General features: G+C 38.3%; 1 protein-coding gene across 4 annotated transcripts; it reads left to right on the top strand.

Moving 5' to 3' along the window:
- Window positions 1-24,174: 24,174 nt before the first annotated feature.
- On the top strand, window positions 24,175-119,381 carry GPBP1 (GC-rich promoter binding protein 1). Of its 4 annotated transcripts, none has more exons than XM_014860375.3 (13): window positions 24,175-24,971; window positions 26,189-27,141; window positions 73,864-73,983; window positions 84,403-84,526; window positions 84,658-84,881; window positions 88,083-88,149; window positions 89,211-89,270; window positions 101,578-101,762; window positions 102,372-102,512; window positions 104,057-104,224; window positions 104,704-104,891; window positions 111,858-111,960; window positions 118,394-119,381. In XM_014860375.3, the coding sequence occupies exons 3-13, from the start codon at window positions 73,921-73,923 to the stop codon at window positions 118,550-118,552; spliced, it is 1,482 nt and encodes a 493-aa protein (XP_014715861.1). In that variant the 5' UTR covers window positions 24,175-24,971; window positions 26,189-27,141; window positions 73,864-73,920; the 3' UTR covers window positions 118,553-119,381. The 4 variants fall into 4 exon arrangements, with proteins under 4 accessions (XP_014715861.1, XP_044627756.1, XP_014715863.1 ...); XM_044771821.2 differs by having other exon boundaries at window positions 26,189-27,155; XM_014860377.3 differs by lacking the exon at window positions 89,211-89,270.
- Window positions 119,382-144,179: the final 24,798 nt, after the last annotated feature.

Below are 144,179 nucleotides of genomic sequence, written 5' to 3'. Positions count from 1 at the left end.
GCAGTGAGACCTGCTATGCTCTGCATAAAGAATAAGAATTTGCATTGGAGGCTGCCATCCAGGAAGGAGAGGGTGAGAAGGAGATAAGGGACCAAGGAAAGCAGAAGAGAAACAAGCTAGCTAATGTGTTGCTGAGTCCCTATATGGGTGGGAAGCCAAGAGAACAATTCCTGGGAAAAGGACTTTTAACAAGAGTCTAGTTTTCAAGGGGAAGGTCCTCCTCCCTCCCAGAGATTCACAGAAATCTTAGGGAGGGCTTTGGACCTTCCACAGTAGATAATGAGCATTCAAGCCAATCCTGTCTAGATCTCATAACTTAGGAGACCTCAGCTGACATCTGAGTAGCTTTTAAGCATTAGCCCTTACTCCCAAAAAGACTCCAAAGGAGGCTTAAGGCCTGGTACAATGGTTTCTCACAGCTTCCTTATGACTTCTAGCCCTGAAAGTGCCCCAAACTCATCATTAGAACAAAACTTCGTTGTAATTTCCAGCATATCGTAAGGATCATGAACATTTTAAAAGGAAAAATATTTTTTTTAAAAATAGAAAAAGCTTGCCAGTCAATCTGTTCCTTTTGTGGATCTGGATCTTACCATCTCTCTTGTCCTTGACTTTGAAACATGCCAGCAACTTTCTGCTTTTTCTCAATCTCACTCTAGGGTACCTGAGCTAGCTCCTAGCTTCCTCCACTAGCTTTTATTCTTAGTCTAGTCAAGTTTGAGCTCAGAAGGCCCCAAACTGGTCTTTATATCTTTCCGGGAATTTCCACAATGGACAAGAAACGCTTTCATAATCACCCTTGAAGGTCTCAGCCAATTCTCTCCTTAGTAGTTAAGGCAGCTCTTGGCTGCCCTCTTCTGGGATCAGGTCCCTAAGCCATTCATTGCTGTTGACCAGCAATCCTATAAGTTCCAGCTTCCCTTTGAGCTGGGGCAGGTCCGGTAATCGCAGCTGTGCATTCAGACTCTTTACTGCTGCCACAGGATCTGAGCAGTGTTATTTTACATATATATATATGTGCATGTGTGTATATATATATGTATATTTTTTTCATCTCTTAAGTATTTTATCGATCAGGAAGATTTTGTGAAAGAAAAGAAAAAAGGAAATGCTGAGACCTCTCAGATAATAAAGCATTAAGTGAATTCAATAAACAGGTAACATTATGTGGGACTACCTGTCAAATTTTCTCTTCTAAAAATGTCACATATAGGTTGCACATCATAACCATTAATAAATATCTCAAAGTTTTAATAAAATAATTTTGTATATTATTCTGAGATGGCTAATTTTTAAAGATTAAATTGAAAGATGAAAGTAGGGAAATATGTCCAATGTTCCTAAAGTTCCCAGTTCCCAGTTGGCCCCATGACTTATCTAAGAAGACCTGAGGAACACACATTCCCTCTACCTACACACACGCACACACACACACACACCCTTCCTTTTCTTTGAGATGCTAGTAAGAATTAAATTGCTTAGGACTTTCAGACTTTCAATTCCTTCTCTTCTTAGCCGTGAACATAGTTTGTTTCTAAATCAAGAGCTCTCTTCTCAATTATATGGAAACGATCATGAGACTGAGGAAGCAAGGGGGCAAAACAAAAAGAAAAAAGGGGAAGCAAAAGAAAAGAGAATTCTCATACAGTGCTGGTGGGAGTGTCAAATTACATAACTACTATACTTTGGTAAACTCTGTGGCAGTTTCTACTAAAGTAAAATATATGCCACTCTAGGATCTAGCATTTTCACTCTTTCTTAAGAGAAATGAAAACAAAAGTCCACAGAAAGACTTGTACACGAATGTTCATAGCAGCTTAATTTATAATAACCCCAAACTAGAAACAAGTCAAATGTTGATTAACAGTGGGATGGATAAACAAATTCTGATAGATTCATATGATGGAAACCAGCAATAATGAAAAAAAGAAGACCCACAACAGCAAGGAAACATCATGCAGATCAGACACAAGGGAATATGCGCTGTTTGATTCCATTATTATAAAGTTCTTAAAAAAGGCAAACAGGCAAAACTATTCTAGGTTGGGCCAGCCCTGTGGCGCAGCAGTTAAGTTTACACGTTCTGCTTTGGTGGCCCGGGGTTCCCGGGTTTGGATCCTGGGTGTGGACCTAAACACCACTTGTCAAGTCATGCTGTGGCAGGCATCCCACATATAAAAAAAGTGGAGGAAGATGGGCATGGATGTTAGCTCAGGGCCAGGCTTCCTCAGAAAGGAGGATTGGTGGTGGATGTTAGCTCAGGGTTAATCTTCCTCAAAAAAACCCAAAAAACACAACTATTCTGGGATACTAGAAGTCAGAATGTGGCAACCTCTGGTGGGGGATTGGTGGTAACTGACTGGGAATGGGCACAAGAGACCTTTCTGGGGTGATGGAAACATTGCATATCATGCCTTGGCAGTGGTCACATGGGTGTAGACATAGGTAAAAAGTCATTGAGCTATATACGTAAGATCTGTGCATTTAACTAAATGTCAATTATATCTTGATTTAAACTAAAGAGATAGAATGGATGAAGAAAAGGAAATGAGGGCCTGGCCCCGTGCTGAGTGGTTAAAGTTCTATGGGCTCTGCTTTAGCAGCCCGGGTTCATAGGTTTGGATCCTGGGTGAGGACATACTCCACTCACCAGCCATGCTGTGGAGATGTCCCACACACAAAATAGAGGAAGACTGGCATGGATGTTAGCTTAGGGCAAATCTTCCACAGCAAAAAAAAGAAAGAAAGAAAGGAAATGAGAAAATCAAACAGCGACAAGATTAGGGAAGAGAGCTGCCAGTTAGAGAATGTCTAACTTCTCAACCCATATGCTATTAAATACTCCATCCCCATTAGAAATAAAGTAATTTTTTTAAAACTTATTTTAATTCCAAATGAAGTCCCCAAATATCTCAGTAGTTTCCCAGGCTCTGCCTTTTGCTAGTAAACATCCTGAGAGGGCTGATTTGGGGCCCTGGAGCCAGAGTGGGCTTCACGGACTCAGTGCTCTGCGCTCAGAAGGGCTCCACACTAGGTTTGATGCTCTGTGGTTGCAGGCTTAAAATTCTTAATGACTTGATCTTTGAACTTGTGTTTTGCAAGTGAAGTCTGACAGGACGAGGAAGCCTGTGTAGGAAAAGAGGAGATATGCATGAGACGTGTGTCTGCTGTTTATTGCTGTCCTGTCTGCACGTACGGTTTGTGCTGCCCACCGGCACCAAGCTTCCGTGAACTCACAATGTGTGGGAGTCCCACAAGAGTCAAAGCAAGTACAAGGTAGCATACCACATCTACGACTGAATAGGGAGGGAGGCCCTGACAGCCCCCAGAGGCCACGTTATCTGCTTGAACCAGAACTTGTTTCTAAAACAGAGAAAAAGGCAATGGTGTTCTAAGAAATGTGAATCACCAGGGAACCTTCTTAGCATATCCTTTCTTACCTATGTTAATCCTTTGTTTTAGCTATGTGAAAATGATGATGTACAAGGAAAGAGAAATGTAAGGCAACTCATTTTTTCTTTCCTTTTTTGTAGTTCCTTACTCATCATGAGGGTGGAATGTGTTGGTGGAAAAGGAAGCATATCAAGAAGTGAATAGTTGTGCAGGCCTCACCTCCATTTAGTTCCAAGACATTTCTATCACCCCAAAAGAAACCCTGTACCCAGAGAAGTAGTCATTTGGACCTCATATTTACAGTTAGTCTCTAATTTCTCTTTGGAAATGAATTAAAGAATCTCAGTTTCGGGGCTGGCCCCACGGCCGAGCGGTTAAGTTCGTGCGCTCCGCTGCAGGCGGCCCAGTGTTTCGTTGGTTCGAATCCTGGGCGCGGACATGGCACTGCTCATCAAACCACGCTGAGGCGGCATCCCACATGCCACAACTAGAAGGACCCACAACGAAGAATATACAACTATGTACTGGGGGGCTTTGGGGAGAAAAAGGAAAAAAAAAAATAAAACCTTTAAGAATCTGAGTTTAAATTACAGTATATAAAAAAAAGAAGTGAAATAAAAACAGATGAGTTAGTTTTGTGCACTGTTTCATTGTTCTGATAAGAACAAAATATATATTCAAATACAAACTATGAAATATGAGTTGTGTAATGTTGGTGATTCTGCATGCAAGTTAAATGCTCTTATATTTGCATTTTAAACTGACATTGCATCCTATGTAAATGCATGGTGAAATTCATGACAATAATTTCTTACTTTAATTTTTCTTTCCTTAGAATGACAAAACACCATGACATGTCAGAGGAGAGACTGAAGAAGAAAATAAATATTTTATTTTAGCATCTTAAAGATGCCCTTAAAGGGCACTTTTTTCCTGCCTTTTGAACAAGGGGTCCCACCTTTTCATTTTGCACTGGGCCCTGCAGATTATGTAGCCTGTGTTGCTTGGAGCTAAAGCTCTCAAACAAGATGTGTATTGGGGAAAAAGGGGAGCAATGAGAAAAATAGGGAGATGGGGCAGGGCAGGCACTTAGGGACCCCTCTTAACCTCATAGATTCAGTGTCCCTGCTGCTGGAGGAACTCATCCTGAAGTTGGAGAGTCAGAGATCACACGCAGGGGTGAGGGAAGTCCGGTAACAGTCAGCAGAGCGGTTTGATTTTGAGAGTTGTATTGTATGCTGTTTCTTCCAGTGTCTTCTGACCCAGGCTTACAAGAGGATGGCTCCAAGTGGGATATTGTGAGAAACTAACAGAGCACTTCAGAAAAATCCCACAAGAGGACTGCTGTGAGTGGTAGGAGGCATGGTCTAAGGTTTGAGGTCTAATACCGCTGTCAACACTGGCGGAGCACGGGGGCTGGTGGAGCTTTCTCCTTCCTGGAGTGGAGCATTACTTATTAGATCTTCCAGGGTGTTAATGAGAGGAATAACTTCAGTATGGAGGCTACAATATAGCCCAAAGTCAGTTCATCTCACTGGGAGCTACAGGGTCACCAATAGCTGAGGGATCCCAGTTATACAAACTTGAAGATGAACTCTAATAGGCACTGTGGAGGTTTTTAAATATGGTCCCAAATGCTTTGGTGCTTCTCCCACTGAGGTAGAGTCCATGTGCCTTCCCCTGAATCTGGGATCTGTGTTTGCCTGACCAATAGAATATGGCAGAAGTGATGCTATGACAATTTCCAGCACCAGGCCTTAAGACACTGGTAAACTCTACTTCCTGTCTCTTTGGGATCCTGGCTCTTGGAACTCAACCATTGTGCCACGAGGAAGTTGAAGCAGCTTGTGGAGAGACATACATGGAAAGGAACTGTGTCCCCTGTTGTCATCCCTGGCTGAGTTTTCAGCATCAGTCAGCGCCAGCTAACCAGTCATGAGGGTGAGCCATCTTGGAAGTGGATGTTCCAGCCTCCAACTGAGTTGCTCCAGTTGACACTGCATGGAGCAGAGATGAACCTTCCTCGCTGAAACCTATTCAAACTGCAGATTGGTGAGCTAAATAAATGATTGTTTTTTGCTTAAAACCACTGAGTTTTGGCATGGTTTTTAGTGAGGCAATAGATAACTGATATACTCCTTTGGTTCTAACGGGAGAAAGGTGAACTTGGTTTAGAACTGGGGTTCTAAGCATTTCTACCCATAGGGGGTCAGCAGAGGGTTGAGGTTAAGTGTATGGACGTTGGAGTTAAACTGTCTTGGTGAATATTTCCAGTTCCACCACCTACCAGTTGTGTGACTATAGGGAAGCCACTTATACTCTCTACACCTCAGTTTCATCATCCATAAAATAGGGCAGTAATGATAATAATGATAACCCTACCACATGATTGTCAAGGTTAAATGACTTAGAACAGTATTTGGTACATAGTAAGCTCTATACCATTATTTTCAGGGCAAAAGGTATCTTTACTATCTTTTAAAATTATTCCTTACCTGTGATTTTACTCTCTCTAGAGTAGCTGGGCTTAAGAAAATACTATTGTACTTTTTCCACATTCAGTACTGACCTCTCTCTTCAGATCCACTATTGGTCTGCCTCCTTACATTCTCCAAGATAATGGTTTACTTTATTTATTCAGAAAAATGAAAAAAAAATCAGCAACACAAAGGTTATAGAAATGGAGCACGTGCTGAAAGCCCACCAAGTGGATCTGAGGCTGTCAGTTAGGCACATATCTCATGCATCCATTCTGTAACCTACACTAATTTTTGGTATTACTTTGTTAATTATAAACACTGTAGATGAGCTTTGGATTATGGCAACACAGATACTAGTTATATATTTCTCTGCATTTTTCTGTACAGTCATGCATCACTTAACAATGGGAATACATTCTAAGAAATGCATTGTTAGGCAATTTCATCAATGCGCAAACATCATAGAGTGTACTTACATAAACCTAGATGGTATAGCCTACTACACACCTAGCTATATGGTACTAATCATATGGCCACTGTTGCGTACAAAGTCCATCATTTACCAAAGCATTGTTATGTGGCACATCACTGTACTTTTAACGTCTCTCAAAGTTAAAAAAGAAAAAAAATGTAGCCAAAGCAATCCTGAAAAAACAGAACAAAGCTGGAGATGTCACACTCCCTAAATTCAAACATACTGCAAAGCTCTAGTAATCAAAACAGCATGGTACTGGGACAAAAACAGACAAACAAATTGATGGAAGAGAATAGAGAGCCCAGGTATAAACCTACACATCTGTGAACAGCTAATTTTCGACAAGGGAGCCAAGAACATGCAACGGAGAAAGGAAAGTCTCTTCAATAAATGGTGTTGGGAAAACTGGACAGTCACATGTCGAAGAATGAAAGTAGACCATTATCTTACACTATACACAAAAATTAACTCAAAATGGATTAAACCTGGGCCCAGACATGGCACTGCTTATCAGACCATGCTGAGGTGGCATCCCACGTGCCACAACTAGAAGGAACCACAACTGGGAATATACAACTGTGTACCGGGGAGCTTTGGGGAGAAAAAGGAAAAATAAAATCTTAAAAAAAAAAAAACAGATTAAAGACTTGAATGTAAGGCTTGATCCATAAAATTCCTAGAAGAAAACATAGGCAGCACGCTGTTTGACATCAGTTTTAGCAGTACCTTTTTTTTTTTTTTTGAGGAAGATCAGCCCTGAGCTAACATCTGCTGCCAATCCTCCTCTTTTTGCTGAAGAAGACTGGCCCTGAACTAACATCCATGCCCATCTCCCTCTACTTTATACGTGGCATGCCTGCCACAGCATGGCTTGATAAGCTGCGCCATGTCCGCACCCAGGATCCAAACCTGTGAACCCCAGGCTACCGAAGTGGACGTGCGCACTTAACCACTGTGCCACTGGGCCGGCCCCAGCAGTATCTTTTTTAACTTAATGTCTCCTCAGGCAAGGCAAAGGAAACCATCAACAAAATGAAAAGACAACCACCAACTGGTAGAAAATACTTGCAAATCATCTATCTCAGCAGCCTGGGGTTTGCCGGTTTGGATCCGGGGTGCAGACATGGCGCAGCTTGTCAAGCCATGCTATGGTAGGCATCCCACATATAAAGTAGAGGGAGATGGGCATGGATGTTAGCTCAGGGCCAGTCTTCCTCAGCAAAAAGAGGAGGATTGGCAGTAGTTAGCTCAGGGCCTAAAAACAAAAAGTCATATATCTGATAAGGGGTTAATATCCAAAATATATAAAGAACTCACACAAACCAAAAATAAAAAAACAAACAACCCAACCAAAAAATGAGCAGAGAATCTGAACATCTTTTCAAAGATATACAGATGGCCAACAGGCACATGAAAAGATGTTCAACATCATTAAATATTAGGGAAATGTAAATCTAAACTACAATGTGATATCACCTCACACCCGTCAGAATGACTACTATTAAAAAAAGATAAGAAATAATGAGTATTGGAGAGAATGTGGAGAAAAGGGAACTCTCATACACTGCTGGTGGGAAAGTAAAATGGTGCAGCCACTATGGAAAACAGTGAGGAGGTTTCTCAAAAAATTAAAAATAGAAATACCATATGATCTAGCTGTTCCACTTCTCGGTATTTATCCAAAGAACAGGAAAATAGTAATTTTAAAAGAAATATGGACCCCTGAGTTCATTGCAGCATCATTCACAATAGCCAAGACTTGGAAGCAACCTAAATGCCCATCAACAGATGAATGGATAAAGAAGATGTGGTATATAAATACAATGGAATACTAACTACTCAGCCATAAAAAAGGAAATTGTGCTATTTGCAACAACATGGATGGACCTTGAGAGTATTTTGCTGGGGGGGAGGGGGCAATGTCAGACAGAGAAAGACAATTACCATGTGACTTCACTTATACGTGGAAGATAAACACAGAGATATGGAGAACAGATTGGTAGTTACCAGAGGGAAGAGGGCAGAGGGAGGGCAAAAGGGGTAAAGGGGCACATGTATATAGTGATGTGATGGACGGCAACTAGACTTTTGGTGGTGAATTTGATGCAGTCTACGCAGAAGTTGAAATATAATGATGTGCACCTGAAATTTACATAATGTTATAAACCAATGTGACCCCAATAAAATAAATTTAAAAAAAATTTTTAAATGTAATGCATGCTTATTGTTCAAAATCTGGAAAATAAAAAATAGTAAAACCTTTACCTATAATTTCACAACCTGGAGGTAATTCTCTTAAAAATGTCACTACCCATTTCTTAGTGAAGGAGAAATGGACCAATCAATCTTCTAGGGTTCTGTGAAGGTTAAGGAGGCGGCATCTGAAAGCAGAGGAAAGTATTGTACCTGAAAAGAAGTGATATCAGAGCCTTCAAAATAAGTCAGGGGCCATAAAGTCATACTTGGCAGAGGCAGAAAAGTAATTTTTTTTTTCAGGAAGGTTAGCCCTGAGCTAATTACTGCCAATCCTCCTCTTTTCCCCGAGGAAGACTGGCCCTGAGTTAACACCCATGCCCATCTTCCTCTGCTTTATATGTGGGATGCGTACCACAGCATGGCTTTTGCTAAGCGGTGCCACGTCTGCACCCGGGATCTGAACCGGCGAACCTCGGACCACCGCAGCGGAATGTGCACACTTAACCGCTTCGCCACCGGGCCGGCCCCTGCCAGTTTGTTTATTTCCTCTGACCCAAATGGATATCTTGGGTGATTAAAATTATACTCCTGGGGCCAGCCTGTGGCACAGCAGTTGAGTGCGCACTTCTGCTTCTCGGTGGCCTGCGGTTTGCTGGTTCGGATCCCGGGTGCGGACATGGCGCCACTTGGCAAAAAGCCATGCTGTGGTAGGTGTCCCACGTATAAAGTAGAGGAAGATGGGCATGGATGTTAACTCAGGGCCAATCTTCCTCGGGGAGAAGAGGAGGATTGGCAGTAATTAGCTCAGGGCTAATCTTCCTCAAACAAAAATAATAAATTAAAAAAATTAAAAAAAAATAAAATTATACTCCTGGTTCTTTCTAGATGGAGGCAATGGCATGGAAATTTCACCGGAAGGAAGAGGGTTTCAAATCGTGGTTTGTCCACCTAGCTTGCAGCAGAAGAGACTGGAAGTTATGCTCCTGAGACAGGAACCCCACAGATGCAGAGGATCCCCTCCAGCCCCACCCGGTCCTTGCTCACAGCAACACTGTCCTAATACAGGATAGAGACAGTTTGTGGTTTTTTGGCTTTAAAATACTACACCATTTTCTCGCTCCCCAAACCTCATCCCTTAGAGACCAGACTCAGCTGGATTGAGATCCCCCTGCTTGGCAGTAAAAACTTTCATTCAGCACTCCATCTTGGGTCTCTGTTATTTTCCCTCCTTAACAAGGTGCCAGGATGCATGCTGCTATAGAAAGTTGTGATTTTGGCAAGTGAAAGAGGAAAGGAAATGGAAGGATTATATAAATTTAATTGACTCACTGAGGTAGGAGCTAAGTTTTCCTTTTCTTTTCTTTTCTTTTTTATTTTTGAGGAAGATTAGCCCTGAGCTAACATCCGTGCCCATCTTCCTTTACTTTATATGTGGGACACCTGCTACAGCATGGCTTGACAAGCAGTGCATAGATTCCCACCTGGGATCCAAACCGGTGAACCCCGGGCCACTGAAGCAGAAGGTAGGAACTTAACTGCTGTGGCACCGGGCCAGCCCTGGAACTGAGCTTTTCAACTGGAGTGATGGTTGGGTTAAAAGGCTTAAAGAAGGGGCTGGCCCAGTGGCACACCGGTTAAGTGTGCATGTCCCGCTTCTCTGTGGCCCGGGGTTCACCGGTTGGGAACCTGGGTGCGGACATGGCACCACTTGGCAAAAGCCATGCTGTGGTAGGCATCCCACGTATAAAGTAGAAGAAGATGGGCATGGATGTCAGCTCAGGGCCAGTCTTCCTCAGCAAAAAGAGGAGGATTGGCAGTAGTTAGCTCAGGGCTAATCTTCCTCAAGGGAAAAAAAGAAGGCTTAAAGAAAGGGGTAAGGATTGAGGATTAGTCTGAGGCAAATGGGAGGAGCTAACCTGAGAAAAGTACACAGATCCATGAAAACTGAAATTGGAGACTTGTACATTTGTAATAGGGCCAATCAGCATGGTTCTGGGATTTTGTACAGGAGAGTCTCCCAAATATAGAGAGAATCCTCTGAAAAGAAAATCACTACAAAGGAATGGCTGAGAACATGAGTGACTTGGGGAGTTTTAGAGCATCCAAAATTCCATCAAGATTTGAGTTTATTAGATAATCAGATCTGTGATCTCCTTCTTAAAAAAAATACTGTGAGATTTCTCTTTAACCCAGTAATTCCCGTTAAAGGAAGAAACATTAGAGGGAGGTGTAGGCAGGAACGAGAAGGCCTGAGGGAGAAGTAGGAGTGGATGACCTTCACCATTTCTGCCGGGTGCCATGTCCACACCCGAGATCCGAACAGGCGAACCCCAGGCCGCCGATGTGGAACATGTGCACTTAACCACTGCGCCACAGGGCTGGCCCCTGTGAGGGTACTTTTGATTGTTACAAAGACAGCATTTAGTACAGTGAGCCTAAATTTAATCAACCTAATTGCTTTTAAAAAATAAACACTGGGGCCGGCCGATGGCGCAGCGGTTAAGTGCTCATGTTCGGCTTCTCGGAGGCCCGGGAGTTCGCCGGTTCGGATGCCGGATGCAGACATGGCACTGCTTGGTAAGCCATGCTGTGGTAGGCGTCCCACATATAAAGTAGAGGAAGATGGGCACGGATGTTAGCTCAGGGCTAATCTTCCTAAAAAAAAATAAATAAATAAAAAATAAACACTAAGTATTTCTTGCTTGGCTTTAATGTACATTGAATTTTCTAGGAATGCAACTACTGAATAAACTGAAGGAAACTTGTATTTCCTTTTGTGGAAAACTTTACCAAGAAACATTCAGAACTCTAGAAAATAATATACTAGTAATATGTCACCTAATATTATTTAAATCAATATAGTACACTTGTCTTAGTCTGCATTTGTAGCTTTTGCCATCAGTGATTCCATATATGGGAACTGTTAAAAGATAAACTGAGGCATATCAAAAATTTTAAATTGACAGCATCCAATCTAGCAGATAGAAAGGAGCTCCAAAGAGCTGTACAAAATGAAAGACTTTGTAGTCAGAGGGAGCAGGAACCAGGAAGTAATAATAGGCAAAAAAGCGGGTTGGCTATTGCAAGGTTACCTTCCTAAGGGGAGGGCAGGGGTCTCCCAAGCAGGTTACCTAACCAGTGCTGACCAGGCGATTCCTGACTGACTGGCTTAAGATTCCATTTCTGGAAGAGCCAAAAGTATAATAAAGTTAAGTCTTGGTTTGGTGAAATGGGGCTTAGCAGAAACAACTCCATTTTGGGCCCATTGTCTAGTTTTTTAACAGTCCAGACATACAACTATCTCATTATGCATTCTAATGAAACTGTGAGTAAGCATTTACGCATTGAACTGTGTGATTTATTATAAATTACTTCCAGTTTATCATAGTAAAGAGCAACACAAAATATTTATTATTAAAAAAGGGAGGAGGGTGTAGACATGTAGACCCACCCACCTAGAGTAAGAGCTGTTCACTTTGGGATCAATAGACCCCTTTCAGAACATGATGAAAACCAGGAGACTGCCCATCTACACAAAAGCATAAACATGTGTGTAAGCACCCTGTGCTTTAGTACATGCAAATGGAACCATTCTTGGAGGTTATTTGGAAGCTGATGTAAGAGAGGAGGGTGAATACTTGAATAAATAAGCTAGACTTCGCAGGGTGCAAACAGAAAACAACCTTATTCCTTCCCAGTTTAAACCCTCCCTCCTGAATGTTCCTGTCTGTCTCAGGACAAAATCTTGGGCATACTCCATAGTATTTTTACTGTCGCTTTCAGTTAATAAAAAGACCAGTCCAGTCCAATAATCTATAATCCCAGCTCTCTCCAGTTCAAGTTCTCCACCCCCTCAGGCTGTAATCTTTCAGGTTTTAAAGCTTTGTTGGAGGGAGGGGTGTGGTCTTCCCTGTTTCTACTCCCCTGCCCCCAATTTCAAGGTTACATTGCCTCCTCATGTTTTATTGAGAGGGGGTTGGGGGAGGAGACAGAGATAAGGAGCAGACAGGTCTTACACAGTCGTAATCTGGTATTGGTGCCCTCTGGATGGACGGATTCCAAGCGCCGACTCTCTCTCACAGGGTGCTTTTCTAGATACTCAGTAAATCCTCCCATGTGGATAATGTCTAACCTTAAAAACTGTAGTTTAGGCTCCTACTGGCTCCTCTAGACGGCCACGTGTGATCCTCCCTTGGCCCCTGGTTTTAACAAAGATTCTCTCTTTGACCAAACTCTAGCCAGGCACCTCTGAGCTCTCTTACAAGGCCTCAGCCTTGGTCAATAAAGATTCAAACAAACACTGACATAGTTTCTAACAGCTCAAGGCTGCATCCCTAGGATGACCTTCGCCCCCCTTAAAGAACTTGCTTAAGAAAACTCAATGCTGCCAAAAGAATTGACTGTTTGTTCCACCCAACACCTGAAGATAGAGCCATCTCCCAGTCTCTGTGGGAGGGTGGAAGTCTAACTCTAATAAGGACCAGTCAACAAACATAGATGGGTGTCACACAGACCAACACCCCCTCCAGCTTTTTATAATTTTTCACTTCCCTCACTCTACTAAGACCCGCTTTCCTCCCTCCTCATTCGCTCTTCAAAATACCCAGTCACCTCTGTACAAATTGAAGTCGAGTTCAGTTCACACTAGACTCTTTTCCCTATTGCAATAGTATATTACTGATTATAGTCTGTCCTTACCACTGCAACTAGTCTGGCTTTGCTTATCTTTGGTAGTTTCCAGTGACCCACCTCTCTGTTGGAGTCACCACAGCCTTCCAGGTGGTCTTCTGGGTGAAGTCTAGTTCCCTTCACTGAAGCCACATCTGGCTCATGGGTAACTCAGCATTCTCTACCTCGCCACAGTTCAAACGCAGGCCGTTCCCAACACAGTCCTCTTGCTTAGGTCTGTGGTCAGAAAACTAGAGACTTGAGACTTTCAGGACTGAGTCAGGTGTCCTATGTCTTCCAAGCTTCTGTCTTCATTGGCTCAAGGATGGCCTAAGCACTCTCCTCCCTTTGTCCATTGCCCAGGGCATTTGGGTAATGGGGAGAACCTGACCACGATAATAGAATGGATTTTTTTTTTTAAGCTTGGCACTTGAGCTAACATCTGTTGCCAATCTTTTTTTCTTCCTCTTCTCCCCAAAGCCCCCCAGTACATAATTGTATATTCTAGTTGTGGGTGGTTCTAGTCCTGCTGTGTGGGACACCATCTCAACATGGCTTGATGAGCAGTGCTAGGTCTGCACCCAGGATCCAAACCGGCGAAACCCCAGGCTGCCAAAGCAGAGCGCGCGAACTTAACCACTCGGCCACGGGACCGGCCCCATAGTGGATGCTTGATATTCATTTCTCTTCCCTTCTCACAATCAAATTTTCAGTTTTATAAATGTAGATGGAATCATAAGTAGCTTACTCCTTGTTACAACCTCAGCATTTAGCTCAGTGCCCAGGTTAGAGTAGGCTTTATATAACTATTTTTTTTAATGGATGAATGATTATGTCATTGGTAAATAAATTTTCTGCATGTAAATTAAAGCAAAGAACAAACAAAATTCTAAGTCAGGTTATTTTCCTGCTTTGGTTTTCTTTCTCTTATCCAATTTTATTTTCTCATTCCAATTCTACTCTTCTCTCACTCTGAGTCACCAACATTTTTCCTGCAAAGTGATTGCCTTCCTTCACCTATTCGTTTTACACTTCTAGAAGTTTGGCTGAATTCATCCTTTTCAGTAGAAGAGAATGCTAACTGTAAAGAGACTTCGCAGAGTCTGTCTCAGATCCCTTTTCATTCTGCTGAAGTGAAAAGAGCTTCTGCCCTGGATGAAAGAGGAAAATTGGATAGGATAAATTGCTTCCTTTTCAATTTATTTTCCACAAAAGGGATCCTGTTTTAAAGGGAAACTTATTTATAGACAGAATAAGTGAGTTTGATTCTTCTTTGGGCTAGGTATAGTGTTGACACAGAGAGAAAAACACCAGAATTGTTATCACTTACCCCATTGGTTGTATCAGACAGCCAGTTCCTTTACCAGAAACTGAAGGTCTTTCACAATTGACTTTGGATATCATGGATGAAAGAAAACATTGCACAGTATCAGTCACCTTATAGGACAAAGACCTGAATTCATAGGTACTCCTCAGACTGAAAGTGACAGAAACCTAATATAAACTAGTAAAGCAATAAATGGAATTTATTTGCTTTCATGACTGTGAAGTCCAGAGATGATCATTCCTTCAGGAAGGACTAGACCCAAGGACTGAAAGAATGTTAGGGCTCTGATTATGTTTGTTTCTGAGAGCTACATGGTAGGCAGAGTGGAAAGTCCAGAGTTTTTCTACTGGAAATTCCAGATTTACACTCTGTCAGTTTTAGTAGCCTCAACAGAAGGAGAATGCCTTCCCAATAGCATCAGTAGAAAAGTCTCAGAGAAGGTTCTGATTCATCTAGCTTGAGTCAGCTGCCCCAAATCAACACTGTGGCCATGGAGTTAGTATTCCAATTAGGCAGGTCTATGACACAAGTCCACACCTGGAACCGAGGGCTGGCGAGGGGAAATGGATAATGTGGTAGGGTCAGTCCCACTCATACTATACCGAATGGGTTCCCTCAAGAAACTGCCATTCTGGGGCCAGCCTGGTGGCGTACTGTTAAGTTCCCTGATTTGGTATGTTCTGCTTCGGGGCCCATGGTTTGCCACTTCGTATCCCTACACACCACTTGGCAAGCCATGCTGTGGCAGGCGTCCCAGATATAAAGTAGAGGAGGGGGCTGGCCCTGTGGCCAAGTGGTTAAGTTCGCACGCTCCACTGCAGGCAGCCCAGTGTTTGGTCAGTTCGAATCCTGGGTGCGGACATGGCACTGCTCATCGAGCCATGCTGAGGTGGCATCCAACATGCCACAACTAGAAGGACCCACAACTAAGAATATACAGCTTTGTACCAGGGGGCTTTGGGAAGAAAAAGGAAAAAAAATGAAATCTTTAAAAAATAAATAAATAAAGTAGAGGAAGATGGACATGGATGTTATCTCAGGGCCAGTCTTCCTCAGCAAAAAGAGGAGGATTGGCAGTAGCTCAGGGTTAAACTTCCTCAAAAAAAAAAAAAAACAAGAAGGAAAAGACACAAATAAAATGCATGCAAAGTAACTCCAAGAGTGAAAAAGTATAGTTCTGACTGAGACAATCAGTAATTTTAGTTATCACTGGAGTCAGTGCTGGAGCTGACTGAGGTTAACACTGGGATATAGGGCTTATTATGGAAACTCAGAGCTGAGTTTTATTTCTCGTCTACTTGAGTTTATGCTTTGAGATTCGTACCCACCACATGTCCCAAACTGAACTCATGATTTCTGTCTTCCACCTACCTTGTTTCTCTGCTTCTGTTTTCCAACTCAGGGAATGCCACCAGCATCAACTCAACTGACCAAATTAGAAACCAGGTTTTTCTTGCCTTACCTTCACAAACATTTAAACACAACATTCTCTGTATCCACTCTTGAATCTGTTCATATCTTTCTCTGCCCATTCACTTATTGACTCATTCAATTTCTCAAGAAATAGAGTCCAGTGGGTGAGGCAGACATACATCAAACAGATAACCATGTAAATAACTTTAATTTGTAATTATGATCAGTGCTATAAGGGAGAGTACAGAGGGAGCTAGGGGGTCAGAGAAGGCGGTCTAAGGAGGTGACATTTAGGCTGAGACTTGAAAGCTTGTAATAACTGTTGGCAGAAAATGTGAGAGCACATGGGTTCCAGCTAGAAGGAATAGTTTGTGTGATGACTGTTCACACAATTGTGGTGTGTTAGAAGAATCACGGAGGAGAATCACAGTATGTAGGAGAGACCAAAAGATGGCCACGGCAGTCTCAGCCACCATCATTCACCTGGATTACTGCGGTAGCCTTTTAGCTTTTCTCCTCCTGGAGTTTCATGTTTCTAATCTCTTCTCCAGAGGATCACAAGAAGACTCTTCTTTAAAGCATGAATCCAGTCATGTCTCTTGCTTAAAATAAAAGACGCTCCAAAGCCTTCAGGACAAACACCTAATCTCCCCAGCACAGGGGGAAAGCCCTTGGGCTTGGTCTCCACCTTGTTTTCTAGCCATTTCTTATGGTTCCCAGCAGCATGTGTGGTGGCAGTGGCTTCCTTTCACATCTTTGGAAATGACTTGCTCTGGCATATTTTCATCCTTGCACCTCTGTTTGGGCAACAGCTTCTAACTGGAAGGCCCTTTCCTCCTGGAATTCTTTTTTTGGGGGGGCTTTTTTTTTGGAGGAAGATTAGCCTTGAGCTAACATCTACCACCAATCCAATCCAAGCGGTATGTATGTCCGTACCCAGGATCCGAACCGGCGAACCTTGGTCTGCCAAAGCAGAACCTGCAAACTTAACCACTGTGCCACCAGGCTGGCCCCCTCCTGTTCAACTGTTTTTTCTGTTCGACTCGCCAGATTGTGTTTTGAAGGCTTCTTGGAAAGCCACCTCATAGCACTCTGTGCATGACTCTAACATAGCACTTGACACAAAGTCTCAAAATTCATTCATTTGACAAATATTAATATTGAGTGGTTACTACTACTATGCCCTGTTCTAGACACTGGAGGATATAGCAGTGAACAAAATAGATATTATGTTAGCTTCCTCCCTTAGGCTCTAAGAATCTGGAGTATGGACTGTGTCTTAATCATTTCTATATCCTCAACAGATAGCACAGCAATAGGTCCTAATATAAAATGAATCTGAACTGCACTGAGCTAGGATTCAAGCCCAGGTCTGTCTAACGCCAAAACCCATGCTCCTCCTGCTTCTTTGTGGAATCCAGATTACTCTGAGTCTATGAAAGGAACAATAGTAGCACTGGTAAGAAAAATGGCAGCATGGTTCACATTGGATGCTCGATAAATCATGTTACTTTGCCAAATCTTCCTTTTAAACTACCATCCTTGACTCAATGATTTATCCACTGGCGTATTACTGACAAATAATAATGGCAAGTAATAGGATATATTGGAATATATGAGGAAGCCATTTGGTGTAAACCTAATTCGGCCTGACCTTGTCTTTCCAAAAGGGCCTGACCAAGGCCGTTGAGCGTGCATTGTATATCTGCTTTAGAGATTCCCTACGGCAAGAGCAAAAGGCCCTTGAGATAAAGGTGCAACTTCCCTCCCCCTCCCAACTTGGCCTCTCCTTAAGGATTAAGTATGTTTCCTTAGGCTAGAAACTGATTATTGCCGTGCTCACCTGTGACCGCCCAGCTCCAGACAATAGACTTGCCTCCTGTTACGCCCACCAAGATAGCAGACCCACTACCTGCTGTGTCCATCAAGTGCTGTGCCGACAGGGCAATCTTGTGACTATTGTGGGAAGGACATTTCAATCATATGTGAAACACCCTCTTTGAGGGTATATAACCACCCTGTGTACCCCCACTTCTTTGGAGTGCTCTGTTCCTTTGTGGAAAGACTCTCCCGGGTTATAATCCTAAGATTTAAGCTCAGAATAAACTCACCCAAATTTTCATTTATAGATTGGTTATGGATTATTTTCATCGACATTACCATAATTTTTTTACCACTTTCCTCTCCTTCCTTTCCAAACACACAAAACTCAGAAACATTCATTACCATATGGTTTATAGGAGGAAAAATTAGATACAACCTAAGTATCTTTCCATCAGGCACTGGTTAAATAAGATAAGGTAAATTCTTCCAATGGATTATTACACAATTCTTTTTCTTTTTTTTGAGGAAGATTAGCCCTGAGCTAACTGCTGCTAATCCTCCTCTTTTTGCTGAGGAAGACTGGCCCTGAGCTAACATCTGTGCCCATCTTCCTCTGCTTTCTATGTGGGATGCCTACCACAGCATGGCTTGCCAAGTGGTGCCATGTCTGCACCCGGGATCCGAACCAGCGAACCCCGGGCCTCAGAAGTGGAACGTGTGCACTTAACCACTGCGCCAGCTGGCCAGCCCCTATCCACTCATATTTGTTGACCACCTTCTATGGGCTGAGCATTGTTTTAGGGGCAGAGGATGAATAGAACAGGGTCTCTGACCAGGGCATCATCGTCTAGAAAGGGGGACACAAAGGAGAACAGATAGTGATAAAAGGAAGTATAAATCCACATGAGAATCCAGAGAAGGAAGTTTGGAGCTTTACCTGATTTGTTGTTTACCTGAATGTTATTTGAACAGGGTCTCTAGAGATAAGAAATAAGAATTTGCGAGGTAGAGAGTGAGGAGAAGAGAGGTAATCTAGTTAAAGGGAATAATATTTGCACAGATTGTCCAAGAACAAGGGAAATTCTGAGAAGTGCAGGTAATGTGTGGCTAAAACAAAGACTAAAGATAGAGAAGTCACGAATTTGACAAATAATCGTGGCTGAAACTGCACTAGTTGCTCTGAATAAATATGAATAAGACACGGTCGATGTTTTCAAGGAAATTTGAGCCCAGTGGTAGAAACAGGTAAAAAAATTGGCAATTACAATCTAGTCCAGTAAGTGTAGGAGGAATGATAACGAAGGCCTTGGACACCTTTCCAGGAACAAGGCAGAGGCAGAAATGAGTAGATAATTAATCATAGAGGTAAACACAGGGTTGTACAACGGGAACACAAAAAAGGACACTCACGTAGTTTTGAAAGATTCAAGGTTTCCTACACAAATATTTTATTCTGATCCTCAATTGTTGCAGATACTTGGCAATTATGTTTTAAACATTAATTATTATAAAATAGTATATTCAAATAGTACAGCAGGGAATAAAAAAATCTTAATTTCCTGATTTGATGAATATTAGAGTTATTCTTTATGCATTTTCTGTTTCTGTATAAATATACATACTTAAAAAAAGTAACAGATGATGAAACTCTATATGTTGTTTGCCACAATTAACGAAATATATTGAACATCTTTCCATGTCAGCATATATTGGTCTACTTTATTCTTTTTGTTTCTTTTAAAATAATTTCATAATAGTTTACAACACTGTGAACTTTCAGTTGTACATTATTTCCTGTCCATCTCCATGTAAGTGCTCCCTTCACCCCCTGTGCCCACTCTCCAGCCCTCTTCCCCTGGTAACCACTAAACTGTTCTCTTTGTCAGTGTGTTTGTTTATTGTCCACATATGAGTGAAATGGTATTTGTCTTTCTCTGTCTGGCTTATTTTGCTTAACACAATACCCTCAAGGTCCATCCATGTTGTTGGGAATGGGAGGATTTTGTCTTTTTTTTTTTTTGAGGAACATTAGCCCTCAGCTAACTACTGCCAATCCTCCTCTTTTGCTGAGGAAGACTGGCCCTGAGCTAACATCCATGCCCATTTTCCCCTACTTTATATGTGTCCGCACCTGGAATCCGAACTGGTGAACCCTGGGCCGCTGAGAAGCAGAACGTGAGAACTTAACTGCTGCGCCACCAGGCACCAGGCCGGCCCCTTTGTCTTTTTTTTTTTTGAGGAAGACTAGCCTTGAGCTAACATCTGCCAATCCTCCTCTTTTTGCTGAGGAAGACTGGCCCTGAGCTAACATCCATGCCCATCTTCCTCTACTTTCTATGTAGGACGCCTACCACAGCATGGCTTACCAAGTGGTGCCATGTCTGCACCTGGGATATGAATGGGTGAACCACGGGCCGCTGAATCAGAATGTGTACACTTAACTGGCTGTGCCACAAGGCCAGCCCCCAATTTTGTCTTTTTTATGGCTGAGTAGTATTCCATTGTGTATATATACCACATCTTTATCTAATCATCAGTTGATGGGCACTTGGGTTGCTTCCATGTCTTGGCTATACCTTATTCTTTTTTAACAGCTGTATAGTATTCTGTTATATGGATGTACCTTAATTTTTTAAGCAGTACTCAGTTTTTAGGTAGAAATTTAGGTTATTTAGTTTTCACTATTACAAATAACTTGGAAACGAATACCTTTGTTTATACATCATTGTATACTTGGGCTAACATTATTTTGGAGCAAGTTACTTAATTTCTTTGTGTTTAATACCTATCAAATCATTGAGAGAATTGTCCAACTTTAATTCAAATTTCTTGCATAGAGCTTGGCTAAGAAAATGTTCTCTTAGGGTTCAGCCCTGTGGCTGCAGTGGTTAAGGTCACACATTCCACTTTGGTGGCCTGTGGTTTACCAGTTTGCATTGTGGGTGCTGACCTACACACTGCTTGGCAAGCCATTCTTTGGCAGGCGTTCCACAGAAAATAGAGGAAGATGGGCACAGATGTTAGCTTAGGGACAGTCTTCCTCAGCAAAAAAGAGGAGGATTGGCAGCAGATGTTAGCTCAGGGCCAATCTTCCTCCAAAAAGAAATGTTCTCTTACATTACTACAATGTTATATTCATTAATAAATTAAAATAATCTATTATGTGATAAATCCTTTGTTTAGATTTTACTAAATTAATAAAATAATGAAAAACGTGACTGGTTGGAGACAGGTTCTTGTATTTAATTTTTTTTAAATAAACCTTTTTATTTATTTTTTTCTTCTTCTTTCCAAAGCCCCCCAGTAAATAGTTGTACATCTAGTTGTAGGTCTTCCCGGCTCTGCTATGTGGGATGTTGCCTCAGCATGGCCTGCTGAGCGGTGCTAGGTCTGTGCCCAGGATCGAAACCGGCAAAACCTTGGGCCGCCATAGTGGAGTGCATGAACTTAACCACTCAGCCATGGGGCCGGTCCCCTTGTATTTAATTTTTAGTTAGCTTTTTTTTTTTTTTTAATGATTAGAAAAGTAACCTAGGCCCTTAACAGGTATAAAGAATAAAATAAAGATCTTCCATTATTCTGCTGCCTAGAAATAAGCATTGTTAACATTTTTGTATCTATTCAGTCAGACTTTGTCCTTTGATATACGCTTTTTTATTTGACAAAAAATGGGACATTATATAGACAGCTTTGTAACTTACCTCTTATTTTTCTTAATGGTATGTTGTGAACATCTTTTCATATGACCATTATTTTTATTTTTATTTTTATTTTTTTTTTTGAGGAAGATTAGCCCTGAGCTAACATCTGCTGCCAATCCTCTTGTTTTTTTTTTGCTGAGTAAGACTGGCCCTGAGCTAACATCCGTGCCCATCTTCCTCTACTTTATATGTGGTATGCCTGCCATAGCATGGCTTGTCAAGTGGTGCCATGTCCGCACCGGGATCCGAACTGGTGAACCCCGGGCCACTGAAGGGGAAGGTGCAAACTTAACTGCTGCGCCACCGGGCCGGCCCCATCTATTACTTTTACAAAGAAGCCTTTTTTTTTTTAAAGATTGGCACCTGAGCTAACAACAATTGCCAATCTTCTTTTTTTGTCTTCTTCTTCTCCCCAAAGTCCCCCAGTACATAGTTGTATATTCCAGCTGTGAGTGCCTCTAGTTGTGCTATGTGGGACGCCACCTCAGCATGGCCTGATGAGCGGTGCCATGTCTGCACCTAGGGTCTGAACTGAGGAAACCCTGGGCTGCCAGAGCAGAACAGGTGAACTTAACCACTTGGCCATGGGGCTGGCCTCAAAGAAGCCATTTTTAATGGCTTCATATTCCATCTATGGATGTACCATAATTTACTCAACGTCTTTACTTATAGGCATCTAGGTTGTTTCCATTTTTTTGTAGTTATAAGCAATTTATCAATGAATATCTTTATAAATTGTTGGATACCTTTCCTATCATTTTACTAAAATAAATTCTAAGATATAGAATAGCTGGGCAAAGGGTAGCTTAAAGACTTTATCTTATGGAGTTCATAGTAGCTTACATCATTGTGAAACTTCAGTTGTATATTATTTCCTGTCCATCACCATGTACATGTTTCCTTTCACCCCCTGTGCCTGCAAGACTTTTTTTTTAATAAAAGCAAAATTATCTTTCAGAAAGGCTGTACAGATTTTCATTTTTTTTTTTTAAGATTGACCCTGAGCTAGTCTGTTGACAATCTCTCTCCTTTTTTTCTTCTTCTCCCCAAGGACCCCTGGTACATAGCTGCATATTCTAGCTAGAGGTCCTTCTGGTTTTGCTAAGTTGGATGCTGCCTCAGCATGGCTTGATGAGAGGTGCCAGGTCGACGCCCAGGATCCAAGCCTGTGAAACCCTGGGCCATGGACATGGAGGGTGGGAGCTTAACCACTGGGCCACAAGCAGACCCCAAACTTTGATTGTTGACATGCTTAATGCAAATGCCTATTCCTTACCCCTTTGGTGAGGTTTTATTCTTTCTAAATGTTTGCCCATCTGTTAGGTGAAAAGTGGTATCTGTTAGTTTCATTTTCATTTTTTTCTAATTTCTGGTGAGGTAGAACATCTTTTCATATCATTACTGACACATACATGACTAGCTTTTCATGCCCTTTGGCTTTTTAAGAGCTGGCATGGTTATCTTTTCCTTAAGGATTTGGAAGACCTCTTGATATACTTATTATGTAAATCAAATATTATTAGATATTAAGGATAGTAACCAAGTATATATAATGAAATATTAACCTGTTTGACAGACACTACAATTGTTTCTCTATTTCACTATTTGTTTTTCAACTTTACAATGTCTTTTGCCACATGAAAGGCACAATTTAAATTATCAATATTTTCAAGTTATCAACATTTTCCTTTGTTTCTTGAACTGACATCACGCTTAGAAATAGAAGCAAAAGCAGGTACTGTCTCAATACAGAAGTTACTGCTATGGAAGCAATTTAAGTCTGGTACAGGCAAGTCGCGGCAGCCAACTTGCATGTTGTGTAACCTGAAGCATGTTACTTAACCTGAACCAGTTTCCTCATCTGCGAAATGAAGAAAACAGCACTCATTTCAGAGGTTGATATAAGGATTAAAGTGCCTGGCACAAACAAGGCGTCCAGCAAGTGTTAATTCCTTTTCTTTGCACTCAGTGAGGCATTATTAATTGCCAAAAGTGTCCATAACCCCCATGAAGACTAAAATAAAAAGATTGGGAGGCGTAATTTTTGGTGCGTTTACATTCAAACATTCTTTCAGGGAGCTTTTAGAAGCAGCTCATTAAACTACAAACCCCATAATGCATATAAAAGAACCATAAAGTTTCTGTGTTTGAAGCCTTTGTGGCTTGGAGGAGGGCAAAGAGCCAAGTACTTTTTATTTTCTGGATTTTCCCCTCCTTAAGACACCATCCCCCCACATTCCCCCTAAACACATAAGGTGATTTTTCTTCCTCTTGGAAGGCTCACTTTACAGGTTTCAAACTGAGCCTTCGGTTATAAGGCGAAAAGGTATCGCAATTAGAGAACTGTGACTACCACAAACTTCATTACTATAAATTGCATGGGCTGTGTGGGACCGAGACACTGTTGAAATAATTCTCACCTACTGTGGATTTAGTAGAAAGAAAAAATGATAATCAGCACGATTACATCCAGCAGCCATTCTTACCCTTTGAGAACCTGGGGGTTAGTTCCCAACCAGCGAACGTTGCCCACTCAGCCACCCGCCTCCCGTATATATTATTTGGGGCCGACCTACTCTCCTATTTGCATACGAAGCTGGATCCCTGGCTTCAGGGCGTCCAATTAGCCCGGCGCCAGCACGGCCGTAGCTCCGCCCGCGCAGGGCTGTGTACAGCCGAGCCTGTGATCTCCCAGCCGCCCGGGCCGAGCGCGGTACCCGGCGAGCGGCGCGCGCCGCAGTTCATTCCAGCTTCGAGCCGGGGAAGACGCCGCGGCGCGCGCCACTCACCCGCGCGGCCGCCTCCAGGAGCAACATTCCCCTCTCGCCCTCCCGGCGGCCCCACCATCCCAGGTTCCGGGACGGCCCCGAGGGGTGGTGGGGGCCGGCGGGGAGAAGGGGCTCCTCGGGGAGCAGCGGGGAATTCCCCCTTCCACCGAACGTTCCCGATTGTTCACCGTCCCCACGTCAGCAGCAGGGGGTAATCCCCGACTCCAGCTGCTCCTGACGTCACCGCGCGGAGCCACCGCCCCCCGCCCGCCCCCGCCTCCGGGGCCTCCTCGAAGCCCCGCCCCAAGGCGTAGCCACGCCCTCTCTCCTCCCCCCAGCCGCCCGACGTAGAGGGCGGAGCTTCTTTGGCTGGGGCGTAAGCGGTTGCTTGGGCCAGAAGGTTCTCTGGTGGAGGCGCTCCTGCTGCCCCGCCCAGTAGGTTCGTTCGCACCGCTTCTTCCACACCCTTTCTCCCTCCTCCTCCTCGCCCCGCCTTTCCCCTCCCTTCTCAACCCCTCTAGTTCTTTCCCCGCCTCGCCACCTTCCACGATCTCGCGAGATTTGGCTCAGAACATTGCGGATCGGGTCGGCGCCATTTTGGGACTGAGACTGGTTGTGGGGGAGGGAAAAGCGGCAAAAGGGGATTATTCAAAGTACCGAAAACCTCCTCCCGGGATCGAGCGCAGTGGCACCCCCAGGCCAGGGGCACCTCTGGTGTGGCAGAAGGTAACAGCGGCCTCTGTGCTCCGCGCCGGAGTCCGAGGGAGGCGGGGGGCGCCCGTGTCGGCGTTGGGGTTTGAGGGGTCGGGAGCGGCGTTGGCGGCGCGAGGTGTGAGCCTGCCCGCGGACCGGGGTGGGGGGTCGGAGAGCAGGGAGACAGAGGGAAGGACGGCGCGGCGAGGCCGCTGTGGTGTTGCCTCGGCCCGGCCGAGCGGAGGCGGCGGTTGTGGGGAGGGGGTGCGTGGTTTCGCCTGGGCGGCCGGGGGGAGGTGTTTGGCGGCGGCTGGGAGCGGGGCCGCCGCTCTCCGGCTCTCTCTTCCTTCCTCCGGCCCCTCGCACACACCCGCCTCCTTTTGCACCGCGGCCTCTCGGAGGCTGAGGGAGGCGAGGCCGAGTTGTGGCCTTCGCTGGTTTCGTGAGCGGCGCGCCCGCTCTCCCCGCCTCTCGCCGGTCCGCGGCGCTGGCTGTGCGCGGAGTCGAGTGCTCCCTGGTCCCCGTGAGTCCTGTGGGGTCTGAGGGGACCTGTTCTGTTTGCGGAGAGAGCCCCTCTGGACGTGCTTTACGAGAAGGGCCGGCACCTTCCACCCCCTCAGTGTCGGGAGAAACCTGTTTTCTTAATTCAGGCAAATGGGAACCGACACCTTTATCCCACTGCTGCCCTCCGGAGCCGGGCAAGTCTCACCCTCCGGCGAGTTTAAGGAATGTTCTGGCCCCACTTCTCTTCCACCTACCTTTCCACCCTTCGTGGGGAGAATGTGCTGCTGCTTTTACACGTTCTAATTTGGAGAGAGCGTCATTTATTAATGCTTGTTGGCACCACAGCTGCCCATTCTTTCTCCTTTGGTACATTAAGTAGAAAATAGCCATCTCTTAAAAGATTGTGTGCCAGTTTCATAGTTTTAATATTTATTCCAAAGGTATGGGAAGGTTTGCTTATATAACCCACCTGTGTTGTATCTGCACCCCCTTCCCAGTTGAAATCAGTGTTTGCCCTCCACAGCATCATCTCCCACCTTTTTTTCTCTATCTACTCTGAAGTCCTTTTGAAACAGTAGACTTTTTGGGGTGCTTGTTTGGGCATAGCCTTTTTCCAGACCCTCGTAGGATTGTATAGAAGTGAATTTTTCTCCAGAGGTTGACTCTTTAAGATGGGGATTAATTTTTAGCTCAAAATTAAAACTCACTGTGTAATTTAAGTTTTTTTTTTTTAATAACTTTTACAGGTGATTGAATTACTCAGATATGAAGATCATCTTCTAGGTTTTGTGTAAAAAGGCCCCGGATATTTCAAGTGGCCATTTTGGAATTACAATGTTTTTGGATAATTTTGCCCCAGAAGTTTATTAAAATTGGCAAGAATCATCTCTGAAGTGAATTGATAGTAGTGAACAGTTCTACAAGTTACTTACAAAGAGACCCAGGCATTTCTTCAGTATTTTGGTTCAAACGGATTATATAACTCAAAGTATTTCAGCTGGTATTTTTTGCCTTCCCCCCAACCCCCTCCCCGTTGTTGGTGTTCTTCAGCCAAAACTGTAAGATATGTTTGATTTGTGTACTGAGTAGTTTCAGCAGTTTCAAATTACTGTTTAAATATTGCTGAAGTTTCATGGCAGTTTATTTTGACCTTTATTGAAAGTTTTAGGAATTTTTGACCTCATCCCTTTTCATGTCACAATGGGACAGCTTTTCTAAATGAAGACACTGAAAGAATACAGAGTTTTTTTCCTTTAATCTTTTATTTACGTGGAAATTTAAGATGTTGCAGTTTCCCAGCAGCATGGTAGTATTGAGATAGCTATGTCTCTATATGCTGATGTTTAGGAATGCTCTTCAGATGTGAAATTTTCTTTTTGTTTTTGCTTTTTGCCTCATAAATTGGATATTTCATCTGGAGTGGATAAGTGCAACAGTGAAAGTACATGGAATAATAAAGAAGACTTTATAATCTCAAATCCAAGGAACTTGGCTAATTCTGGAGATAGCCATATGAAAACTTTAAAACAGAAGTATGGGTAGCTGACTTGAAGTAACTCTATGTCAAATAGTCGTAGGTTAAGTATCTTCAAAGAACTTGGATATTATTTCAGAGGATACAAAATAAAAAAACAAACTGGAAAACATAAAGGTTACGGAGAAAAACCCAACACCTTCCTGTGCAGTCCTCTTGGAATTTGTAAGTACTATATGGTGAGCAAATCAAATGTTCATTTGCAAACTGTAATGAGAGTCAAGTTTATCCTGTGGTATAGCTTTTCAGTTTCTTGCAATAATATTCCTTGGCTTCGGTTTCCTGGACAGTCTGAAAATAGCTATTATGTAAATTGAAATGCAGAAAATGTTAAGATTTAAGAATATTTCAGATCTAAGAGTCCAGATTTTAAGTTTTTGTGCTCCTAAAGTAAAAAACAAAATCTGTGTGGTCAGTGTTCACCTTAGGCATATTGGATTCATAGATTGGTAGAAATGTAGGAGAAAACCCAACAAATGTTTCACGTCTCGATAGCTGGTTTACTTTCTAAATGTGAGTTTAGACTGTGTTCTAAATGCAGTTTAGTGTTCCCATTTCTAGTTAGGTAGTTCTTTAAAACAAGTTATAGGCCTTGATTTTTAATCTGATATTTCATGAAGTAGTTTGTTTTAAGGCATAACTGTTCCTAACATTTTAATCCATGATAGAAATTAAACTTTTCAAACAATTTGTTGAAGTGGCTTTGCATTTTGAATTATTCCTTAAGATCTCAGTTCCAAGAGTCACGTCATTACTAGGAACAGAAACTAAGAGGAACTGAGCAAGATGGATTAAGAATCTTTAACTTAAAAAAATGAGTATACTTTTTTTCTCCTAGGAAGGTTATGCTGGCTTAAGTTTATACAGCTTTTTAAAAAAAGTTGTAAATATTAACTGTTGTGACAGAAATTCTTTTGACAAATGAGAGAATTATGTTTTAATAATATTTTTATTTTTCCAGATTGATGGTGTTTTTAATCACCATTAGTTATTACATTTCGTCTTTCAGTGAATCATAGGCATTCATTAGGAGTGTTTATTTTTAATAAATTTACTAAAATTTTTTAAGCAGTTAATATTAGCAGATCAATGTAGCTAAAATTAGAGTTTATTTCATTTAATTATCTTTCTGAGATAAAAGGTTGTAATTTTTGAACACTTTTCCAAGATGGCCTAATAATGTGTCAGTTGCTCATTTACTTGGAAACAAAACTTTTTTTGCTGTACTGTTGAATCCTCTTATCTCACTTAGAAGAGGTAGTAGAGTCCAAAAGAATGTAGGTATTTAGATATGCGTATGTAGCGTTTATTTTCTGACCTAAATTGAGATTAGAGTTCAATAATTCTTCTCTGTTAAAATAGACTTGGTTGTGTTTTCTCTGTTAGAGCTGTGTGTAGTACTTGCAATTGAATTTATCTCTTGATTTATGTAAAAGTGTAGTGAGAACATTGTACCCCTCTTTCCTTTTGAGAGCCTGTATTTTATCCATTCCTCAATTTAATGGTTTTTCAAGTTATTTTTTGAGCATTTTCTAAGAATATGCCTGTTAAATGTGATTAAGAAGTTGAACTGGAAATGAATGACCTTTATTCATAGAATCACATAACATATATAGTCTGTGATTATTTTATTTTAAATTTCTCCTATTGATGTTGTTACCCAAGCAGTAGTATCAGGATAAAGATTACCCCAGAGATCAGGGATCTTAACAATTAACTTTAATCCTTGAATACTCTAACATTTGTGAACTTTGCTTCCAGCAGTTGTTCAAGGACAAATTTACTTACTTGAACGTTTTGATAAATATTTACAATGTTTAAAGATTTACAGAAGGGAATAAGGATGGGAACCTCTGAAAGTAAAAGTAACAAGCGAGGACAGAACCTAAACCAAGACCAGATTATCTAATTATTTTTGACCTAGTTACCTTTTCTGTGTAATTTTTATTTTTTTATTTTTTGTTTTTTTGAGGAAGATTAGCCCTGAGCTAGCATCTGCCGCCAATCCTCCTCTTTTTTGGTAAGGAAGACTTGCCTGGAGCTAACATCCGTGCCCAACTTCCTCCACTTGACAGCATGGCTTGACAAGTGGTGTGTAGGTCAGCACCCAGGATCTGAAGTGGTGAACCCTGGGCCGCTGAAGTGGAACGTTCAAACTTAACCGCTGTGCCACCGGGCCATCCCCAAGTGTAATTTTTCCGAAAAGTGTTTAGATAAGAATTTAGATCCAGGTAAGGGTAGTGATGTAGGAAAAAAATAATGGTTGTGAGTTAGAAAGGAGATTTTTGCTTTAGGATTTGGAATATCTAGGAAAGGGCCTACGTGACCCTTGTATATTCATCTAACCTCTTTTGGCCTTAGTTTCTTCATAAAACTGATGCAGATAATGTATATGAAGGCTTTTTGTTAATTGTGAAGTGTTGTATAGATGTGAAGTTTTATTCTAATTCCTATATTTTAAGATTCTGCTCAATAGATTTTACATGTCAAACCAGGATTTATCATAGTCTCCAAAATTATTTATTCTCTCTTTTGTTTCTGTTAATGGCATCACTTGCATCTCATTCATGTCCTGCCTTCCCATTTCCAGTTTGATTTATTATCCTAGCTTGGTCCTTGACTAAGGGAAGTAATTTGCTAACTCCTCTCTTCACCTTTGGTTCCCTTTTCTTCTCCCCATAATCTCTCCTGTGGCCAGAGAGATCTACCTAAAGTACAGCTCTTGGTTTTTTTGTTTAAGCAGCCCTTAGGGTCTTGTGTTTGGTATATTTAAGGAGAGCAGGTTGGAGAAAGATGTCCCCCCCCCCCCCCAATGGTTTATGTGTCAGGAGTTCCTAACATGAATTGTTTTTGGCTGCGTGGGTGGGTATGGGAGAGAGTGGTTTGAGAATTTTCCGAAATTGATAATTTTGGGGATGCTTATGTATTTTTATGGGGAGCAGGCCTACACTTTGAACAGGACCCTCCTGAGAAACAAAATGTTAGAGTTACTGACAAACCTTTTGTGATTGGGTCTCTTTTTCACTTTTACCTGCTTGCTTTTTCCCTTTTTGTCAGTTGCCCCACCCAGCTGAATAGTTACAGGTTTTTTGGTCTATATCCCTTCAAGTAATTGCTAGTTTCTGCATCTTTTTATACAAGATATCCCACTCAGTTTCTTGTTTTTGAGTCATCTTCATGTTCACGTCTTGGTGAGTGCAATATTTTTGGTCTTTCATTTTCTGCCCTTTAATTCAGTTTTCAGATTATATTTTTTAAAACCATATTTAAAAGTTTTTCCCATTCATTTTTTTTTTATTTTTAGCAAGAACAAGAGTTCTAAAATCCTAGTTAAATAGGTTGTGTTTCCTTTAAAAGTCATAACTTGCAAATGCATTTTAAAAAATTCTTAAAAATTTTTAGGAATAGTCATCTTTATTACATATGCATACTAGTAAAAAGACATTAGTTTCCTTTTCAGTGAACATAACTATAACTTTTAATGAGTGAGTTTTTTTAAACAAAATAGTAAATATTTACTCTCTCACATGGTTTCTGTAGGTTAGAAATTTGGGAGCAGTTTAGCTGAGTGGTTCTGGCTCCTTCAAGGTCTTTAATAAAATCTTAGTCAAGATGTTGACCAGGGCTGCAGTCATTTGAAGGCTTGACTGGGGTTGGAGGCTCTCCCTCCAAGATGGTGTCCTCATTGGGCTGGCAGGTTGATGCTGGGTCCTGTCTGGAGGATTCAGTTCTTGCCATATGTGGACCTCTCCATTGAGCTGCTGCTTGAATTTCTTTACAACATGGCAGCTGAATCTCCCAGAGCAAGTGATCTGAGAAGAGAGAGGTAGAAGTGAAGTGCCTTTTATGACCTATTCTCAGAAGTCAGTTCTGCCCCTTTCTTTTCTTAGAAGTCTAGCCCACAATCAAGGGGAGAGGAATTAGGCTTCCCTTTTTGTGAAAAGAATTTGTGGACATGTTTAAAAACTACAATAGGAGGTAATCCTTCACAACAGTACTGTCAACATAATTAGCCAAAGTCTTCGCCCCACAAATAGGAGGTTGGGGTGTTATAATTTTAGAGAAGAAAGCATTTTCTAAATTTATACAAATTTAGGGGATTTAAGTCTTTTTACTTTTCTATCCACTGTATGAGATAGGGAGATAAGTTTTTTTTCCCCCCTTCACAATAATCTCCCAATCAGTGTAATGAGGAAACTTTTTTTTATTGTGGTAAAATAAACATAACATTTACTATTTTAGTCATTTTTGAGTGTACAGTTGAGTGACATTGAGTACATTCACCTTGTTGTGCAGCCAACTCCACCATCCATCTCTGGAACTTTTTTCATTTTCCCAAACTGAAACTCCATGTACCTGTTAAGCATTAACTCCTCATTTTCTCTTCTCCCCCGGCCCCTGGCAATCACCGTTCTACTTTGTGTTTCTATGAATATGACTACTCTAGGTACTTAATATGAGTGGAATTGTGCAGTATTTGTCCTTTTGTGACTGGCTTATTTTACTTAGCATAATGTCTTTGAGGTTCATTGGAGTTGTAGCATGTGTCAGAATCAGAATTAATTTCTTTTACAGCAGAATAATATTCCGTTGTATGTACATACCACATTTGTTTATCCATTTATCTGTCGATGGACACTTAGGTTGCTTCCACCTTTTGGCTATTGTGAATAATGCTGCTGTGAACATGGGTGTACAAATATGTTTGAATCCCTATTTATAATTCTTTTGGGTGTGTACCCAGAAGTGGGATTGCTGGATCATATGGTAATTCCACTTTTAATTCTTTGAGGAACCTCCATACTGTTTTCCATAGTGGCTGCACCATTTTTCTTTCCTACCAGCAGTGTAGAAGGGTTCCAGTTTGTCCACATCCTTCCCAACATTTGTTAGTTTTTGTGTTTTTGGTAATAGCTGTTGTAATGGGTATGAAGTGGTATCTCATTGTGGTTTTGATTTCCATTTCCCTAATGATTGGTGATGTGATTAGTAATGTCATGTTCTTTGTTTATTGGCTGTTTGTATATCTTCTTTGGAGAAATGTCTAAGTTCTTTGCTCATTTTTTAATCAGATTGTTTTTGTTGTTGAGTCATAGGAGTTCTTTATATCTTCTGGATCTCAACACTTATCATAATGAATAGATTTTAATAATTTATATTTATCAATGCCTACCATCTTCCAGGCAATGTTCTAAGCCTTTTAAGTGTATTAACTGATTTAATCGTCATAGACATTGAGTGTGGGAAGGTCCTATTGTTGTCCTCATTTTACAGATGTGAAATGAAGGCACGGAGATTTTAAGTTGCTTGCCAATGTCACACAACCAATAAGTGGTTTTTCTGAACCTATAGGTTTTTTATCCAGAGCTTAGATTCCCAATCATTCTGGCTCATAGGTAACATTTTTAAGGTGACAATATAAGGAAAGTAAAATATTCTGTTTCAGGAACTTGGAAGATATTTATTTTATCCTTAGCAACTAAATTTTATTTTCTTAATATGATGCAATTGTGATTTGTTTATAATATGCTCTTCACATGGGTTTGTTCTTAGTAAGGAATATTTTCTTTTTGAATTACTTCGTAACTAATGTTTATATAATGTTTGCCCTGTGAAATAAGTGCTGTTTCCATTTAATGTTGTAGGAAACTTAGTCTGGGATTCAATATTTTATCCAAGTCCTGAGTAAGTGATGGAGCGAGAATTTGAATTCTCTTTATCTGTAGTCTTTTATAGTTAACTTCCTTAGTGTTCTAAGCAGTTGGTCTTATTCTAGAGCAGTGCTGTCCAATAGAACTTTGTGAAGTGATGGAAGTGTTCTATGTCTACCCTGTTCGATATGGTAGTCACTAGCCATATGTCCTTACTGAACATTTAAAATGCAGCTAGTCCAGGTGAGGAACTGAATTTTGTTTAATTTAATTTAATTTTTTTAAGGTCACAGAATTTTATTTAAAAAGATATTTACTGAATTATATACCTACTCAAAAGTGCATATATCATAAATATGCAGTCAGTAGATTTTTTTTTTTTTGAGGAAGATTAGCCCTGAGCTAACTGCTGCCAGTCCTCCTCTTTTTGCTGAGGAAGACTGGCCCTGAGCTAACATCCATGCCCATCTTCCTCTACTTTATATATGGGACGCCCACCACAGCATGGCTTGCCAAGCAGTGCCATGTCCACACCCAGGATCCGAACCGGTGAGCCCTGGGCTGCGGAGAAGCAGAACCTGCGAACTTAACTGCCGCGCCACCGGGCTGGCCCCCAGTCAGTAGATTTTTGACAAACTGAACACATCTATATAACCAGCACCCAGATCAAGACACAGAAGACACCAGTATTATAGGGATCCCCTCGTGCCTCCTGTCCAGTCACTGGCCACTCTCTAGGGTCACCACTATCCTCACTTCTAACAGCATAGAGTAGTTGTACCTGTATTTGTACTTCATGTAAATGGAATCATATAATAGGTATTATTTTTGCCCAGCTTCTTCTGCTCAACATTATATTTATGAGATTCACCCATATTGTTGCATAGTTGTAGAATAGAACATTCATTTTCCTTGCCATATAATATTCCATAATGCAGATATCCCAACATTTATTTATCAATTTTTGGTTAATGGACGTTTAGGGAAATTTATGGTTGGGGCTCTTAGGAATAGTATGGTTTATGAAAATTCTAGTAATTATGGTGGTGAACATACCCTTACGTTTCTGTTGAGCAACTACCTGGGGGAGTGGAATTAGAGGGTCATAGGGTATGCATAGTTAAGTTTTAGGTACTGCCAAATAGTTTTCCAAAGTGATTGGAACCAATTTATACACCCAACAGTGGTCTCTGAGAGTTCTGGTTTCTCCATATCCTTTCCATTACTTGGTATTTTTATTTTCATTTTTGCCATTCTGATGAGTCTGTAGTGGTATCTCATAGTGGTTTTATTTCCCCCTGAAGTGTAATTTTATTCTTTAAAAAAAATTATTTTGGGGCCGGCCCGGTGGTGCAGCAGTTAAGTTTGCATGTTCCGCCTCGGCAGCCTGGTGTTCACAAGTTCAGATCCCGGGTGCGGACATGGCACTGCTTGGCAAGCCATGCTCTGGTAGGCATCCCACATATAAAGTAGAGGAAGATGGGCACGGGTGTTAGCTCAGGGCCAGTCCTCAGGGAAAAAAAAAAAAAAAAAGGATTAGCAGCAGCTGTTAGCTCAGGGCTAAGCTTCCTCAAAAAAAAAAAAAAATTACTGGGGCTGGCCCCGTGGCCGAGTGGGTAAGTTCACGCACTCCGCTGCAGGCGGACCAGTGTTTCGTTGGTTCGAATCCTGGGCACGGACATGGCACTGCTCGTCAAACCACACTGAGGCAGCGTCCCACATGCCACAACTAGAGGGATCCACAACGAAGAATATACAACTATGTACTGGGGGGCTTTGGGGAGAAAAAGGAAAAAAAATCTTAAAAAAAAAGTTACTTTTTTACTGTGGTAACATTGGTTTATAACATTCTATAAATTTCAAGTGTACCTAGTTATATATTTTGATTTCTGTGTAGATTATGTCATGTTCACCACCTGAAGACTAATTACCATCCATCACCACACATATATGCATAATCACCACTTTTGCCTTCATCTCTCCCCCTGATTTTAGTTTAAGTAACAATATGTGTCTATTAGTTGCCATATTGGACAGCTCAACTCTAGAGCAGTGGGTACAGAATTCAGTCAGTTCTGTACACCTTTTATAACAAATACCTTTTAAAGTCCCCTTTACTATCCTAAAAAAAAACATTCTATGCATGTAAGATCACAATAAAATACAGCTGTAATAAAAAAGTTAAATAAAAGGAAAGACATTTGTAATAATGTATTTCAATATGTAGTAATAGCACAGGTGTGACCATTCTGGAAAACAAACACCTCCCACTCCCATTTCCAAAACACCCTCTACAGGTCATTTGCATTTGCCCCTCTTAAATAAAGATCTAGTGTCCTTAAGTACTTCTGTCCTTTAAGGAAGAAAAGTCCCTCCAGGTGGTTAATACAGTGATTAGAGTATGTTTCCTTTATTTTCCTAATATTTACTGCTAGTGTAGTTGAATGGGCAATTAGACAACATTAAAGCTATTCTATGGTATAGTGACATGGTATTTCTAGAAGTAATCAAAAAAGTAATTATTAGTTTCCCTTCACGTAAATTGAATGGGAAAAATCGTCCAGTTGGATTAGTGGACTTGGTCCTTGTTGTAGAGGAAAAATTGTAGCATTAATTTAAATCCTCAGACTAGAGAAAATAAGTCTAAGGTTAGGGTAATATAGGGGAAACAGTATTAATCCTATGTTTTTACAGTAAAAAATTAACATTTTTAAGAGTTGATCTTTATAAACGAATGTCTGCCAGCTAATTTTTTAAATGGGGTATGAACTCATTTTTAAATTAGGTTTATTCAGGTATAATTTATGTAGAATAAGTTTACTCTTTGTCTACAGTTTTAAGATTTTGACAGATCAGTTGTGTAATCCAACCACAGTGAAAATATAGAACATTGTCATCAACCCAGAAAGTTACCTGGTCCTTTACAGACAGTCCCCTCTCCTCACCCCTAGTCCCTGGTAACTACGAATCTGTTTCTTGTTTTTAGTATTGTGTATTGTTTTCCAGAACATCATATAAAGGGAATCAAACAGTGTGTAGACTTTGTTTCTGGCTGCTTTCATGCATGTTGTTGCATGGATTATAATTCATCTTTTTTTTATTGATAAGTGTTCTGTTGTCTGGATATACCACAATTGTTTATCTCTTCTCTGGTTACTAGACATTTGGGTTATTTCTACTATTTGCCTACTATGAATAAAGCGTCTGTGAACATTTCAGTACAGGACTTGGTGTGGACTATGTTTTTATTTCTCTTGGGAAAGTTACCTAGCAATGGCATTGCAGGGTCGTATGCATTGTGTGTATTTAACTTTGCTAAAAACCTGCTGAACTGTTTTCCAAAGTGCTGAACCATTTTGTGTCCCACCAGCAATGTATGTTGTATAGTTCTAGTTATTTCTTGCCAGTAGTTGATGTTGTTGGTCTTTTAATTTTAACCATCATAGTGATGTATAGTTTGAATTTGCACTGTAGTTTTAATTTGTGTTTCCCTGATGATGCTCAACATCTTTTTATGTGCTTTAGTGAAGTATGTTCAAATCTTTTGCCCATTTAAAAAAAATGAGATTGTCTTACTGAGTTGTAAGAATTCTTTATATATTTTGGATAGAAGTGAATCAGATATGTGTTTTGCAAATGATTTTTCCCAATCTATGGTTTGTTTTCATTTTCACTTTTTTTTTTTTTTTTGAGAACACTTTGCCTTTATTGTGCTTTGGAGGAGGAGGACAGGGGAGGAATGGGCAAGGCAGGGTAGACGAGTTTAGGATTGGATAGCTGGAATATAATTGATAGGTTCTGGGCTAATAAGAGTGGTCTTTCGTTGCCAGGTACTTGGCCCTGGGGTGATAGAGGGCAGGGGAAATAACGGGGCTAAATGTCTAAGAGTAAATAAAAGAGTGTTTTCATTTTATCAACAGTAACTTGTTTTGAGTTGAAGAACAGACATTTTTAAATTTTGAAGTAAAATTGGTTAATTTTCTCTTTCTTGCTTTGTGCTTTTATTTTACACAAATTACACAGTTTACACAAGAAGTCTTAAGAAGTCTTTGCCTAACCCAAGGTCATGAGACTTTTTCCTGCTTGCTTCTAGAAATTTTGTAGTTTACCTCATATTTTTAGGTCTGTGATCTATTTTTAATGATATTTTTGCATGTAGTGTGAGGAGAGGTTTGAGGTTCATTTTGGGGGGCGGTGGTGTAGATGTCCACTTGTCCCAAGTTCCTTTTTTTTTTTTTTTTTTTGAGGAAGATTAGCCCTGAGCTAACATGTGCTGCCAGTCCTCCTCTTTTTACTGAGGAAGACTGGCCCTGAGCTAAAATCCGTGCCTATCCTCCTCTACTTTATATGTGGGATGCCTACCACAGCATAGCTTGCCAAGCGGTACCATGTCCCACCTGGGATTCAAAGCAGCGAACCCCGGGCCGCCACAGTGGAACGTGTGTGCTTAACTGCTGCAGCACCAAGCCAGCCCCTAAGTTCCATTTTTTGAATGACTTTGTTTCCCATTGAATCACTTTGAAATACTTTTGTTGAAAATCACTTGACCATATATGTGTGGAACTGTCTCTGTGGACCCTTCATTGATGTCTACGTATTATGTCAATTCCACAAAACAACAGTTCATAAATAACAAATGATAGCATTTGACTTTTTTCTTTGTTTTATTTTAAAACCTGATTGACGTCTTCTTTTGTTTTCTAAAATCTTTTATCAGAAATTTGAATTAAAATGGGGAAATGTTTTTATGGGCATAGTAATGGACAAATGGTTTTATGGACAAAATAATGCCATCTTGAATTCATAGAGCAATCTTTTGAGTGGCTTGAAATGTTAGATATTATCTAATTTATACTTGAGCATACTTGGAAAATAAATGATAACATTTCTGTATTGGAAATGAGAAAGCAGGATACAACCATGTCAACTTATTTGCTGTAAAACATTGACTTAACAGTGGATTTGGGATTCTTGTCTCTTGAGTCCTACTCTGTGCTAGAGAAGTTGTTCATTGCCTCAGCAGATGTTTGAGTGCTTACCATGTGCCTGCACTTTCGTTGGTGCTAGGCATGTAGTAGCAAACAAGGCAAAAACGTAAGATTCCTGAACTTCTATAGTTTGCTCTGCAGTTCTGTGAATATAGAGTAAATAGAGTCCTTAAATTTGAATCGTGGCTTCATCCTATCTAGTAAGTAATAGCTATGTTATGTTGGCCAGGCCAGCCTTTATAAGACTCTTATTTCCTGCTTAATAAAACTTCTTTTCCTACTTCACAAGGTTATCACTAGAATCAAGTGAAATAATGAATGCTAAATGCTTTGAAATTGTAAAATGATACAAACATTGTTAGTAGTATTGTTATGGCTGGGTCACATAGATAGTAGTGGGTGAGGACCATTTGATGAACCAGGAGGGAGAGATTGTGGATTGGGGACCACAGGTAAATAAAAATTGAAGGGATGGAACTGAGCAGAAACCAGGTATATTTAGATTGCATTTTATGACATGTTTAAAATAGTTGACACATAATGCATTACACTGTTCTGTGGTGATATTTGTGTAATCTGCAATATGGTACCATATAGTTTTAAATGGCATCTTTATACAAACGATCTCAAATTAAAATTTCCAGTTCAGTTCTCTTCCACGTATTCTACTCTTGTAATTTAACTACCTTCTTGACTTTCCCACTTGGTTTACAAATTTAACATGTCCAAAACTTCTTTCCTTTGAGTCTTACCCAGGTTTATACTTTTCTCTTCTTTCCTAGTTCAGTGAATGCCTACACTATCCACGTATTCCAACTAAAAAAGCTGGGAATCACCTCTGATTCCTTCTTTTCTTTCCAACTAATAATTAGCAAATCTATTTGCTCTACTTCACATCTCCCCACTGTGTCCATTTCTATTTCACTGCCTCTGGACTTGTCCAAGGCACCCTCTTCTCTCACCTGAACTACTGCTGTAGCCTTGTAACTTTGTTCCTGTGCATTCTTATACCCCTGTAGTTCATAATTCACAGAAGAGTGTGTCTTCCCATTGGACCTAAGAATAACACGCAGCGTCTGTAGCCTACAAGTATCTGCATTGCTTGTCTCCTCCTTTTCTTTGCAACCTTGCTCAGTGTCTTCCTAGACCATTGGCCTTTGGCTTTCTTTCTCTTCCTGGAACATACTAGGTTTTTTCCTTCCTGTCTTAGGGTGTTTGTGTTTGTTCCTCCTTCCTCTATTTTTCCCTTGTTAGCTCAATTTTAGCTCACAGAGTACATTCTGAGTGACTGTCTCTCAACCATTGTGTGTAAAATGGGCAACCCCCTTCCCATACCTTTTGATTTCTCTTGTTATGCTATATGATCCTATTTATTTCATTTAAAGCACAGTCTCTAGTTATCTTGTTTAGTCTCACCCATTTTTATCACATAAACTCTTCTGAGGGCAGAGACCTTGTCTCATTGTTTGTTGTATTCTCAGTAGTTACTTGCAAAGTAAAAGAATTAACAACATGTTAGATAATTTAGCTTAATTTTTATTTATTTTTTGCTTAGAAAGATTAGTGCTGAGCTAACATCTGTGCCAGTCTTCCTTCACTTTATATGTAGGTTGCTGCCATAGCATGGCTGATGAGTGGTGTAGGTTTGCACCCAGGATCTGAACCTGTGAACCTGGCCTGCTGAAGTGGAGCATGGAACTTAACCACTATGCCATGGGGCCGGCTCTCCTGTTTTTGATTTCCCCCCCAGAACTGAGTATATGCAGTTGGTATTTTTATGATACAACTGCTATTTAACTGCTTGGGGACTAGGTGAAATTTGTTAGGGGGTTATTTTTAGCTGAGTTGATTTGTTGTCTGATCATTTAAAAGCTGTTTTATCTGCCTAGACTTAAATAGTTTGTTACATGAGCTTCTATTTAGTTTGCCAGATTCAAGACTGGCTTTGGTTTTGCTATTAGCTTTCTGAAGGGACTGCCTGGTAAAGACTTCTTTATTAGACACTTGCCTTTAAAAATTTTCCCCAATTTTGAACAGAGAGATTGAAACCGAGTGAAATTGTCCTCTCAGGTTTGAGAATATAAAACACACTTTAGGTTTCAAAGAGTGACTCTGAAATACATGAATAAACAGAATTTTGGGCTACTCGTTTTCAGAAATCAGGAAGACCATGAGAGTTCACTTATATTAACTAATGTCTACATTCATGCATTGCTTAATGATGGAGACAGGTTCTGAGAAATGGGTTGTTAGGCAATTTCGTTGTGCAAACACCGTAAGAGTATGCTTATACAAACCTGGATGGTATTGCCTACTATACACCTAAGCTATATGGTACTGATCTTATGGGACCCCTGTTGTATATGCGGTCTGTTGTTGGCTGAAACGTTATGCAGTGTGTGCCTGTATTTGAGGAGGAAACAATTCTTTTGTTTCCTCTTTGAAGATACAAATGAAGATTTCCGCCCACACAACTTTAATTATTTTTGGTATTACAAATTTTCTCAGCGTGAACTTGCTTTGGTTCTTTCTAAGAAGAGCATGTTACAGACCCCTTGCAAGGAAGCTTATTTACTAAAGCTCTAGAAGAATCCTAAGCTTGAGGCTATTACAGTGAGTATCATCAGGTGAGTGATGAAATCATTGTTTAGTGGAACACTAGCTAGGTTGAAAATTACTTGAAAAATGAATTCCCCTGATAATCAAAGTATCGTAGGGACTTTTCTTATGGAAGCCTTAGTTGCCTTAGTTTTTTCCTTTAACCCAACTGGTAGTTTCAGATTTTTCACATGAATTACTCTTTGGCCTCTCTTCCATTAAAATGAGTTCCTTTTATAGGGACGTTGTGGAAATGGGGGGAAAGTGAGTGAAAATGTTTTTGCCTTGGTCTTTTAAATTAGGACCTTACAAGGAGTGAATTTGATGAGAGGACTAGAGTATTTGGGGACCAAGTTGGCTAGGTTAGTGGAAGGCAAGTTGTGACTGCAGTGCTAGCTCAAACTGCTCCTTTTTTACCTGTCTTGGAGCTTGAGGTCTGTATTTTGTATGGTTTGATATAGCTATAGCTCAAGACAGTACCTGACAGGTACTAATCTCAGAACTTAGAGAATTATTTACATACCTGTTTTTCAGGCTAATGTTTTGTATAAGGTAAAATCTTTACCTAATGTATGCTCAGTTATTTACAGTATGTATATATGTGTATAGTGCTTAAGAATCTCAGCTACCACTGACTAGTACTGTGCCCTTGGGAACCTTAAAATGTACTTCACATCTATATAAAAACCTGTTTTTCTTGTTTTGAAGAAAAGATACTATCAACCTCCTAGGGATATAGTGAAGACTAAATGAGATAATACCTGTTGTGCCGTAAGCAAATTGCCTATCAAATAGTATACATTCAGTATATATATTTTTATATATATTCATATATATTGATTGTATATTTTTTATGTCCTTAAATTAAGGTACTTGAATTTCCACATCTTTCATCTTTCTTCCACAATTTCATCTTTCTTTGTGAACTGTTTGTTCATAGAGTTAGGCTCATTTTATAAATTCATTTGTTGAAACTTTAAAAAAAAATTATATTACTTTTTTTGGTGAGGAAGATTGGCCCTGAGCTAACATCTGTTGTCAGTCTTCCTCTTTTTTTTTTTCCCCTCCCCAAAGTCCCCCCAGTACATAGTTGTGCATCCTAGTTGTATGTTCTTCTACTGCTTCTATGTGGGATACAACCTCAGCATGGCTTAATGAGTGGTGCCAGATCTGCGCTCAGGATCTGAACTGGTGAACCCCGGGCTGCTGAACTGGAGTGTGTGAACTTAACCACTCGGCCATGGGGCCAGCCCCCTGTTGCAACTTGTTTGCTGCTCTTGGAATACTGCTTTTCAGGCTAATTTGGCTTTATAAAAAGATGGATTATGCTAAGAGTCTGAGGATTCAGGAAATGGTAGAGTTGCCAGACTGAAGAAGATTTAAGATTATCTTTAATACATGTACCCAGTGCAAATTACAAAAAGTACAGGGACTTTTAGAGAAGTTACCCCCTCACTCCTATTGCCCAGCAATAGTTCTTATCTGAAGAAACCAGTGTTAGTTTCTTCTGTATTTTTGTAGAGACATTATGTATATATAAGCACATTATATTCTTTTCCTTTCTAATACAAGTAGTAGCATGAGGTCCACCCTGCTCTACAGCGTTTTTTACTTAAGGAATTTTCTTGGAAGGTTATTCTATATAACACATGTAAAGCTACCTATTTTTCTTATTGCTGCGTAATAGTTTATTTAACCAGCCCTCTATTGATGTGTACATTAAGTTGTTTCTTTTTCTCTTTATGTATTTTGAACAATATGCATGAATATCATTATAATTGTGGAGTACATTCCTATAAGTGGAATTGCTGAGTTTAATTTTGAGTTCTATGCCTCGTTGCTCTCCATAGAGGTATACCAACTTACATTTCCAGCGCTAATGGGGTATCAGACTTTTTCTTAGGCGTTTGCCTTTTTCTTTGAGAATGAAAATTTTTCATTTATAAGTTCCTTTTCTGTGAACTCTGTTTATATCCTCTCCCCATGTGTCTTTTGAGCTCTTTTTTCTGTTGATTTGTAGGAGCATTTTATGTATGAAGGAAAGTCAACCCTTTATGTGTGCTGTATGTGATGAGTATTACACTCCTCCCAGTTTGTTGTTTCCTTTGTCCTTAGTTGTGAATTTTGTCGCATAGAACGCTTTTTGCATTTGTGCATATACTTGAATATGTTAATATATTTTTATAACTTCTGTTTTTGCGTGTCATACTTAGAAAGGCCTTCCTTCCCCCTCCTAAGATCATAAAAATTTTCCCCACCTTTTTCTTCAGTGACTTTGCTTTTTTCTCCTTTGAATCTCTCATCCATTTGACGATTATTTTGAGTAAGCTTTGAGATAGTTGTCCCAACTTTTTTGACATACTAAATTTCTTTTTTTTTAAAAATTCTTCTCCTCAAAGCCCCCCAGTTGTATAGTTGTATATATTCTACTTGTAGATCTTCTAGTTCTGATATGTGGGATGCCACCTCAGCATGGCTTGATGAGTGGTGCTAGGTCTATGCCCAGGAATCTGGACCTGGGAAACCCTGGGCTGCCCCCTAAATTTATGTATGTGTTTGGGTATTATATGGACTTTCTGTTCTCTTCCACTGATGTTTTTTTCTATTCATGTATTAATGCTATATGGTGTCTTAATCACTGTAGCTTTTAAAATTGAGTTATTATTAAATAAAAGGGTGTTAAAAAGCCTTTTAATCTCTGGAATTAAGGAAACTTTTTCGAGGTCATATTGGCAGCTTATAACATTGTGTAAATTATTTCAGGCTCTTATAGACTGCAGGAAATTGTATTCTTTTGTTTTTTGAGGAAGATTAGCCCTGAGCTAACATCTGCCACCAATCCTCCTCTTTTTGCTGAGGAAGACTGGCCCTGAGCTAACATGCATGACCATCTTCCTCTACTTTATATGTGGCGCGCCTACCACAGCATGGCTTGCCAAGTGGTGCCATGTCTGCACCAGGGATCTGAACTGGCAGACCCCAGGCCACCAAAGCGCGGAACATGTGAACTTAACCACTGCACCACCGGGCCGGTCCCAGAAACTGGATTCTTAATGTTTAATTTAGGATTTTCTAATTCTGCAAGTTGATTTGCCTTTGACAAGCAAATTATCAAGCCCATTATTTTGTTGTAAATTGTTATGAAAGTTATATTTAAAAAAATGAATTATTTGCCATAATTTAGATTAAAAGACTGAAGGAAAACGTATTTGTATTTAAAAACTCATTAGGCACAACCACTGTAAGAGAGTCTTGCTTTTATTTAGTAAAATGAGGGTTAAGATACCTTTTCTTGTTAAGAGGAGTAATTGAGATAGGTAAAGTGTTATGATGTTTGTGTAGGTGCTTAGTAAGTATTGTCTTTCCCTTCTGTATGATGTTTACTTTTGTCAGTAATTTTCCATCTCTACCTCTCTCAGTCCTCAAGGTCAAGATTTCTACTCCTTTGCTAATAAATCTAGTGATACAGAGTTCCAGCGCAAAGTAGCCAATTATGGAATTAATTTGATATCAGATTCATAATAATTTACTCTGATGGGTTTTACATTTTTGTAATTTGAAGTTTAATCATTATCATTATTGCACCTTTGTTTTTGTTTTTGTTTGTTTGTTTGTTTAACCTGTGATTGCCACTTCTGGTACCAGGAAGAATGCGCTAATAATCTTCCTCCTCCTTTCTCCTCCTTCCATTCTTTCATTCCATACTGTCTGTCTCCTTGTGGAGAATATTGTTTGAAGTACTGTTTGTAGTAGCTACTCCATAAATGTTTGCTGATGAATTATGTCCTTCAGAAAATGAGTGTATCAAATATTTCTTTATGGGAACCTCAGTTGCGCTTAATAGAAGAGTGTATATATGTACGCCAAATCTTTTGGTAAGTAACTTGTGAAATTAAGGATTTTTTTGTTTCTTTTGATTTTTCTGTATGCCTTTAATCTTTTTTTCTTGGTTTTGTTGAGATTAATTGATATACATCACTGTGTAAGTTTAAGGTGTACAGTATAATGGTTTGACTTAACGTATATTTTGAAATGATTACTGCAATGAATTTAGTTAGCCTCCTCTCAAATAGATACAATAAAAAGAGAAAGCAAAAAAATTTTTTTCTTTGAGAACTTTTAGTATTTACTCTCTTAACAACTTTCATATTTATGATACAGCAGTGTTAACTATAATCGTGCTGTATGTTACATCCTTAGTACTAATTTATCTTGTAACTGGAAGTTTGTGCCTTTTGACCACCTTTCTCCAATCCCATTCTCTCCCTGCGCCCCTGCCTCTGGTAACCACAAATCTGAAATCTATGAATTTAGGTTTTTTTTTTTTTTAGATTCCACATACAAGTGAGATCATACAGTATATGCCTTTCTCTGACTTAATATCCTCAAGGTCCATCCAAGGTCTTGCAAAATGGCAGGATTTCCTCGTTTTTTATGGCTGAATACTGTTCCTTTGTACTTATTTACCACAGCTGCTTTATCCGTTCATCTGTGGATGGAAAATTTTTTAAAAGGATGATAGTTGCTTTATTGCATTGAATTAAGTTTTGAATGCTTGACAGTCAAAGTAGCATTTAAGTTCTAAACCAGTCCTTAATGTGTATTTACCCTACAGTACTGAATAACTTTGTACGGATACTTCCAATTTATGTTCAGTACTACAGGGTTTTTATTATTTCCTTTTGTTTTACATGTGTGTTTCCTTTTTCTAGTGCCTAGAATCTCCGTTATCAAGGACACTTTGGACTGTGCTTTTTTTGTAATAGAACTTTTTCTTGTATGGTAATTTTTCTGTTTAGATTCATTCTCTACTGGGTACATTTTTAGTAAATTGTATCTCCCCAAATTATCCATATCTGTGTTTTCAGCTTTATTTACATAGGGTTGTTTAAAGTATTTCTTATGATTTTAAATATGCCTTGTGATTTTGGACTTTTGTATATTTGTCCTAGTGGCTTGTTTTGGTTTTTTTACCCCAGACAACAGTTTTGGGATTTATAAGTTCTTTGTTAATTGGTTTTGTGACTTTGTTTTTTTAGCATAGTTTGTTTTAAAATTACATGTGAAGAAATCTTTTTGTTTTTTGATTTTATTTTTCGATTAATTGAATTGTGGTCAAATTATGCTATTTGTATATTTGTTTGGAATTTATTAAAGTTTTTTGTGTGTCCTAAGGTGGATGCTTGAGAAGAAGATATGCTTTCTGTATTTGAGAGTTTAGCATTTGGTATATGAAGTCTGTTAATACTTAAATGAATATGGTTTAATTTTTCCATATTCTTACTAATTTTTTATCTCATAGATTTGCAGGTTTATATTGGACTGAGGAAGGTGTGTTCATGTCTCCTATTAGTTGTTTTCTATTTGTTTCTTGTATCACTTGTGTTTTCTGCTTTATGAAAGTGTATCACTGTTATTGGGTGCATAAATATTAGAAATAATCATCCCAATTGTTAATTGTACATTTCAGTTTTAAGGTGTCTGCTTTGTCTCCTTTAATGCCTTTTAATTTGAATGCTACCCTATCAGTTCACTCACTGATCATTTTCTTCTGCGTTGTCTAATCTGTTAATCCTATCCAGTGTATTTTTCATTTCAGTTAGTACATTTTTTATCTCCAGAAGTTTCATTTGGATCTTTTGTATCTTTATTTTTTTCCTTGTGTTTGTGTTTTCCCTTACTTTAAACATATCTCTAATAGCTGCTTTAATGTCTTTGTTTGCAGATACAATTTCATCATATCTCTCGTTTCTGGATATCTCTTTTTTTCCTCCTCCTTCTTCTCTCCAAAGCCCCCCAGTACATGGTTGTATATTCTAGTTGTGAGTGCCTCTGGTTGTGCCATATGGGACGCTGCCTCAGCATGACTTGATGAGCAGTGCCATATCCGCACGCAGCATCTGAACTGGTGAAACTCTGGGCCAAGGAATCGGAGCACGCAATCTTAACCACTCAGCCATGGGGCTGGCGCCATGGATATCTTTCTATAAACTGATTCTCCTTCTTATTATTGGTGGTATTTTTCTGCCCTTTTTTGGGCATCACTGATAATTTTTGATTGGATGATGAAAATTATGAATTTCATTTTGTTTGCTAGATTTCATCGTTTGGCTTTTGTTTTAGGGAACAGTTAAATTACTAGGAATTAGCTGGATCTTTTCAATAAAATGCTGAGAGAGAAAATACATACAATTGAAACATTCAATTCAGTAAAATTCCTGTAATGTTAAAATTGAATTGGCTTGCAAGCTTTTACTTCTGGCCATGATGGAATAACAGCAAACCAGATAGCCAGATTTACCTACTCACCTTAAAAATCTAAAAAGTCAGGCAAAATATATGAAACAGACTTTTAGACATTGGATGACAGGAGGTGGTGAATCTTATAAATGCCCCAGCCCATCCCTTGAAGAAAATTAATAGATCACAACACAGGTAGCGTGAATTCACACATAGCCTGATGGTCTTACTAAAAGTTGAGGAAACAGCTGAAAATTTGAGAAGATCATAATAGGTAGACTTGTGGGGCAAAACGATAGGAAATTTCTGCAATGAGACAAAGAACTTAGAAGTGTCCACTCAAGGCTTTGGCTTAGGACTGACTTGCACATGTGCATGTGGAATCTACTGAGTGTGGAGATAGAACCAGTAGAAAGGAGTAGGTGAAACAATTCCCAAGATTTACATAGGGCCAGAAAAAGTGTTATGTTCCCATCAGCCAGTGTGGAAGGACCTCCTAATAGATGGAATATAGGCAGTCTTCAAAAGTATTTTCTCTAATTAGTGGGGCAAAATTAACCCTAGCCTACAAGCTTTTCTGGACTCACCCTAAAGAAGATTTTTTTGCCAGTCTGGTAGGTGAGTAGTTCTAGTATCTTTATTTGTATTTCTCTTGTTATGACTGTAGCTAAACACCTTTTCCTATGTTTAATAGTCATTTGATTTCTTTTGTGAACTGTCCATGTATTTAGCTGACTAAAAAAGTTAGTTACTGGACTTTTTATTTCCTCCTAGTTGTTAGGAACTGCCTGCCTGAGAAGGTGTTTATCTGCCTCACGTTTAGTTGATACTTTGGGTCTAGCATTTAAGATCCAAGGTAATTTTCCCCAGAACTTTGATGGCTATTTTATGTTCTTATAGGATGAGATGCTTAAGAAGTTTGATACAATCTGATTTTTTCCTTCATTTGTGGGAGAATGCTCTTTTTTCCTCTAGAAGTTGCTGTTTATCCTTGGAGTTCTGAAAATTTCATTCATTTGGCTGGATATTTCTTGAATTGTTTCTTTTGTGTTCATAGTGTTTTTTGTTTTTTTCCCCACCTTTTTAAAAATTCAGTTCATAATAGTTTACACCATTGTGAAATTCCAGTTGTACGTTATTTCTTGTTGGCCACCACATGAGTGCTCCCCTTCACCCCCGTGCCCACCCAGTAACCCCCTTCCCCTGGTAACTGCTGAACTGTTTTCTTAGTCCATGTGTTTGTTTATATTCCACATAGGAGTGAAATCAGTTGGTGTCTGTCTTTCTCAATCTGACTTATTTCACTTAGCATAATACCTCCAGGTCCATCCATGTTATTGCAAATGGGACTGTTTTTTTTCTTTAATGGCTGAGTAGTATTCCCTTGTACATACGTACCACAGTTTCTTTATCCATTCATCAGTTGATGGGCACTTGGATTGTTTCCATGTCTTGGCTATTGTGAATAGTGCTGCAGTGAACATAGCAGTACATATGTTACTTTGGATTGTTGGTTTCAGGTTGTTTGGGTAGATACCCAACAGTGGGATAGCTGGCTTATATGGTATTTCTATTTTTAGTTTTTTGAGGAATCTCCATACTGTTTTCTATAGTGGCTGCACCAGTTTGCATTCCCACCAGCAGTGTATAAGGGTTCCCTTTTCTCCAAACCCTCTCCACCCTTTGTTATTTTTAGTCTTAATGATTATAGCCATTTTAATGGGTGATAGGTGGTATCTTAGTATAGTGTTTTTTTTTTTTTTCTTGAGGAAGGTTAACCCTGAGCTAACAGCTGCTGCCAGTCCTCCTCTCTTTGCTGAGCAAGAATGGCCCTGAGCTAATGTCTGGGCCCATTTTCCTCTACTTAGTATGTGGAACGCCTCCCACAGTGTGGCTTGCCAACCAGTGAATCCCAGGCTGCTGAAGCAAAATGTGCGAATTTAACTGGTGTGCCACCGGGCCAGCCCTTAGTGTAGTTTTCATTTGCATTTCCATGATGATTAGTGATGTTGAACATCTTTTCATGTGTTTATTGGCCATAGGTATATCTTCTTTGGAAAAATGTTCATATCCTCTGCCCGTTTTTTCATCAGACTGTTTTTTTTGTTGTTCAGTTGTGTGAGTTCCTTATATATTATGGAGATTAACCCCTTGTCAGACAGATGGTTTGAAAATATTTTCTCCCACTTGGTGGGTTGTCCTTTTGAGCCTAGTTTCTTTTGACTTGAAGAAGCTCTTTAGTCTGATGAAGTCTCTGTTGTTTATTTTTTCTTTTGTTTTCCTTGTCTGAGAACACATGGTATTTGAAAAGATCCTTTTAAGTTCCATGTCAAAGAGTATACTACCTATATTATCTTCCAGGAGTTTTATGGTTACAGCGTTTGTCTTCAACTCTTTGATCCATTTTGACTTTATTTGTGTATGGTGTGAGATGATGGTCTACTTTCCTTCTTTTGTAAGTGGTTGTCCAGATTTCCCAACACACTTTATTGAAGAGATTGTCTTTTCTCCATTGTCTGTTCTTGGCACCTTTGTCGAGGATTAGCTGTTTGTAGATGTGTGGTTTTATTTCTGGGCTTTCAATTCTGTTCCGTTGATTTGTGTGCCTGTTTTTGTGCCAGTACCATGCTGTTCTGATTGCTATGACTTTATAGTACATTTTGAAGTCAAGGATTGTGAGACCTCCAGCTTTGTTCTTTTTTCTCAGTATTGCTTTAGCAATTCGGGGTCTTTGGTTGCCCCATATGAATTTTAGGATTCTTCGTTTTATTTCCATGAAGAATGTCATTGGGATTCTGATAGGGATTGCATTGCATCTGTAGATTGCCTTGGGTAGTATGGACATTTTTAACTATGTTTATTCGTCCAATCCATGTGCCTGGAAAACCTTTCCATCTCTTTATGTCATCATCTATTTCTTTCAATAACGTCTTATAGTTTTCATCGTATAGGTCTTTCACCTCCTTGGTTAAATTTATTCCCAGATATTTTGTTCTTTTTGTTGCAGTTGTAAATGGAATTGTATTCTTGAGTTCTCTTTCTGTAAATTCGTTGTTAGAGTATAGAAATGCAACTGATCTTTGCAAGTTGATCTTGTATCCTGAAACTTTACTGTAGTCGTTAGTTATATCTAATAGTTTTCTGATGGATTGTTTCAGGTTTTCTATATATAAGATCATGTCGTCTCCAAACAGAGTTTCACTTCTTCCCTCCCTATTTGGATTCCTTTTATTCCTTTCTCTTGCCTAATTGCTCTGGCCAAAACCTCCAGAACTGTGTTGTTGAATAAGAGGTGATAGTGGCCATACTAGTCTTGTTCCTGTTCTCGGGGGTGGCGTTCAGTTTTTCGCCATTGAGTATGATGTTGGCTGTGGGTTTGTCATATATAGCCTTTATTATGTTGTGGTAATTTCCTTCTATCCCCGTTTTGTTCAGAGTTTTTATCATAAATGGCTGTTGGATCTTGTCAAATGCTTTCTCTGCATCTATCGAGATGATCATGTGGTTTTTATTCCTCATTTTGTTGATGTGGTGTATCACATTGATTGATTTTGTGGTTGTTGAACCATCCCTGTGTCCCTGGTATAAATCCCACTTGATCATAGTGTGTGATCTTTTTGATGTGTTGCTGTGTTCGGGTTGCCACTATTTTGTTGAGGATTTTTGCATCTGTGTTCATCAGCATTATTGGCCTGTAGTTTTCCTTTTTTGTGTTGTCATTGTCAGGCTTTGGAATCAGTGTGAAGTTGGCCTCATAGAATGTGTTAGGAAGTGTTCCATCTTCCCTGATTTTTTGGAATAGCTTGAGAAGGACAGGTATTAAATCCTCTCTGAAAGTTTGGTAGATGGGGTCGGCCTGGTGGCGCAGCAGTTAAGTTTGCACGTTTCACTTCTCGGCGGCCCAGGGTTCACGGGTTCGGATCCCTGGGGGTGGACATGGCACTGCTTGGCAAGCCATGCTGTGGCAGGCGTCCCACATATAAAAAAGTAGAGGAAGATGGGATGGATGTTAGCGCAGGGCCAGTCTTCTTCAGAAAAAGGAGGATTGGCAGTAGTTAGCTCAGGGCTAATCTTCCTCAAAAAAAAAAAAAAAGTTTGGTAGAATTCTCCAGGGAAGCCACCTGGTCCTGTGCTTTTATTTTTTTGGGATGCTTTTGATTACTGTTTCAGTCTCCTGTGATTAGTCTATTCAGATTATCTATTTCTTCTTGGTTCATCTTTGAGAGGTTATAAGAGTCTAAGAATTTATCCATTGCTTCTAGATTGTCCATTTTGTTGGCATGTAGCTTTTTGTAGTATTCTCTTACAATCCTTTGTATTTCTGTGCTATCAGTTATTTCTTCACTTTCATTTCTAATTTTACTTATCTGAGTTTTCTCTCTTCTTTTCTTTGTAAGTCTGGCTAGGAGTTTGTCAGTTTTTTTTTATCTTCTCAAAGAATCACCTCTTTGTTTCATTAATCCTTTCTACTATCTTTGTTGTTTCAATAGCATTTGTGCTATGACTTTTATTATTTCTCTCCTTCTGCTGACTTTAGGCTTTGTTCTTCCTTTTCTAATTCAGTTAGGTGTAGTTTGAGATTGCTTATTTGGTATTTTTCCTGTTTATTAAGGTGAGTGTGTATTGTGATGAATTTCCCTCTTAATATGGCTTTTGCTGCGTCCCATATGAATTTGTATGGTATGTTTTCATTTTCATTTGTCTCCAGATATTTTTTGATTTCTCCTTTAATTTCTTCAGTGGTCCATCTGTTGTTCAATAGCATGTTGTTTAGTCTTCACATCTTTGTCCCTTTCTCAACTTTTCTTTTTTTTTTTGAGGAAGATTAACCCTCAGCTAACATCTGCCACCAATCCTCCTCTTTTTGCTGAGGAAACTGTGCCCATCTTCCTCTCTTTTATACGTGGGACGCCTGTCACAACATGGCTTGATAAGTGGTGAATAGGCCTGTGCCTGGGATCTGAACTGGCGAACCCTGGGCCACCAAAGTGGAACACGCAAACTTAAACCACTGCACCACCAGGCCGGCCCCTCTCAGCCTTTTTCTTGTAATATAATTTCTAGCTTCATAGCATTGTGATTGGAAAAGATGGTTATTATTTCAATCATCTTAAATTTATAGAGGCTTGCCTTTCCCAACATATGGTCTGTCCTTGAGAATGTTCTGTGCACACTTGAGAAGAGTGTGTATTCTGCTGTTTTTGGATGGAGTGTTCTCTGTATGTTAAGTCCAAGTAGTCTAATTTTTCATTTAATTCCACTGTTTCCTTGTTGATTTTCTGTCTAGATGATCTATCCATTGATGTGAGTGGAGTGTTGAGGCCCCCCATTGTTATTGTGTTATTATTAGTATCTTGTTTTAGATTTGTTAATAGTTGCTTTATGTACTTTGGTGCTCCTGTGTTGGGTGCATAGATATTTATAAGTGTTATGCCTTATTGCTGGAGTGTCCCTTTGATCATTATGTACTGCCCCTCTTTCTCTCTTTTACCTGTCTTATCTTGAAGTCTACTTTGTCTGATATAAGTATTGTGTCACCTGCTTTCTTTTGTTTGTCATTAGCTTGGGGTATCGTCTTCCATCCGTTCACTCTGAGCCTGTGTTTGTCATTGGAGCTGAGATGTGTTTCCTGGAGGCAGCTTATTGTTGGGTCTTGTTCTTTAATCCATCTCGCCACTCTGTCTTTTTATTGGAGAATTCAGTCTATTTACATTTAGGGTGATTATCGAGGGCTTAATGCTGCCATTTTATCACTTGTTTTCTGGATCTCCTGCATTTCTTGTTTCTCGTCCTATGTATTTTGGTTTACCAATTGAGTTACGTGATATTTTATGTTGTGTTTCTTTATTTTCTCCTTATTTATTATTTGTGTCTCTGTTCTGCTTTTTTGTTTAGTGGTTACCATGAGGTTTGTATTCAAAATCTCAATAGATAAGATAGTCCATTTTCTGATGGCCTCTTATTTCCTTAGACTAAACCCATTCAGTCCTTTTCCTCTCCCCCTTCTAAGTTGTTTTTCTCACAGCTTGTTCCGTCTTGTGTTGTCCTCCCCCCCCCCCTTTTTTTCAGGTATGAGGGCCTTCTTGAAGATTTCTTGTAGAGGGGATCTTGTGGGTACGAACTCCCTCAGCTTTTGTTTATCTGGGGAAGTTTTTATTTCTCCATCATATCTGAAGGATATTTTCACTGGGTAGACTATTCTTGGTTGAAAGTTTTGTCCTTCAAAGATTTGAATATGTCATTACAGTCTCTCCCAGCCTGTAAGGTTTCTGCAGAGAAATCTGCTGAAAGCATGATGGGGTTCCTTTGTAGGTTATTTTCTTCTGCTTTGCTACCTTTAGTGTATTTCCTAATTGAGTCAGATATTTCTTGGAGACTTTCTTCATTTCTTTCTTTCTTTCTTTTTTTTTTTGAGGAAGATTAGCCCTGAGCTAACATCCACAGCCAGTCCTCCTCTTTTTTCTGAGGAAGACTGGCCCTGAGCTAACATCTGTGCCCATCTTCCTCTACTTTATATGTGGGGCATCTGCCACAGCATGCTTGACAAGTGGTGCGTAGGTCCACACCCGGGATCTGAACTGCCGAACTCTGGGCTGCCAAAGCAGAACGTGCAGACTTAACCACTGTGCCACCAGGCTGGCTCTTTCTTCACTTCTTTTTAGTCTTAGTTCTCTCTCCTCTGCTGTCTGGAGCATTTCAACATGTCTATCCTCGATTGTGCTGATTTGCTTCTCTATGATGTCTGCTCGAGCATTCAGGGAATCAATTTTTTTTTTAATCTCATCCATTGTGTCTTTGATCTCCAATATTTCTGATTGGTTCTTCTTTATAGTTTCAATATCTTTTATGAAGTAGCTCCTGAACTCATTGAATTGTTTCTCTACATTGTCTTTTAACTTGTTGAGTTTTTTAATGACAGCTATTTTGAATTGTCTGTCATTTAGATTACACATTTCTGTGTTCTCAGGACTGATTTCTGAGTACTTGTCATTTTTTCTCTTGTCTGGAGATTTAATATAACTTTTGATACTGCTGGAGGGCGTGGCTCTGTTTCTGCACATCGTGGTATTATTTGGTCACAGTTACCGCCTGCTGCCACTGGGTTGGGGTCAAGAACTGTGTAGTCTGATCCCTCTGCCTTCTGCCAAGATCCCAGGCACTGGACCTGGCCCTGGACGGGTTGGGGGAGGGGCACTTTCTCCTGCGTGCTCTCTAGGTTTTCTCGCTCTGCTCTCCACTCTCTGCTCTCCTGGGATGATGGCTTGATGAGGTCACCCCCTGTGATAGCTTTCACCCTGGTAGAGGGCTTCTCTCCAGGCTGTGAAGGCCCTTGGGGATCTTGGATGTTCCTGTGAACGAACGTGCCCTCCCCCTTTCCTTCCTTCTCTGAGATCACACCTGGTCCTGGATTTTAGTGTTTTTGGGGAGGGAGCGAAGTTTTCTCTTACCCTGTTCCACATCCTCTGAGGCAGGGCTCCACGCTCTCCACTGTCCATCATATGGCTGTGTGGGTCTCTCAGACGTCTTTCGTGTTATGTTTGGATGTCCTCTATTGAAGTATCAATGTTTTTTTCGTTGTATGGTCGAGGGGAGAGATGACTGGGAGAGCTCACACCACCATGATGCTGACGTCATTCCCAAGAGTCGTGTTCATAGATTTTCCTGTTTTCTTTCGTGTTGCTACTTTTGTTAAAATGTTTGATGATTATTGGTTCATATTTGAGAATGATGTGATGAAAAGCTGTTTGGGTGTTTTGTGTATGTAAGCAGTGCTTATGGAATGACTTTTAGGTTGAAGGACCCTGAAAAGCCAAATATCTTTATGGTGCCAGTGCCCATGTTAGCTTCTTAGAGGATCCAACCCTTTCTTTTGAGTGATTATTAGCTACTCCGTGGATGCTTGTGTATTTGTTCATGCTCACCACCAAGCACTTCTCCAATTCTTTGTGGATATCTAACTTGGTGTTCTCTAATTTAATTCACTTAGAATTTTCTGACGCTAATTACCTGAAGTTAGTGTAGGTCCCATAGGTTAAGAGTTCAGTCTTGTAGGACTACCTCTCTTCATTTCAGAAACTAATCTTAAGTAGTAGTTTCCCAGGTTACCCACACTTCTGTTTGATTTGGCTGCAAATTGGAGATTCCTGCGACCACCCCACCCACACCTTCTGGTTCAGTAATTTGCTATAACGGCTCACAGAACTCAGGGAAACACTACTTACTATTACGAGTTTGTTGTAAAAGATATTAGAAAGGACAGAAATCCCTGGGGTGAGGTCTGAAAGGGTCTTGAGTACAGGAGCTTCTGTCCCTGTGGAGTTTGGGGTGTGCCACTGCCTCAGCACGTAGATACATTCACCAACCTGGAAGCTCTTTGAACTCCTTGTTTTAGGGATTTTAGGGAGGTTTGGTTACCTAAGCCTAAATGATTCAGTCTTTGGCCATTGATGATTAACTCAAAATTACCAAACTAAGTTCTTGAGGGTTTTGTTCCTGGTTTTCTGTTCAAAAACAGTTTTTATTTGAAAATTTTATCAGTAGTAACACATGCACAAAAGTGCACAAATTCTAAGTATACAGCTTGATACTTTCTCACGAAGTGAATACACTGTGTTAACACCATTTACTAGCATCCCAAAATCTCTCCTTATGTCCCCTTCATTTCCTAACTTTAAAATTTTATTGATCTTTGGTTTTCTGTCTCTCTTTAGCTCTCCACATCCGGTCCTCTGCTATCATCCACCTGTAGATTCTGTTTCTGCAATCTCCCCCCTTCTCTGCCTATTTTTAGCTCCATATCCATTGCTACGACCCCCTTTTTCTTGCTTTCTTTACTTCCAGTCTTTAGAATAGAGCTTTGAGTTTGGCTTTTATATTCCAGTTTTTAAAACATTGAGAAACTCTTTTAAATTGAACTCATTGGAAAACTCATGAATAGTCCTTTTTTTCCCCAGGAAGATTAGCCCTGAGATAACATCTGCTGCCAATCCTCTTTTTGCTGAGGAAGACTGGTCCTGAGCTAACATCCGTGCCCATCTTCCCCTGCTTTATATGTGGGGCGCCTACCACAGCATGGCTTACCAAGCAGTGCCATGTCCACACCAGGGATCCCAATCAGTGAACCCTGGGCTGCCGAAGCAGAATGTGTGAACTTAACTGCTTTGCCGCCAGGCCAGCCCTATGAATAGTCCTTTTAAAAAAAATTTAACACAAAGCTTCTGAAAACTTCTGTCATGAATTGGTTGGTGGTGTGAACCAAAGTTCGTTTTTTTTTTTGCCATATATAAACCTCATTTCAAAATGAATCTTAAATTTTAACATAAAACAATACTGTAATATTCCTCGAGAAAACAGGAAGGACAACATTTGTATGACTGTGGTTCAGTCACAATTTCTTTTATAAACACAAAATGCATGAACTGCAGGAGAAAAAAATTGATAAAATGTTCATCGTACTTTGTTTTAAAAAAAATTTTAATCAGCCCTTTCACTCTCCTCCCTCCCTGCTTCCCTTCTGGTAACCACTACCCCAGTCTTTGTCTCTGTGTGATTGCTTGTTGTTGTTTTTATCTTCTACTAATGAGTGAGATTGTATGGTATTTGACTTTCTACTTCTGACTTATTTCGCTTAGCATAATACCCTTAAGGTCCATCCATCTTGTCACAAATGGCTGGATTTCTTAATTTCTTATGGCTGAGTAGTAGTCCGTTGTGTATATATACTACATCTTCTCTATCCATTTGTCCCTTGGTGGGCACCTAGGTTGCTTCCAAGTCTTGACTGTTGTGAGTAATGTGGCAGTGAACATAGAGGTGAATGTGTCTTGATGCATTCATGTTTCCATGTTGTTTGAATAAATACCCAGCAGTGGAATAGCTGGATCGTATAGTAGTTCTATTCTTAATTTTTTGAGAAGTCTCCATATTGTTTTCCATATTGGCTGCACCAGTTTGTGCTCCCACCGGCAGTGTATGAGAGTTCTTTTTCTCCACATCCTCTCTAACACTTATTTCTTGTCTTGTTAATTATAGCCATTCTGACTGGTGTGAGGTGATAACCTCACTGTGGTTTTGATTTGCATTGCTTTAATAATTAGTGATGTTGAACATCTTTTCATGTGCTTCTCAGCCATCTATGTATCTTCTTTGGAAAAATGTGTTCACATCTTTTGCCCATTTTTTTTCCTGTTTTTTTCTCCCCGAATCCACCCAGTATATAGTTGTATAGCATGTGGGACGCCGCCTCAACGTGGCCTCACGAGTGGTGCCATGTCCTCGCCCAGGATCTAAACTGGCGAAACCCTGGGCCACCAAAGCAGAGCACGCAAATTTAACCACTTGGCCACGGGGCCGGCCCCCTTTTTGCCCATTTTTAAATTGGGTTGGTTTTCTGTTGTTGAGATGTTTGAGTTCTGCATATATTTTGGATATTAACTCCTTATCAGACACATGGTTTGCAAATATTTTCTCCCAGTTGTTAGGTGGTTTTCTCATTTTGTTGATGGTTTTCTTTGCTGTGTGGAAGCTTCTTAGTTTGATGTAGTTCCGTTTGTTTATTTTTTCTATTGTTTCCCTTGCCTGGTCAGACATGGTACTTGAAAATAGGCTGCCAAGACCGATGTTGAAGAGCATACTGCCTCTGTTTTCTTCTAGGAGTTTTATGGTTTCAGGTCTTACATTCGAATCTTTAATCTGTTTTGAGTTATTTTTTGTGTGTGGTGTAAGATAATGGTCTACTTTCCTTCTTCTACATGTGGCTGTCCAGTTTTCCCAGCACCATTTCTGAAGAGACTTTCCTTTCTCCATTGTGTGTTCTTGGCTCCCTTGTTGAAATTAGCTGTCCACAGATGTGTGGGTTTATTTCTGGGCTCTCAATTCTATTCCATTGATCTGTGTGTGTGTTTTTGTGCCAGTACCATGCTGATTTGATTACTATAGCTTTGTATTATATTTTGAATTTAGGGAGTGTGACATCTCCAGCTTTGTTCTTTTTTCTCAGAATTCCTTTGGCTCTTGGAGGTTTTTGTTGTTCCATATAACTTTTAGGATTCTTTGTTCTAGTTCTGTGAAAAATGTCATTGGAACTTTGATAGGGATTGCACTGAGTCTGTAGATTGCTTTAGGAAGTATGGACATTTTAACTGTGTTAATTCTTCCAGTCCAAGAGCATGGAATATCTGTCCATTTCTTTGTGTCTTCTTCAGTTTCTTTCAACAATGTTTTATAGTTTTCAGTGTACTGATCTTTGACTTTGGTTAAATTCATTCCTAGATATTTTATTCTTTTTGTTGCATTTGTAAATGGGATTATATTCTTAATTTGTCTTTCTGTTACTTGTTAATATGTAGAAATACAACTGATTTTTATATGTTGATCAACTTGACCATATTCGTTTACTATTTCTAAAAGTTTTTTGGAGGATTCTTAGAGTTTTCTATATATAAAATCACGTCATTTGCAAGTAATGACAGATTCACTTCTTCCTTTCCAGTTTGGATCCCCGTTATTTCTTTTTCTTGCCTGATTGCTCTTGCTAAGACTTCCAATACTATGTTAAATACAAGTTGTGAAAGTAGGCATCCTTGTCTGATTCCTGGGCATCCTTGTCTGATTTCTGTTCTTAGAGCAACAGCTTTTGGTTTTTCTCCATTGAGTGTGATATTAGCTGTGGGTTTGTCATAGATGGCCGTTATTATGTTGAGGTACCTTCTTTCTATACTCATTGTATTCAGAGTTTTAATCATAAATGGATGTTGTATCTTGTCAGATGCTTTCTCTGCATCTGTTGACACGATCATGTGATTTTTATTCTTCATTTTGTTAATGTGGTCTGTCATGTTGATTGATATGTGAATGTTGAACCATCCCTGCATCCCTCGAATAAATCCCACTTGATCATGGTATATGACCTTTTAAATATATTGTTGTATTCGATTTGCTAATATTTTGTTGAGGATTTTTGCATCAATGTTCATCAGCAATATTGGCCTGTAATTATTTTGCCTGTGTGTTGTCCTTGTCTAGTTTTGGTATCTGGGTAATGTTGGCTTTGTAGAATGAGTTAGGCAGCTTCCTCTCCTCTTCGATTTTTTGGAAGAGTTTGAGAAGGGTATTAAGTCTTCTTTGACTGTTTGGTAGTATTCACCAGGGAAGCCATCTGGTCCTGAGCTTTTAATTTTGGGGAGGTTTTTGATTACTGTTTGGATCTCCTTACTGGTGATTGGTCTATTCACGTTCTCTATTTTCTTCTTGATGCAGTATTTAAAGGTTGCTTGAGTCTAGGAATTTATCCATTTCTTCTAGATTATGCAGTTTGTTGGTGGTATAGCTTTTTGTAGTGGTCTCTTATAAAAAGTTGTAGATTTTAATGTTTCCCTCTCCAGTTGATTTACTGAATCCCTCCACCTTTCGTTTTAGAACAAGCTACCAGATTTATTTTCTAAAAGCACATTTCCAGACGTTAATTGCAACCATAAAACTTCTGAGTGCTTCTCTTGCCAGCTGAATTAAGTTCTGGTTTCTCATTCCTGTGGGCTGTTCAAGGCCTTCTACTTTCTGTCCCCAAAGTACTTTCTCTACTTGGATTTAGATATACCCTGCATAGTAAGTGGTGTTTGGTTGACTTGTTTGTTACTGGCTTGATATGTTGAGAGTATAGTGACTAGATTCATTAGTTCAGCTACTTTTGTAACAGAATGGTTTAGTACCAATTAGAAAGGAAGCCCCCAGTGATTTGAAGAGACCTGTTAAGAAAATATCCCATACTTTAAATTCTTAAGACAAAGTGACTGTTTCAGGTTTTTTTTTTCTTTACGTTTTAGAATCATGTGACTGGTCAGGATGTGGGGGGAGGCTTGAGAGGGTAATTTAATTTTCTGCTTAATTAAAACATAAAGCATTATAGTTTTGTGTCGGGATAAATAAGTTTGAAAATATTTGATGACAAAGGCTACCTTTATATCTTAAGGGATGTACGTTAGCAACTTCTTAGTAATTATTGATTCTAGTGTATAATACCGTGGCTTAGAAAAAGTTAGATTTTACACTATGTGTGAGACATTGTCACTTGGATCCAAGGTAGTTCTTTTTGGTCTTACTATAGTTGTATATGTTTATGTTCATTTTTGTATATGTTGATATTCCAGTTGAATTAAGCCATCTCTGGGATCTTACATAGTGTAGCAGTGCTTTCTCGTACTCATGGTTTAAGAAACCCGTAGGGTAAACCAAGCACCTCTTGCTGCAAGGTTATTTTACTTGATGGTAAATAACTTAAAGATTCTTTTTGTTAAAACATACGTGGACATATTGTAGTACATGTAGAAATTTCATAAGTTTGTAAAATGGGACTTGAGTTATTTTGATTACTTTCTCAAAATATATTCTTTTAGAGGTGGCTGGAGTATGGGTTTGTTAACTTTGATAATTTCTGTGGGAAAGTGTGAGAGAGAATGGCAGTGAACGAAAGAGCGTGGCTTTTGAGGCAGAAGAATCCGCGTTCATATTGTCCATGGTTTGTCATTACTGGCCGTGTAGCTTAGGGGTCAATTACTTATCTCTTGTAATTCTGCCCTTTTTTCAGAGAAGGTGTTTAAGGTGATCCCAGTATATCTTTTTTTTTCTTTTTAAAGTGTATCTGTTTACTTCATTTGAATCCTCATAATGTTGGCACTTTTGTTTTTTTTTTTTTATTAATGTTATGATAGATTACAACCTTGTGAGATTTCAGTTGTACATTTTTGTTAATCATGTTGTGGGTACACCACTTCCCCCTCTGTGCCCTCCCCCCACCCCCCCTTTTCCCTGGTAACCACCGATCAGATCTCTTTATCAATATACTAACTTCCACCTATGAGTGGAGTCATATAGAGTTCGTCTTTCTCTGACTGGCTTATTTCGCTTAAATGTTGGCACTTTTTTCATGGTAAATACTTCGTATAAAAAAATAACTTGCTTATACCTCAGTGTTGCTGATAAAGGATTTGAGGCAGCAAACTTGTTTTACAATTATTTAACTCTGGTAGTTTGTTAGCTGTTAGAGGCAGGAGTGCCCTCTTGAGCCTTGTATCTTCATTGTTTAGCACTTCGTTTTGCCCATATTAACTGTTCAGTAAATGAGTTGTTTTGAATTAAATTTTATCTCAATTAGTCCATATTGTTTGCAATATAATTCTAAATTAAAATTTACCTTTATTAGCCCTTAGAAAGGATCCCATAGGCTGACTTAGAAAAAATATCAGGAATGTCTCACCTGCTTCAGTTTTGTGAGGAAAGAGATGCTTATTGAGTAAAACTTTGTTTACTTACAGAGTAAGGCTTATTTTTTTGTAGTGGTGAGTTTTTTATGAAAATTGTCAGTTCATTATAATTTTTGAAGCTCTTCATTTGTATTTTGTGTATTGCACCTTTAGTAGTCTAGAAACTTGAGAATTGAAAGTATCCTATTTCCAGTAATGCTTTTATCTCCTTAAATAAAATTCTTTTAGGAGAGATGAAGGTAGCAATTTTCATATGTAGCAGTTTAACAAATAACAATTCTCATAACATTCCTATTTTTTAATGACTTTTTTTTCCATGTAGGTAAAGCATGGAAAAGTTCTGAGCAACTTCGTAAGAGATAAATAGGAGGATAGGGGGTCTAACCAAATTCTAGGTTAGAGCAAACATTAAAATGAAACTCTTTAAAGGGTTGAAATTTCTGGTACTTTCGATTTCTTATGAAATTTATTAATGCTATTTTATATTTGAGATTGTCTAATCTCTAATTTTAAGTAGAGTTTGGTAACAGTATTGGACACTTTTCTTTCATGACCAAAACAGTAAAACATAGTCAAGCAATAGAATATTTTGCTACCTTTAGAAGCCATGTTCCTTAGGCAAGGATTTTTTTTCTTGATGAATATTTATTATACTCTTTACTATCCTTTGCTGATGACTGTCACTCTAAGTGCTTGTTTAAAAAGAGAATTCTAGACCCTGCTTAAGACCTGTTGAACCGGAATCTACAGGGGAGGGACCTTTTTTACTTTTTACAAGGGAAGTCTGGAAATCACTTAGCACTTAGTAAGAAACCTACTAAATATTTATCAGATTTTATTAATGGTATTACAACAGTAAAGCAAACAAAATTCAATGGAATAAAATGTCAAAGTATAATTTCAAAAGTTAAAAACATAACTCATGAAAATTCAGCGTGAACATGTGTCATAGCCTGATCATTTTTAAAAAATGATTTTCCTTGACTTTTGTAACTTGGTGTTTGAAGATTATGGGCCAGTTATTTTAGTTTGACATCTCTCAAGTTGATTTTTTCTCATGTTTAGAAAGGCTGTGCTTTGGGTTATGCATCTTGCGTTCTGTCGTTTGGCACACAATTTCAATGTTTTATTACTGATGATGGTCACTTTGCTCTGTTGGTTAAGGATTTCCCAGGCTATTTGCCAGGTTATTTCACTGCAAAACTTGTAATAAGTATTTTTTTTTTTGGAGGTACTTAGAAGTTGTATAAATAACCTCTTCCTCTTTAAATTTTTTCATGTATGCATTTATTTGTATCTATCTAGATTCATGGTGTTTTATTCAAGGGGTTATAATACAGCACTCAGTTATTTTTATTGAGGTGAAAGTCACAGTACATGAAGTTAACCATTTTAAAGTGTACAATTCGTTGGCATTTAGTACATTCACAAGTGGTGTGAAACCACCACCTGTATTAAGTTCCAGAACATTTTCATCACTCCCAAAGAAAAATCTGTATCCATTTAGCAGTCACTCCCCATTCCTCCCTTCCAGTATTCCCTGGTATTCACCAATCTGCTTCTCGTCTGTATGGATTTACCTGTTAGATATTTCTTATAACTGGAATTGTACAGTTTGTGATGTTTTGTGTCTAGCTTCTCTCACTTAGCATGTTTTTGAGATTAATCCTCATAGGATGTGTCAGTACTTCATTCCTTCTTCCACTGAATGTATATACCACGTTTTGTTTATTCATTCATCTATTGATGGACAGTTGGGATGTTTCCACCTCTTGGTTATTGTGAATAGACCTGCTATGAACATCAGTATACAAGAATTTTCAGTAACCATTTTCAATTCTTTTGGGTATATATGTATGTATATTAGTGGTATTGCTGGATCGTGTAGTGTATGTTTAACTTTTTGAGGAATCTTCAAACTGTTTTCCACAGTGTTGGCACCAGTTTACCTTCCCACCAACAATATACCGGGGTACCAATTTCTCCACATATTTGCCAACACGAATATGTTTATTTACTGCTTTTTCTTTTCTTGCGTTTTTTGAGAGGGTGGGGGAGAAATGTCTATTCAAGTCCTTTGTCCCCCCCGCTTTTTCTTTTGCTGAGGAAGATTAGCCCTGAGCTAACATCTATTGTCAATCTTCCTCTTTTTTGCTTGAGAAAAATTAGTTGAACTAACATCTGTGCCAGTCTTCTTCCACTTTATATTTGGATCACCGCCACAGCATGGCTGATGAGTGGTGTAGGTCCACTCCTGGGATCCAAACTTGTGAACCTGGGCCACTGAAATGGAGCTCACCGAACTTAGCCACTGTGCCACAGGGCCAGACCCCCTTAACCCATTTTTAAATTGGGTTGTTTGTCTTTTTGTTGTTGAGTTGTAAGAATTCTTTATATATTTTGGATGCTAGACTGTTAGAAAATTTGATTTGTAAATATTTTATCCCATTCTGTCAGTTGTCTTTTCACTTTCTAGATAATATCCTTTGCACAGAAGTTTTAAATTTTAATGAAGTCCAATTTCTTTTTTCTGTTTGTACTTATGCTTTTGGTGTCATATCTAAAAATCTGTTGCCAACTCCAAGATCATAAAGCTTTACCTCTGTGTTTTCTTCTGATAGTTTTATACTTTTGGCTTTTATAGTTAGGTCTTTGATGCATTTTGGATTTATTTTTGTATTTGTTGTGAGTAGAGGTCCATTGGATATTCAGTTGCCCTAGCACCACTTGTTGAAAAGACTGTGCTTTCCCTCATTGAATAATCTTAGCACTTTTGTCAAAAATCAATTGGCCATACATGTATGATTTTATTTCAGGACTCTCAGTTCTATTCCATTAGTTTATGTATCTACCCTTACACTAGCAGGACACTATTCTAATCACTGTAGCTTTGTAATAAGTTTTGAAATAGGGAAATGTGAGTCCTGTAACTGTGTTTCCCTTTTTCAACATAGTTTTGGTATTTGGGGCCCCTTGCAGTTTCAAATAAATTTGAGAATGGCTTTTCTGTTTTTGTAAAGAAGGTTGTTGGAATATTAATAGGGATCATTTTGAATCTGTAGATCATTTTGGGTAGTATTGCTATTGTAACAATATTAAGTTTTCCACTCCTTGAACATAGGATGTCTTTATATTTACTTAGGTCTTGTGAATTTTCTTTCAGCCATGTTTTGTAGTTTTTGGTGAACATATCGTGTATGTGTGTGTGTGTGTGTGTGTGTGCGCGAGAGAGAGAGAGAGAGAGAGAGAGAGAGAGAGAGAGAGAGAGAGAGAGAAAGAGAGGAAGAGTGGCCCTGAGCTAACATCTGTTGCCAGTCTTCTTTTTGCTTGAGGAACATTGTCGCTGAGCTAACATCTGTGCCAGTCTTCCTCTATTTTATGTGGGATGCTGCCACATCATGGTTTGGTGAGCAGTGCTAGGTCTGTGCCCGGGATCCGAAGCTGTGAACCCTGGGCTGCTGAAGTGGAATGCGCAAACTTAACCACCATGCCACTGGGCCGGCCCCTAGTGAACATATCTTATACTTCCTTGGTTAAATTTATTCCCAGATATTTTATTCCTTTGTATGCTATCGTGAATAGAATTTTTTTTTGTCATTTCCTTTTTGGATTGTCATTGCTAATGTATAGAAATACAACTGAATTTTCTGTGTTGATCTTGTGTCCTGCAACATTGCTGAATTTATTAGCTTTTGTTTGTTTTTTTTTAGGGAGTCTGTTTTTTTTTAAAGACTGCTTTTTTTAAAGACTGGCCCTGACCTAACATCTGTTGACAATCTATTTTTTCTTCTTCTCCCCAAAGCCCCCCGTACATAGTTCTATATATTCTGGTTGTATGTCCTTCTAGTTCTGCTATGTGGGATGCTGCCTCAACATTGCTTGATTAGCGATGCTAGGTCCACGCCTGGGATCCTAACTGGTGAAACCCTGGGCCGCCAAAGCAGAGTGTGCGAACTTAACCACTACGCCACTGGGCCAGCCCCTGAATTTATTAGCTTTAGTAATTTTTTTCATGAATTCTTTAGAGTTTTCTATCTATAAGATCATGTCATCTATGTATAGTTGTACTACTTTTTCCTTTCCAATTTGGATGTCTTTTTCTTTTCTTGTCTAATTGCTCTGAGCTAGAACTTTTAATACAGTGTTGAATAGCAGTGGTGAAAGCAAGTATCCTTGTTTTATTCCTGATCTTAGAAAACTTTCAGTCTTTCACCAGTGAAAATGACGTTAGCTGTGGTTTTATTCATAGATGCTCTTTATCAGGTTGAGTAAATTCCCTTCTATTCCAAGTTTGTTGAGTGTTGTTTTATCGTGAAAGGGTGTTAGACTATGTCAAATGCCTTTTCTGTACCAGTTGAGGTGATCACCTGGTAGTATTCCTTCATTTTGTTAATGTGGTGTATAATATCGATTGAGGACTTCATGTCACAAATTGCTCTTTCACTCCTTTGATGATTCTCTTGCATTAGGCTTTTGACAGGTTAATTGATATATCTTGGTGCGAATCTGTGTTTATTTTTCTGGGTGTTTGGTTAGCTTCTTGGGTATGTTTATTTGTGTCTTTATCTAATTTGGTGAGTGTTCAGTGTTATTTCTTCAGATACTCTTTCTGCCTCTTCTCTCCTCTCCTGGAACTTCCATTATGTGTGTTGGTATGCTTGATGTTGTCCCTTAGGTCTTTTCGGCTCTGTTCAGTTTTATTGTTTTTTCCTGTCTCATCCTCAGATTGATAATTTTAAGTGACCTATCTTCACCTTCTCTCATTCTTCCTTCTGCTGGCTCAAATCTGCTACTGAAATTGTCTAGTGAAATTTTTGTATCAGTTATTGTGCTTTTTTGGCTCCAGAATTTCTGTTTGATTCCTTTCTGTAATTCTTATCTCTATCGATATTATATTTGTTGAGACATTGTTCTCTGGTTTCCTTCAGCTCTTTGTATTTAAGACAATTAATGTCTGTGCTTCATCAGGGACAGTTTCTACTAATTTATTTATTTATTTATTTATTTTTACTGTGAATGGGCCATACTTCCTTGTTTCTTTGCATGCTTTGTAATTTTTTGTAGAAAATTGAACATTTTGAATATTGTAATTTGGCGACTGGAAATGAAATATTTTTTCCTTATCCTTCAGGGTTGCTTGCTGTGGGTTGTAATTGTGTGTTCATTTAGTGACTTTTCTAAACTATTTTTGCAGTCTATATTCTTAGTCTTGAGTAGTCTCTGTCCCTTAGTTTGTGGTCACTTAGTGTTTTGTTGTTCTTGTTTTTTTTGAGATAATATTTTAATGAAATTTTAAAATTAATATAAAAAAACCAACGATGAATTTTACCATCAGGATCAGTGTATTATCTTGTCTAAAGATTGCAAATCCTTCACACATGGGCCAATCAAACAACTATTATAGCTCACAGCACAGCTGAGACAGGTTGCAGCCTTTTTACTAAAGGTTTCGTTGGTTACAGAAAGTAATTTCGGTGCAATACAATATGAGTTTTATTTCAGCTGTCCATGGATACTGCAGCTCTCACAGCTCTTCTAACAAGAGCCATCTTTACTGTCTTCCGCTAGTGTTTTGTTACAGATGCGTGTCTGGAGCCAAAAAGAAATAAAAATAAAGCGAAAGAAAAAGATAAGAACTCTGCCAGTCTTTGCCTGTTGGCTCTGTGTTGAGGCATTTCTTCAATGTTTAGCCATGTCGTTTATGACTATCTTAGCCTTCACTTTCTGCTTTTGCTAAAGCTAAAGATCAGCCAGAGGTGAAAGCTTAGAGTCTTCTCAGGTCGTTTTCTGAATATGTGTCTTGCCCTGGGCATTTGTGTGGTTTTGTAAGTTCCCTGCTAGAAGGGAGTTTTTTACAATGCCATAATTTACCAAAGAAATTCTTTCTCAGCCTTTCCTCCCAGGCTTTGAGTGTGCTATTGTTTACTCAGTTGCACACCTTTATTCCAGGCATGGAGTTGTTCATTTGCCTTACAATGTTTTGGAGGAATGGCCTTCGCATAGCAACTTATCTTTCTGCATTAGGCAAAACGAAGGCAAGTGCCTCTTGTCATTCCTTGGGTAGCCCCCAGACAGGTTTACACAAACAAACATAATTCTGTGAGAATAAAGTCTACTCTACTCACTCCTGAACCAGGGACCAGATTTAAGGTCTTCAAGACCTCCACTGTGTGCAGGAGAGATGTGGGTCAAGGGCAAGTCAAAATGTCACAAAGCTTTTCTACCATTGCAAAGTTTCCGTTTTATTGATGCAGTCTTTGCTTGGTTGCTGTAAACATTCAGCTTTTTCAGAGTGCTGACAAAGTTGATTCTGACAGATTTTCCTTGATTTTTTGGTGTTTCTGTGGAAGGGTAGGCTCTTGGAGTTCCATATTTCACCTTTTGTGTTGATGTCCTTCACGTGTCTTTTCTCATTGTTTTTTTTAAAGATTTTATTTATTTTTTTCCTTTTTCTCCCCAAAGACCCCTGGTACATAGTTGTATATTCTTCGTTGCGGGTCCTTCTAGTTGTGGCATGTGGGATGCTGCCTCAGCGTGGTTTGATGAGCAGTGCCATGTCCACGCCCAGAATTCGAACCAACAAAACACTGGGCCGCCTGCGCTGGAGCGCGTGAACTTAACCACTCAGCCACGGGGCCAGCCCCGTCTTTTCTCATTTTTAGTGCTCAAATTGTCTCTGATTTGGCCAGTGGGAACCCATTCAAGCTGATTTCTGTGTCCATTTGATGTTTCCCAGTCGTTATTTGGACACTTTCTTGTTTTTTGCTGTAACGAAATATTCCAGGCTTATTTTATCATCTTCTTTTCCTAGCCCTGGAATCAGCTATTTCTCCAAAAGCCCTGGTTTCTTTTAGTGGAAAATGGCTTTTGGAAACCAAGACCCAGATGTTAAGTATGCTCGTTGCTATTGGAGTGTCACTTTGCTCACGCCTACTCAGTGCATTAGAGCTGGGGGGCAGGAGGAATATATATATACATAAACAGAAATATTTACCTTTGTGGTATACGTGAATATTAGTCTCAATATTATTAATATGTGACTTTGAAGTAGTCATTACTCATACTGACACAATACAGCACCATAGCATTCACTCTAGTTTTCACCCTTTCCAATATTAATTACTGCTTTCTTTGACATTATGAAGCTTAGTTTTCATTATTCTAAATATATTTACTTATTTGATCATTTCCCCTTTATATAACCAATTTTCTATTGTAGCTGCTGCCCCCTCATCCATGGAGAGAGGGGGATACCACATAGGGAGAGTGGGACACCCTCCACTCCCTTCTTAGTCTCTAGTCTACGCTGCTTGTTCTGGCTACTTCCTTCCTCCCACATGGATGCCTTCCCATGTTTTTCGGCTCAGAGCTGCATCCCCTGGCTGTCTCTCTGCATGGATGACTTCTTCGCCCTGCTTTGACCCTGACATCCTGTGCTGGTCCTGTCCTTTTTTTTTTTTTTTTTAAAGGTTTTATTTTTTTTCCTTTTTCTCTCCAAAGCACCCCGGTACGTAGTTGTATATTCTTCGTTGTGGGTCCTTCTAGTTGTGGCATGTGGGATGCTGCCTCAGCGTGGTTTGATGAGCAGTGCTCTGTCCGCGCTCAGGATTCGAACCAATGAAACACTGGGCCGCCTGCAGGGGAATGCGCGAACTTAACCACTTGGCCACGGGGCCAGCCCCTGGTCCTGTCCTTTGTGTTGATCCTCTCTCATCCTTACTCTGGCTGTAACACCTAGTGTAAATTCCTTGGCTCCTGTGCTCTGCGCCATATAATGGCTTTATGCCTGAACTGGGAAGAGGAAGATTCACTTTTTAAATGAATTCTATTCATATATTAAACGTAGCTTATGCCAAAAGAGTATTTCACAGATTTACTATAAAGAGAACTAAGGATCAATTTGAATAGTCATCTTTTATTTCTTGCCTTCTTGATAAAGGAATGTTAGCAGTTTGGCTAAATGTTTGAAAAATTTAACCTTATTCAAGGGTTGTATGTGGATAGATAGTCTGCTAGTAAAGGATAGTTGTCTTTTTATAATTTTAGCACTTTTCAGGTTGAATCTTGCAAGGTAAGTAGTAGTTATTTCAATTTTAATGAAGAGAAGAAACTGAGAATCTGACTTGGACTTGCCAGGATCATCCAGTCTAGTAACATGTTCAGCTGACTTGAATCCAGGACTGTTGAACTCCAAGCCTGTGATCTTTTTGAAAAATCTGTGTCTGCCTCTAGTTAGAATCTCTTAGCTGTTGGTTGATTTTGGGTATTTTTGATGGGCTTCATGACTTTAAAGCTTATTTAGTTGAAATATAAACTTTTATAAAGACAGTAAGTTCGATGTGTATTCTGATGAAATCACTTTGACTAAGTTTTTCTTTGAAAATATTTGGCACAAATTTGGTGGGTTCAGAAGTGAAACATTACAAGAAATAAGGAGAATCCCATTTATGTGTATGTTTTGCCATAGTGTATTATTTTTCACTCAGAAGAACTATATTTTGGACTTTTTATTAATCAGTGATCTTTTTTTTTTTTTTTAAAGTCAGGCACATACACTTAAAAATGTACAGAATTTATGGGGCCGGCCCGGTGGGGCAGCGGTTAAGTTCACATGTTCGGCTTCTCTGAGGCTCGAGGTTCGCTGGTTCGGATCCCGGGTGCGGACATGGCACCACTTGGCAAAAGCCATGCTGTGATAGGCATCCCACGTAGAAAGTAGAGGAAGATGGTCATGGATGTTAGCTCAGGGCCAGTCTTCCTCAGCAAAAAGAGGAGGATTGGCAGTAGTTATCTCAGGGCTAATCTTCCTGAAAAAAAAAAAAAAAGTACAGAATGTAGATTAGGTTTTTTTCAGAACCACTTTTCCCCTGGGGAATTTTTATTGTCAGTGGTTCAGATTTCAGGCATGGATTTATGAACAAGTTGTAAATTGAGTGAGAGATGAGAAATTAGGATTTTCATACCAGCAGCATCTGAAGATCTTAACTCTATGTCCACGTGGAACCTTCAGACCTTATAAGGTAATCTGGTAGAAGATTCGTGACAAGCTGGAATCCTTGGGGTGTTAATAGAGTTGCTGATTTGCCCCCTCCCCTTGGTAGTAATCTCCTCTATGACCAGTTGATATATGTATAAAAGAAATATCTAAATATTTTTAATTAATGTGTTTCTGATGTTTCTGTTTGTATTAGTTTGCTAGGGCTGCCATAACAAGATACCACAAACTGGGTGGCTTAAACAGAAATTAATTTTCTCATAGTTCTGGAAGCTAGAAGTTCAAGATGAAGATGCTGGCAGGATTGTTTTCCTGAGACCTCTCTCCTTGGCTTGCATATGGCCACTGTCTTGCTACCTCCTCATATGATCTTTTCTCTGCTTGTGCAACCCTGGTGTCTCGCAGTGTGTCCAAGTTTCCTCCTCTTATGAGCACATAGATGATTGGAATAGGACCCACCTTCATAGCCTCATTTAAGTTAATTATTTCTTTAAAACCTTATCTCCAAATATGATTACATTCTGAGGTACGGGGTTATGATTTCACCATATGAAATTTCAGGTGGGGGTGGGGACGCAATTCAACTCATAACATTTTTATACAGGGAAAGTAAGATGGAATGAATTCAGATGGCACAAAGCACAGGTAAAAGAAAGTGAATAGGGTGGAGCTTTTGAAAATTTAATTTGCCTTTACACATGTAGGGGAGTAAAATTTTTTTCCCTTCTGCACTCCCAGGGCTCTGACTACGGCCTTATAAATCAAACTGACGAAAGACCGATTAACAAGAGAAAACAAGTTTATTAGCATGTACTCATGTGTGGGAGTATCCAGAGATGAGTAACTGAAATAGATGGTTAGAATTTGAGATCTCTGTACCTAACTTTATAGGGGAAAGAGGAGGGGAAAGAACACTTGATGGAAAAGAGAATAACTCTTTGGAAAGATAGATAAATGGGCCCTCAGGAGAATTGATGTGAGAATTGATAGTTTGTGGCAACGTCCAGGGGTGGTGCCAGGTTTCTTTTTGGTCTCCCAGTTAGAGAAGATTAGAGTTGCTCCAGGGGAGGGGATTTATAAGTTTTTTGGGGAGGCTCTGCTTTTAGGTAAAAAAAGGGATTTCAGGAACTCAGATGCTTTCAGCTCAGAATTATCCATGTCAAAGTGGCATATCCTGATCCCTTCATACACTTGGGTAAATGCCATAATATTAACTACTATTTGCTCTTTATCTTTTTTTCAGAACATGAAAACTTCTGCCATTAGCTAGTCATACTTTATTCTTTAAGAAGTAGATTTAAACTAAAATGCATAAAGACATTGTAGAAATGAGTAGGTAATTTTAGTGGTTTACCTCCCAGGGGTAGGTTTTAGTATATAACTTCTCACTTAACCATTGTTTTGGATGGGACTCTGTTTAAAATGATAAGCTTTAAGTTATTGGTTATTTTATTTAGGTCCTTTGTAGTTTCTTGTGAAATTTTATTTGGTATATAAAATAAGCTGTAAAAGTAATTTTTCTTTCCTACTGAGGTATTGGAACTATAATTTTAAGAGTACAACAAAAAGTTGTTGGGAAAGTAACATCAGATCACAAACATCACAGAACAGTTCTCTATTTAGCTTCATATCAAAATAGATAATTAAAATCCTTTATACATCCTAAAACACTTCAGTTTTCGTTTTTATGTCAGAAGACTTCAAAATGTAATCTAAGATGGTAGTAGAATTAGAGCTCAGAATGCCTGAATTTTTATGTAGTTCATTTTGATTAAGTATGCTCTTAAAATCTTGCATTTGTTTCATAAGTGTTTTGTTGGAATTTGTCTCAGGCTTTTCAGGTTTTCTACCCTGTCTCATATGAGCATTTAACATTTAAACATTTTTATTGTGATAGTGAATTAACCAGTTACATCTATTTCTTGTATCCACTCTTTTTTTTTTTTAAAAAAAGATTTCATTTTTCCTTTTTCTCCCCAAAGCCCCCTATTACATAGTTGTGCATTTTTAGTTGTGGGTCCTTCCAGTTGTAGCATGTGGGATGCCACCTCAGTATGGCCTGATGAGCATTGCCATGTCCGCACCCAGGATTCGAACCGGCGAAACCCTGGGCTGCCGAAGCGGAGCGCGTTAACTTAACCACTCGGCCATGGGGGCTGGCCCTTGTATCTGTCCACTCTTAACCTTTCTTTTAATAGACCAGTGCAGTTTGGGATAGTAGAAGTAGAATAATTCTGTAATATCTTGAGACTTTTTCTTTTGGTAAATATTTTAAGAAATTTGTGTGGCTTTAAAAAATTCTACCATAGCACTTACGTTTGAAAGAAGAATTTGAAAAAGGGAGATTAACAATGGTGTTGATAATTTTGTTCTTTAAGATTTCACTTTGGAGATTATTATGCAATTGTGAATATAAAACATTTGTCATTTAAACTTAGACATTTTGATGTTCAGAAAATTTGATTTTTTTCATTGACTAATAGTCTAAGCTCTATATTCAAATGAGTACCATTCCCCAGTTGGCTTCTTGCCTTATTTGAAGAAACTGTGAATTTACTATGTTTAGATTCAGCTGGCAACTTGAAACTTTTATGATGCAATTGAGAGAGGCTCCCAAAAAAGTTAAATTTAGAATGCAGAAGAGCAGCAGTTTCTAAAATGTTTGAGATGCTCATTGTGATGGTTGTAATTAAAAACAAAGTAGAAACCCTTTCAATTATGGAAATTTTCAAACATACGTGTAAGTAGAGAGAAGAGTATTTATACACCTCCTTGTACCAACATTTATAAACACGTGGACAGCTTTCTTTCAACTGTATACTTATTCAGCATTCCCTAGTTTATTTTAAAGCAAATTCCATATGTATCAGTTTAATCGTAAAGACTTCACTATGTCTTTCGTTTATATACCATCATCACACGAACCATTATCACATCTAAAATGATTAATAATTTCTTAATGTGATTTAATATCAATTCATGTTCAAATTTTTGATTGTTTTATATTTTTGTTTTTTAAAGGTTGGTTGCTTTGAGTAAGATCTATATAAAGTCTACACATTATATATGATTGTCCTTCCTATTGAAAGCCATTTATTTGTTGAAGAAACCAGATTGTTTGACCTTTAGAATATGCTGTGATCTGTATTTGGTGGATTACGTCCCTCCGATGTCCTTTAACTTTTTCCTTTATGTTGAATTTCCTGTAAATTAGTAGTTAGATTTCAGATTCCGTATGGGGTGGGGGCAAGAATACATCATAGATGGTGCTGTGTACATCCCTTCGTGTCATATCAGAAGACACTTGATGTCTGGTCTGTTTGTGGTAAGACCATTGTAGTTTTTTAAAATAAGCTTTATTGAGATATAGTTTATTTACAATAAAATTAGCCAGTTTTAAGCATACAATTTGATGAGTTTTAACAAATGTGTACATTCTATATAACCATCACCACAGCCAAGATGATACTTTATTACCTTGAAAATTTCCCCCTTCACATTTATTCTGCTGCTCTCCAGACCCTCCACCCCTACTCCACTGGTCTAGCTTTCTATGGTTTTTTTGTTAGGAATATTGGCCCCGAGCTGACATCTGTTGCCAGTCTTTTTTTTTTTTCCCTTCTCCCCAAAGCCCCCCAGTACATAGTTGTATATTCTAGTTGTGGGTCCTTTTACTTCTGCTATGTGGGACACCACCTCAGCATGGCTTGATGAGTGGTGCCATGCCCACACCCAGGATCCAAACCGGCGAAACCCTGGGCCACCGAAGTAGAGTGTGCAAACTTAACCACTCGGCCACAGGGCTGGCCCCTAATCTTCCTCTTTTTGCTTGAAAGATTGTCCCTGAGCTAAACGTCTTTTGCCATTCTTCCTCTGTGTTGTAAGTGGGACTCCACTGCCACAGCATGGTTTGATGAATGACCTATAGGTTCTCACCCGGGATCTGAACCCACGAACCCTGGGCCACCAAAGTGGAGTGCGTGAACTTAACCACTATGCCACTGAGCTGGCCCTTCTATCTTCATATTTTTACCTTTTCTAGAATTTCATTGTAAGTGGAATCTTAGAGTAAGATCATTGTAATTTAAAGGAGATATGGCTTAGGATAATTTTGGCCAGGAGCTACAGGTCTAATTCCTTCCATTTTTATACGACAGGGACTTGCCATGAGGTGTTGAAGCCTTGTTTCACTGAGTTGGAGAGACTGGACCTAAATGGCGCAGCATGACTTTGCTCCAGCCTGGCTTAATTTTCCTACTCCACCATCATCAACAAAGGTACCCTTTCTTGCATTCTCTCTCTCCTTTTTGTCTGCCTGCCTTTCTTTTCGTTCATGTTCTGCACAAATGTAGTTGAAGTGTGAAGCCTTAATACTTTTGCAAAGAAAGCTTTTGTATTACCAAGTTATTTCATATTTAATCTATTGGTTTTTATTGTTTAAAAAGTCTGTTTTCAATATACTGTCAGCATACTAAACCATTTACCTCAGAGTTGTCTTCTGTATTAATCGAAGTTCCACACATTTTAATTCAAACTAGTTAGATACATTGAACATTATTTTTGCATCTTACCTTTTTCTATACTATTCTTCTGATAACTTACTTTACTGTATATAATTGTTAAAAAAAATCGGTAGTTTCTGAAGTCTTTCCATATAACTGGAGGATTTCTTTTCCAAATAAATAAGACTGAATGGCATGTTACTAAACTTTCAGTAGTGATGAGAATGTTGCAACATTGTTACATATCACGACTTACTAATCTAAGAAATGTTTATTTTACTTAAAAACCAAGACAGAATAGTTTGTATAAGATTTACTAGGCATTGAAATTGTCATCGACTTAAAAGATGTGCTAAGAGGGATCTTGGAATTGTATAGAATCAATCCACCTGGCTTAATAGCTGTCTTCCACTTTGTTTTTTTCCCCATAGTGCAAAGGAATCAAGAGAGGGCCTTGATCATCTGCTTGCCTATTAATCAAGCTCTACCATGCTAAGGCATTCATTTTGGGTACAGGCAGTACTTATAAAACAGTTATTAAAAACAGCTCTTCTGGGAACAATTTTAAATTCTGAAAGTTGTTCCCCAATAAGGACTTGTCAGATCATAGTAAATTTGGCTCCCAATATATTGAAAAAGGTGCATTGGAGTGACAAAATTCTATTAGATAATTATGGTAGATAATTATATTATCTAACAGAATTTTGATGTTTAAAGATGGATCTTAATGATCATATAAACTGACCTTATTTTATATAGATGGATTCTCTGGAAGGTTAATTGGCTTGCCTGTTTTCACGTAATTAGTGTGAGCCTAGACTAGAATCCAGGATGCATTTCCTATTCTGTACTCTTCCCGTACGACTCATTTTGAGATTCTGTAAAATGATTAAACATTTCATTTCATAGACTCTAAAATGGATTCGAAGTTGTTAGGGAATGACTTCTACGGATTAAGCTACCGAGATCACTTCTTATAGACTCTCTGTTTCCCCCTGTTCCTCTTAAATGTAGGTCTCTGGAATTTGCTTCCTTGTTTTTTTTAGTGGGTTCGTTTTTTTCCTAGGCTTACTTCAGAATATATTGTGTGTTTTCTGCTTTCCCCTTTATTTCCGTTTTCTCTTTTGCTCATTTTCTCTGAAATAAGTGTAAGACTTATTTTCATTTTTAAGCAGATCCGTAAAAGTTACCAGCACCTGGAAAGTTAGTTATAAAACATTAGAAAACTTGAGAATAACTTTTTGTCTTCATCTAGATGTTAATCTGAGTTGATTAAGATCGACTGTTGTTAGGTGGGGTGAAATCCTTACTGCTTTTTAGAACCTGACTCTTGATCTGGATATAAGCCCTCCTGAATGATGATGGTGATTTTGAGAATTGGGATTGCCTATTCTAAATTCTCAATTATTCTAATTTATTCTAAATTATGTCCAGAAAATGGTATCATTTTAAACTCTTAACTAGTAGTATTTGAAACTGTTTCCTTAAACCTTACCCAAAGTGGTTTTGACAAACACACACACACACACCTTTTAGTAATGACTTCTTTTCTTATACCTTCTGTCTTATCCTTTCATCTCTCAAAAATCACTATTTGTGGATTCTTCTTTATAATTAACCTCCTTCTTTCTGCCAGAGCCCTTTTAATTTTATCCTGAGTAAATGGAACTACTGAGTTCAAAATTAATTACTGAGTACTCACTCAGGAACTGAGTAAATTCATTACTATTGGGGTCTCTATTTCAACTTAATCAGAGTTTTTTGTTTATTTGGTTTTTGAAGGGGTGATGTGAAGACTTGAATTAAGGGTAAAAATATTTTCAGAACTTCACATAAGTAGTTTTCTGAGGTGTGTAGAATTTTAGCCCCATCATGTGGTGAAATTTTAAACTGCATGTGGTTGATTTTATGTCTGTAACATAGGACATTGTCTTTTGAACTGTTGATTGGGACCCAGTAAGAAGTAAATTTTAATGTTTTTGTATCCACATAGATATAATTAAAACAAAAGTCAGGGGCTGGCCCGGTGACTGAGTGGTTGAGTTCGAGTGCTCCACTTCTGTGGCCCAGGGTTTCATTGGTTCGGATCCTGGGCAGGGACGTGGCACCTCTCATCAAACTACACTGAGGTGGCATTCCCGCATAGCACAATCAGAAGGATCTACAACCAGAGCGTGCAACTGTGTACTGGGGGGCTTTGGGGAGAAGAAGAAGCAGCAGGAAAGATTGGTAACAGATATTAGCTCAGGTGCCATTCTTAAAAAAAAAAAAAAAAAGTCATATACCTGTGGCGCACTAATGTTTTCTCTTGTCTTCTGTTCATTTTTATTCTTTTAAAAAAATGCAAATTGCTACTGATTTCATCATCCTTTAATAGGTTCTGACTGCAGTTTGAAAAGTAGCATTTTTATTTTTGAAGGAATACTCAATTGAAATGGTTGTAGATACTGAAAAATTTAGATACCTTTTTAGATACCCCTTTGTTTAAGATCCTTTTCCTTCTTATCATCATACCCTAGGAAGGATGATAAAATGGTCCCTGTAATCAGGCTGAGGTGTCCTTTCATAGTAGTAATCCTTTGAAGAAGGGGAATGTCCCTGGGATGTGGTTTTAAAAGAGTAAGATGAGTCTAAGAGGCAGAAAGTAGGGGAATTTTTATTCTTTTTAAACAAACAAAAATAGCATGTTTTGATGAGATTGAACTATAGTCAATACATTATCATATTCCTATTTGATATTCTTTACTTATTTCTCTTTCTAAAACAGTATTGTTTTATTGATTCTTTTATGGCAACATTTAAAAAATGATAATACTGTACCAAAACTTTTCTTCAGTGATGTAAGCAGTGTCAGTTTGCACTGAAAATATGTGCTATTTAAACTTTAGGCTCAGAGAGGATTAGAAAATTCAGGCAGACTGGTAGACAAGTTCATTGAAACTTCTTGTTTACTATGTAGAGTTTTATGTTAACTACTGATTCAGATATTCTGGGCATCAGAGAGAGAAAATTGATAAACTGTTTTTTAAAGGAATCCAGAAAAAGATTTAAAAGGTGTAAAAGGGAGAGAGATGTTTTCTTCCTTGCTCATTGTAGTATCTTATGTTTCTTGAGTCATTACTACATACTAATCATTGTGTAAAATGCTTTGTATGGTGGCTAATAAAAGTTGTAAGAAGTAAATACTCTGATTTTTTCCCCCATTTTCAGATGAGGGAGCTGAGCTTGAGAGAGAGAAGTCACCGCCCCAAAGTGCTAAAGCTAGGATAGGAACCTTGGTGTGCCAGACTTTAAAATTTATCAGTTTAATAACTTTCTTTTCTTGATTATTAGGTAGTAGACTAATTTTCAGAAGTGAAATATCAGGATGCTTTTATGCATACACCGGAATATATTTTTATCCTGGTTTGGATAAACACATGAAATTGCCTTTTTTTCCCCCTTCAAGGATGGCATCTCCAGTATCTTTCTGTAGTTGGTACACGGGAATCTGACTCTTTTCAGTGCCTATATAATCTTTTATTGAGTAGATCTACATGGATTATTTAATTAGTTACCTGTTAATGGACTAGGCTGCAGGACTATCTGGGCATCTCTTGAATATATTCGTAGGGTAAATTCTTAGCAGTAGAATCAGTGGATTAAAAGCTTTCTACATTTTGATATAGCCTAATTGCTTTCCCTCCACAAAGGCTGTACCAATTTATAATCCCATCAGAATTTTATGAAGAGGCCAGTTTTTTCAATTTTGGCAACTGGATATTTTTACGTTTTTAAGTCTTCATGAATTTGGATGAAAAATACTACTTCAGTCTTTTGATTTGCATCGTTTAATTATGGTTGAGCATGTTTTTGTGTTAGGAACTATTTCTAAGAACTTCTTGTTCATGTAATCTGTAATAGCTCTTTTCATGTTGAAGCATTTGTTTGCCATATCTGTTGCAAATATTTTCCTCTGGTAAGTTTTTTTTAAAAACCATATGAAAAGTTTTAATGAAATATTTCAACATACAAAGAAGTATAGGGAATAATTAAATGAACACTTACTAACCACCCAAAATAGGGATAGGAGTGGATAGGAATTTTTTAGGCCACTGCTCCTCAAACTTGAATAGGTAAAATAAGCTGGGGATTTTATTAAAATGCAAATACTGATTTCAGTAGGTCTTGGATAGGGCCCTAGTTCTAACAGTCTTCAAAGTGGTGTTGATTCTGCTTGTCTGTGGATGGACCACACTTTGAATAGCAAGGCTCTAACCTATAGTTAGAAGAAAAATTGCTGGGCATTGATTAGATATTGCCAAACTCCTTTTCCATGTGGTGTACTGATTTACACTCCTGTATGCTGTGTATAACTAGTCTCTGTACTTTGTACTCTTGGCAAGACATTGTCAGATTATGGTAGTTAACATTTTTTGCCAGTCTTTGTTACAAAGTGCATTTTCACTGTTTCTTGGACATTGGGTTACATTTCTGTGAATTGCCTGTTCACATCCTTTGTTTATTATTTCTTTTGGGTTACTTTTGTTTTCTCTTGGCTTAGGAAATACATACATGCGTCCATACATATGTGTATGTGTGTGTATGTATATGTATGTCTATATGTACGTACATATATATGTCATTTTTAATGTCTTTAAAGTTAATTTTTTTCTAGTCTTGCATGTATTTCACTAAATGTATCAAGTACCTTGTAGTACTTGTTGCTGTTTTAAATGCTATTTTTAAAAGATTTCTTATTAAGTCTTTGTTGCAGATATATTGTATCTTATGTTAGTATTGTATTTAGCAACTTTGATTAATTCTTATTCTGTAGTGTCTTTTAGATTTTTTAATATGGACAATCATTTGTTCACAAATACTATCAGTTTTCTTTCTACCTCTTCAATCCTGTCACTTGTGTTTCTTACTCGTATTTTACTGTGCTGACTATATGTCAGACTCTGTGAAGGGTCTGGGATTTTACCCTACTTGCAGGCTAACAGGCTAGCCTGTTACTCTTTCATGGATGCCAGTAGATTCCTGGGTCAGAGACAAAGAACTTTATTACTCATGGCACAGCAAGCAGCATAAGCATGATGTTGGTACTAAAACCTTTGAGAGCTGACATGGAGGGGCCCAGGTGGATGCTGCCCTTGGACTGGGTGGGTAATGTATCACATTTATCATAAGCCTACTCTTTGTCCTGGAGAAGGATATTACCTATCCCTCAATGTTGGTCTCTGCAAACATAACTCTGAGAAATGGGCCATATATAGAGCAGTCAAGGCCCTGCATTCTTGGCGTACAACTAAGAATATGCTGGGATGCTCAGGGCCCTTGGTAGATTACTTGTCCCAACAATCTGCCTGTCAGCCCTACATGTTCTCGGCTGAACTTGAATTTTCACGATTGTACCACTCTGTCAGCCACTCTGATTCATTTGACTAACAGAGGCTAGAACCAAATCCATTTAATTTGCCTTATACAACATTTAATTAAGGCTACTGTCAACATCCCAAGCAGCAGGATGAGGCCAGGATTCAGCCAACTGTGAATAAGTCCTGGGGGGATCCAGTAGATGATTCTTTTTAGCCTGCCAATATGTGGTCTAAGGCACTTTGTTATCCACAAAAAGCTACTTAAGGGAGTTTAAACTGACCTGATACTTGGTGTCATTACCTATAATTATAGGGGGGAATAGATGGGCCAAAAAGCAGACCTCATCCTCAATAGAAGACATTCTGTGGCTTATTTTCCCCTACATGCAAACATCACCTGAAAGGGCACAGATCACTACAGTTTGGGGTTTGTTATTAAAGTTGATGTGGATTGCTATTATATTAGTTTGGTTAAGAAACGTGAACAGTGTCACCATTAGTTGCAACCTCTGTTGCCACACATGGTATAACCTAAGACCACCCAGGTGTTAGGAGAATCAAATGAGTTTTTATTAGTCAGACTAAAACAAGGTTGTGCCTATTTGAGTGTTTTTTACACATTTACTTTTAGGAGATGCTGTTGATATCAGGCACAGCAGAGTAGTTTAGGACTGTCCATGGCCACATGCATTTTTTTCTGATTTCAAAGCATATTGATGGGGATGACAAATCTAGGAGTTGGTCAGGGTGTTATCCCCAGCCGCTGTTTGATTCAGGCTCTGGTGCTTGTTCTGTGGAATACAGAGAGCGTTAATTGTTCTCCTTCCTCCCTGCACCTTCTGTGGTCAAAGATGTTCTCTCTTCGGGTACTGATGTTTTTGCTTTCCCTCTACAGCCATAAAATCAGTGTCCCCCATTCCAGTAGCTCTGACATCACTTAAAAAAAAATCCCTACTTGCACCCAGATCTTTTTATCTGGAGGAGTTGGATATGAGTGGGACAAGGATATTTTTACATAATTTGCAGAGACCTGTAATAACCCTCATGTTGTAGGGGCACTGTAGGGGGGACTCGGTGAAAAGTATTCTCAAGCAAATGGTCATTGACTACAGATCTAGGGCCATGTCAGTCCAATGAGAGATTCCAGTTGGCCAAACCAGATTGTTTGAATTCCCTAGGTTCCTTTTTGGGTAGGCCATCACCCTGAGGAGTGGCCTGGCTTGTAGTTGCTCTTAGGGGAAGGAAAGAAACATCATCTCCAGGGATAATCAGGGCAGAATCCTGAATTTTTAAAAGAGGTCTCTCTAATAACTTCACTTCTTTCATCCTGATTACTAACCGGAAAGTGGCTAAGAGGAGATGATCATCTTTTGGCTATCCTGCGTTCATTAACCAAACTCTCTTTCTATGGTGTGTGAAGAGATGAGGGACATGGAGTTGTAGATTGTTCTGAGTTGAATTTTGAGGAGACTGTTTGAATGCTTGACAGTACTGGATGCCTGTGGATAGTAGTGAGTATAGAATGTCCATTGAATACTTTGAGTATCGGCCCATTGCGGGGTGACCTTTTTGACAAAAGACGTTGTGTTATTGGACTCTTAGTGGTCTGGAACACCAAAAACAAGATGTGGATTAATTTAAGAGTCAAAATAATGTGACCAGAGTTAGCCGACCAGACTGCAACAGTAACACCATAAACTGAAAGTTTCAACAGTGATGAGACACCATTGATAGATCCAAGAAGTGATCAAAGGTTTGATGTAGTTCCCCTTGTGTAATGTGGTCTGCTCCTCAGTGAGACAAATGGACCAACTTTTGCAGGAGTCACAAGTTGGCATGCAGTGGTGGCTTCTGCATCAAAAGATAAACTCCTTTGTTTTTGTGACCAGTCTATGATAGTGGATATATTCCATGTCTGGTGTGATGATGGATCTGAGTAGCATGTTAGAGGCTTGATCAACATTCTAATATTGGCCATTCTCAATGCCATTCACTCTCATCAGACAGCATCCTTACTGTGAGTATCTATATGAGTGACTCGATTTGTCTCAGCAGCAGCTGCAGTTTTCCACAGTTTGTTACCCCCAAAGAGGTGTCTTTAATCTGCTAGTCTGTAGTTTTTTCGGTGACAGACTAGATGATTAGGCCATTGACAACAGCCCAAGGTCAGAAAAATAGAAAATGTGTAGTCCTTAATATTATTTAAGGCAAGGGTCACAGCTTTAATTTTAGCCCATTGTGCTGACTGGCATATACCCGTTTGGTTTTTCAGTTCTTGGCGCTGGATGGCTGCTGCCACCCAGTGGACACCATCATCTTTTAACTTCGTTGAACTATCAGTGAACCAATTCCAGGTATTTAGGGAACTTCTGTGATTTGAGAGCCTTAATGAACCAGTAGCTTGTTACAGGTGGCAGGAAAGGGAATAAGGTTTACCCTAAAGGGTAGTTGCTACTTCTTCATGCAGAACTGAAATGTCCCTAGGACCAGGCTGGCTGCACCTTTGAACACACCATTTCCACTTGATCAAGAGCCCTGGTCGGCCCTTACTGGTTTGTTTTTAGTTTGATTGTTCTCTTTGAATAAGAGCTCAGCGGTAGGGCCAGAGCCACATTCCCTTTAAAAAAGGAGTGTACTTGGTGTATGTGTCAGGCAGATGGCGCTGCTGTACTGGGAAATAGCCTCTCTGAATACTCTAGTAGCTGTCAAGTCTTCAACTACATCTCTGATTTTCTTTTCTTTCCTTCTAGGAGCCTGTACTCTTTTTGCTAGACTGCTTAGAAGAGGTTGGGAATCAGGCAGAACCTTGAGCATTTCCATTACAGGAATATAACAGTACCAACTGTAAAATACAAGAACAGTATATTGAATTGGCCTAAAGGCTCCACCTGCAAGATCACTTTAATTTCCTTTTCCTACTGCTGAATTTTCTTTAAACTCCATTAGTTAAATTGGGGCACTTAGGGCTCCTTTTCTCACTGTGAGGACACAGGCTAAGGAGTTTAGTACATGCGTGTCAGGACTATAATCTAAACTTTCGGGAGATTAAATGATTCCTTCTGCTGGGAATGTGGGAAAGTACACGGTGGAGGAGAAGACTACCTTTGGGGATAGCATGGGTGTCTTGGAGGCTTTTTGTTTCTCTTCTAGCTCCTCAACCCAGGGTTGGTGTTGCTTCCTCCCCGTGTGCCTCCTGGGTCCAGCAAGTACTAGGCTGGTGCTTTTCCTGCCGCCGTGCACCACACTCCTCAATACCAGTACTTTAGCCACCCTATGGTTAGTACTATCTCCTCCCTGTGGGAGTGGGTAGGATGGTGACTTGAGTGCCTGTGTTCAGCAGAGCTATAAAAGTTTGTCTTAAGTTTGTCCTTAAGTTCGGCATACTTGACTTTCTTGAGAGGGCAGCTGAGATCAGTGTAGTGGGGAAGAAAGGGATCAGGGAGTACAAAGGGCACAGAACACTTCCACTCCAGGAAGCTAGGCTCTTCATTTACTTTGTTTCCAGGAGGCAGCAGTAGCTCAGCCTTAACAAGTTTACTTCTCATGTTTTCTCTTCTTCCAAACTCTATGTCCTCATTGCTGACACTAGTTATTTCAGCTTTGGAGACCCCTTGACTCTGCAGTCACAGCCATATTGCTTTTCATCTCAAACCTCATCGTCATGATAAAACATCTCTTCCTTTTCCTACTCAGAGGAGAGTTAAAAACAACCAAAGCACCATTTGTACACCTTGTTTCAATCCTGCCTCTTGCCAGCTGGCCACTAAACAGTGAGGGGCTGTTACTTCCACCCATCACTTGGATGAGAGGAGTTACTGCCAAATTCTGGAGAGTCTTCTCATGTGCCCTAATCTACCCATGTCTTTCTTTTTCCAGAAAATTTTAGCTCTGTCAGTATTACATCCTCATTACTAAAACTGCTAGGGTCTGTAAAGGGTTTGGGATTTTACCCTACTTGCAAGCTTAGCACGCTAGCCTGTTACCGTTTCATGAATGCTGGCAGAAGACACGAGATGATCAAGGACTTTATCTTTGACAGCACAGCAAGCAGCATGAAGCTGAGGCAGGGGGCAGTAGGTGAACTGACACCAACAAGTTTCACAGGGGCAATGTGGAAGGGCCTAGTGGGATGCTAGGGGTATGTGCAGTGGGTTTTCATTGCAATTGCAATGGCAATTGCAAATCTGCTCTTTGTCCTAGAGGGAATTGTAATAGAAGTGCAACCCAAGAGAAGTTGTCAGAATGTTAAAAGTTGCGAGTTTTGTTTGTGATTTTATCAGATCGATGGATTAATATTGGGGAAAACCAGTAACTTTTATAAATAGTTGTGACTTGTATGTTTTTTAATACATTTCTCATTTTTTTCAAATAGTTTTTATACATTCTTTGATGAATTTTTTAAACATTTGCTTTTGGGGGAAAAAGTTTGGAAATAAATCTGGAGAACTTAAAATAGAACTGTAGCTTCCTTTGCTATAATTTCTGATGTTGAAGAAAACCTCCAGCTATTTAAATCAAGTAGTGTATGACAAAAATTGTTAACGTTTTGTTGTAAAAGAAGTGCACTATATTTTGTCTTGCTTTCCTTATGGTCGCATTTTACCTTAAGGTTTTTGCCTAAGTGGATGTAGTTGTTGAGCTCTTTCAGGTGCTCTTGTTTCAATTAAGTGGAAGAAGATGGACCAACAATAGAAACCATCTTATGTTACCAGTTACCAAACATTGAAAATAGCTACAAAATGTTCTTCTTAACTAAGCCAGACTATTATTAGTTTAAAAAGTTATATTCAGGTTTTGTATGTATGTTTACCTATATTCTTATAATTTGTTTCAGTCGTCATTGAATTTTGAGAAGCATTCTGAAAACTTTTCATGGACGGAAAATCGTTATGATGTGAATCGTCGACGACACAACTCTTCAGATGGCTTTGATTCTGGTATTGGACGTCCTAATGGAGGTAAAATTTGCTAAGGAATGATAGAGTTTAAGGATAATTTTCTTCATGTTCTTTTAAGAATGCTTTGTGATTCAATCTTAAGCTTAACCATCTTCTTTGAATTTATAAAACTTTACCATTATCAAATAAAGGTAACTTCGGAAGGAAAGAAAAAAATGGATGGCGTACGCATGGAAGAAATGGTACTGAAAACGTAAATCATCGAGGGGGATACCATGGTGGAAATTCCCGTTCTCGTAGCAGTATTTTCCATTCTGGAAAAAGCCAAGGACTACATGAAAACAACATACCTGACAATGAAATGGGGAGGAAGGAAGACAAGAGAGAACGCAAACAGTTTGAAGCTGAGGATTTTGTAAGTTTCTTGTAATTTTAATACAAACGAGGTTTTTGTAAGTACCATTTTAGCATCAAGGTGCTCTCATGAGGTTTTATCAGTATACCTTGTTTTCTATAGAGATCACACTTGACAGGTCCAATTATTTTTAATCCTTACATTTTGTGAGGTTTTTGTTCATAATTTTCCCCTCCCCTAATTCTCTCCCTTTTTCTCTCCTCCACCTGCTTATTCCTGTGTCTCATCTTGTGGTCTTTTAAAACTTTTGATAAATTTATGTCCTTTTATTCCTTATAGAAATTTGAACAGTTTCCCTTAGAAATGATGGCTGAACTTAATTGCTTATTTGAAAGTGCATCATAATATCTCTAAAAAGCTGTTAAGCTTTTGGAAAGGATGTTTTACCGGTATATTTTACTTGATGGTCTGTTTTAAGTAATACTTGATTATTCATGTGTGACATTTAAACTAACCCCAGGATAGCGCTCCTTGTCTTTTAGCTACTTTGTCTATTCAGAAGTTTCATTGTGGTTAGGGAAGGCAGGCTAATTGTTAGCCTGGGTCACATACAATTAGGAATGTTAACTCCACTGTTGAAAACAAGTATGAACTAATTAGAAACAGAATTTTCTTAATTTTTTCTTATCACTAAATCTTCACCATGTGGCTTATCTAAACACTATACTTCTCAAGCTACATAAAATTGATCTAGTATATAATCTTATTTATCTAGTTGTGATTCATTCCTGGTAATTAATTTTTTTGTATATGTTGTTCGTTCTTCATTTAACATATAGTTGAGTGGCTCTGTGAGTCTAGCTGTTATTGGCCCTCAGAATACGTAGGTGAACAAGATAGAGAAGGTCCCTACTCTCATTGAGTTTCTATTCTATAGGGGACATTCAGAACATAAAAGGAAAAATAGTATTCTGCAGAGAATTTAGAGAGGAAGTGACTTGGTGACTTCTTTGGTTTGGGAAAGGAGAGGTTTTTCTAGTGAAGTGACATTTAATCTGGGACCTCCTTAATAAGGAGTGAGCTTTGTTAAGACTGGGAGGAAGAAGGGAAGAGTTAGTGCAAAGGCCTTAAGGTGGGAGCAAGCTTGTAGTGTTTAAGGGATAAAAATTAGGGCAGTGTGGGTAAAAAGTAGTATTAGACCAGGTTAGAGGGGTAAGAAAGGGTTTCAGTTGAGTAGGGCTTTTGTACATAAGGGTAGAGAATTTTGGTTTAATTCCACATGCAGCAGGAACCCTCTCTGGAGGGAAGTCATGTTATCTGATTTTAGTTTTTTAGACTGTGCCAGTTCTTGTATCTCTCTTTTTTTTTTTTAAAGATTTTATTTTTTTCCTTTTTCTCCCCAAAGCCCCCCAGTACATAGTTGAATATTCTTCGTTGTGGGTCCTTCTAGTTGTGGTATGTGGGACCCTGCCTCAGCGTGGTTTGATGAGCAGTGCCATGTCCGCACCCAGGATTCGAACCAACGAAGCACTGGGCCGCCTGCAGCGGAGCGCGCGAACTTAACCACTCGGCCACGGGGCCAGCCCCAGTTCTTGTATCTTAAATGGGTTACAGTGAGCAGGGAGACCAGTTAGGCAGCAGTGTCCCTAGTTCAGGAGAAAACAGTGGCTTTAACTGGGTAGCTGTGGTAAGTGAAGATAAGTGATTTTGGATATGGTTTGATGGTAGAATGGATGGAGGGTGGATGTGAGAGAATTTGATAGATTGGATTTAGGGCAGGGGAGTTGTGAGGAAAAGACCTTCTTGGGTCCTGTAATCAAGTAACCTTGGGCTCACTATGCCTTCTCATTTTTATGGTCCATTTTTTCCACTTGCTAATTACCACAAAAGGGAATTTTTGTAATATAAACAAACCAGGAATGATAGTAGTATGCTCTCATAGTGTCTGAGGGTTGAATGAGTAGTACAAGTAGATCACTTAAAACAGTGCTTGGCCCATAGTAAGCACTCAGTAAAACCTAGTTGTTGCTCTTGTTATTATTATACCCCACCTCCACTTGTAAGGTGGTGGGCCTTAGCTATTATAATCCTATACCTGGAATATAGACCTATAGTGTAATTTCTAATACTATATTTTTTAAGAAGCACGTGTAACCTCCACTAAAGTCTTCTCAATCCTGTGTAGTTTGTATCAAGGAATCATACTGGTATGTGTGCATACTCTTTTGGGACTTTGCTGTAAGTCAGTAGAGTGTTAATTAACTATTGTGGGTAATTAAATATTTATATTAGAATTCATTTTATTCAAATGTGTTAAGAGCCTTCTTTAAGGCGGGCTATGTTGCTAGGTAACGTGGAAAATATCTGATACAATTGCTGGAAGTTTAGGATTCTAGAGAGTGAATGCGTATACTAAGATTAGCTTTAGAGTAGACATTTAATGCTCAACTCAGTTTTGTTCTTAAAATCCTGAGCATCACTTGTTGAAATAAAAGTTTGCCCTTTGCTTTGAGAATGAGTGTGTTAACTAAAGCACCTAGCAATGAAAATTTAACAGAATAGTTGGGAAATGATCTGATTTTCCTCTTCCCTGCTTCTTTTTTATTTTTACTTTTTTAATTTCTTTATTTTTTTTGAAGAAGATTAGTCCTGAGCTAACTACTGCCAATCCCCCTCTTTTTGCTGAGGAAGACTGGCCCTGAGCGAACATCCATGTCCATCTTCCTCTACTTTATACATGGGATGCCCGCCACAGCCTGGCTTTTGCCAAGCATTGTCATGCCTGCACCCAGGATCCTCACTGGCGAACCCCAGGCCGCCGAGAAGTGGAACGTGCGAACCTAAACGCTGTACCACCAGGCTGGCCCCTTCCTTGCTTCTTGACCTTATGCTAAGAAAGGATGATTCCTCAGATTCATGCAAAGACTGCATTCTCTTGAGTTTGCTCTAGGTTTTTTTGTTTGTTTGTTTGTTTGTTTTAGTTCACACCTTTTCCTCAGGTAGTTGGGGATGAGGAGAATATTTGAAGACACTTTCCTTGTTTTCCCCTGACTAGGAGTGAGTATAGATAGTAACCATTTTAATGGTTAGCAGAATAAGATGAAAGTAAGTTTTATGAATAGTTAGTTTTTAATCGTTAAAAGAGTTGATAATGTGTCAGGTTTTTTAGTTTGGTTTGAGGTTACTTTTAAAAGAATTTATTTTTAAAATGTGAGCAGTTTAAACATTTGTTTTATTCTTTAAATTTCCGTTTTCTTTCAGCCGTCTTTAAATCCTGAATATGAGAGAGAACCAAATCAGAATAAATCTTTAGCTGCAGGTGTATGGGGTAAGTAATTTTTGATCTATCTTTGAGGGGTATAAAATATTATTTGTAGGTTTTACTTGTGTTTTGTAAAATAATAGGCTAGAGTTAAACTTTCTCCTTTAAATATCTGTTTTTGATATGCTAAGCTACGAAAAAGGTAACATCTTTAAAAACAAGATATTGAGGATAGAAGAAGAGTTTGATTTGAAATAGTTGATTTGCATATGTTAGTACCATTAAGTATACTGAAATAAGAGTTTTTTTTTAAATGGTCATAAGTTAATGTGATGAACTGATGTTGTTTGGAGAGAAGCCTGATCTAAAGAAACAAAAAACTTAGTTTAAATTAATTTTTAGTTTTTCAAAGTTGAAAACTTAGTCAACTGGAAAGATAAATACTTCTAATCGTAGTGTGACATAAAATTAATCTTTTTATCTACGAAAATGGTTATACATAGAGAGTATTAAAAATCTATAAATTTGCCTATGGAATTAGTCTATGTTTGAAATTATTTGCCTTTTTGATTGTCAAAGCTTAATGACAGTTCTTCTGGTAATAACGCCCTTTTCTTTAAAACTGCTGAGAGTTTAATTTGATAGCATCTTACAGAAGATTAAACTGCACTCATATAGTACAAATTAGACAGCTTGTTCGAGATTCAAGTGAAGTTTAAAATAATGAAAAAATTTTAAATATGAACATTTGATATCTGAAAAATAAATTTAATTATTTGATACGAAATTCAAAGGTGATGTATCCACTTTGGAACTTGTACACATGTTCATTTGTATTTTTCTATTGAAAATCAACAACTTACCAAAACAAAAGGATTGTGGCTTATGACAGCATACTAGTCCTAACAATAAAGGCATTATTTTAAACTTTGCCACTTCCTATGCTGTTCTTTATTGTATTTATGGGGTGATACTCTAGGGAATTATTTTGTTTTCTTTTGATCTCCCAATTTATTTAAGGGCTTTTTGAGGGTGGGGGTGGGGGTGGTCAGACACTTTTGTTAGAACCATGTGAATGGCATTGTTTTTTCTGTATTGCAAATTAGTATTTCTACCACTCTCCCCAGGCCTACACGCCCAGACACACACATACCCAACCAAAAAAATCTCCCAAGCTCCTCTCTTAGGTATGTTTCCTTATTATTCAGTTTTTCTGGGAACAGCTGATTGCGTAAGAATATAGAACCACCTGGAAGGTGTTAAATAGAATCTCTAAGAAAGTAGGAGTAATTTGGATTTGGTTACAATGAAAGTAACTAAAAAATCAAGAATGTTAGTGAGCGTTTGTCATATAAAACTACCTATAGATACTATTGGTACTGATCCTTGGTTAATTTAATAATTTTAGAAATGATTTAAAGGCAAATACATCTGAAAATATTGAGAATAAAATGTATTAATTTAAAGATTTTGGTTCTGCTGTTTCAGGGTTGATCTAAGGATTTTGAGCACTAGTTGAAAAGATGTTTAAAAGGAAGATGTGCTCTTTACTGTGTCTTAGGTAAACTAAGAAGTGTGTCTGCATTAGAAAAAAGAAAATGGTTAATTGTGGCTTGGTTAATTGTTAAATTCCTAGTACTTCCCATAGGAATACAATGAAGCTTTCATTGTATTACACTTCACTATTCCTTTCTCACTCTTCCCCCTGGGTTCCCAAATATTGTTTTCCCCATTGCAACATTTAAATTAGCTATGTTCCTGAGGAAGACATGAGAGAATTTTAGGAAAGACTTCAATAGAACTTTTCTAGTCCTTCTTCCTTCCAGGTAAGTCAAAATTTAATAATGGAAATGTAATATGTATTAAGGAAACAAACCAGTTTGTCCCTGAAACTATCCTTTTGTAGTTTAAAAGTTGCAGGAGTCTAATTGTAGTATCCCAATTTAAAAAATATCTTGAGGGAACGTAATTAGGCCATTTAAAATATAGTTACTTAAGTTTAATTCTACTTAGAATTTAATTAGTTTTATTGGAAACACCTTCATGCAGCTTCTATCTTTGACTTCTATAGTGTTTTGGTCTTAACCAGGATCGCTCTTGTTTGGTGCCTAAGAGATTACTTATTGAATTAATCTATCTCCATGTCCTTAATAATTTAAAACTTAAGCAAAAATTCAAGGTACTTCAGTGTACCTGTGAGAATTTTAAAATAATTTAGTTGTGTGATTGATTTATTTGGGGGGGCCATGAGAAAGAGAAAAATGCGTTGTGTTTATATGTTTGTTTGCAGTTTGAGACATTAGTGACAGTTGATTTGTGTCTTTTCAGAATTCCTCTAGGCTATTTTTGTGTCAATGCAGTATGTCAGCAACATATTATTGACACAGCCTAACACTTAGTGCCTAAGATACTAAATAATGAAAAATTTCAGTCACTAGTAATTAACTTAAGCATTGTCTTTGTTTCAACTCAGTATTTATATTTGTGTCTATTCCTTGATAGCTTGATGAACTTTCCTGAGTTTTGCTCATATTTGATATGCTACTAAAAGAGCATCAGAGTTCATTTTTAAGAATTTTGTTTGTTTAGCTTTCTGAATAAAGCAAATTGATGACCAGTTCTTAAAGATGGGTTGTTTCCTAGAGAATTCCAATGATATTAGCCATAAGCATACAGATTGAGTGAAATGATTGGATTAAATGAGTTAGATTATGATGCAAACCAGTGAGGTGGTCGTCGTCGTCGTCCCCGTCCCCGTCCCCCCCCCCCCCCCCCCCCCGCTTAACGAACTTTGTAAATGAGATTAAGAGAAAGGAATAATCTTTATTGAATTTCTTTGTAAAAGCATTCTGTTGATACATTATTTATGTATTGAAATGGCTCCACTTTCTTTCAGTGTCTTATATGAAAACAGTTAAAATTATAATGAAGAAAAAGGTAATGCAACACAAGTTTAAGGTTGAGAAGGGAAAATTAATAGGGTTTGATTAGACAGCTTGATACATATAGACTTTATTTGATCAGAGTTAGAAATATTACTTGTTCATCATATAAGTTATTTTTATTTTAGAAGTATATTTCTTTAAGCTTAGTCTTCATATGAGTAATATAGGGGACTTTGTTAAAGGAAAAATACCATACTTCTGCTATTGACAAATTTTAAATTAGTAAAACTCATTTGATTAAAATTCTGATACTACTATAAAACAAAACAGATTTGTACATTAGATAAAATTCAAAACCAACAAAATTCAAACAGCATCAATCTATAGAAAAATAATTTCTGTATTAAAATTAGTGTTCAAGGTAGGAATTTGTTTTAATTGCTGTGGTACAGTGTCTTTGAGTATTATTGTGTCTCATGTGACTTAAGTTTCCTCCTCATTAGTGTGAAAACTTAATTCAGATACTGTTTACCCATCACTTGGTTATATGCTTTTGTTCACACATTAAAGTTGCTGCTTTTTTTGTGTCAAGATAATGAGGAAACTAAGTTAGTAATGGCATCAATGTGATGGTGAAGGAAAGGGTGGACCCCGACATCACTTAGTAGTGCACACTTAGGCTTCTTATTCTGACCATTCAGTGTAGCTTATTATTAGTATTTTTAGTTGAGGATGGTAAACATTTTGAAGTATCTGGCCTAACAGTTCTTTAATTTTCATTTTCTTTAGTAGTATAATATAGTGGTTAAGTGCATTGGCTTTGGACTCAGGTAGATCTGGACCCTGACATTAGGTCTTTTGCTTATTGGTTATTTAGACTTTGGACAGATTACTTCATCTCTCTGAGTGGATTTTCTCATCTGTGAGATGAGGATGATGACAGCAATTCTAATGAGAAAAGCATTGTTAAATATTAAATTACCTACCATATAAAATCCTTGCGCATGTTACAGGTGTTTAATAAATGTTAGCTAATTATGTCGTTAAAATCCAATAAATGAGGGAGATGGTAGTAGATTTATTAAAAGGCAAAAAAAAAAGGAATTTCTAAGTGATAGTTGAAAAAATAAATTAAGAATTGATTGAATCAGAAAATACGTGGGGCCAGCCCTGCTGCCCTAGTGGTTAAAGTTCGATGCTCTCACCACTTTGTTGGCCCAGGTTTGCTTCCCGATTGTGGAACCATACCACCTCTCTGTCACTTGCCATGCTATGGTGGCAGCTCACATAGAAGAACTAGAAGGACTTACAACTAGGATATACAGCTATGCTCTCAGGCTTTGGGGAGGAGGAAAACAAAAAAAAAAAAAGGAAGATTGGCAACAGGTGTTAGCTAAGGGCAAATCTTTCCCTGCAACAAAACCGAAAAACCCCACATTTAAAAATAAATAAAGTATATATATATATAGAAGGCAACTATATGGAGAGTGTAGTGAAAGAAAAGGAGGAATTGAGATGTCAGCTCTGAATTATGCATGTGGCCAATTTCCTTTGTATTGTATATAGCAATATTTTAATTCTGATCTTCCAAAGAATTGAGCTACTCCTCCACCACTGACTTTGTATTTAAGGACTAAAACTAATTATTTTATTCATAGATACTGAGAGAGCATGAATAACAAGATAATAAAGGGATATTTAAAATCACTTATTGTCAGATTCCACTTGTTTGTGAGGAAAGAGGGAAATAATGATATAAAAAATCCAGAACTCATACTTACCTTCAGATGTTTTGAACTTAAATTTGAAGAATTCCTGCTTATATGAGCTTGAGGTAATAAAGCACATGTAAGTTGAAGGACGTCACTGAGGTCACTTACTTTCTAATTCTTTTATATGTGTTTATATCTTTCATCAGTACATAAATTTTCTCTTTAAAAGAATAAGCAATTTGAGTCTTTTTTCATATAGTTTACCAATTAAGAAAGTCAGTGGAGAAAGTGTAGAAGGAGACATTGGATACTGTTGGAATCCAACAGCTTCAACAATTAGCTTGGAATGTTTGTGTCAGGAGAATTTGTAGAGATACTTTATGAATAGATGAACTAGTTTATAAGTAATATAGAATGGATGTAAGTGACATAAATTTAGTTTTGGCTATCACCCTTTTCTTTGCTTATATGTAGTTAACTACCATTAAGAACACTTGTTCTTAAATGGGCAGGTTTATGTAGTAAATTCAGCATAGTTATACATGACATAGGTTAGTTTTTATGTTTCTTTCTTTTACAATTTGTCTCGTCTTCCTTACTCTTGTGGGTCAACCTAAAATTCTCAAAAAAAGACACCTTTAATTTGAAATATGATTAGAAGCAAATCATAGTGGAGATAGTGTATGACTCTTCTGAACCTTTTTTCTAGTATTTATTTTAAAGAAAGCATTTCACAGTAACTCTGAAACAGGAGCTATTTTCCATTTTATAGTAAGGTTGGAGCAAGTATTCAGATTTTGTAAATCTGGTACAAAAGCACATGTTCTTAATCTCTGCACTATAATATTTGAATATGAATACTTAATAAATATATTGACACTATGTCTGCTTCTCTTCTCTCCTAATCTCTATCATGTTCCTTTAGGCACTTTTATCATCTTTTACTTTGCTACCTACTCTTCTATGATTGATTTCTCATGCTTTACCTTTCTTCTTTATAGGGTATTCTATTATTCTTTGCACTGAAAGCCTCTGAGGTAACAGCCAGAATATTACTAGGTGTCCAGGAATCCAGTTTTAGAAAAGGTGAACTTTGTAGTCAGAGACTATATTGAGGCTTAAAGATAAATGTACCTGCCTGCTTATCTACTCTCCTTCTCTTCTGCCTTCTAGGTTTTTTGTTTGTTTAAGTTTTATTGAGGTCATAATAGCTTATAACGTGAAATTTCAGTTGTACGTTATTATTTGTCCGTCACCATATAAATGTACCCCTTCACCCCTTGTGCCCACTCCCCAACCCATTCTCCTCTGGTAATTGCTAAACTGTTCTCTTTGTCCATATGTTAGTTCATATTCCACATACGAATGAAATCATACAGTGTTTGTCTTTGTCTGGTTTATTTTGCTTAACATAATACCCTCAAGGTCTATCCATGTTGTTGTGAATGGGACAGTTTTGTCTTTTTTTACGGCTAAGTAGTATTCCCTCAGCAAATATACACATATATTGTATGTATACGCACACGCACACATACATACCACATCATCTTTATCCAATCATCAGTCGATGGTCGCTTGGGTTGCTTCCACTTCTTGGCTATAGTGAATAATGCTGCAGTGAACATGGGGGTGCATAAATCTCTTTGACTTGTTGATTTCAAGTTCTTTGGATAATAATAGTGGGATAGCTGGGTCGTACGATATTTCTATTTTTAGTTTTTTGAGAAATCTCCATACTGTTTTCCATAGTGGTCGCACCAGTTTGTGTTCCCACCAGCAGTGTATGAGGGTTCCCTTTTCTCCACATGCTCTCCAACATTTGCTATTTTTTGTCTTGGTGATTATAGCCATTCTAATGGGTGTAAGATGATATCTAAGTGTAGTTTTGATTTGCATTTGCCTGATGATTAGCCATGTTGAACATCTCTTCATGTGCCTATGCTCCATCTGTATATCTTCTTTGGAGAATTATGTGTTCATATCCTCTGCCCATTTTTTGATTGGGTTGTTTATTTTTTTGTTGTTGAGTTGTATGAGTGCTTGCTATATTTTGGTGATAATCCCTTTGTCCAATAAATGGTTTGCAAATATTTTCTCCCAGTTGGTGGGTTGTCTTTTCGTTTTGTTCCTGGTTTCCTTTGCCTTGCAGAAGCTCTTTAGTCTGATGAAATCTCACTTGTTTTTTCTTTTGTTTCCCTTGTCTGAGTAGACATGGTATTTGAAAAGATCCTTGTAAGACTGATGTCAAAGAGTGTACTTCCTATATTTCTTCTGGGAGTTTTATAGTTTCAGGTCTTACCTTCAAATCTTTGATCTGTTTTGTGTTAAGTTTTATGTACGGCAAAAGACAGTGGTCTACTTTCATTCTTTTTCATGTGGCGGTCCAGTTTTCCTAGCACCATTTATTGAAGAGACTTTCTCCATTGTATGTTCTTAGCTTCCTTGTTGGAGATTAACTGTCTGTAGATGGGTGATTTTATTTCTGGGCTTTCAATTCTGTTGAATTGATCTGGGTGTCTGTTTTTATACCAGTACCATGCTGTTTTGATTAACATAGCTTTGTAGTATATTTTGAAGCCAGGGATTGTGATGCCTCCAGCTTTGCTCTTTTTTCTCAGAATTGCGTTAGCTATTTGGGGTCTTGGATTGCCCCATATGAAATTTAGGATTCTTCTATTTCCGTGAAGAATGTCATTGGGATTCTGATTGAAATTGCTTTGAATGTGTGGATTGCTTTAGGTAGTATGGACCTTCTAATTATATTTAGTCTTCCAATCCATGTTCTTGGAATACTTTTCCATTTCTTTATGTCATCATCAATTTCTTTCAATAAGACATTATCTTCATTGTATAGGTCTTTCACCTCCTTGGTTAAATTTATTCCTAGATATTTTATTCTTTTTGTTGCAGTTGTACATGGGATTGTATTCTTTAGTTCTCTGTTTATTATTAGAATATAGAAATGCAACTGATTTTTGTAAGTTGATTTTGTACCCTGCAACTTTGCTGTAGTTGTCGATTATTTCTAATAGTTTTTCAGTGGATTTGTGGATGTTAAACCTTCCCTGCATCCCTGGTATAAATCCCACTTGATCATGGTGTATGATCTTTTTAATGTATTGTTCTATTCGGTTTGCCAAAATTTGTTGAGGATTTTTGCATGTATGTTCATCAGGAGTATTGCCCTGTAATTTTCCTTCTTTGTGTTGTCCTTCTCTGGCTTTGGGATCAGGATGATGTTGGCCTTGTAGAATGAGCTGGGAAGTGTTCTGTCTTCAGTTTTTTGGAATAGTTTGAGAAGGATAGGTATTAAATCTTCTTTGAATATTTGGTAGAATTCTCCATTGAGGCCATCTGGTCCTGGACTTTTATATTTGGGGAGGTTTTTGGTTACTGTTTCAGTCTCTTTACTGGTGATTGGTCTATTCAGATTCTCTATTTCTTCTTGATTCAGTTTTGGGAGGTTGTTTGAGTCTAAGAATTTACCCATTTCTTGTAGCTTGTCTCCAATTTATTGTCATATAGTTTTTCATAGTATTCTTAGAATCCTTTGGATTTCTTTGGTATCTGTTGTAATTTCTGCTCTTTCATTTCTAATTTTATTTGAGCCTTCTCTTTTTCTTAGTGAGTCTGGCTAAGGGTTGTCAGTTTTGTTTATCAAGGAACCAATTGTTTCTTTCATTGATCCTTTCTAGTGTTTTTTCTTTTTGTTTCAATTTGATTTATTTCTGCTCTGATTTTTTTTTTGGTGGAAGATTAGCCATGAGCTAATTACTGGCAGTCCTCCTCATTTTGCTGAGGAAGCCTAGCCATGAGCTAACATCCGTGCCCATCTTCCTCTGCTTTATATGTGGGATGCCTACCAGAGCATGGCATGCCAAGCAGTGCCATGTCTGCACCCGGGATCCAAACTGGCAAACCCCAGGCCACTGAAGAGGAACGTGCGAACTTAAATTGCTGCACCACCGGGCTGGCCCCTCTGCTCTAATTTTTATTGTTTCCCTCCTTCTGCTGAGTTTGGGCTTTGTTTGTTCTTCTTTTTCTAATTCTTTTAGGTGTAGTTTTAGATAGCTTATTTGGTATTTTTCTTGTTTGTTAAGATGGGCCTGTATAGCTATGAATTTCCCTCTTAAGACCGCTTTTGCTGCATCCCATATGAATTGGTAATGGTGTGTTTTCATTTTCATTTGTCTCCAGATATTTTTTGATTTCTCTTTTTATTTCTTTGGTGATCCATTGGTAGTTTAGTAGTATGTTTAGTTTTCACATATTTGTCACTTTCCCAGCTTTTTTCTTGTAGTTGATTTCTAGTTTCATAGCATTATGGTTGGAAAAGATGCTTGATATGATTTCCATGTTCTTAAATTTATTGAGACTTACCTTGTTCCCCAACATGTGGTCTGTCCTTGAGAGTGTTCCATGTGCACTTGAGAAGAATGTGTATTTTGCTATTTTTGGGTGGTGTGTTCTGTATATATCTATTAAGTCCATGTGGTCTATTTTTTTGATTAAATCCAGTATTTCCTTGTTGACTTTCTGTCTGGGTGATCTGTTGATGTGAATGGGGTGTTAAGGTCTCCTACTATTACTGTGTTGTTGTTAATATCTCGTTTTAGGTTTGTTAATAGTTGTTTTCTGTACTTTAGTGCTCCTTTGTTGGTTGCATATATATTTATAGGTGTGATGTCTTCTTGGTGGAGAGTCCCTTTGATCATTATATACTGCCCCTCTTTGTCTCTCATTACATGTTTTATCTTGAAAATTCTACTTTGTCTGATAAAAGTATGGCAACACCTGCTTTCTTTTGTTTGCCATTAGCTTAAAGTATCTGTCTCTGTTCTGATTATTTGTTTAGTGGTTACCATGAGATTTGTATAAACGTCTCCTAGATAGCCCATTTTCTGAGAGGCTCTTATTTCCTTAGACTGAGCCTATTCCATCCCTTACATCTTCCCCATCTAAGTTGTTATTGTCTCAACTTATTCCATCTTCTGTTGTGAGTTTGTGGTTAAAGTGACGAGTATATTTATTTTCGATCTTTTCCTTCCCTTTATCTAAATGTTATAATTGTTTGCTAACCTGTTCTGATGTATAACTACAATTTTCTGATTTTGTCTACCTATTTATCTCCTGTCTCAAGGCTTTGTAACCCCTTTCTTTTTTTTTCAGGTACGAGGGCCTTCTTGAGCATTTCTTTTGGGCGGGGGGTCCTTGTGGTGATGAACTCTCTGAGCTTTTGTTTATCTGGCAAAGTTTTTATTTTTCCTCATATTTGAAGGATATTTTCACTGGATAGAGTCTTCTTTGTTGAAACATTTTGTCTTTCATAGTTCTGAATATATCATTCCATTCTCTTCTATCCTGTAAGGTTTCTGCTGAGAAATTGACTGAAACCCTGATAGGGGTTCTTTATTAAGTTGTTTCTTCTGCCTTGCTGCCCGTAGTAATTTTTTCTTTGTCATTGACTTTTGCCAGCTTTACTACTATATGTCTTGGAGAACATCTTTTTACAATGATAGTATTAGGAGTGCCGTTGGCTTCTTTTACTTATATTTCCAGCTCCTTCCCCAGGTTTGGAAAGTTTTCAGTTGTTATTTCTTTTAACAAGCTTTCTGCTCCATTCTCCATCCTCTTATCCCTCTGGAATACCTGTAATCCTTATGTTGCATTTCCTAATTGAGTAGGATGTTTCTCTGGGAATTTCTTCATTTCGTTTTGAGTCTTAGTTCTCTCATTCCATCTGAAGCATTTCTATATTTCTGTCCTCAAGACTGCTAATTCTCTCCTCCATAATATCAGCTCTGTTATTCTGGGAGACCAGATTTGTCTTTATCTCAGACATTGCGCTTTTCATCTCCAACATTTCTGTTTGGTTTTTCTTTATAGTCTCAATCTCTTTTGTGAAGAGTTCCCCCTGTTCATTTATTTTGTTCCTAATTTCATTGAACTGTGTATCTGTATTTTCTTATGACTCGTTGAGTTTTTTAATGATAGCTATTTTGAATTCTCTGTCATTTAGATTATAAATTTCTGTGCCTTCAGAATTGATTTCTCAGTGCTTATCATTTTCCCTCTGGTTTGGACTATTTATATATTTCTTCATACTCTATGATGGCATGGATTTATGCCTCCGCATAGTGATAGTGTGTGGTCACAGATTCCACCTGCTGTCACTGGGTGGAGGTCAAGAGCTGTGTGTTGTGAACCTGCCATGATCACCAGCTTGCTCGCTTAGAACTGCTGCTTTTCTAAGGTATGCTTGGGCACTCTGGCTGACCAGCTGAGCTGAAGTGCTGAGCAGGAGGAGGGGTGCTTTCTTTTCCCTGTGCAATCCCGGGGGCATTTTCACTCTGCCCTCACTATCTACTCTCCTGGTGTGCTGGCTTAATGAAAACTCCTCTACCCTTTAATGGCTTAGCCACCTCTGTGTGGGGCTTTCCCACAGGCTGTGAGGGAACTTGGGAGAGCGAAGGTGCTCCCAAAGAGAGCCTTCCCTCCCCCCTCTTTTCTCAGAGCTGCACCTGATCCTCTCCCCTGGGTCACTGCTGTTGGGGGAGGGAGAGGAGATCTCCTACCTGCTCCTCTTCCTCCACGGGGTCCAGCACCTCCACCATCAGACGTATGGCTGCGTGGGTCTCTCAGACGTGTTTTGTGTTGTGTGAATGTCCTCTGTTGGTTTATGAATGTCCTTTTTGTTCTATTTTAGGGGGAGAGTCTAAAGGAAGAGCTCAGTCCACCATGATGCTGATCCCACTCCTCTGCCTTCTGGTTTTGATCAGTGATTGCTTATGTACAAAAAATATTCTTCCTTCTTGTACCTTTAGCCTTCCATGTAGGATCATTTTCCTTCTGCCTAAAATACCTTGTTCATGATTTACCTTAGCAAGGATTTATCCTTGGTGATTGATTTTTGTCTGAAAAGTTTCATTTTTGCCTTCTGCCATATCTAGCATTTCCAAGTCCCAGTCTGTAATCCAAGAGTCTACAGGGCAGATTAGCCACCCCTTCAGCTGAGTTCCTTTGTGCATCTTCTAAATTGATGTGTTTTCCTTTACTTCGTAATGTGGGTTGAGATTACTCCTTGCTGATGAACCTTTTCCTGTTCTTTGTTGTTGTATTTGTTTTTCTTCATTATAGTAATTTTAATATAAGTATCTAGAAGGGAAAGAAGATAGATTAATTTGTTTAGTTGGCCATATTGAATTGGAAGTCTTCATCAGTCATGTTTGAACATGTTTAATTGTGTACTGATAGAGTTGCCCCCTGCTTCAACACTTGGATTCCTCTAAAATGAGACCTTGTATATCTTACTGCCTTTTGCATTTCCCAGCTCAGTCATTCCTCAGATCCCTGAGTTTCATTTAACTTAGAGTACCAAGCCATTCAGATTTTCTCTTATATTTTAATTTCAAGAATTGCTAATTTTAAGAATCTCTTTTCTTACTATTTTATTCATGCTGTCATTATCAGTTTACCAAAGCTAATAATTGCAAAATTTAAGTTGTTTAATTTATCTCTGGTGTCCTTCATTGACCTCTTGTTTGAGATCTTTAGTCTTAATTTTAATTTGTTGACTTCATTTTGTAAGTTCTTCAGAAAAGGTATATATTGGTGATAAAATTTCTGTGTCCATGTGTGCCTGAAGATGTCTTCTGCAGCCTTCATATTTTGGACCTCTTTAGGCAGCCAAGAAGTTAGAATGTTTGCCATAGTAGATTAACGTGTGTTTAAATTCTGGAAGGATGAACCATGTCTCATTTTGTTTTAGGTCCTTGTTCTTTTATCCTTCAGCATTATAATGAAGCATCATACCAACTGTATATTTTTAAGTGTTTGAAGCTTCAGATGAACTTTGAGAGTCCCTCCATGTCTAGGAGTCCTTGTTTAGTTTATTTTTTGAGATGATCCAGTAGGAAGTTTGGTTTGTTTGAGGCAGGGGCACCTTCACAGACATCTACATGACTCACAGTACCATGTCTTATTTAATACATAAAGCTAATTTTAATTTAGACTTTCTGAGATTTTTCTTTTTGAATTGATTATTTTATTCCAAACTCTCCAACTATGAAACTGATGCTTTCAGAAATTTTCTTAGGGAAGGGGAGGACATACTTCATTGCAATAATTGTGAACATGTTCGTGTGTAACACCTGTTTGATTACAGATACACTGATTAAACTCTAGGAGTTTGTCTTCATACTTTAGCCACTGCAGTAGTCTTGAGAAAAGCTTTCTATTAGCAACTTTATTTTCTCGTATTGTCTTCAGAAGCCAGGATTGAGTTGGTTGCCCTGTAATTTGCATAATGCCTTCAATGCAGTTAGATGGTCAGTAAATATTTGAATTGATATTGATATTGATATTGTGAAAATAGAATTCTCTTTTTCATTAGTCATAACTTAAGTAGAAATTTAGAAAAAGAGGTACTGTAGTTCCTTGCTTATTGGTAATAACTTTATAAGTGAAATAAAAAGAAGGAAAAGAAATTAGGGAAATTCTCCTTTCAAAATGGAGGAGAAGGAAATATAATGTACTTTATATTCCATGTCATAAGAGCTATTAGGACGAAATTTTCAGTTTTTAAAAACATTAATGAAAAATATTTTAAAGTGTGATTAATTTTGATTTGGTCATAGTTAATATTCTAGGCCACTGTCTAGTTGAATTCATCTGTATTACTTTACATTGCTCAGTTCTTTGCTATGATCTGTTTGATTATGTTTTAGTTTCATTTCTCAAGCAGGAAGTATAGTTCATACTTAGCTCGATTATTTTACCCAGGGAATGCCTATTTTTTAAATATAATCAAGGTTTGGAATATACTATTCTTTTAGTGGTTTAATTTTATGCCAAAATTTAAGCTGTGTGTAACTCTTGCTTGTGCTTTATTTGTGCAGAATATCCTCCGAATCCTAAATCTAGAGCTCCAAGGATGCTGGTCATTAAGAAAGGTAATACAAAAGACTTACAGCTATCTGGATTCCCAGTGGTAGGAAATCTTCAGTCACAGCCAGTTAAGAACGGGACTGGTCCAAGTGTTTATAAAGGCTTAGTCCCTAAACCTGCTGCTCCACCTACAAAAGTAAGTTATAAATTGTTAAAAATGCAAGTTTTAAATTGATATCAATTGAGTCACTTTGAGAAAAGAATGTTAAAAATTTTATACCAAAGTTTGGGGTTTTTGGTGGCGTGTTGACTTCTAAGTGGAACGAGTTTGTCCATTGTCATTAATTTTAATTGTCTTTTTAGTGGTGTGTCTGTTTGTCCTTGTATGTATTTTCTTGTTTTAGTAGTAGTAAGTGAAATCTATAAAATTTTTGTTTTCCTAGGTGCATCTATGATGTATTTGCTTAATGATAACATAATGCTGTTTCCTTTGTGTTCAGTTTTAGGTTTTTGAAACTCCTACTTGTGTTTTCTTGATATTAAGCAAAAGAAACCTAACTTTAGATTTATAAAACTTTGAAAATATAGCAGCATAGTCAGATGTTTTTATCTGAATACCAACCTTTGATTTTATTTGTGCAAAAAGACAGAAGAGAACCATGTAGGAATGATGAAAGTATAATATAAAAATAATTGTTTTTATGAGCCGCATGTAGTCATCTTTATTTTATAGTGTTCACTTTGTTTTTCACTCTTTGTATAATCTATTTTGGATATGCATTAGTATTTGTGTGTTTTTCTATAGCCTACACAATGGAAAAGCCAAACTAAAGAAAATAAAGTTGGGACTTCTTTCCCTCATGAGTCTACATATGGTGTTGGCAACTTTAATGCTTTTAAGTCAACTGCCAAGAATTTTAGTCCATCAACAACTTCTGTGAAAGAGGTATGACATTTAAAATTATTCACGAGGAATGCAGCACATTCTAATCATGATAATTAGTTAACAGTGAACAAAAGGCATAGATTCATTAAATTAATTCATTAAAATGAGATATTACAGTTCTTTCAGAAAACTCGAATCAGATACTTCCATCTGTTTGTTAACCATTTTTACACTTCAAATAGGAATGATTTTAAGATTTTTAATGAAAATTTCCAAATACCCTAAAATGTAGAGAAAATAATACAAACACCTGCATACCTGTCAACCAGAAAGAATAATCTTTAAGAAGTATGAAAATTGCCATTTTCTCATTTGTGATAGAATTATGTTATGCCATAAAATTGTACCTTGACTAAAAATGAGGATTTGTATTATGTAGTCTTCTTTGGGGGATGATGGACATGTTATTAGTGTTAACACTTGGGGGTAGAGAAGAGGAAGAAGAGAGAAAGGTGTAGATACTGTTATTTTACTGACTCCAAGTATCTGACAGCTAAAGTATTTTTCACATTTGACCAGCTTTCTGAAACTTCCAGACCAGGGAGTTCCCTGACCAGTTCAGAGTCAAAAGATGCTTGTGACCACAGTCATGCGTCACTTAAAGATGGGATGCTTTCAGAGAAATGTGTTGTTAGATGATTTGGTTGTCGTGTGAATGTCATAGAGCGTACTTACCTATATGGTATAGCCTACTACACACCCAGGCTCTGTGGGGCTAATCTTATGGGACCACTGTTGTATATACAGTCTGTCATTGACTGAAATGTCATAATGCAGCGTATGACTGTATATTGTTATAATTGAAATTGCTCTGGGTACTGTATTGAAACATTGTAGCCCCTCCATACACTAGTTCTCAATCATAGGATTTTAGAGCTATGGAGGAAGGACCAGCATTCTCAGCTGATGAATTGTGGCTTAGTTTCATTGTAGTCTGTGGACCTTATTACCAGCAGTTAAGCATTATGGTTTATTTCCATGGCTTAAAAATCTTTGACACAGAGTTCTAACATCCTATTTTCTGTTGTATTCCAATGTCGAAACAAAACACCCCAAACAAAAGGACTCTAGTACGTATGCCTTTCCCCCCTGCCTCCTGCCCTCCCACAAAAGTTTCCCATAGTGAAATCCTACCTGATAAACACTGTGTACACCTGTGTGTAAATAATTATAAAATAGGTCTCATTGGAACTGTTATTGGAACCTTAGAACTCTGTGGAACACAGTGTAAAACTCTGTTCTTCTTTGTATTATGGAAATGTTTAAACAATTTCAGGATTCATTTTATAAAATAGTATTTAAGCTTCTAATGTAGAATCACAGTTCTTAGTATTGTCAGACCATAATTGTTTCTAGGGTAAGAAAATTCTTCTGTTTACTCATTCAGTAAGATAGATAAAACATACAGGAATAGAGGAAAATAGACTTTAAAATCGTTTGTATTGTGAATAAAGATGAAATAGGAAGTTGTGGCAGTTTCGAACTTTATATTGACATTAGTTCTCTGTCTACATATTTATTAATATTTTTGAACTTTTTCTTAGTGTAATCGCTCAAATTCCTCTTCACCTGTTGATAAACTTAATCAGCAGCCCCGTCTAACCAAACTGACACGTATGCGCACTGATAAGAAGAGTGAATTTTTGAAGGCATTGAAAAGGGACAGAGTAGAAGAGGAACATGAAGATGAAAGCCATGCTGGCTCAGAGAAGGTAATTGAATGTGGAGTGTAACTCTTGGTTTGACATTAACATGTTATTGAACTATTCGGCAAATATCATTTAGGACCTTTGAATAAACTTTAATCAAATTTTCATCTCCCTGAAAGCAAGGCTCGCTAACTATTTGCATAAATAATGACTTCCTTTCTAAAGGAATTTTTCTTTAGATTTTTCTCATTCTGTAGTTGCTCTGCAAAAATTTAAAGAAACTCGTGTTCATATTATGTATGTTTTCTTTTGTTTTCCCCATCTTGCCTACCTTCATTCTTTTGGTTTTGCCTTTGTTGAATAGATGTGAATACGTAGAGTCAGAAAGCTATGGGTATCCTTCATATCTTGAGAGAATGTCACTTAAATTTAATGATTATTAAGTATTACATTTATGTGGAAATCTAACCAGGATCTATTAAAGTTTTTAACAACTGTTTTCTCTAACTTATTCTTTTTTTTTTTAACTCCCTAAATATCAGGATGATGACTCATTTAATTTGCATAACAGCAATAGTACTCACCAAGAAAGGGATATAAATCGAAACTTTGATGAAAATGAAATTCCACAAGAGAATGGCAATGCCTCGGTAATTTCCCAACAGATCATTCGGTCTTCAACCTTCCCACAAACTGATGTTCTTTCAAGTTCACTTGAGGCAGAACACAGGTTAGTATTTATTTTTACAGTTTTTTCTCTGTGTTTTCTACGTCCAGGATTTTGATGTTATTATAGAGATGTTATGATTTATTTCTTATTGAAATATAATTTCAATTTGATTGAAATAATATTCAGTTTTATTGAAATATAATTTATATATCATGAATTTCACGTGTTTTTTACATGTGCAATTCAGTGATTTTTTTGTATATTCAAAGTTGTGCAACTGTCATCACAATCTAATTTTAGAACATTTCCATCAACCCAGAAAGAAACCCCATGCTCACTTGCAGTTACTCCTCATTTTTACGCTCTGTACTAGGCAGCCACCAATCTACTTTGTATATCTATAGAGTTGCCTTTTCTGGATATTTTATATAAGTGGAATCATACAATATTTGGTCTTTTATGTCTGGCTTCTTTCACTTAGCATACTGTTTTCAAGGTTCATCCATGTTGTAAGCATTTCTTGCTCCGTCATTCCTTTTTATTGCCAAATAGTACACTGAATGGTTTTACCGCGTTTTGTTCATCAATTGATGGATACTACATTCTTTGTACTTTTTGAGTATTCTGGATAATGCTGCTACGAACATTCACATACAAGTTTTTGTATGGATATGTTTTGATTTCTTATGGGTAGATACCTAGGAGTGGAATTGCTGCGACATATGCTTAACATTTTGACAAACTGCCAAACTGTTTTCTAAAATGACTACCATTTTACGTTCTCATCAGCAATTTATGCAGGTTCTAATTTCTTCATATTCTTGTCAACACTTGCTACCATCTGTCTTTTATTATAGTCATTGTAATGGATATGAAGTGGTATTTTTTTGTGGTTTTTAACATGCATTTCCCTAATGACTAAGTATTAGTGTCTTTTCGTGTACTTATTTGTTATTTGTATATCTTCTTTGGAGAAATATCTGTTGAAATCTTTGCTCGTTTTTAAATTGCATTATTTAGTTTTAAGAGTTCTTTTATAAGAGCTATTTAGATTTAAGTCCGTTATATTTGCAGATTTTTTTTTTCCCCATTCGGTGAGTTCTTTTCAGTTTCTCAGTGGTGCCTTTTGAAACTCAGAAACTTAGTTTTGATGAAGTTATTTTATCAACTTTTTCCTTTTATTGCTTGTCAACATTTTTTGTGTGTTGTGAGGTAGAGGTCCAAATTCATCCTTTTCCAGGTGGATATCCATTTCTCCCAATATGTAGTTTATTTTGTTGTAAACTTTCAAGAGCACTTTCTGCTTCCATCATATAGTCTTAATATATTGTCTGAGAATTGAAAAGTATTCAAGTCTAGATTGGACTTTTGTATTTATTTTTCTTTGATTTTATGGTTAAGAACAGACGTTTTTGCAGAAAAGACTTCCTGTGGTTTTGAAATAGATCACATGGTTTAGCATCAGTACATGAAAGATTTGTGGACTTCTCAGTTCCTTTTGTGTGTGTGTGTTTGAATTAAGCACACTTTCACTGAAACTTAAGTTGTACAGAAATACACGGCAGCTGATTTAAGTCCAACCATGAAGGGAGAAATTGTGGCACCAAAACTTTTCCCTCCTCTGTCATACATACTAGGATTAGTTTAGATTACTAGTCAGTCTACAGTTTTCATTTTTCTATGCATATTTGCATATTTTTGCAGTCTTTCAACATCAGATAGAATTTTTAAATCTGTTAGTCTCAATTCCTTTCTAATAACTGAAATATTATAACTATTAATGCAATTAAAATTATTTTATGCACTTGTATTGTCACATATTACTCTATAAGTGCTTTGTATAAACTGAATTTTTTTCCACTAAAATTTTTTACACCCTCTAGGACCAGGCTCAGTTCGGGCTGGTGCTCATTAATAGCCCAATTGATTGACTTGACTTTTTGTTTGATTTAATGCCAGTTCTCCTGGAAGTTCCTTTAATTCCAGGACACTGGGGAACTGGGTTATACCCACTGTGGAATAACTTTTTATAATTTCAACTTTTGTTTCCATTAAGAATCAAAGCTCCATGAGGACAGAAATTTTGTCCATTTTGTTTACTGCTGTATTCTAGTGCCTGGAACGGTGCATGACACATCACTCACTATGTGCTTAAATTTGTTAAATGAGTGAATGATGTAGCAGTTCCTCCAGTATTTTTTTATCTGCTCTGTAAAACTGTACTTATTTTGAGGGAGTATTTCTTTTACCTCAAATTTCTAATATTCTAGTCTACATTTCTCCTACCCATGAGATTTATAACCTTTATTAAAGATCCCTTTAAGTCCTTGTCTTTCTGGCCCAATTCATACATTATTCTTTATATCTATGATCATTTTTGTTCCCCCTTACCAAATCATATCCTGCTTGCTCTTTTAGATCTAGCTGTAATTATTGTATTTGAAAATCTAGGCATTTGTTTTGATTTTGTAATCCTCTTACACTAACTTGGACTATCTTTTGCCTAAAATAATTTATTGGGCTGATGATAAATGTGAATGTCCATTTGATGAGAGTTAATTTAGCTGGATTAATATGAACCTAACTTAACTAGCTAATATCTATAAATTCACTTGTTTGGGCAAACAAACTACCTTTTTTTGTGCATTTAATATGAATGGATGAGTAACCACAGTTTTTATTCTCACTCACGTTGTGGATTTCCCCTGTACCTCGTAATATATTTTATGACTTGTGACCCTCAGATCTGTAGGCCGAGTAATGACTGCAAAGTGATACCATGTAAAAAATAAAAGTAAATGTTAATTCATTTTTTAAAAGATAAGCATAAATAGAAATTCCAGTGTTTTTTCCCATCATTCTATTAGATCATCTTGTATCCCCCAGTTTGAAGCCACTCTTCTCTAGTCTGGATATAATTTGTGAAACGATTTCCCTATTGATGAAGATTTAGCTGTTCCCCTACCCCATTTCTTTCTCCCTCTCTCTCACTCTCTCTCCCTCCCTTCCTCCATCTCTTAAAATAATGCTGGTGTGAGCATCCTTGTATTCATATCCTTGAACATTGGTATAAGTGTGCATAGAGTAGATTACTAGGAATGAAGTTGACTGGTCAAATGGCACACATATTTAAAATAATCACATGCTACACTGTTATCACCCAAAAATGTTCTGCTAATTTCCAATCTTACCAATAGTCGTTTAAGTATTTGTAGTCAGTTGGTAGAAAGGAAGAAAGCCTGTGCACAGAAAAGAAGTATACAAACAAACCAGATATTCTAATGATAATAGAAGATGAGTTCTCTTATAGGAAGATACAGCATAGGCAATAAAAGATTATTATTTACCTATAGAATCTATTAAGGTTATAGTGAGAAAGTTGACACTTAATACGTTTTTGTTTTCATATTTCTGTTCAGTATTTTGTAGTAAAAGAAAGTTGAACCACACTTATTAGAAAATACTCTTATAACCCCTAATACCCCTAATGAATATTTTAACTATTTGATTGTTATTTTTTAATCTGCATGCATATAGTTAGTGTAAGAAGCATTTTGGTGGTTTCTTTGATTTATGAAGACTCGTGGAAGAGAGACTTTAGTTCCATACTTTGATAGAGTTTGGTTCTCTGGTGACTACTAACAGGAGAAAATAGAATGGGATTCAGGAACTAAGCCAAATAGAACTGGAAGAAAACATCCTAAATTAGCATGAACTCTGTGGGGGAAGGCATGCTGCATAAAGAGATACCAATGATGACTACTTGAACGAATATTTCATAATATACATCTTTGTTTTGTTTTGTAACTTATTTTAACCCAAGATGCTGTAGATTATTTTGTGTAAATATTGCATATGCTGTGAAAAGATCCTGAGTCAGTAAAAGGAGGAAGTAAAGGTGCTGCTAATTTGGAACCATTTTAATTTAAATTTCTTATCTTGAATTTTCTTGACTCTTTAGTACAATGCATGTTTGTAAGTGCTCCAAAGACATACGTTAATGGAGTTTTTTGAGGTCACGAAGTAATGGCTTCTTTTAGATTTCAGGTTTTATTTCTCTCTGAAAATGGAGTGATACTTTCACATGGCTTCAGATTTTCTATAAACTATGTGATTCTGAAGTTATGTACATATTAAGTACTCATATTGGTTGAATTTAACAAATCTGGTATCAGTAATACAGTTCTCAAGGATGACAGTTCTTTTGTTCAAATATGCAAACTAAAAATCTGAAATGATCAGGCACATATATTATTCTTAGTTTTATTGTCAAATTTTAATATATCATTATAAGGTACTGAGGGTAGTTTCAACGTCAGAAGGATAGTTGTTACCTTAATATTTAGGCACCAAATGAATTAGTAGAAATGAATGCCAGAGAAATTCAAGGGTGTTTAGGGGTAAGAGAGCATTATGGCTTGAGTACCAGTCAGAAAGTTTTAATTGGGACATAAATTAAATCTTAAAGGGTGAGACATTGATATGCAAGGGTACCGGGTAGTCATTTTGGAAGAAGTTGGGGTGTGAAGGGATGTTTAAAGTTGAATACATACCTAGTTTGTTTAGGGGCAGTGAATGGAATATCTTGATAGGAGTGTAGAGTCCTTAATGAAATTAGAGATGACGCTGAAAAGACAGGGCCTTAGAGATCTCTTCATACTTACTCAACGCTTCAGATGAAGAAATGGGGAGGTGAAGAAATTGACCTGTGTCATATATGTGGTTTGTGATGGAGTAGGAATTATGACCCAGGTCTTCTAGTTCTAATCCTATGGTTTTTCTAATGTAAGGAATTTGAATTTGTGCTTATGGTGTTAAAGTTAAGCAGTTTGCTCTTTAGGAAGTGGGAAACCATTGAAAATACTTGGCAGAGAGTGGTAATTGTAGAAGTGGTATCAGGATGATTTGGTAATCATTTGAAAGAGAATGGGAGGAAATGCTAATGAAAAAGCTAAGCGCAGATCACTGTTACAATATATTGCTAATTGTAGGGAAAAGAGAAATACGCAGAGTATTTGTGGGGGTCTTTTGGTGGGTGGTTTTTGGGGTTTTCTTTTTTTTTTTTTTTTTTTGAGGAAGGTTGGCCCTGAGCTAACATCTGTTGCCAATCTTCCTTCGTTTTTTTCCTCCCCCAAACCCTAATACGTTGTTGTGTATCCTACTTATAAGTCATTCTAGTTCTTCCATGTGGGATGCTGCCACAGCATGGCTTGATGAGCAGTGTGTAGGTCTACCCACAGGATCCAAACTGGGAAACCCTAGGCCGCCGAAGTGGAGCACACAAACTTAACCACTCGGCCATGGGGCTGGCCCCAGAGTATTTGTTTTGAAAGTATTCCAGAAACAATTAACTTTTATAACCTCTGGAGAGAAGGAAAAGAGGAGAATGGACAGTTAGGAATATTTGTGTTTTATAACATTTGAAATAATTTGTTCCATCTGCATTATTGTTTAGTTAAGATTCAGTTTTTAAAAGTGAAACAGGTGTAATTAAGGATCTAGCAAAAGCAGTTAGATTGTTTCACCAATCTAGATCTATAGACTCTGGACTATGTGGCATTGGAAATAGAAATGCCATTCCACAGGGAGGCTGTCTAGGTTAAAGAGTGAAGACAGTGCATTGGAAAAGAAAAATTAAATGATTGAAGGGAATGAGAAAGAGAGTAATTAGCAATGACTGTGACATTTTAGTCTAGAGACAGCAGAGTTTGGTGTAACATATACTAACTTGGGAGGTGGAAAACCAGAATTCTGTTTCCTTCTTTGCCATCAAGTAGTCAAGTTATTTTACCTTTGATTCTTCATCTGTAAAATATGATTAGAGTGTTAAATTTTATTCACAGTCTCTGAGCACTGATATTCTATGAGATTGTTTGAAAAAGGTATAAAAGTCTACAGAGGAACAATTTGTGACAGGCTCAAATTGAAAATAGGTGTAAATGATTAAGTGTAAATAGGAATAGGGGCTGGCCCTGTGGCCGAGTGGTTAAGTTCGTGCGCTCCGCTGCAAGCGGCCCAGTGTTTCGTTGGTTCGAATCCTGAGTGCGGACATGGCACTGCTCATCACACCACGCTGAGGCAGCGTCCCACATGCCACAACTAGAAGGACCCACAACCAAGAATATACAACTATGTACTGGGGGGCTTTGGGGAGAAAAAGGAAAAAAATAAAATCTTTTAAAAAAAAAAAGTGTAAATAGGAATTATAGTTACTTAAGGGATGTAATTTTTTTTTTTTAAAGTACAGCCAGACTAGTACAAGATATGTGGCCATATAAGAAGCAGAAACTGAAGTTATTGAGTCAAATGCAACAACTATAGCTACAGTGTTCACGTTTGCCCACCTAGAGAAAAGTGGTTGGATCGGATCCCTGTTAATCTTTTTAAGCTCTATTTTTCTAAGATGGAGGTTTGTTCTTTAAAAATTGGAAGGAAAAGAGAATAACCATATTAGTCATTTTACTTGCTTAGTTCCTGGTTGAGAACTTTTTGAAAAGTCGTCTTTTTGTTGTAGAACATATGTGTCTTTCAAATTGAATTGTGTGTTGAGGATGATGACTGGCATGCCAGTAAGAAGTGTTATCAATAGATAAATAAATTATAAAATGCAAGATAGGGTAAGATAGCCCAACCTTTTCTTTGCAAAGTAAAGACCTAATAAGTAGCTAAGACTATGATAGATTGTGGTGGCATTAAAGAAAATGGGGAGGAGTATTGCTTGTACTTTTAGTACAACAATTTGGCAAATTTTCTTCAGTTTCTAGCCTAGAGAACCTCTGACACCAGAGGTAAAGCAACTAAGTAGTTCATTCTGATCTTATTATCTAAGACAGTTTATTAAGCTTAATCTTACCTGTTTTTTCATTTTCAGAAAGATATTCAAAGCATAAACTCAGAAATCCTTTTTTATGTATTTTGGAGGACTTTGTGTAATGGATTATGTTTTCTTGCACACAGTAAAAATGGAATTATCCCACTTGGATGAAGCTCTAAATTAAATTTATTAATTTACTCCCTTCTTTTCAGATTGTTAAAGGAAATGGGCTGGCAAGAAGACAGCGAAAATGATGAAACATGTGCTCCCTTAACTGAGGATGAAATGAGAGAATTCCAAGTTATTAGTGAACAGGTAAGAAGACCTGAATCATACAAGTTTACTTTATATTGCCCTTCCTCAATCAGAACAGCATGGTATAACTAAGCATTGTCAGGGAGGGGTTTACACAGTTTATAGAAATTTATTAGATATCACACTATAGGTCAGAATTGCCTTTGTTTTAAACAGGTCTGCAGTGATGACTTCTTTAAATGTATGGGTGTTTAGTGCTTAGGAATTAGTGTGAACAATATGTCTGTGATTTGTCATTTTCCAGGCTTTTTTTTTTTTTTTTTTTAAATAGCTTGGTTATAAGAAATAGAAAGCGTCATTAGATCCCCAAATACCTTCATCTTTTATCCTTTTCCTTGCACAAGAATACGTCATATTCCAAAACATCTTGTTTTATGCCTCCCTAGTTTCCTTTTTGAAAGAGTATTAGGAAATGTTTGATAGAATGTCAGGAAGTTGAGATATTTTTCCAAATCCATTATAATTTTTTTAAATAGTTCTGGTCATGCAGAAGTGATTTTCTACTTGGAGATGTTATAATTGATATTGTAATCTTAAAAACACCTCTTAAATGTTTTGAATGAAATCTTTGAGGAAATTAGGTTGACTTCATAATAAAATGGACTTGATCATCCTAATTTTAAATTCTTTAAGGGTGGATTTAAGATATTGATTTTTTTCCACAGCAGTTTAAAAATCTGTCACAAAATAAGAAAATTTACCTTCTTAACCGTTTTTAAGTGTGCGGTTCCGTGACGCTAAGTACGTTCAGATTGTTGTGCAGCCATTAGCACTGTCCACCTCCAGAGCTCTTTTCATTTTGTAAAATTGAAACTGTGTGCCCATTAAACCATAACTCTTCATTCTCCACTCCCCCGCATCCTTTGAAATCGCCGGTCTGCTTTCTGTCTCTCTGAATTTGACTCTAGGTACCTCATAGAGGTTATATCATGCTGTATTTGTCCCTGTATTTGTCCTTTTGACTGGCTTATTTAACTTAGCGTAATGTCCTCAGGACTCATCTATGTAGCATGTATCAGAATTTCTTTCCTTTTCAAGGCTGAGCAATATTCTATTTAATGTATATACCACATTTTGTTTACCTGTTCATCCGTTGATAAGACACTTGGGTTGCTTCCACTTTTAGCTGTTGTGAATAATGCTTCTCTGAACATGGGTGTACAAATATCTTGAGTCCGTATTTTCAATTCTTTTGGATGTATACCTGGAAGTGGACTTGCTGGATCATATGGTCACCTATTTTTAACTTTTTGAGGAACAGCCATACTGTTTTTCTGTACTAGCTACACTATTTTACATTCTCACCAGTGGTGCTTGAGAGTTCAAAATTTTTTTTTATAATATCCATTGCAATGAGTGTGAGCTGGGATCTCATAGTGGTTTTGATTTGCATTTTCCTCTTAATAGTGATGTCGAGCATCTTTTCATGTGCTTATTGGCCATTTGTATATCTTCTTTGGAGAAATGTCTATTCAAGTCCTTTGCCTATTTTTCAATTGGATTATTTGAGTTCTGGTACTACTTTATATATTCTGGATATGAACCTCTTATCACATGTGTGATGTGCAAATATTTTCTCCTATTCTGTAGTTTTCCTTTTCACTCTGTTGATTGTGTCCTTTGATGCATAGAGGTTTTAAATTTTGGTATAGTCCAATTTATCTATTTTTTTGCCTCTGCTATTGTCATCATAACCAAGAAATCATTGCCAAATCTAATGTCATGAAGCTTTCCCCCTGTTTTTTCCTAAGTGTTTTCTAGTTTTAGTTCTTACATTTAGGTCTTTGATCCATTTTGAGTTAATTTTTGTACATGGTGTAAGGCAAGGGTCCAACTTCATTCTTTTGCATGTGGATATCCCTTTCTCCCAATACTGTTTGTTGAAAGACTATCTTTTCTCCATTGAGTGGTATTGGCACCCTTGTCAAAAATCTTTGGATTATATTTCCAAGGGTTTATTTTTAGGCTTTCTGCTCTATTGGTCTTTATGTCTATTTTTTTGTTTTTTGTTTTTGCTGAGTAAGATTAGCCATGAGCTAACATCTGTGCCACTCTTCCTCTATTTTATATATGGGTTGCTGCCACAGCATGGCTGATGAGTGGTATAGGTCCATGCCTGGGATCCGAGCCCATGAACCTGGGCCACCAAAGTGCAGCGTGCCAAACTTATCCACTAGGCTGCAGGTCCGGCCCCGCTTTTTGTCTGTTTTTATGGCAGTACCACACTGTTTTTATTACTGCATTTCTGTAGGGAATTTAGAAATCAGGAAATATGAAACCTCCAACTTCGTTCTTCTTTTTAAAGATTGTTTTGGCTGTCTGGAATCCTTGAGATTCCATATGAATTTTAGGATGGGTTTTTCTATTTCTGCAAAAAATACCTTTGGGATTTTGATGATAGAGATTGCATTGAATCTATAGATTGCTTTGGGTAGTATTTGCATCTTAACAGTATTGAGTCGCCTAATCCATGATTATGGGATGTCTTTGCACTTAATGGTGTTTTGTTTCACCATCGTTTTTTAGTTTTCAGTTTAGAAGTCTTTTGCCTCCTGGGTTAAGTTTATTCCTTACACTTATTCCTTAGTATTTCATTCTTTTTAATGCTGTTATAAATAGAAGTGTTTAAATTATTCAGAAGTTTCTAGCAAGCCATGTTATTTTTCACAAATGGTTCTGAAGCTGATGACAGATAATAGTTTTGAAGGATTTTTATCATGTTTATTGTATAATTTACATGCAAAAAATTCACTTAAAGCACACAGTTGGATGAAGTTTGAAAAATATGTACAGTTGTATAATCATCATCCCCACAAGCTTCTCATTATCTCCCTTTGCATTCAATCCTTTCACTCCCAGCTCCAGCCCGTGACAGACACTGATTTGTTCTCTGTCCCTATAGTTTTGCCTTTCTAGAATGTTTTCATAATTAAATCACACACTGTATAGTCGTAGATCTGACTGCTTTCATGCTTTTGAAACTCACCCTTGTTTGGTGAGTAGTAGTCCAGTGTATGGGTTTACCAGTTTGTGTATCTATTTGAAGGATTTGATTTGAATCAGAAGAAAGGCATCAAGAGAAATCCATCAGGTACCATTACCATAAGGTAGTAGTTCTAAGGAAAGCATAATATTGTCTAAGATAATTGGGTTTAAAACCTTGTGGTGACTGGGGCAGGTAGATAAAACCCTACTGATAATAAAAAAACTGATATAAGAATTTTGTGCATATTATGGGTTGGAGAGCAATGGCATGTAAATACAATGTCCATATTTTTCTGAACTAATGATAAAGACATGGGTATATGTTAATGATGACATGTCATTTGACATTTAGATGCTTGAAAAATCATTAGAGCCCGATGATGTTTATAAAAGGATTTATATGACAGAGGAGAATCTGAGTCCAAACTCCTCTCTTCAATTCAGCAGACATTTATTGAGTGTTCATTATGCCCAGGATATTACAGAGTTTGCAGAGATGAACTCCTTCATGGGGCTAACAGTTCAATGAAGGTAGTTAGATTCCCATATAAAGCAGAATGTGATAGCAGTTTTTAAAATGTTTAAGGTGAGACAGGAGAGAGAAAGTGTCATGGCAAATTTATCAGATGTTTTTTGGGTGTCTCCTACATGCCAGCCCCTGTTCTGTAAAGCTGGGAAAAACACAAAAATGTTTCCCACATAGAACTTAGATTCTTGTGATTAATCTAGAGATTAATTCCAGTTGCAGTGATCTGGAAAAGCATAATTGAGGAATTAAATTTAAATTGGCCTTTGACAGGTAAGATGAGGAAATGACATTCCTGGTGAAAGGAGAGAACAGAAGCAAAACGTAAGGGTATAGGATATGCTGGGGTTTACAGTGGCTGGAGCATGGGGTACATAGTTTTTAATGAAAGATTATGATAACAGTAGTAGGTAGACTCGGTCCTTTGCCCTGGAGAATGCTAGTTTATGCATGTTATCCAGCTGTAGTTATTAATAACAAGTGCTTGCTTTCATTCTCAAAAGTGTGGTAGTTTGAATAAATTACATGGCCTCCCTCATTTGAACTAACATTATGTGAGCCCTTAATACCCTTTAGGTATTGTGCTAAGTGCATTTTTGTAGCATTTGTATGAAGTAGGTAATAGTATTACTCCTGCTGTATAGATGATGAACCTAAGGCTCTTAGAGGTTACGTAATTTTTTGTAGGTCATACAGTTTATCAGTAGTGGAGCTGGAAGTTAAGCCCAAGTCTGGCTGACTTCATAGCCTGTGCCTTTAACTATGATAGAAAGTTGGAAAAATATATTGTGGTGATATTATGAAGATCTTTGTATGTCATATCAGGAGTATAAGTTATGCTCTGTGATAGGAAACCTTTGGAGGTTTTTTTTTAAGGGGTGTGAAACGATCATTATTTGTCCATGAGGAAGTACTGGTATGGTGTAAAGTGTACTTTGGAAGACGAGAGAAAGGGTGACTAGTTTGGAATGTATTTTAATAATTAGGGGCTGGATAAATGAGGGCCCAAAGTAGAGAAATGACAGTGAAAAATGAGTCTTGAGAAGAGTAACAGTTCTGAAATAGAATCAGCGGGATTTTGAAAGTTCAACCTGTGGGACTGATAATTATATTATTGTTATAAAGAGGAATACAGACGGAGGAGCTGGTTTTTAGGAGGATTTTTTTTTTAAACATAGTAAGTTAGATGTTCTTGGAGATGGTGCAAGCATTTAGAGAAATCAGAGATAAAGATTTAGATTTGGTTTTTATCAAAATTCTCCACAGCAGATTTCAAGCTATGGAAAGATTAGGTGGCATTGGATGATAAGTCATGTGAAGCAAGGATAGAACTTTGGGGGATAGGAAAAGTGTACCTTTAAAAAGAGGGGCAGGAAGGGGCTGGCCCCGTGACCGAGTGGTTAAGTTTGTGGACTCTGCTTCAGTGGCCTGGGGTTTCACTGCTTCGGATCCTGGGTGCGGACATGGCACTGCTTATCAGGCCATGTTGAGGCGGTGTCCCACATGCCACAATTAGAAAGACCAACAACTAAAAAAATATATACGACTGTATTCTGGGGGGATTTCAGGAGAAAGAGCAGGAAAAAAATAAAAAATAAAGATTAGCAACAGTTGTTAACTCAGGTGCCAATCTTTAAAAAAACAAAAAAAGAGGGTTGGGGGTATTTGTAAGCATCACAGTGGCTGAGAACACCAGAGGCGGATACATGGTTTTTCTCAGTAAAGAGATAAGAGCTCATTTGTTCAAAGTGAAGGGAGGTAGCTTAAATTTTAGAATTTAGGTAGAAAAGAAAATCTGCTGTGGAAAATAGGGAATTTAAATAGGGATGGAAAAAGGAAAATTGAAACCTAAGACCCTAGACTTGTTATTTCTGGTTTGTCAAGGTCTATAACAAACAAAAGTAGCTATGATGTAAGTAGCTCTTTGGATTTGGATTTTATCTTAATCCTAATCCTCATAATTAAAAAAAGCCTCTAGAATATGAAACCAATAGTTCCAAATATTAAATTATTATATAGCTGATTTGGTCTTATATAAGATTATATTTAGAGATTTTTATGAAAATTACCAGAGTCTCAAACATTTTTCATAAAAGAAGTTCAAAAGGCCAGAGTTAATAGAGTTTATGTATGTTATCATTATTAATTTAACTTAATTTTGTATCTTAAAATTGTTCCTAATTTGGTCCATCCAACCCCCCCCGCCATGTGATCTTTGGACCCAATTCTTGTTTGTTACCATACTAACCCTTTAGTTCTGATTTCTTGTTTTCGAAACTAGAAGACTGTTCATTTTCCATTATCTTAATCTCGGTGGTTAAGCAAAGAGCTCTATTTGATTTTGTTACTTAGTGTACCTTACTTGAATACTACTTACTTACTGGAATAGTTTATATTCTACTTATTCTTACTACTCACAAAATATGAGTATAGCAGATTCTGGGGTGTGTTAATAGCCCAGTTAGAGCAGAGTAATAAAAATAACAGCTATAGCTTAATGATTGCTGATTATATTCTGGGCAGCATCAGGGTATTTTTACAATTTTCACTTAAAGAAGTGAAAATTTGTAAAGATACCTTAATAAGTGACGATGGAGTTAGGATTTACATCTACCCTGTCTGGATCCAATATCTGTGCTCTTTCCACTATTCTAATACTACATACTATATATTTTTTTTTCATAGTGGTTTGGTGGTTGGTAAATGTGGTTCTCCCAAACTTTGTTAGATAAGTTGGGTCAGTTAGTTATATCTACCTAATTTTTCAGAAAGGATACGATAATCTAGAATTTTCAGGGTAGGATACAGTTTTATTAACTTTATTGTATTTGTGGCTACATTTAATTATTATAGCCTTTTAATTTGTAAGTAACTTTTGGAGAATAGTTTGTTTATTTAATTTATTTATTTTTGACATTTTAGTTACAGAAGAATGGTCTGAGGAAAAATGGTATTTTGAAAAATGGCCTGATCTGTGACTTCAAGTTTGGACCCTGGAAAAACAGCACTTTCAAACCCACTATTGAGAATGATGACACAGAGACAAGTAGCAGTGACACATCGGATGACGACGATGTGTGAAGGATTTCCTAACAGCTTTAGAAATTTTAGTGTGATACATCTCTCATACAGTTTGGGGTGAATTGTAAAAATGAAGAACTATAATTTATGTAGTAAAATACCCCATTAGAAGATGATTTTTTTGGGGGACTTCAATATGAAGAAAACCAAGAATGTTGTGTTGGGCTGTGTTGAACATTATTTCTTTGTAAATGAATGTTGTAGAAATGAGGACTTTGGTTGATCCAACATTGACTTTCTTCATCACTGCAGCATTTCTCTGACTAGCAATGTGACGATGTAACAAATGAGATTTTCTCATTTAATAATAAAAAATTGTGTAATGTTTTGCAAAGCTTCTGTCTTAAAATGTCCAGGTCTTAAGAAAAAAGGCAGCTTACACTGTTTGCTTGCAGAGTCATATCTTTTTCGTACAATGGAAATCCTCAAGTCCACTTTGTGCGCCCCCCCCAGCCCTGCTCTTGCCCCCACTCCCCCTCCCCCCCAAAAGGACAATGTAGCATGTTGGCTAAAACTGGAGCAAAGTGCACTAAAACATTAATTTCCTGAACGCAACTGTATACTAGTCACCTTTTAAAACATAAATTGCTCTTTAGCCATTTGTAGTTCAGTAAATGTTACAGGAAAGACTTGCCACACTTTCTTCCAAATTTTAAGAGATGATTTTCAAGAGCTTTATTTGGGTATGTTGTCAGACCAGGATTTTCAGAGTTGATGGAAAAAGAGTCTTGTGGGAAAACTTATTTTGATAAATTATTACACATGCAGAAAAACTGATCACACTGACTGGATCTGTCCACAACATGGAAAATAAACTGGATTTTCAGAATATTGTCGTTCTCTGTAGTGTTCAAGGTATTGGTCTCTAAACACAATGTGCTTTATTCACTGATTAAAACCAAGTTATACTTTATTAAAGATGCTGATTACTTTCTGAGTTTAGAAAAAGAAAGCTATGGAAAATAACCTTTTTATTATCAACTGCTTAACAAGTTTATTAAATGAATGAATGTTAAAACAACCACTTTATTTTTTATTTGCACATTAATTTTAGAATTATTTCTGTTTTACTGCTGATTGGAAGAGTAATTTGGCTCTATACCTTTGTATTTTGATTTTTCTGGTTTTGTTGACCTGCGTTTGCTTTTACTTCCACCATCCCACTCCCATGTTTAAATACATTGTAATTGTAAATAGTATGATCTCCAGAGCAAAAATGTTTTACATTTTATGTCAGATTGAGCTAATCCTCAGAGTTTCCTTTTTTTAAAAATTGTTTTTTAAGAAGGCTGCAGTATTTTTGTTGTTTCCACCTCAATATCTTGCCAGATTCCCAGCTTTCACCAGAAGCTAGATTTTTTTTCATGTTGAGACTGGTGGCATTGGAGAAATTAAAACAAAAATAACACAGTTTCATCCCCACAAAATTTATGGGGATGAGTTAGAGTGGTAACAAATTATTAAGTGTATCTTAATTTTTTTAAGTAGACTTTTATTGTATGTCACAAGTCAGTCCAATCACTTAATGTTAAATGTAGCATTAGCCAGAAAGAACCTAAAGTATGTTTTGACAAAGTTCTGTCTGTATCACATATTGAATGTTTTTGGACTCTTAGATTGCACTATTTGGTTAATAGATTAATGAAATCTATCAGATACAAATTGTATTTGCTAATCCAAGCTAGAAGGGACCTGAGAAATGTAGTTTACATTTAAAGTCTACCTTATTGTGTGTTCTAAATAGCTTTCAGAAAAAATTCTGTAATTTTTTATTTTTCTGGCACCGTAATTCTTTGGCCTGAATTCCCATTTATCAGCAGTTAAGTAATGTTTATTGTGCATCCATGCATTGTGGTATGGAATGTGTTTAGTAGTTTACCTTTTATAAACTTGGTGAGGTACAGTGTTATCGTTACTCTATGTATTAAATGATAGTATTAACAAGTTTGGTTATTGAGGGGGTGGAGCCATGCAAATATTTGATAGAACTGTTAAAGCTTAGCATAATTTTAACTTGCTGTCTAAATAATGGGTAGCTGGTAAAGAGTTTGGTTTATATTGTTTGAAAGGGAGCCCACAACTACAGAAACTAGTTAAATTGTACATCCAGTGTGCAGTTGCTGAACTGAGAAATAGTCCATGGAAGTCTGGAAAAAAAAGTACTTTTGGCTGCTTCAAAGTCAGTTTCTCTGCAGCAGATTCTTTTTACAAACCACTTCATTAAAGTATAATTGACAAACTACATATTTAAAGTATATAATTTGATAAGCTTTGACTTGTGAAACCATCATTGCAGTCAAGGTAGTGAACATAGCTGTCATCTCCAAAAGCCTTTTGGTGTTGCCTCCTGTGTACTCCTTCCCCCTTACTACTACGCCCCTCCCCCCAGCATTTTTTTTCTTTTTGGTATAAAATGCAATTAATGAGCAAAATTCTTATGGTAATGGGTTTAAAATAGCACTTCAAACCTTGTATCATTTGTTTTTTATTAAGATAAGGATTAGGATAATTTTTATTTCCATAAATATATTTCCATTAAAGTTGAAATAGATACAGAAGTGTTAACCTAAAAAAGTCATTGATTTGATAACAGATTTATATTAACAATTAAAATTCAGTATGTTAAAGGGCCTGGTATCAAAACAAATATGTTTAGTTGCTTTCGCTAGTGATTATGTGTACTGTTGTTAGAATGTGGTTATATAAACATTTTAAACTTATTTAGGAATATGTCATAAATGACTTGTTTTTCACCAAAAAACCCCCCATAATTTAACCTGACATGAGAGTCTATTTGGATGCTCCATAATCTCTTACAAACTTTTTATAAAAGATGTTTTATTAAAAAGTGCTTTTATTAGAATCTAGATACTTGGATTAGAAAGGCACGCACTTGTGAAATTTTTCTGTAAAGCGAGACTTTTATTTTGGCTTACACGATAAATTTAAGAATATACTAGTAGAACTTTTAAAAGGATGCCACTAATTGAGAGCTGGATATTTTGACTTTTTTTTGGACGGTTTTGTTTCTGGAGGTGGTTATGGTTATTTGGCTGTTGGGGAGGGGTGAGCAGGACATTTCAAGCAATGGCAAAATCCCTAAAAGCCTCGAAGTGCTGCAGAGAAGCTTCAGGGATTGTGTTTTGCTACTTAATGTTACTATTTCCTTGCCTTAGGGTGAATGCTAGAACTTAACAAAAGTGATGGAGCTCCAAAGAGAGCTGTGGTGGTTTTAATAGACAATTATAGGCACTTTGGGACACATGGACCTGAGAAGTTTATAGTTAAGGGGTTGGGAATGCGTAATTCAGTAATTACCTACTTTAAAAGGTTTTGTAATTGTGAATTTTTCTTGTTTGCTTATGAGACATAACTTGTGGAATTAGTGACCTGCTGGCATTTAATTTTTCCTCTAAATTCACTGCACCTACCCTTATGTAGTATTTGTTTTGTAGAAACCTAATCTGGCACAATGATTGAAGCTTATAATGTGTCAAATCGTTAGGTCTGTTGGAAGGTCACTGCTGTGGCGTGGTCAATGCAGCAGTGTCCCAACTCTTGGTATATGTAAGAGCTGTAGTGGTTCCCAAACTTGTCTCCACATTGGCGTCACTGGAGAGCTTCAAAATGGTGATTCTAATATATTGACATGCAGTATGGTGGAAATAGTCACACCTGTATTTGAAACCTGGCTTTTCCCCTTCTGAGCTGTGACCTTAATCCAGATACTTAACCTCCCCAGACATTAATATCTATTCCATAGAGTTAATTGTGAGGATAAAAAGAATCATGAAGAGCATCTGGTGTAAATCCTGGGCAAGTAGTAGGTGTTCCATAAATTAGCTGTTATTTCACCACTGTTAACACCATGTTATTCAACAGGAACTCCAGTAGAGTGTAGTACGTATTCTTTAAATTACATATTAAAGAGGTAGATATTATTCTAAATGGTTATATATGGTGTGAAACATCTGGTTGAGTTCTTGCAGAGAATTAAAACTGCTGTTTCATCTCTGTTTCATTTATTTGGCCTTATGCTCATTTATGAACTGAGCTTGATCTGATTTATATAATCTTTAAAGTGAGGTTTACTAGTTTCCTGAAATGTAATCATTGAACTTTAATGGTAAATCATATTTTTGTGAACTAATTGCAAATATGGACTTTAGTGCTTTCCAATCTTTAAAAATGGAATTGCCTCAACAGCTGTTAGCTCAGGGTGAATCTTTCCCAGCAAAAAAAAAAAAAAAAGAAAAAATACGGTTGCCTCCAATGGTCACATCATTTCATGATATTTGTGGAGATAATTCTAAGCTGGAGTTTGACTTGCTACCTCCACTCCATTTCTCTGAAAATTTTTTCCTTTTTCTGGGATGCTAAATATGAACAGAGATAATGGGCTGGAGAATTGTGTTGAGAGGGAGAGAACTTTTCTTTTAGCTAATTACCCTTTTTAAATGGGCACTCTGTTATAGAGCAAGCTCACTAGGTCTAGGTGACATTGCTGGCTTAAGAAAATGAGATAATAGCTGCCAGCTTTTGTGTAAGAGGTTTATGATTCTGTAATAGCATTTTTTTCTTAGATGTTAGAGTGTGCCTTTAGGATAGAGTATACTTTGTTGTCATAGCTTTAATGCCATTTTAATGTGGTTTTCTTTGATGACTGGAGAAAAGAGCAAAATAGCAATTGGTTTACCCAATGATGTTTCCCTTCAATTAGTCTGAATACTGTAATGACCAGGTGCAATTGCTTTATAAGTTGATTTGATGAAGTGAGAAGTATTTTATTTGGAGTGAGTACTTTCCCCTCAAATTTGGAATTACTGTCTTGACAATGTTTAGCGTTTTAAAAATTATCTTGGTGAAATGAGTTGTAGAGTGAGTCATTTGGCAGAGCAGATAAAACCTGGGTCCTGAGAAGTAAGGAGTAAAGGGACTATCTCTATGCCCAAATAGAGGCATAGTCTTCATGCCACCTATTAAGATACCTGCTACTTCCTTCGGGGGGATTTTTTTCTAAATTGGATGTTAGCGAACTTTCTATAAAGGGGAGATAGTAAATATTTTAGGCCGTATAGTCTCTGTTACAACTACTCAGTTCTGCTTTTATAGCATGAAACCAGCCATAGTCAATATAAATGAACGATGTGTCTGTGTTCCAGTAAAACTGACCAGCTGGGCCCAGTAGTTTGCTGATCCTTTTTCTAAATCTTAAGGACCAAGCCTTTGGAAACTACTTAAGTAAAGTGAAAATTGGGTTGTGGTATTTGATCTCTTTACGTCATTACCTGCATGATTATTCAGTCTTGCAAAATGCTTAACTTTTAAGAAAATATTTTGCCCGTTTTTGTAAATGTGATTGTAGTATTGTATCCACACAGGATAAAATGTTTTACATCCTGAATCACATTAAAAGAAAGGCAAATTTATCAGTGCAGTACAAATAGAGACTGTGTTACTGAGAAAATAGGAAAACCTTAGTAAAACATAGGGACAGTTTTAAAAGGACAGACTGTTCCCTTTTCTCCTCTAAAAGTGGAATAATTTCTTTCCTGACTTTTGTTACTCTGTCAGCATTCCCTTCTTTGTGTTTATAAAGGTAAAAACTTTGTCCTTTTCATTCTCAATTGGTTTGCCAACAATAATATGGACCATTTATTTTAAAGGAAGAGTCTTTGCCTGCCTTTGATGGGAATTAGAGCTTTTCTGTGAAGTGATGGGGAAGTTCTTGGTGAAGAGTATGTCATCTTTGATGTGAACATACATTGGAACCAGAAGCATCTCTTTACTGGCAATAAAATAGAATGGGATAAGAGCTTGGAAACAAGTGAGGGTCCAAGGTTTGGTATTGGAAGTTACTATTAGAAGGTATCAGGTTCCCATCAGAATTTTGGTGCCAGTATTTGAAGTCTAGTAGATGTTAGTGAGACAAGGAAGGCCTAGATAATAGCTCAGCAGAAAGGAACAGGTGATGAAGTTAAATCTCAATGCATGCTTCAGGCAAACAGCTAGGCACAGACGGGCAGTACTGAACTCTACCTGGGGTGGGAGTGAGTGAAAGATCCCACATCTGTGATGGGGGAAAGAAGTAAAATCGGTGGGTTGAATCTGAACCCACGAACTAGAGGTAGGAAACACCTTCCTCAGCTAGTGAAGCTGCAAAGTGATGCAGTTAAGCCACGCCTGAGGTACCACGGGGGTGCTAAGTCCATGGAAAAGAATAAGGAACAAGTTGCTGTAGCAAGGACTGAGACCTCTACAGTACCTTGCTAGAGGCAGGGCTAAACGGAGTCCAACTGACTCTAAAGTTCAAATGGCCTGCTCTCTCGTCCAACCTAGGTAAGAAGGGATCTGATCCAGGATGAAGGGTAAGTGTGGATGTATAAAGCCTCCACTAGTTTACACTTAAATATGATCAATGAATTTAGTAGTAAATGTTTCTTGTATCTGCAACTTCCCAACTTAAAACAAATAGTGAAGTCATAAAAGGGCCTGCTAGGCCAGGCCATGTGCTGAAAGTATGAAGAAGAAAGATAACCCTTGGGGCCGGCCTGGAGTTAAGTTTGCACGTTCTGCTCCGGCGGCCCGGGGTTTGCCAGTTCGGATCCTGGGTGTGGACATGGCACTGCTTGGCAAGCCATGCTGTGGTAGGCGTCCCACATATAAAGTAGAGGAAGATGGGCATGGATGTTAGCTCAGGGCCAGTCTTCCTCAGCAAAAAGAGAAAGATTGGCAGCAGATGTTAGCTCAGGGCTAATCTTCCTCAAAAAAAAATGTAACCCTTGTACTGAAATTGATCAGAGCCTTGTAGGATAAACACATTGCAAATGAGTTTTCAAGTATGTGCAGTGGGGTTAGCATAGGGTGGGGTAAGAGGGTTCAGGGAAGACTTTCCAGAGGATATCATGGCTCAGTTTTAATGAACCAATAACAATTTACTAAGGCACACAGAGCAGAAGGGAATTTTAGGCAAAGGAACTGGCCTGTGCAACGGTATGCTACAGCCTCTGGGTTCAGGAAACCTTGTGAGGTTCAGTATAAATATAGGAGGAGGAGATGAGGCTGGTGAGGCAGCAGGAGCCAGATCATGAAGGACGCTGTTTACCATGTTGACCAAGCTTCAATTCTGTCCTGCGATCAGTGGGGAGCCATCAAAGATACTAAAACTGGAGAGCCAGACTCCATGTTCCTTCTGCTTAGCTTTGAAAATCTTTTATTTATTTATAAAAAGATTTGTTTTAAAGGTCCATATGTATGATTGCTTAAAACTGCAGGGACAGGTAGGAGGGAAAACTTGTGAGTGCCTCATTCAGGTGTGACTTCAGGTGACGAGTCATCTAGGTAGAGGAGTGTATACATGTTAGCAATGAAAGAGGCAAAGTATTCCTGGTGTGTTGGGGGTCAGGATGAACAAGGATCTGGCCTGCGTTAGAGAAATTCCCCAAGACGGAACACCAATAACACCTTATTACATAATGACTTCACAAAAATGAGGTTCTAATAGGTAATTTTTCCCTCTTAGTAAGCCTTTTCCCTCTGCCCTGTCTAAAGTAACTCACACTAAAAATCAAATAATTGAATAATTATTGGGCAATTACTATAAACAAAACGTAATCTTAGCGAATGAGGAGACCAAAAGATATGATGATGTGTCCCTGCCTCAGGAAACATGATCCTACAGTCATGCACTGTTTAATAGTGGGGATATGTTCAGAGAAATGCTTTGTGTTAGGCGATTTTGTCTTTGTGCGAACATGATACAGTGTACTCACACAAACCTAGATGGTATAGCCTACTACACACCTAGGCTATGTGGTACTAATCTTACCATCGTATGAGCAGTCAGTCCATCACTGACCGAAACATCATGAGGTGCATGACTGTACTTACCTATATATCTGTATCAGTATCTATACATAGCTAAGTCCGGGGAAGGAAAGTCTTGAATTCTTTGTACAGTTAGCTAGGCACATTCTCAGTACCTAAAAATTTGTTTCTTTGAAAAAAAAATCTTTGGGTACTTTTTGCATTTCTAAAAATATATTCAATATACATTTAAAGCATGTTCAAACTCTTCGTGTGTTTTCTGCACTTTTCTGTGGTTTGTTTCACTATTGAATGGATGAAAGAATTCCACAACTTCCTAAGCAGTGTCCTATCAGGCCAAGAAGTGCTATTATTAAAGATATTTAAAATAAATATGTCTTGACTTAGGAAGATATAACCAAAAGAATTCCAAAAATGATCTAAGCGATGGCAGCATCACCAAAATCATTCACACATTTAGCATCTTCTATGTTCCCAGTACTATCCTGGGTGTCATTACATGCAGAGCCTACCAATGTGACTACTCTGAAGGGAACAGTAGTCATTTGGATGGTCTAATTCCAGTGTGTCTGTTAAAAACCACTTTAGTGAGAAGTAATACTTGTGGTTTGCCTTAAGTTCTGGCTATTGATGTGTTAGGAGCGCTGCTAAAATTGCAGTTAACTTTGACAAATTTTAAAGTTTTTTTTTTTGACTTGGAGATAATGATGAAGAGAGGTTAGATTCTCCTAGCCTATCTCTCAGTGCAGGCTGAGTGGCTCTTCACAGGTAGTTGTCTTACTGAACCTGATTGACACAGGCATTCTGGAGTCTCAGAAGGGCCATCAAGCAATTGCTTCGACTCCAGGATTCCAGGCCGACTGTCTGGCCAGGCCACTCTGAGCAAAAGATAGATGTGCCTGCAAGGGTCCCCAAAAGATAAGACAAGTAGAGAGCAGGTAGGAAAGATGTATTCAAGTATCTGACAGACTATTAGGAAAAGAGGGATTAATTAGGTAGTTTTCGTATGACGTTGGGTAAGTTACCTCAATTTCCTTAGGTGTAAAGTGGGATACTATTTGGCACTATCTCATAAGATTGTTGAGAAGACTAAAAAAATACATGTAAAGCCCTTATGAGAGCTTGGCACATAGTCAACGCTCAGCAACAAAAGCTTTTTTTTTTTTTCTGTGTAACTCAATGGAGAGAGGTCTAGCAAGGTGTCTTTCTAAATAAATGTGTGTTGCCTGAATAAACATTTTTATATTTACTAAGAAGTTTTAAACATTCTTCACTGATTCTTGCACCAATTGCTGAAGTGTAGTTGAATAAAATTAGTAACTTTTACTGTTTTACACATAACATTCTTAAGTGAAGCTGGTATTTTTTTCCTTTACTCTTAGTAATTGGGAGTGAAAAAAATATAATGATTACTAATACCACTTGGTGCCACCACCTGGATTCATGCTTAACTACCAGCAGTTTTACCTATTTCTTTTGCACCATCACTACAAAGGTTCAACCCAATTGTTCCAGTGTAAACTATGTGATTCAAGAAAGTTATTCAACGTTTTGAGTATTTCAGCACCACTCGTGTTTGTTGGCAAGCATTCACATAAAAGAAGATATTCTTTGATCTTGGTGCCGCTACCAGATGAATATAAGCAAAGCATGAAGTGCAGCCACATCTGTAGATTCATCCGTTTGTAATGCAAATACAATTTTGAGGATGAACTATTAACTCCGTCTTCATGTTTACAGCTAAATTTTTAATTTGTTGAATTACTGTATCATTGGAAAATGGCAATCCTGTGATTTTTTAACCACATTTTCAGGCATTTAGCAGTGTCAGTTGTATCAGGGCTTCAAATTAGCCTCTCAGCTAATGTGTGGGTTTCTCCAGTGCAATACAGAAACCTGGAACATGCTTCAGTGGCTTTTTCATTTCCAGTTTGGAAAAGCTGAAACACTTTTTGGCTTTTAAAGAGCTCATCTCATCTAGTTTAGAATATTTATGTTAGTTTCCTAGGGCTGCCGTAACAAAGTATCACGAACTAGGTGGCTTTAAACAACAGAAGTTCGTTGTCTCACAGTTCTGGAGGCTGGAATTCTGAAGTCAAGGTGTTGGCAGGACCATGCCCGCTCTAAAGGCTCTAGGTGAGGATCCTTCCTTGCCTCTTCTTAGCTTCGGGTGGTTGCTGGCATTCCTTGGATTGTGGGAAGGTAACTCTAATCTCTGCCTCCATCTTCACACGGCTGTTTTCCCTCTGTGTATCTGTCTCTGTTTTCTCTTCTTATAAGGACACCAATTATTGGATCAGATCCCACCTTCATCTAGTATGACCTGATGTTAGCTAATTACCTCTGCAAAGATCCTATTTCTATAAAGTGACATTCTGAAATTCTGGGTGGACATGAATTTTGGGGGCACACTATTCAACCCAGTACAGTATTCAATTCCTCTTTCTTTAAAAACTCTGGTCTCAAAATGATGCTGCACCTTAAATAGCACTCTAAAACTATTTGAAAATATTCTGCTGCATAGGCACCTTAAGGTAACATATTAACATCTATAAAGCCAAGGGAAGATAGTTTTCATCACACTTTTGTTTATAGTTTTGTCCAGTTTCTTTAGAGTAGATTCCTCTCTTCTGTGAGTTAGAAAATACTTGGGTTGGTTTCATCTCTTTTAACATCTTTAGATGTAGATGGCACAGCTGTGGATCAAGAAAACGCCTTTTGATCTCCCTATTTTAAGGCAAAAACTATGCTTAAACATAAGAAAAATATATGGTTAATTTTGGTATAAAAAAGTTATGAAATAATAGTTAAATCTAGAAAAGTTTTCAAGAATTTAAAAATATTATGAAAGAAGATATTGAAGTATACTTCGTAGAATTTCCACAAAGGTACAAGAAAAACTTGTGAGCTTTAAAATCATGATTTACTGGCTAATGAGATTGCCAAGATGACAGCAGGTATAACTGAAGATAGCTAGTAAAAGCCCAGGAGGAGTACAGAGAACAAACTGAGTTAATCTCTGAAAATGCACAAATTTTTACCCTGAGCCAACTACCAGAGAAATTTCTAAAAAAAAACAATACACAAACACATTCCCTTAGTCAGCAGAGCAATAACATAATGACACATCGTATTGCCTCTCTAGACTCCACTGGACATGCTTGAGAAAATGAAAGTGACAAAAGTAGAAACATGTTAGTATTACCGTAAAAATAGTTTTGACCTCAACCAACCCCGAAAGAGTCTCAGAGACTCTCATGAATCTGGGCCTTACTTAGAGAACCACTGTCAAAGATAGATTACGTGGCCGCGTGGTTAAGTTCGCGCCCTTAGCTTCAGCGGCCCAGTGTTTCGCTGGTTTGAATCCTGGGCAAGGACGTGGTACCACTCGTCAGGCTGTGCTGAGGTGGCATCCCACATGCCACAACTAGAAGGACCCACAACTAAAAATACACAACTATGGGCCAGGGGACTTTGGGGAGAAAAAGGAAAAATAAAATCTTTTAAAAAAAAAAAGATAGTTTAGATATGCTTATACCTAATGCCAGGAATTAATTCAAAACATTACTTTCTCCTCTGCAACACTAAGGCCACTCCTCCCACACCTTGAGCTCACTCACCAAGGCCAGTGATCATATTTTGTTCATCTTTGCATCCTTATGACAGTTCCTTGTCTATGAAACATATTAACAAGGCTCAATAAATGTTTGAGAATATCTGAAGAATTTTTTACTTCAGAAAATATAGTGAAAATATTTTTAGATCTTTGCTGCCCTCAGGTGGCATAATATTGCAAAACAACTTAGAAAAAATTTATTATTTTTTAATCTTGAGTTCAATTTGGGTTTAGGTTGCTACTTCTATATATTAATAAGGCTTTTCTACCACTCCAAGTTATCTTGCAAATGTCAAATTATTTTGATATATTCCACTCCCACTTCCCATTTCATGTTAAAACAAGTTGAAATAACATTCATTATCAGATAATTTCTCACTAGATTCATTGAGCTGACCAATTTACCACACTTCACTGTTTCCTACTTTCCTGTTGCCAGGAAAAGTTGCGTAGTTCACGTTGTTGCAGCTAGTTTTCTGATGAGGTGACTTGTGTACTTGGTAGGGTTCTTAAGCTACATCTGGCCTTTGACTCAAGTGTTCACTACTTCATCTTCTTATGGATCTGCATTTCTTTTGAGTACAGACATTTATTTCATATTAGGAATGTCCATCATAGTTTTGCATTTTCCTTTATTTTAATCTTGTTTAACTTTTTTCTTATTATGCCTCTTCCAGAATAGATGAGTTTTTACCTTGTGAATTTGTAGGTTCACATACTTCTAACCAAAAGAGCGAGGGTGACATGTTTACAGGGAACTCTTAGATAAATGGAAAATATGGGCGCTCTTCCCAGTCATGTTTAAGGAATTTGGCAAATCTGATGACATGCCTTAGGTGTACTGAGTTCCTTTTACCACCCAGATTGTTACAAAGACTTTCAGCTCGCTCAGTCATCCTGCTGGCCAGTGAGTGGAAAGGACCAGGAGTGAGGTCCTTGTTTCAGGGACGCCCAGCTCAGTTTCAGTGCAGGGCGAAGGGCTGGAAAGGTCTTTTTCAGTGTGGAGTTTCACCAAAGTGATTAAAAGGAAAGGTTGGAAGAACTGAAATTCTTTATCTGGGGAAAAGTCTAGGGTAGAGGCATCCACAAAGTACCTTTACAACATGGCTGCTCTTCCATTATTTAAACATTTTGTATCGTTCATTTGTTCAACAAATATTTATGGAGAATCTTCCACATATCAGCCGTTGTGCTCTGCTCTGGGCACAGATACCGAAAAGGGAGTTGCATCCTTCGTGAAGCTCTTCACCTAGTGAGGAGACAGCAATGTCGACCAGGACAAGGCAGCATCATGAGTGCTATGACTCGCAAAAACGCATGTCAGGACATTCTCTGCAAAGAGGTAAAATGCTGGTCCTTGTTTTCAGGAATAATTAGCTGTTAGCTGTTGATAGAAGAAAGGGTGTTTCAATAGACGGACTAGTGTGGAAGGTATTGGAGGAGCGTGTGTGGAGGGATCATTAAAGCCTAGAGTGGCAGGCAGAGGTCTTGATGATCAAACGAGACATGTAGTGTCTTCCTGGAGGCAGTGAGGAACTCCTGAAGGATTCTAGGCAGGGAAGTCATATGAGTAGATATACGTATGTTAGAAAGATCACTTTGGCCACAGTGTTAAGCACAGTCTAGAAGGGGGTAAACTAAGAATAGGAAAACAGTTAAGAATGTTGCAATAATACTGGCAAAAAATGAAAAAGAAATGAACTAAGGCTGTTGTAATGGGAATGAAATTGAGATGTTAAGGAGAGAGAGTCCATAGGGTTTGGATGGTAAGGGAGTGAAGAGGTCAAGGCTACCTGCCCTTGCTTGGCTAAGAGGGGTGTGTCATCCATTAAGAAAAGAAATTCAGAAGGAAGAATATTTGGGGGGAAAAAGAGTTTAGCCATGGATGTTGAATTTGAGACAAATGGCAACATCTAGAAGTCAGTTAGTCATACAGATTTGGAGGTCAGAAGAGGGGCACTGGAGAGAGACCAAACAGCAAAATCTGGAGGGGGTTGACCCTGGAAGAAATGAATGGCACTGAGTTTCCAGTTTGCATGGCCTCTAGCCTGAGTCAGGCCCTAGTTCGGAACAGCTAAAAGCCCAATAGAAAACCTGCAGTCTTTCTGGCTGAAGAACCACAGGACAGAAAGTTAGGGGGGAATTCCAGAAGGAAAAGACCCACAGAAGGGGAGCTCCCAATTCTATTTATAAAGTGCTTAAATCTATGGGACAGACTTAAGTTTGAGCCTTAGTGGGTGACCTGGGGCAAGGTACTTCACCCCATAACGGCTTAGGTTCTTCACTTTTAAATTGAAAAAAGTAATATTTTTCAGGGTGGTTATGAGGATTAAAGAAACCCAATTGCATGAGAAGTGTTTCACACAGAGCCTGCCATGTAGTGGACTCTCAATAAACGACTGTTTATGAATAAGGGTTCTGCTAGTGGCAAGCGACAGAAACTGAACTCAAGCTCGCTCAAGTAGAAAGGAACTTGATTGATCAATAGCAAAGAAGAAGAGGGGGTGGAGTCAGGGACTTAGCATCACCAGGACTTGTGAGTGCTTTCTCTACTCTCTCTCCCATAACATCTTGCTTTATGTCCTTAGGTTTACCTTTATTTTCCCTTCGTTGGCTTCCTCCTTTAGGAGTGGGTGTGGGTGTGGCTGTGGGTCTGGAGAAGCCTGATGCAGAGTGGTTCAGGCTTACACCCTCTGTGGTAGACAGCAGAATAGCTCCCAAAGATGTCCACGTCCTAATGCCAGGAACCTGTGAATATGTTCCCTTCCATAGCGAAAGGGAATTAAGACTGCAGATAGAATGAAAATTGTTAATCAAGTGACTTTAAAATAGAGAGATTATCCTGGTTTATCCGGGTTAGTCCAATGACACAAGTGTCCTTAAAAGCGGAAGAGGGAGGCGGGAGAGAGGGTCAGGGAAATGTCAGGCTGAAGGTCAGAACGATGGGATGTGAGAAGGACTTGACCACCATGACTGGCTATGAAGATGGAGGGACGGGTCACGAGCAAGGAATGTGGGCAGCCTTTAGAAGCTGGAAAAGGTGAGGAAACAGATTCTCCCCTCCAGCATCCAGGAAGAATGCAGCCCTGCTCCTCATTTTAGCCTGCTGAGACCTTTGTTGGACTTCCGACCTGCACAACTGTAGGGTGATAAATGTGTGTTGTCTAAACCTCTAAGTTTGTAGTGATTTCTTACAGCAGTTATGCAAAACTAATACGACATCCCAGCTTAGTGGGGCTGATTCAGGTTTTGGGGAGCCTAAAATTTATGCAGTTTGGGGAGCTCTCTTTAAGAAACATTCAAAATTACAGAAAAAAGAGACTATTTATTTAGAATGAGAACAAATCACAGCAAATTCCAAATTTTAAGATGACAAATGCTACAAACTCACCAAATCCAGAAAAATAACATTTTAAAATTAGTTACTTGACATACTCTATAACGCTTTCTTCCACTACAGGTTTTGGCTGCATTTTCTCTGATCTCTTTTTCATACGACAACATATTATTTTTTAAAGTGAAATAGGTAATCCACTCTTCCTTCTAATGTCAATAACTGAAATTTATCTTGATAGTTTAGAAAAGTTTCTTTCAGTTTCATAACGTGTACATTTTTAGGATTTTTAAAATTTATTTATTTTTTTATTGAGTTCATAATAGTTTACATCAATGTGAGATTTCACTTGTCCATGATTTCTTGACTGTCACCACGTAAGTGCTCCCCTTCACTCCCTGTGTCCCCACCTTCCCCTGGTAACCACTGAACTGTTTTGTATCTCCCAGTACTTGTTCATATTCCACATATAAGTGAAATCATCTGATATTTGTCTTTTTCAGACTGGCTTATTTCACTTAGCAAAATTCCCTCTAGGTCCTTCCATGTTATTGCAAATGGGATGAATTTATCTTTTTTTCTGGCTGAGTAGTATTCCGTTGTATATGTACACCACATCTTCTTTATCCAATCATCAGTCGACGGGCACTTGGGTTGCTTCCACATCTTGGCTATTGTGAATAATGCTGCAATGCATATGTTACTTTGGTGTTGATTTCAAATTGTTTGGGTAGATACCCAGTAGTGAGATAGCTGGGTCATAAGGTATTTCTATTTTCAGTTTTTTGAGGAATCTCCATACTGTTTGCCATAGTGACTGCACCAGTTTGCATTCCCACCAGCAGTGTGTGAGAGTTCCCTTCTCTCCACACTCTCTCCAACATTTGTTATTTTTAGTCTTAGTGATTATAGCCATTTTAACAGACGTAAGGTGGTATCTTAGTTTAATTTTGATTTGCGTTTCCCTGATGATTAGTGATGTTGAACACCTTTTCATGTGTTTATTGGCCGTCTGTATATCTTCTTTGGAAAAATGTCTATTCATCTCCTCTGCCCATTTTTTGATCAGGTTGTTTGCTTTCTTATTGTTCGTTTGTGTGAGTTCCTTGTCTATTACAGAGATCAACCTCTTGTCAGATATATGATTTGCAAATATTTTCTCCCAGTTGGTGGGTTGTCTCTTTGTTTTGATCCTGGTTTCTTTTGCGTTGCAGAAGCTCTTTAGTCTGATGAATTCCCACTTGTTTATTTTTTCTTTTGTTTCCCTTGTCTGAGAGGACATGGTATTTGAAAAGATCCTTTTTAGTTTGATGTCAAAGAGAGTACTACCAATATTATCTTCCGAGAGTTTTATGGTTTCAGGACATATCTTCAAATCTTTGATCCATTTTGAGTGTATTTTTGTGTATGGTGTGAGATAATGGTCCACTTTCATTCTTTTGCATGTGGCTGTCCAGTTTTCCCAACACCATTTATTGAAGAGACTATCATTTCTCCATTGTATGTTCTTGGCAACTTTATCAAAGATTAGCTGCCCGTAGATGTTGGTTTTATTTCTGGGCTTTCAGTTCTGTTCCATTGATCTGTGTGCCTGTTTTTGTACTAGAACCATGCCATTTTGGTCACTATGGCTTTGTAGTACATTTTGAAGTCAGGGATTGTGATACCTCTAGCTTTGTTCTTTTTTCTCAGGCTTGCCTTAGCAATTTGGGGTCTTTGATTGCCCCATATGAATTTTAGTATTCTTTGCTCTATTTCCGTGAAGAATGTCATTGGGATTCTGATAGGGATTGCATTGAATCTGTAGATTGCTTTGGGTAGTATAGACATTTTAACTATGTTTATTCTTCCAATCCATGAGCAAGGAATCTCTTTCCATCTCTTTATGTCATTGTTAATTTCTTTCAGTAATGTCTTGTAGTTTTCATTGTTATAAGACCTTCACCTCCTTAGTTAAATTTATTCCTAGGTACTTTATTTTTTTAGTTGTGATTGCAAATGGAACTATATTCTTGAGTTGTCTTTCTGTAAGTTCGTTATTGGAGTATAGAAAAGCAACTGATTTTTGGAAGTTGACTCTGTACCCTGCAACTTTACTGTAGTTGTTAATTATTTCTATTAGTTTTCCAATGGATTTTTTTGGATTTTCTATATATAAGATCATGTCATCTCCAAACAGTGAGAGTTTTACTTCTTCACTCCCTATTTGGGTTCCTTTTATTCCTTTCTCTTGCCTAATTGCTCTGGCCAAAACCTCCAGTGCTATGTTGAATAAGAGTGGTGATAGTGGGCATCCTTGTCTTGTTCCTGTTCTCGGGGGTGGCATTCAGGTTTTCCCCATTGAATATGATGTTGGCTGTGGGTTTGTCATATATGGCCTTTATTATGTTGAGGTAATTTCCTTCTATCCCCATTTTGTTCAGAGTTTTTATCATAAATTGCTGTTGGATCTTGTCAAATGCTTTCTCTGCATCTATTGAGATGATCATGTGGTTTTTATTTCTCAATTTGTTGATCTGGTGTATGAGGTTGATTGATTTGCAGATGTTGAACCATCCCTGTGTTCCTGGTATGAATCCCACTTGATCATGATGTATGATCCTTTTGATGTATTGCTGAATTTGGGTTGCCAAAATTTTGTTGAGAATTTTTGAATCTACATTCATCAGCAATATTGGCCTGTAGTTCTCCTTTTTTCATGCTGTCCTTGTCAGGCTTTGGGATCAGAGTGATGCTGGCCTCGTAGAATGTGTTAGGAAGTGGTCCATCCTCCCTAATTTTTTGGAATAGCTTGAGAAGGATAGGTATTAAATCCTCTCTGAAAGTTTTGTAGAATTCCCCAGGAAAGCCGTCTGGTCCTGGGGCTTTATTCTTTGGGATGCTTTTGATTACTGTTTCAATCTCTTGCCTTGTGATTGGTCTATTCAGATTGTCTGTTTCTTCTTGACTCAGCTTTGGGATGTTGTAAGAGTCTAAGAATTTATCCATTTCCTCTAGGTTGTCCATTTTGTTGGCATATAGTTTTTTGTAGTATTCTCTTATAATCTGTTGTATTTCTGTGGTACATTTTTAGAATTTTTAAATAGAGAAAACCTTTATCAAGTCTGTTTCACATATGAATGAATGTTAGGTTTGAGGCATTTCAATTTTTTTTTTCAGTGGCTAATCTTAAATAATCTTTGAAATAATGACATATTAACCAGCTTGTTGTCACTGTTCTTGTTGTAATGACGTATTGTAAATTACATATTTTCTTTGTTTAAGTTGGTATTTCATTTAAAATCAGCAAGAAATTAACAAGGACCTGTATAGACAGGATTGAGCTGAGAGAGGAGCATGTGCAGAATTGTGGCCCAGCAAAAGAAGGCAAGGTGCAGGTACACAAAAAGCAATAAGACTAGAAAAGTATATCAGAGTCAGGCTGGGAGATGGAAAACGGTGTCAAATGCTGGCAAGTGGCTGAAAAGGTCACTTTTTTTTTCTTTTAAGTTAAAGTGTTGAAGGCCTGAGATCTATTACTAACTACTCGAAGACCATTATGGGAAAGACCAGAGTTATTAACACTAGATCTGGAAAAACTTTGGTTTGAGTCCTAACTCTGCCATTTACTAACTTGTAGCAGTAAGAGTAACCTGCTAGCAGTAACTGTATACAGAACTGGCGATGAATAGCATAATTAACATAAATATGTCCCATTAAACCTAAACCCAAACTACATGTATGCCTCATTCAAACTCCCCTTCACTGCATCTCAAAAATGCCCACGGCTGTTTCACTGCACATGTCCCCAGGGCCTTGGAATGGGCTCACGCAGGTGAGAAACTGAGGCTTAAGTTTTGGTAAACCACTTTCTAATGCATTGGGGTTTAGCAACTCCAAGGATTTCTCTGTCTGCCTCCTTGTGACCTGACTTCTTTGGACCAATCAGAGAGGCCTGGGAAAAGGGGCACCTTGATTGGCCAGGTCTGGGTCATAGTGCGAGGGGTGGGTACTCTAACCCTTAGTTTCCCCAGGATTATAGGAGATGGGTAGACGCCAAACAGTTCTCTGAAGTAAGATGGAAGGCTGCTGTAAACAGAAGAAGCCAGTCCAGAGTGCCAGGAAGACTAAAATAAGTGGTGTCTTCTGGAATAGGTGTCACCCTGTCTTCACTCAAACTTTCCCTTGTTGGAGGAAGTCATTGAGAGGACATGATCATTGGTTGAGCTGGACTAAGGCAATGGAGGTCCCTTACTTTCTCCCCTGTCCTTGGAGTGTTCGTTCTGCCCCCTGTTCCCGCAGTGGGAACCATTTTCAAGGACACAGCCTTGAGAAAGCAATGTGTTGTTGAGACCATCTGGACGGAGTACGTGACTAAATGTAGTTAAGGCTTCTATATAAGCTTTCAAGATTCTGAGAGGCAGACACAGAGAGCTACTCGTCTTGTGGCCCCCCCAAGAGAAGCCTCATGGATAAGTTCCCTTATTTAGTAAACCTGCTACTTACCAATCTGGAATGGTCTACCTCTTTCTTCAGTTTCTCCTTGCCCTCAATGTATGGGGGCCAATTTGTGAACCGACAATTGGTGAGCCAGCCAGGCAACCAAAAATAGTAGGTCTTGGGATAGAGGCATCTACGGGAGAAAGCCTGAGTTGGCCATTGACCTCTATGTGGGGAGAGATAGTCTGTATGTTAGATGCTTGTGGACCACCACTGGAGTACAGCAATGCCCTGAAAATGGCGGCTGCTCTAATGCAGGTGAACTAAGGTACTACCCCAGGCTTTAATACATTTGAATGATCAGCCAGTAGGGCCTGTTGCTGCATATGCCAGACTGGGGACCCCTGCTGAGAAGTCCCATACAGTAAAGGTGTGGAAGTCTCCGGAAACAGCAATTGCCCTGACTCTCACCATGGATCAACGTGCTGTGCTGCTGAGAACACCAAGCCCCATCATGCCTGGGAAAGGCATTATCTACTGGAATTTGCAATGGGACGTCCCATTGGGATGGGTGAGTTACTTTGCACCCCTGGGTAAGGGGAACTACTCAATCTCCACTCGGATCCTGTTGTCTTGCTGCAAGCTGGACCTTTGGAAACACGCTATGCCTGGAGTGGAACACACAACATTGAAACAGAGGAGAAGGTGGAGGCCCAGTCTGTCATCTCCTGCCCCCAGTCCATCTCCTTGACAGTGCTGCCTCCAACAGGTATCATATGCACAAGCAGGTCAAGCTCCCGAAGCTGCCAACCTCCCTCTCCCCAGGACCAGGGAGGCATGTTTTGTTTTCCACTGGTATGATCATTTGGCCACCATCTTTGTCCCCTCCATAGGCCTGAAGGACATTATAGCACACATAGAAGCCCTTGCTAAATTCACCCAGCAAGCCTTAAATGACAATTGACAAAGCCTGCCTTTACTGAACACTGAAATGTCTCTAACGAGAAAAGCTGGTCTCCCAAACAGATGGCCTTGGACATTACTGCCTTGTAAGGAGCACCTACGCCATCATCCAGAGTGCTGTATGTTCACACCTGATGCGTCTGCTAACGTATCATCTTTATTAGATCACACGAGGATGCAAGTGAAGGCCCTGAGTGATGCAACCCCCAGCCCAGGGAACCTAATAAATCGATGGTTCAGATCACGGGGCTCTTGGTGGAAAAAGCTGTTTCTTCTTTTGGGAATTATTATCTGATCTGTTCTTCCTCTCACATGTGCCTATGTTGCTGCTGTAGTATCTGCCTCCAGGGCAGCCAGATAGCCATCAAACAAGCCACCTCCGTGCTAGTGAAACCCCTCGCGGACCGCTCAGGGCACATTGTGGAAGAGGCGGCATGTAAGGTTATAAGAGCCAGTCAGGAGGGGTAGAGTGCTGGAGGAGGTCGTCAAGAGGGCATGACCGCCAGATTGTAGGTTCCGCCCACTGTCCTCACAGAGGGAGCTGGTTGCAAGGACGTGCAGCCTTGAGAGAGCAATGTGCTGTTGGGTCCCTCTGAACTGAATATGTCACCGAACACCTTTGAAGCCTCCATATAAACTTGTAAGGTTCTGGCAGGCAGATAGGGAGACCTACTTGTCTTGCAGCTGCCCAAGACAAGCCTCACAGGTGTATTCCTTTGCTTATCAGACCTGCCACCTACCAGGCTGGAGTGGTCTGCCTCCTTCTCTGGTCTTTCGTTGCCGTGTGTGAACAAGGGCCAGTTTGCAAACCCACACCCCTCTTCTTTGCTTTCTCTGAGGAAGACACCTACCTCCCAAGGCCTAGGCTTTTGGTCTCCTTTTCTCTCCACTCTGCCTACGAGCCTTTTTAATACTTCTTTATCCTAAAAGAAACAAACCCTTCCTTGAACCTGTTTCTCTCCTTCCTCTTGCTCTTTGTATGTTAGCAACACAAGGAATTCTTCACAGTTGGGTCCCAGATGCTTGAAGAGATGCTTGCCTTCTGCCAGGGCTATTCCTGAGACTTTCAAATTACTCTCTGTACTCTGACAAAATCTACTGTTTTTTCACAGTCCCAACCTGATCCCCCAGGCCTGGAGTCAGGCTGTTCCTCTTGCTCAGTTGGCTCAAGGCCTAACTTTGTGAAATACCTCTGACTTCTCCAGCTAGGGTTGGGTGCTCTCAAGGCATTTTGGGAATTATAATAAGAATAGTTAAAAGTTAAGAGCTACCATTTATTAATTGTTTGCTATGCCTCCGGCACTGTGCCAAGCATTGTTTCTTTTAAATGCATAACTCTCAACCCCCTTATCCTGCTGTGCTGTTCATTTATATATCTGTGTTTCCCAGCAGACAGAAAGCTCCTAGAGGTCAGGGCCTGCATGCTCTTCATCTTTATAGTCCCAGCACCTAGCACAGTGCCTGCACCTGACTGACACCAGCATTGTGGAGTGTTTGTTTGACATGAGGGTCTAACCCTCTTGTTAGACTGGTCTAACCATGCTTCCGATGCTGGAGTTGATATTCCTCAGCCTGACCCAGAACAGCGCCCTCTAGCTCAAGGGTTGCCAGACTTATTCTCTAAAGGTCAGGTGGTAAATATTTTTGGCTTTGTGGGCTATTTGCTCTCTCTTGCAGCTACTCGACTCCGCTGTTGTGGTGGGGAAGCAGCCATAGACAATATGTAAACAAGTGGGTGTGGCTGTTTTCCAATAAAACTTTATTCACAAAAACAAGTGGCCACGCTTGCTCTAGATAATCAGGTTCATATCTGCAACCAACAGGCTGGTTTAGAACATGAACTTTCTTTCCAAGGGTCAGAGCAAAGAGCCAGAGGTACTATTCATCCTGGTATTTGTCCCCAAGTGGCTTGCATATTCTTAAAGATTTCTGGAGAACACTGTATTTTTAGAATATGTTTCTATCTTACAACCTGTGAAGTCCATAACCCCTTTTTTGTTCTGTCAAACTTAAATTCATTCTGCTTTCAACTGAGACAAGATCTTCCTTATCGTTCTTAAGGAAAGGAACCCGCTAGCCTGGGAACTTGGCTACTGCTCTATAAAATAGTCATTAATCTTGTGCTCTCAGATAGTTTGATGATCTTGTATAGTTTTCTAGTGTATCAGTTCTCTTCAAAAATACCTTAAATAATCTTCAGAAAGAATCACAATGACAAAAGCATATCACTGGGAAACTGGTGAATTAGACAGAATATTTTTAGGCTACAATGATAAAAAACAAACTGAAAAATTGTCCTTAGATTCAGATTGATCAGGCGTGTAGCCAGCACTGTTGGAGGGGGAGCTGTTTCTGTCTGTCTCTGTATTGTTCTGAGCTCAGGCAGGCTTGTCCCTCATGGTAGCCTTGGGCAGCTCCAAGCTTATAGGCTTGCCGGTAAAGCCCAGTGAAAAACAGAGATTCTGTTTTACAAATAGTTCCAGTACAAGTTTTGGGATTGACTTTCATAGGCCAATATTGAGCTAGTCACACAGGCCCGGGCCCTGGCATATGCTGATTACTCACCCTGGGTCATATGTCCTTGGCTGAGTTTTCCACATTCCACATTTATGAGAGTAAAAAGCCGGTGCTTTCCTCATGTTAGTTTCTCATTGCTGCTGTAACAAATTACCACAAAGTGGCTTAAAACAACACAAATTTATTATCCCGCAGTTCTGGAGGTCAGGAATCTGAAATGGGTTCCAATGACTTAAAATCAAGGTGTTGGCAGGGCTACATTCCCTCCGAAGCCTCTTGGCTGCCCGCATTCCTTGGCTCAGGGCCTCTTCCAATTTCACAGGTATCAATCGCACCACTCAGACCTTTGCTTCTGTCCACACGTTGCCTCCTCTGCCTCTCCTGCTTCCCTCTTGCGCTTACAAGGACCCTGGGAATACATTGGGCGCACCCAGGTAAATCCAGGATAATCTCCCCATCTCGAGATCCTTAACTTTGAATGACGTCTGAAAAGTCCCTTTGGTCATGTAAGGTAACATATTCACAGGTTCTGGGATTAGGGCGTGGATGTCTTTGGGGGCCATTCTTCTGCATATGGCAACACTCCCCCAAATCAAGGAGCTGTTACTAGGTGAAGGGGGGAATGGGTGCCAGGCAAGAGAACTTGGGTTCTAGTTTCCAGTTCATTTATTTAGGTGCTGCGTGATGTGGGTAAATAATTTAATCTCTTTAGGTCTTAGCTTCCCCTCCTGTAGAGCAAGAAGGTTGTACTGGATGATATTGCTTAGACTCCCTTCCAAATCTTGTATTTAGTAAAAGATTGATAGCATCCGAAGCTGGTGAATGTGTGGGGGAAATGGGGACCCTCATGCATTGCCTGTGGGAGTGTGAATCTTTGGGGAAAATCACCTTCGTTATCTAACAAAACCATAAACTTATACATACTTTGATCCAGCATTGCTAGGAAGAAGTGCCAGGATGTAAAGATAAATAGTTCTTGTTCTTTCTTTCTGCTATTTCATATTAGCATATGTTTCTATATATAATCTGTATTTTTGCCATCATATTATATACCTAATGTCATATGGTAGCAAAAAATCACTAGAAACAACTGAAATATTCATAAATAGGGGAATTTTGAATAAATTATGATACACTGATACTGTGGGTTGTTGGGAAACTATTAGAAAGAATGAAATATTTCAGTATGTTACCTGAAGAGTATTTGACTATTTGAAATATCATTAAGCGACAAAAGAAAATGATAGAATACTATGTATAGTCTGATCTTAGTTCAAAAAATTAAAAAAAAGAAAAAAGTAGGGACTGACCCGGAGGTATAGTGGTTAAGTTTGCATGTTCCACTTCAGCAGCCTGGGGTTCACAGGTTTGGATCCCGGGCACAGACCTACACACTGCTCATCAAGCCACGCTGTGGCAGCATCCCATGTACAAAATAGATGAAGATTGACACAGATGTCAGCCCAGGGATAATCTTCCTCACCAGAAAAACCCCCCAAAAAACAAAAGAAAAAAGTATATGTGTATGTATATTTGATATCTTTGTATGAATGTAAAGAACATTCCAGAAGGACTCCTAAGGTTGTTACTTCCGGGGAGGTGGGATTGGACAGGGATAGAGAGATGATTATCTTTACATTAATTTTTTAATTACTCAAGTAATTAATGATCCATATGTTTGTAAACAGTTGAAAACTTTACAGCCGAGGCTGGCCCCTTTGAATACCATGCCTGACCCTCTTCTCTTCCCTCTTTCTTGATATTTGTTTAGTATGTGGTCTTCCTGATATTTTCTGCATATTTACATGGTTATATATGTACACAGAGAGAATTTATAGTATTTTAAGAAATATACACCATGCTGTATGGATCTTTCTATAATATACTTTTTTCACTTCACTGTATTTTTTGTGTGTATATCCATGTTAGTACATGTACATGACCTTATTCTTTTAAAAGGCTGAGTGGGAAGCCATAGCATACATAACCAACCCTGTGTTTAGCTATTCTCCTACTAATGGGCAGATAGATTGTTCCCACTTTTCAGCTGTTACAAACAGTGTTGCAGTGGCCACTCTTGTCTAAACCTTGTACACGTGATCCTGTTTCTAAAAGAGTCTCCAAGTAGTGAAATTGCTGGATTATAGGGTATGAATTGAAAAAAAAGTTTTAAAGTAGATTCTGTGCAATTTCCTTAAGAAGGCTGTGCCATTTTAAAAAAATTTATTGTGTAACTTTTAAAGCCAGCATACGTTGCTTAGGTAATCAAAAATAAAGACAATCTGTGAAAGTATTCTCTCACTCTCCACATCCTCTAGATATGTGGATGGCACGAGATGGATTTTCCCGTCTGGCTGTCTCCAGGGACTAGGCAGGAGGTGGGGAATTGTCTCAGAGTCTTCTGAGAGCTTGTTTCTGTCCACATGGCATCTGGAACTTACTTGACAAGGATCAAAAATTAATAAATTTACTATTTGGTGTTCTCTTTGCAGTTCTGGCGTGACAGAAAGCATCTTTGAACACCAGAAAAGATTCTGAGTATGTGAAAATATTGGTTGAGGGGAAAAAAGGTCTTGGAATCCACAGAAGTGTATGAAATGGAAATGGCTCCTTTTCTGACATCACCAGTGAGTGTAGAACACCCTCAGAGAGGTTAATGGGATTTTTAACAGAAATGAAACCACTCAAATAATGAATTTGTTAGTTTGCATCAGGTTCTTTGCCGAGACTAGTATTCTTTTACAAGTGTATCACTTACCAGCAGAGGGAGCCCAAGAGCTCTCCATGACTTGGAAGCACCCTGGCTGTAGGAAGAGGGTCAGGAGTAGCTGTGCATGCCTAGTGGCACAGCATACACCAGGTTCAAACTTGGGGCCCAAGAAGCAGTGCCATAGCTTTCAGTTTAAAAAAATTAATTTCAATTTATATATAGAATAATATATGCACATTGT

Source organism: Equus asinus, chromosome 10 (assembly GCF_041296235.1).
Source record: "Equus asinus isolate D_3611 breed Donkey chromosome 10, EquAss-T2T_v2, whole genome shotgun sequence".
Lineage (NCBI taxonomy): Eukaryota > Metazoa > Chordata > Mammalia > Perissodactyla > Equidae > Equus > Equus asinus.
This window is presented reverse-complemented; position numbering and strand designations above follow the sequence as displayed.

What these genes read in the sequence shown, in the direction of transcription:
- GPBP1 (XM_014860375.3), top strand. Translation starts at nt 73,921, where the DNA reads ATGGCGCAGCATGACTTTGCTCCAGCCTGGCTTAATTTTCCTACTCCA. An exon ending in CTCCCAAGCTCCTCTCTTAG is followed by an intron (nt 89,271 to 101,577) that starts GTATGTTTCCTT and finishes TTATTTGTGCAG; the next exon opens with AATATCCTCCGAATCCTAAA. An exon ending in TCCAAGTTATTAGTGAACAG is followed by an intron (nt 111,961 to 118,393) that starts GTAAGAAGACCT and finishes TTGACATTTTAG; the next exon opens with TTACAGAAGAATGGTCTGAG.